The following is a 130,314-nucleotide window of genomic DNA, read 5'->3' as shown; positions in this document are numbered from 1 at the left end:
AATAGTTTTGAAAAATCTTGGGTTTGGGTTTTATCAGTCCATTCATCCCATACATACTTCCCCTTAAATACGATCAGGGGTGAAATTTTATCCCCTTTCGCATTGCATCCTAATAATACTCTCGTATTCTCTTTTCCTGCAGAACTGATCGTCCTTGTGGAAGGAAATCCAATTTCACCCAGAACTTTGGTTCTACTTGGGTCTTTTGAAAAACTAGTTTCATCAATATTATATATATTTTCTGGTCTATTTTGAAGGCACAGGTTTGTAAGTATGCCTTCAAGTAGATCATAGTATTCGTTGATAATAAAAGGATCACAAATTTTCTTCCTTGCATATTCGACGGTTTGAGGTTTTTTTCGGGAATTCCATTTTTGAATGGTGTTTTCAAATTATTTTTTTACAGCATATTGCGAAACTAGTTCAATAACTTCTTTTTTCGTTAAAGCAAATCCATATTTCTCCATAACGTGTAAATTCTCTGCAATTTTTCCTTCAATTTCATGTGATAGAGCCGATGTTCGTCCCATAGTTTTTAACTTTGCACCTCGCCTCTCTCAATTGTGTGAGACATAATGGTCATCCTCGGTATTTTATATTATTTGCAAGCTTGGTAACCATTTAGACGACCACTTTTTACTTCTTCAACTGCTTCAAAGAGTTCGTCCTTTGTATAAGAAGCACCCCCCTTTGTCTTCCGAACATAATTTCCTGGGAATTTGGAATCTGAAACAAATTATTCTCTAATTTAACTAAAATATTGATAAAAGTGAATTTGTCAATATAAAATATAGTGACTATATGCGAAATTAAATTCACTTATTACATGTCGAGGAAATCAATGTGATAAAAAATATCTCCGCCCCACAAAATAAATAAATAAAAAAATTGTATATACCCACTGAAATCGGTTATTTATATTATTACTTATAGTATTGTACGTCGGTATAGGCAAGAATTTGAAATAAATAATAAGTACTAAATAAAATGAGGCGTAGAGTTACAAAACCCGCTCTGGGCCATTTAAAAAAAATAGTTTTGAAATTGTATCATTCGTTAATATGAATGACAATGAATTTTAATTCAATTACCTATGTTTATTAATATATCGTACTTGTATAAATTCCGTTATTTTTATAATACGTTTTTACAATAAATTTAAAAAAAACCACTATTACCTATTTGTATATAAAAAGTAGACTTTTAGTTGTCGGATTTGGTTTTCTGAATTTAATACTATAAAATAACTAATATACGAGGGTGGGTCAATAATTCCTTAGAAAAAAGCATTAAAACAGTTTTTATTTTTGTATTTTTTTTTTATTTCTCAACATAATCTCCTTGGAGCTCAATACACTTGGTTAGACGTTTCTCAATTTTTTTTAAACCGTCAGAAAAATAAGTTTTCGGAAGGTCCTCAAAATAAGCATTTGTCCAATCGATGACTTCTTCATTTGAAAAAAAACGTTGTCCACTTAGCCATTTTTTTAAGTTTGGGAAAAGGAAAAAGTCACTGGGGGCTAAATCTGGCGAATACGGTGGGTGGTCGACCAATTCGAACTTAAATTCTTCAATTTTAGCCATTGATCGTAAACATGTGTGAACACGGGCATTGTCCTGATGAAAGAGGATTTTTTTCCTGTTTAAATGAGGCCGTTTTTCTTCAATTTTGTTTTTTAGCTGGTCCAATAAAGATGCATAATAATTCCCTGTTATTGTTTTTCCTTTTTCCAAATAGTCAACGAAAATAATTTCACGTGCATCCCAAAATACAGTAGCCATAACCTTACCAGCTGATTTTACGGTTTTCGCCTTCTTTGGACATGGTTTGCCTTCGCAATCCACTGCTTTGACTGTTCTTTCGTCTCGGGAGTATAGTGGTGTATCCATGTTTCATCTACAGTCACAAAGCGACGAAAAAATTCATCCGGATTGCGTTGCATGAGCGACAACAGGGCTTTAGAGGCCACCACCCTATTGCGTTTATTGTCGACTGTGAGCAAACGCGGCACTCATCTTGCAGAAATATTTTTCATGCCCAATTTGTCATGTAAAATAGAAATGACGCTACCTTTTGAGATCGCTGTAACCTCAATTATCTCACTCAACTTTAATCTTCGGTCACTTAACACCATATCGTGGATTTTATTGATCATTTCTGGTGTAGTCACCTCTACAGGACGTCCTGAGCGTGGTTCATCCTTTGTTGATGTACGACCACGTTTAAATTCATTTAACCAGTTATAAATAGTTGCAAGTGAAGGAGCAGATATGCCGTGAACTAAATCCAACTCATTTTTTATTTCGTTTGCTGTTAACCCTTTTATATTAAAATGTTTAATAACAGCTCTAAACTCAATTTTCTCCATTTTCCATTTTTCCATTTTCGACAAGCAATTTTTTTTTTTAAATGTACGAGAAACACACAACAACCCGACCAATCTGATTGAAACTTCGCAGCATACTGAATCGGTAGTGCCGCTGCATGAAAACAAACCGCTTACAGTACTAGTCGCGCCACTTGTCGGCTTTTCTAAGGACTTATTGACCCACCCTCGTAACTAAGTAGATTATAAATAATATTGCTTAAAAATATTATCATTTTATTTTTACATTTAATAAATAGGTTGGTAGGTAAGGTAGGTTTCCCATATTCATGGAATTTGAGTGACATGTAATGGGGTGATTAATTATTTAAAGGCAGGTACTTAATTTCGCTGGGTTTTTTCATTTATGCTATTGATATTATTAAATGTGTTATTGTTATTCTAAATAAATAATAATGCTTTGTATCAACACAAAGCATTTTATTTCCAAGACAAATACATACCTACCACTATTTTTTTTTAAATATTACATACCAATACAACAGCTAAATATGTAGGTGCAATGCGAAAATTATACAGCTGCCAGTAGGTAAGAATGGCTACAAAATATTTTCTAGATAAAGTAAATTCTAAAATATATTACATACTTAATTAAAATAAATACACTTAAATCATCATAATATCCCCAAATTAGTTTTTCGTGATTTACTCAAAACTCAAAAAAGTCTCTGGAGCGGGTTTAGTAACTCTACGCCTCAAATTAGAAGTTGTGAAAAAATGCTACACATTAGTTACAAAAATTAATATTTTATGATTGCATGGCACATCACTAGCTAAAACTTATCCATACAAAAATATAACAGTGCATGGGGGAAGAGCGTCGGACGCTCTTACCCCAATGATATTTTTTGGCGGGGGAAGTGTGTCTAGTCTAATAAAACATAATCATTGGCAATAATCGCAAATATTAAATTTAGACAACAAAATATCATTTAAGATAAAGGTACTTACCAAAAATCACTTGTATAGGACGAAAGATTGTCGAGATACAGATCGATTAAAAAAACGTGTCGATCTCGGCCGTTGACTTCAAATAACTGACAATATTTGAAATGTCATACTGACCTTAAACAATGCTATTATACTGCCATTTTTGGATGGTGTGTGTGTATTTACATGTGTAATAGATACCCACAGATGTCACAACTTATATTTAAAACACTAAAAAGTTATTGACTATAGACGCTCTTACCCCGTAGACGCACTTACCCTAACTCACCTTATTTTAATTCTGAGCGTCTAGTGCGAGCACTAGCAAAATGGTCTATGGTCTCAAACATTGGTATACGAATGCGTTCGCTCGCCCAAAAACCAAACGCACGGCACGCAGCTTCATTTAGCAATGCAATGGGTGGCGTCTAGATGTATCTATAGTCTCAGTCGTATGTTACATTTATTTTGAAGATTTTGAGATAATCAAATAAAACTATTTTGTTGAGAAGAGATTCTTTATAATTAAAAGGCCTCTCCTAAATTTCCTGAACCACTTATTTTTATTTTCCATGTAGTGTTTCTGTGAAGTCTTTTTGTATCCGCAGGGTTAAAAAAAACTTATGTTATCCTCCATTTTGATAGATTCGATCAGTATTGTAGGGAGACCAATATAACAGATCAAAAACAAGTGACTTAAATGTGCCAGAACAGAGGCAATGTGATATAGACCATAGTTTCTTAACCGGTGGTCCGCGAAGATTTTTGGGTGGCTGCAAAAATTTTCTGCAGTCCAAAAATAGATAGTATCCTTTTCACCGCTGACGGCACAGCTGTTGTGCCCTCATTAGTTGGCCGTTCGATATAATTAGCATGTTATTTAAATGTGTTAATTAAATAGTAATCAAATGCTGGTGAAAGGGTTAAAAGCTGATATTAAATTTCAAGTAATAAATATCTTTCAGAACTTGTGCACTTACAAGGGTTCACAATGAATTAACAAGTCATTTCTGGAATGAATGACACTATTGTATATAGTCATAAATCGTTTCATAGACGGACGGGGGCGTGGTTTATTTAGAAACCCAACATTTCAAGTGGGATTGTATTATATTTCAACAGTTGTTTCAAAAATAGTGTAAATATAAATATTTATTATTTTATTCCAATGTTGATTGTCCGCAAAACATTTTTTGATTTTTTTGTGGTCCGCGGATGTAAAAAGATTAAGAAACATTGATGTAGGTAGATCATTGTTGCATATTTAGTTCAAAACTACCAAAATGTAATATAGATCAGTGGACCCCAACCTTTTTATCGCCGCGGACCGGTCAACGTTTGATAATTTTACCGCGGCCTTCTGAGGGGGGGAATGTCTATTGCTTACATTTTAGATTGTTTTGATTTATTAATTTTAATTTAATTGTATTTAAACATGCCTTCAAAATAAAATACAGTTACACCAAAAATGAATATAAAGTGGTTTAACATTTTAACTCACTAGAACGCTAAATCAATGAAAACCCTGAGCTTGTTTCTTTGCGACGAGACGGTTCCATCTGGGGGTAATAGGAGACAATGACACCCAAAGTGTGTTGCTTATGTCCAGTTTATTCCGTTGTTTTGTGTTGGTTACTGTCATTGCGGAAAACCCCGCTTCACACATGTCGGGATCTCGGAAATGGCAATAGGAATTAAGTGCGGTATTGGAGCGGCTTTAGGTGACGTCTCTCAGCTCCTGGTTAACCTCTCGTCCATGGAAAGTCACACAAACCCGAGAGAAATACACCACAGTAAATAAAATGGAAATAATTTAATGTTCCTTGGGCGGCCCGGTACCATTTGATCCACGGACCGGTACCGGTCCGCAGACCGGGGGTTGGGGACCATTGATATAGATCATTATTGAGGGGGATGCTTCAATTCTAGAGTAAAAGGGGATGGCTAGATTGTCCCTTTAGAGCTTAGGCACAATGAGAGGTCACAATGTGGTACATGTTAAATATAATAAATAGTATTGCTTAAAATTCTGTTTATTATCATTTAAAACTTTATATCTTTAAAATCACAATAATTCTCTTACCATTATATTGCTATTTCATAATATTCAATTGAAAATATTCATTGCACTTTTAAAAAATATAATTATTAATTAATGTTACCATTATAAAATATTTATTAATTTCAAAATGATATAGATTTTGATAAATTCATTTACCCATAAAACCGCGATAATCAGTTGATCATTGAATCAATATGTAATTATTTTATCACTTACAAAATGATATCTTACAAATTACGATGTCATTTTAAAAATATACAAAATCTTACGACTTACAAAGCATGAAAAATTACAATAATTATTTACAAAGTTTGGAAGACTTCCAAAGTACATTTTTATACAATACATATTATTAATACTTAAAATTCATGCAACTTTGATCCTTCAATCTAACTTTGACCCAAATTATTTTCTCTTTACCGTTTTTATAAGTGAGCAATATAGCCCCATGACTACACTCGTGTCCGGAAACTTTTTTTTCAATTTCAATTTTCAATTTATTTATTTTTACATATTGTGGACATTACAAATTATAAGTTTAAGACGTTCACAACATGACATAAAAAAGAGATAGATAATATGTTATTAAACAGTAGAAATATGTACATACAAAAATATTAATTATATAGGTACATGGAAATACACCGGATGAGTTAAGCAGACCCTATTTTAAAAATTTATAAAATAACGTCCACCTATACTCATCCTCACGTAGGTGGAATATATCAACACCCGAAGCAATTTCGTTGAACATAGTTATCGCCCTCCCAATTGGCATTACCAGTGGCAGGTTGGTTCTGCACCTTGGGAGAATAAACAACTGATGTTCTCTATTTCTAAGATAGTTATCAGGGACACACAGGTCAACACTGCCCAGAATGGCAGAGTTCTCATTTATACCTCGTATAAGTCGAAAAAAATACGTACGTATGCAGTTCGCTGTACACATTTCACCGTGAAATGTATCGGAACTATGGCTGTATTTTAAAGACCGTCCAACCTCTTTGGGTCGTATAGTACTGATGTAAAATTCATGTCTAAATAAAAAAAAGTTCTTGTCAGTTTACACTTTACAGGAATCCAGCAGCAAACTAATTTTGAAAATAGTCGATATACTGGATTATTTGTTACGTTAGGTTAACCGACTACACTCGGTTCCTGTTCAAACAGTGATTGGATGGGTGACCACTCAAACTATACTCCGTGCCGTTGACTTTGAGGCAGGGCAGTATATGAGACATCTATTTCTGTCGGCCCATAGCGTCGTGATTCCCAGGTTCGAATTCTGGGTCTGGCAAATACACATATTGTTTTTCATTTTGTGTTTGAGTCAGGGTATGATGGACCTAATAGGTTAAGCAAGTGGCTGACATCTATTTCTTGTAAAAACAAAATCTGTTAATACAAACCTACACTCTGTAAAGGCCCAAATATTATGATCTTATTAGGATCGGACATGGTTGGAGAAATTTCCAAGTGGTAAGACATGGTTGGAAAAATTTGTGAAATGGTAAACAACATTTTATTGTTTCAAGCTCGAATGATTGGTTTTTTACACCATAACAGAATGTCATTGAAATCATATGAGCTAAAGTTAGGTTAGGTGGGTCAAAGTTACTCGAATTGACAGTAGACTATTAAATTTATTATGACAATATTGATTTTTTTAAATCTAATTTGTTCATTTGACACAAAATGGAAGTTGCAAAGATTTTTTTCTAAATATATATAATATATATAACAATGTTCCCTCTAAAGTGTGCACCCGTACAATTGTAAAAATATGTCCAATTATATAAATTAATTAAATAATGACAAATGCTCAAAAATCGGGTAAGAATAGTGTGTAATCTACATTAAAATGATTACTCCTTTGTAAGGTAGGTATGTATTTTCTTTCGTGGCATAATTATTTGCCTAGTTCATTTATCTACGCAAAAAATGGTGAATATTTATTTGCACATGTATTTTTTTTGCACTTTAACATTTACTGTCCAGATAAGTTTATGATCGTTCGGCACACAGAAAAATTAGAGGGAACGTTGATAGGTACCTACCTATTATTGAATGGTTCAAAACACAGATGTGTCCAAATATGTCCAAAGCCGAGTTTTTAGCTAACATCAATTATTGAGAGTCACGTGACAAAATTTATAGATTAGTGATGGTGAACCTTTTTTTGTACAAGTGTGTCATTTATATGCAAAAAATTAAAAACAAAAATCGTGTGTCAGATAAATATAAAAGTATATGATATATTATTATGTTTGTTTGATTTCCTTTTCATATTTGGCATCAAATTACATTTTCTGCTAAATCCAATTATGAACTTTCACAACAGATAAAGTTTGCTTATTATTTTGGATTCGATTTTAATTTGATGTTCTTTTGTTTGACTTATGTATCTGACTGATAGAATATATCAGAACACGATGCCAATGCATTTTTTAATACTTTTAGCCATCTTTAAGTAGAATTGAATTCATTTTCAGTTAATTCTGTTTTGTATGAAAAGTTATTTTGACACCATTATTGGTTGCTAGGGGTCTGGGGTCCTAACAACTAAATTATTAATATTATACATGCGTTATTATGGAAATCAATATGACATGTCAAAATGACATTTCAGTATTATTTCTATCAAGTACAAATTTTTTTGATCGTTAAAGCTAGTCTAGTCAAGTTTATATTATGATTCAACAGAAAATTTAAAAACATTGTATATAAAAAGTTCTTTTTATCTTGTAATTATTTATTTTGATATCGTATGCCTTTTTAAGGATATTTTAATATTGAAGAATGTAATTTTTATTGTCGATCAAAGAAACATCCTCGTGCGAAGCTGGTATTTCAGCTACATAGTTACATTAATTATAAAACACCACAATTTATTGTAAATTTACCACAAAAATGAATATGTTTACTACAATGAATATCTGGTAACTATTCACGGACAATGTTGCTAAGGGCAGGTATATCGATCGAAACTGTGTGAGTGTCGGTAAAATAAGCCAATGTTGTCAGATAAAGGAAATTTGAAGAGATAGGTATAAGGTAAATTTAGATAAAAGTCAATTAAAAAAAAAACTACTGAAATTTTTCATATAAATTCAAACTTTGCCCGCGTGTCACTTAATGACATGCAAGTCACAGGTTCGCCATCACTAAATATGAATAAATCAATTATTCTTGAAAATTCTGTACCTACTTTTAATTGACAATATTTGGCTTTATATTGTCAACTACTGGTACATCTACATTACGTAATTGTAACTATTTTATAGCGCCTATTAGTAAAGTTACTATAAAATAGATGTTATAACAAAGTACAGGCGAGACTCAAATATCAGAATAATTTTGATTTACGTTCATGACAATAGAGATACAGAGTTTTGTCAATTTATCTAAATCTCCAATCAAAACGTCAAACTTAAACAATCAGATTAAAAAATTGGCACTTAACAGCAGTGGCGAAGAGTGGATGTAGGCTGTTAAGATGAGATATAAATTGTGCACATTAATCTTTGTCAGTCATACGTATTTATTTTCATTGAACTAATAATACAATATACAGATACTGTTTGTTAGTTTTTAAAATTCAATTAAGCCCTGCCTAAAACAAGCCATAATAGATAATATTGAAAAAATATTCGTTTATCTATAAAATATCTAAAATTATGCCATCAATCTATACATCATTTTTAATATTTTACAGATAGAAGATTATATTTTATCGATTATGGTTTGGTTAGGCAGGGCTTAATGACAATTAAAAACAGACATTTTTCATCAGCGGCGCGACAACCCGGTATGGGTCATGGCCTCCTCCACCAGATCCCTCCACCTGTCCCTATCCAGTGTGGCCGCTTTCTAATTTGGTACCTCCAGAATACGGCAGTCACTGGCAGCTCCATCCAACCAGCAAATCTTTGGCCTGCCTCTTCTTCTACGCCCTATTGGATTGCTGCATCACTCTCTTTGCCGGTTTATTGTCATTCATACAGTGCACATGACCATCGCAGTCTCCCAATCTTGATTGATTAAACTGCGCTGTAATCTTTGTACAGCCCGTAGAGCTCAGCATTATATCGTCTCCTCCAATTGGTGCCGTCCCTGATCGGTCCATATATACGGCGGAGAATTTTTCTTTCAAAAATGTTCAAGGCTCATTCAATTCGCGGAGTTAATGTCGAGGTTTCCGATGCGTAGGTGAGCACTGGCTTTACAAGTGTCTTGTAAAGAGTGCTTTTAGTTGCGCGACACCATCTGTAATACATTTATTATATATTCTTCGTACAACGAAAACAAATAAGTATGACTGAAAAAGTGCGTGCACTATTTTTGTCGGATCACCCATTGCATACTTAAACTATTACGGTTTGATTAGGCAGGGTTTATTTGAATTTAAAAAAACTCACCAGCACCATCTGCAAATAAATTGTATTCTTTTTTTTTCCGACCATGTCCGATCCTAAGAGGATCATATGGGCCTCCACAGAGTAGAAGTTTGTATTAACAGATTTTATTTTTTACAAGAAATTGATGCCAGCCACTTGCTCAAACTATTAGGCCCATACCCTGACACACACAAATTGAAAAACAATATGTGTACTTGCCAGACCCAGGTTTCGAACCTGGAACCTACGGCGTGATAGTCCAACGCTTAAGTCGCGCAGCCACCGTGGGCGTTGATGAAAATAATGTATAATAAATAATATTAATAAATTCAATGAAAATAAATATGTATGACTGACAAAGATTAATGTGCATTATTAATTATGTCGAATCTTAACAGCCTACCTCCACCCCTCGCCACTGCTTAACAGTAGGTACCTAGGTAGGTTCGTAGATTTATTATAATTATTACTTATGTACATATTATATTAAAAATAATCCGGTTACAAACCATGACTTATACCAAACGTATACCAATCAACAAACTTTAGAAAATTCGTAACAATATTCAACTAACCCTTCTGTAATTTATTGTAGCAACTGCCATTTTTAAAATGTTTGTACAAATATCTCTTAATATAACACACATCTTATGAAATATAATAAAAATACAAAATTACAAACGGGTAGGTACACAAAAAAGTCACGGGTAAAACATCTACGCAAATTTTGGGTTTCCACACCTGGGCGTGGATACTGCAGCTTTATTCAAACACACCGCGAGTTTAAAAATGGTTGTATCCGCGATAAAAGATATGTATATTCAGCCTATGTTGGAAACCGCGAATGGTGACGCGGGTGCCGAACTGTCATTCACAAAAATATGCCAAATAGGGTAAGAAAATAAGCTAGATGGCAGAATAAAATGCAATTTTTTTTAAAAATCAAGTAAGTGTCAGTAATAAAACTATTAATAACATTGTTTTTACAAGACCATTGGGTCTATTCTATACTTATCGACCGCTAAAAAAGTGATAATGTGATAAATACGACGGCTAACTAGGGTAGGTTTGTATCAAATTATTAGCACTTATTGTAACAATTACAATAAGACATTTGTAATTGTTGCAATAAGTGCTATATTTTAACAGCACCTCTCTTGGCTGTGATAAAATTTAGAGCGAGATAGACTGTTTAGACGGCTAACTTATTGTAACAATTATAATACCTCAATACAAATATGTAATAAATACTATCACATTATCACTTTAGCGGTCGATAGTCGCCTTGTGTATAGAATAGACCCGCATATATCGAAAAAGAATTTAATATTTTACAACAATAATTAATTAATGCGGGTCAGAAAATTAGTTGTCATTTTGTATGTAAGATTTATTGTAGGCGTAGTAGGTTTCCACCTCGCGTACTTCTTCCTTCTTTCCTCGACGTTTCGGGTTCGTTGCAGAGGCCATTATCAAGAGATATGTGTTACGATGAAGTGTGGTGTAGGTGTATGAATGCAAACGTCGCTCTAAGACACTACACAATGTCAGCAATTGCCGAGCACTCGATGGATACAGGACACAAATTTGACTTCGAAACCAAGATACTGGGTCGGACTAAACGATATTTCGCACGATTGGTAAAGGAGGCCATCGAAATTCATAAAAACCATAAAATATTAATAAGGATGATGGGTTACGGTTAAAAACATTATGGCTTCTGGCACTGTCAGTAGAATCCAATATTTGATCCGGTTTTTCTGGTGTAACGATTGACACATTACTCTGAGCAACGCTTACTCTTAGCTAATCGAATTCCTTTTGGCATTCTAATGGGTCTATTCTATACTTATCAACCGCTAAAGTGATAAATATTATCAAACTTAGGGTAGGTTTGTATCAAAATATTAGCATTTATTGTAACAATTAAATTAAGTTGGTTTTTATTGTTGAACTTGTTGTTATTCTTAACAGAAAAACAAGAAAAGGCGCTCCAAGTGTTTGAAAACAGAATCCTCCGGAGAATACTTGGACCCGTCAATGAGAACCACCGGTGGCGCATCCGCACAAACGCTGAGCTCTTCGACCGATACCAACCTAGAATCACTAATATTCTGAGGTCAAGAAGGCTCAGATGGGCGGGCCACGTTGTACGATCTGAAAGATCTAGAACTCTCTATAGGATTTACAAAGGCACACCAGCTGGCACTCGACCTCTTGGCCGCCCTCGACGGAGATGGGCGGACAACATTCAAAGGGATGCGGAAAGGCTGGGGATAGTCAACTGGGAAGAGAGAGCGCTGGACAGAGATGCCTGGAGAAACGTTGTGCAGTCGGCCATGGACCTGAACGGCCCCTAGCGCCAGTTTAATAATAATAAGTGCTATATTTTAACAGTACCTATCTTGCTGCTGTTAAAATATAGCACTTATTGCAACAATAAAAACCAACTTATTGTAATTGTTACAATAAGTGTTAATACTTTGATACAAACCTACCCTAAGTTTGATACTATTTATCACCTTATCACTTTAGCGGTCGATAAGTATAGAATAGACCCATAAGAGTGACGTTTGCATTCATACACCTACACTACACTTCATCATAACACATATCTCTTGATAATGGCCTCTGCAACGAGCCCGAAACGTCGAGGAAAGAAGGAAGACGTACATGCGGTGGAAACCTAAAAATCTATTACCTACGATGAGAAGTTTCACACTGAATAGTTGAGTAACCAAGGTGATAATTACTCACTAATTTCAGTGCGGTGGATTGAACTCGCGGCGGGTACACCGAATAAAGCTGCAGGTATCCCTCAGCAAATTGCCGCCGTTAACTAGACTTAAAATGCCACCCTTTTCCGTAATTAGTCTTCCATAATTCTCTAATACGTTTATTATTTCTTCTCGTCTATTTTAAACAGACAACTCTGTAAAAGTCTTATATACATCCATTGACTATACATAATTTGAAAACATCTCATGCATATACACACTAGAAAAAATCATTTTGTAGAAGAAAGAAAAAAAATACGACACCCGACGCGACTTGAACCTGTATCTGCTTGATTCGCGCCAGAATACTTTTCCAATTAAGTTACATTACTGACAATGAAGCGCGGGATCTTGCGGTATTCTATGTAGTTAAATTTTGTTTAAAACATAAATATGTCCTGCGAGCAAGACCTCCATCTAGTGAATTTTATGAGACCTTTATCAACAAATTATTTCAAAATGGTGTCACTACAAGGATACTTAATAAAAATCTCACATGTCTTTATGTAAGGTGCCAACACATTAGCATATTTATCTACTTCCATTGAGCACCAATTCTTTGAATAAACATTACATATTTTACAAATTATTTCAGCTAAGTAATTATTGAACATACATAATTTTGAAAACACTTCTGAGAAAATATATTATAACCAATAGAAAAAAAAATTGTGAAAAAAGTAAGACACCCTACAGGAATCGAACCTGCATCTCTCGGGTATCGCGCCCACGCACATAGTCTACTATGCTAAAGGAGTCATACTTAATTACGACAAATTTTAACTATTGGCCATTTTAATACTCACTGTAGCGCTTTCTAAATTGAGCTCCTATTGGCGATCGGCTTTTGTATTTTAAGTCAAAGTAGGTATTTCTTTAATTACTAACCGACGCCACGGATCACTCCAAGATTTTTTGTTGTAACTTACTTGAACTTGCTAATCTATTTTTTATTCAATGAATAATTCACAAGATTTTAGAATGATTCTAAAATTTAATTCAGTAATTATCGATAATCATTGACCTTCAAACCACGTTTGGCTATAAGTGCCTCAGCCGATTACGATGACCAATCGCTGCTACTCAGCCCTACGGCTGATGGGTGAGGATAACCACACACGGTCCGCGTAGATTGTGTACTGTCAGGGTATGAAGAGAGTAGGAGTACCGCTGCAGAAGTAATAAGGTGAGGTAAAGTATGCATGATGTCAATAATTCTCGAGTGTGAAGAAATATTGGGTAAACTTAAACACGTGTTTAAAAATATGTTATTTTCAATATTAACGTCTGTATTATAATACGCATGTAAACGTAACATCCATCAAGTATTCTATGTATTTTTTGCGTTTAATGGATAGTGAATTAAAGAATTTCACAATATTTGTTACATATTATGATTTCTGTGACGCTCGTGTGAAAATAAAAAATAATTAACATTTTTCTATCAGAAAATCAGTCAGCGTCTCAAGCGTCTGCGTCACTAAAACCACCACCGTATATGACTTTTATGAGATTTTTTTCATCGCTGATCTGCAAATGCATTACGCGATCCCTATTATAACCTATACGCCATAAGATGTCAGATAACTAAATCGGACATGCTCTCACTGTCTTTTGACATGTGTAACATTGTATCTACGTATATTTGACAAATATGACATCTATAAATCAGTCGATCACGTTGTTTAACTATGAATTCACGACACTGTCCATTAATCAGTTGTTTTATACTTAATTATTATTGATGTCATTATTAGAATACAGCTCAAGAACACCACAAATCAAAAATATTATTCATTAAAATACAGTCGAACTCGGTTATGAGGATGTAATGAGGAAACATTCGTTGACATTTGGTTTATGATATTCTCCATACATTTATTTACTGCTATAACGAGCAACTTATCGTATATACTGAGCTAAAATACTGTTAATGTGTCGATCGTTTAAAAACATTTCGACCCTAAGCAATAAAATCCGATCAGACAAGATGCCGCCGGGGACGGATTACGTTTATGACACTAGTTAAATGTCTAATTGTTGTTTTCGCCGACAATAATGAAAAAGTATCCACGCACATGGTTGAAAAATCCAAGGTTTGTGAAGTCCGTAGGTACCTACCAGCGTTCATTACGATATTTTATTTTCGACTTTTTTTGTTATGTGACCGCTCATTTAAAAATATCTATTCTCTGTTATAACGAGTACCGCTTATAACGAGCAAATTCAGTCGGTCCCATCTTCCTCGTAATAACCAAGTTCGACTGTATTAAAAAGCCACCGACACTTGTAAAATATTACACCGTATTGACAAATTTTGATATCAGACTAAATTCTATTGGCCAATGCATGATAGAAATGTCAAAGCGGGACAGCATGTATATATTCCAGCTAGATGCCATCATAATTCAGATTGAGTACAATAATAATGCTGAACGAAATATAAAGGAATGAAACAATTTATTCTTCATCTTTCCTTGGTGTGGTTGATTAATCTCCATTATTGCACTTGTCAATCCCGATGAGCTCATCGAACAGCGTGTTATTTTCCGGTATCGCATGAAGCTCGTTGAGCATCTGTTGGGAGAACTTGAGCGTTGCAGTCGCCAGTTGACCAACTGTCCATTTTCTATCCACCAGTACACGTATCAGGGTATCCAACTGGAAATGTAGTGAGAATAATATCATTAGTTTACAATAAACCATAAACATAGAGTAACATAACATAAACAACACTCTACCTGAGTTTCATTGTGAAATGAAAATGAAATGAAAAGACATTTGATTCTATTGAAATGTTTTGACTATTATTTATTATGGCTTGGTTTTGCAGGGTTTAATTGAATTTTAAAAACTAACCAACACAAACTAACCAGAACAAATTAATAAGACAGCATTAAGTAGTTCCACGACTCGCCACTAGGAAATCTAAGCATTACCAATATTTATGCCCTCTTTTCTCTAAGACAGCTAAGAGGTGGGTCCCAAGATTGGAAATTTTTGTTAGATGGGTCGGAGCCCAGTCAACTTTGGGAACCACTGATGTAGAGCATTCGGGTGTCTGAATAGTATCTTCAAAAGTGATCTCCCTTAAGCGTAAAGTTTTTAACAAATGTGTGTTGCCATTGCTCACGTATACATGTGAAACATGGACCCTTAACGAAAGAGAAATCCAATAATTTCAAGTAAACATGGCATGGAAAGATCAGGTGGCAGAGGGTGAAGGTAGGCTGTTTAGCACAATTTATCTCAGATCTTAGCAGCCTATCTCCACCCCAGAGTTATTTACCTTGAACAGTTGCGATTTCCCTGAAGTGTAGTAAATCAAAGTAGGTGCTCCTGCTACGCTGGAGGCCAGCCACTGGATGATGAGTTTTAGTTGAGGGTCAGCACTCTTCTTGCTTCCGCAGCCCCAGTTGCCAGTTATTATTGGCTTTATAAAGCTGCCGTTAGTCGTCTTGTTAGCCAGTTGGGAGAGCTATAAAAAGAATAATAATTGATTTGGACTAATAGTGACAGAGGCCATTTTGTAATTTTGCAATCTTAGTTTTGAAATAATAACGTTTAAACACAATGTGCCAGTTTTAAAATTACGTGAAACGTGTTGCGTAAAAGTGTTGACTGTCTCTCCAATCTTATTCTTCAAGAGTAAGCGAGACGCGATGTTATCACTTTATGGTACTATTTGACGGGTCGTAAAAATCGGTTAACCTCAAACTGAGACTTTCCGCGGTATACCTAGTTCGTTCTACTGCACAGGCGCAGATCGAAAAAATCCAAACTGTCGCATGAAAATTCAGAAGCTTCAGAACTTTTTTGATTTATGCATAAAATCTTGCAACTGCGGAATAATATATGTTTACACGTACATTTTCTTGTTTTGGCCGCGATAGTACATACTGTCAGCAGTAAATCCATGCATGTGTAAATGGGGTACTTATATTATTATGACGCCATGTTCCATTATATATTCATTATTAAAACCTAGATTTCAAACAAATCATTGTTAAATTAAGGCTATACCTCAGTTGAGGCATGGTCTAAAAAGATCGTGGCTAGGCGATGCGCGTATTGCGCAAATGACGCGTGCCGAACGAAATATAATTTGTCATATAAATCCAACATGCATCCATTTAATGTTCTGTTTATTGTTCTATTAGTAACAATAATAATATATGCATTGACATGTTTTCTTTTTCAAGTAAATGGGTAAAGTTTTTTAGTCATCTTTACACGATTTAAGAATTAATACCCCCGTCGCCATCACGAAACAAATTGACGTATTCACAGCTCAACGTTCGCTCTCCGATTGCCAACGAGTCCAAAATTTCATCGCACCTATAGTTGAAAATTATTTGCCGTTTCACTGAAGTACCGTCTTAAAGTTTCACAATAATTATTATTCATATTTTGTTTTTCATTTCACCAATAGATACCATTTTTTATTTTCCTAACCATTCTCATATTTATCAACCATAAACTTTTACCTGTTAAACTAAAAACATAATAATATTTGAAATATAATAAACAAAAGAGTGCACTAAATTCTACATGAAAAACTCAAACAAAAAACAATCGCTAGAGAGCTGAAGCAAATCAAAATGACAGAAAAATAGTTTTACATTTTATTTAAAATTTATCTGTCAACCTAAAGGTATTGGGTTTAGTAGGATACATGTTATTTATTTATTTTAAAACGTTTCTTATAATTATTATTCATTGATTTCAGTATTTTCCCTGTGGTGTCAGATTTTGTCAACCATTCAGAGACATGTACCATTTTTTACATTATCGTTTTGGACTATTGAAGAATGCCAATTTAAGGATTGATAATTATTGAAGTGTTGTGTATCAGTGGTGAAGGGTGGAGGTAGGCTGTAGAATAATACAAATTGCAGATGGTATCGATTAATTTAGATGGGTTTTTAAAATTCAATTAAACCCTGTCTAAAATGGTTACTACACGTAAATTGTACGTAACACATTTCACCGTGGCACAGTTCGCTTGGTTTCGTAGGGTTTAATTGAATTTTAAAAGCTAACCAACACCATCTGTAAATTGTAGTCTTTGTTCAATTAAAACAAATACGAATGACAAATTTTGAAAGAATGACAAAGTTTAGTGTCCACTATTTATGGCGGATCTTAACAGCCTACCTCCACCCTTCGCCACTGCCACTGCGCTTGTATTGGTTCAATCCTCAGCACAGGTATTTGTTGAATGTTAAATTTGCACTTTTTTTTAATAATTAAATATTACCTATTATTAATCATGGTTTTAGTGTTATTAATAATTCTGAGCTTCAGGAACCTTCGCAGAAAAGACTCCATCATGTTTAAAATAGCCTTAGATAAACATTAATAGAGGCATCGTTTCCTTGATGGTATTTTATATTTATAAAAAAAAATACGGTAAGTAGCTAATTTTAGTTTCACTTAGAGCCATGTGCGGCTCGCGAGCTGCAGTTTGCCAACCCCTTGGGATAATAAAATATACTTTTTCAACACGGTACCGCCTTTCTCTAAGAATTCTTGATGGGTTTACGAAGCATTGCTCAAAGCATACAAAAATCAGACGCTCGCACACTACCCATATTAGTCTCAAAGTACTGAAAAATTTGTGTGTTATCTCAAAAAGTATATCGACGGCATATTTTTCTTCAAATCTGGAAACTGACCACGAAGAATCGATCGGAAAAAATTCGATAGGACCAATGAATAAAATATCAAAAGGCAGGTGTCCTAGGGTGCTAAGTAACAAATGTTGCTTAGGTCTAATGAAGGTGTTAAGTTCCAAGGCATTGAACCGATACTTGAAATGCATCTTGTACAAAGCATTAATAAGACCAGTTGTCATGTACGGCTCGGCGACCTGGTGCATGACTAAAGGCATGGAAAGAGTGTTGGTTTCATTTGAGCGGAGCGTGTCGGGGTGAAGACGAAGGTACTGTACTTACGAGCTGTGGGCTTTGTACAGTTCATCAAATTGGGCTGCCTTAGATGACAAGTCAAGTATGACAAAGATATGGCAACTGGCCAGTGTGACAATTAGATTAGAAATGAGATTGACTCATAGCATCTGCGTATGCATAACTGCAACACCAAGGAATGCAACATATGGTCCGTATTGAGTGAAATTTGTTGCTTGCGACACCAACTGTTTTTATTCAAGCTAAACTGTCGTATTCGAGCTGTGTGTACAGGTATATTAGGTTACATGTGTTTTGTGAATACCAACAAAATCACATCGACATATTTGATGTGTTGAAACATGAAATCATGCCTCAATTATGAAAGAAAGTCTCAATATGGTAGAAGAAGGGTTTCATCGACATCTTTTATTAAAGCACAGTAATTTTATTGCAGTCGTGCCGCTAATAAAATTGACGCGGCTAAAAGTTAATAATATGATGAGTTACTGTTGTTAATATCCAGTTAGTGGTGATCTTAATGTCGAGATTAGTTTTGAAGGTTTAAAACTACCTGAGACTTTTGTATCTTCATTGTGATGGGCTCGCACTCGATGGTCTGTTCGATGGCCTCCGTAATGCAGTCAATGACCCAATTCAACTTGACCCTCCGCTTCACCTTCACATCCACGGAGCCCTGACTGGAAGCCTTCGACTTCTTACTCGATCTTCTACTCGGGATTTGGATGTTAACCGTACCCTCGGTTCCGTTCGCGATGCAGTTATTTTCGTATTCGTGCTTTAACGACTTTTCTCTGATGAGCTTCGGATGTTTCTTTTCTACTTGCGGATCTTCACCAACGCTGTTGTCTTCAATGCCATTTGGCATGCCGGGAATTTGCAGGCTCTGATGACAATTATTTTACCATCAGTTCAAGATACAACTAATCGGTATACTGGTAACTGACGATACCTTCGGTGTGCAATAATATTAGGCAGGGACACTACGTTCCTATGTGAAATGTGTGTACACATAAAGGACCCAACTCAAAATTTGCTAAATGGAGATATTGAGCTTCAAAGTATTTACATGTTTTTAAACCATTGATATACTACTGGATGAATCATATGCTTCTTAAAATGACGCCCGATTTTCAGCGACTCGGCCAGTGTTAAAACTTACTGTTTTAATATCAGCGGAATTAACTCGATATAAGCTCACTTAATATTTGTCTCGAAAACGACCTGGCAATAATTATGAGTAAGCCCGATCTAGCTTGCATCTTACTCTAACTAATAGTCAGCGCATGACGACTTACTCTGTCTGCTCAGACATGAATTTTTGGTAGCTTGCAAGCTTTGGGTTGCAGATACCCTTAGGGTCACTATTCCAAGAACGCAAATTTAGTTTTACAGCCAGGGCAATACGGGTGAAATTCGGGAATCCATGTTAACGGTCTTAACGCATTATATCTACAAGGAAATATTATAAGACGATATTCGTAATATATTCTTTTGTGGTACATTTTTAAAATGACACTTGTATGGGAACTCCTCATCTAGTAGTATATCAATGTTTTAAACACATTAATAATTATGTAAATATTGTATACATGAAAATTATTAAAAGCTTTGACTATTATAAATATATCTCTATTACCAGTTAAGCATTAATATGTTTTAGAATATTAATCAATAATACAATTGGGTCCTTTTAACTTTATGACATTTTCCATTCAAACATACACTCTACTTTACATAAAGGAACCAACAGTTGATTCTCTATTTTACTACTATTAACTACTTAATAAAAATGACTTATGTAAAGATAGAGTACTCAATATTGTCAAAAAACAGCTTTGTCTCTTATGTAATCTTCAAATTTATATGTACACATAGTTTTTATAACAAAATGAAATTATTGTTCTTCCGGGAATCGAATCCAGAACTCCTGCATGAGAGACACGTGCCTTACACATTGCAGTACAACAGTGACAGTGGAGGTAGGCTGTTAAGATCCGACATAAATAGTACACACTGAACTTTGTCAGACATACTTATTTGTTTTTCATTGAACTAACAATATAAATTGGTGTTGTTGGTTAGCTTTTAAAATTTAATTAAACCCTGCCTTAGCCAAACCATAGTGGATAGATGAATATTTTTTAAAAACTAACCATTCAATGAAATTCAATTCAATGAAAACAAATAAGTATGACTGACAAATTTTAGTGTGCACTATTTATGTCGGATCTCAACAACTTAACTTCACCCTTTGAAATTGCAGAGTACAAACCATCTTCTTGAAACCCCCTAGCAAGCTATCTCGCACCGACTAGGGGTATGGGAACTCAAGGTGGGAAACTCTCATCTATATAGAAATGGTTTTCAACAATGTTTTGGCTTGCAGGTACCGAAGGATATCATCTTCTATTATAGTATTATGTATAATACATCTTTTATTTTTCTATATTCTATAAGGAGATTGTTATTTTATTAATGATGGTTATTTTTAATACATGACGACATTGAAACATTCACAGTGTTAGTATTAACATATAAATTAATTAGTAATTTATATTATAAATATAATAGTAAAGTCCGTTAAATAAAATATTATCAATGACCTACCTATATAGAGTTTTGTAAAGTGTGCAATGAATGTAAAATAAATACCTACTCCTGTTAATATTGAATTTATGTTTCTTATGGTATTTTAAATATAGCTGTTAGAATCCCTATTTATTAAAGGTTTGGTTCCGGGTTCGGTTCCATTAAATCAAAAATTAGAACCCTGGTTCCGACGTTCAATTCCAGTTCTTTTAAAAATCAATATACTTACCTTTACCTACCTATACTTGGGAGTATATTCATACTTAGTTATAGGCAGTACATTATAATTTTCGTTAATAAGCTGAGCATATGGGCCTCCACAGTTGTTTACGAGAAATGGTTGTTAAGACATTTTGCTCAACCCATCAGACACGTGTACTGGATCAAATACATGCTGAAATTGAACTCAAAAAGTTTATACGATTTTTTCAAGATATCTGGTGGGGCATATGGAACACACAGTTTGTAGGGTCAGCAGAAGTAATATATAGATAACTATCTTCAGCATGAGTGAACAGTGATAAATAACATTTGAATTAGGTTTTACAAATTTAAAAGAAGACAATAAAACCTCTGTAACCTCTGGAACCCCAGCATTGTCACGGGGTTCCCATTCCGGTTTGAAATTCTCAGTATTCATTATGAAGCGTTCCGGTTCTAAAATATTTAAGGGGTTTTAAGATTCCGGGTTTGGTTCCAGTTCTATTTCCAACTCTGGTATTAAATAAAAAGGTAATAACCTAGAGAGACACTTCTATCTATAATATGTAGATATCTTAACAGATGCCCTGTCTGAGGTGTTTCAAATTCCATCAAGGAAACACTACCTACCAGCTTTGTGCTTAAAACTGAGGTAATGCAATTATTGAGATGGCGTAGTTATTAGCAATTATTTGCATGAATCGTTTATGGATTGATAGATTAATGGATAAGAGCATTCACCCGGACAGTAAAAGATGTGAGTAAGTAAAACACTCGGTAAAAAAAAATCAATATCTTTTTTTAATATCTATGTACCTGTCTGACATTTTCAAAATTGTGTTATTCTAGTTGATTGATATTTTGATAGAGTGCAATTATTATTGAGATTAGTTGATTTAAATGTTTTTCATTGTATAATATCGTCACTGTTCTGGCAGAAGACACTAATTCGAAAAAATGACATATTGAGTTAGTTATACCAAGATGTTCCTTATTTCAAACTTTACCGTCTGGAAACCTTATTAATAAATAAACAGTCTTTATTTTAAAGTCATCCTTTTTACGATTACTTAATAAACTCACATGATAGACCATTTCAAACATTTTAACAACTCCAAAGTCAAATTACTCAAAACTAGTATTCTCCAGTTAGTGTGTTCTGCCAGAACAGAGACGATATTATGTATGTACGAGTGGCGGAGGGTGGAGGTAGGCTATGAAGATCCAACGTAAATAGTGCACATTAAACTATGTCAGTCATACTATTATTTGTTTTCATTGAACTAAGAACACAAATTGCAGATGGTGTTGGTTAGTTTTTAAAATTCAATTAAACTAAGCTATAATATAATTTCAAATTTTTAAGTAAGTTACATCATACAAAATATTGGAGAAATCCATGACGTAGGTTAGTAATCAAAGTAATAGGTATCTACTTTGATTTAAGAAACAAAAATCGATTGCCAAAGTAGCTTGATTTGGAAGAGCGCTGATGAGTAGGTATTAAAATTGACCAATAGTTAAAATTTGTCGCAATTAGTATGTCACTGCGTAGCATATTGGTAAATGCGACGGATGGGGCGTAAACCCGGGAGATACAGGGTTCGATCCCCGTCGGGGTGGCTTACTTTTTTCAAAAAAAGATTTTTTCTATTGGTTACAATATACTCTCTCAGAAAGTATTTTTCAAAAATTATGTACTTATGTTATATAAGCTATAATAGATAACAGACAAAAAATATTCTTCTACCTATCATGGTTTGGGTAATATGAATTATAAAAACACTAACCAACACCATCTGCAATTTCGTCTCTGTTCTGGCAGAACACACTAACTGGAGAATACTAGTTTTGAGTAATTTTACTTTGAAGTTGTTAAAATGTTTGAAATAATGGTCTATCATGTGAGTTTATTAAGTAATCGTAAAAAAGATGACTTTAAAATAAAGACTGTTTATTTATTTTAAGAAGGTTTTCAGACGGTAAAGTTTGAAATAAGGAACAATTTGGTACTAACTCAATATTTCATTTTTTCGAATTAGTGTCTTCTGCCAGAACAGTGACGATTTGTATTATTAGTTCAATTAAGATAAATAAGACATAATATGACTGGCACTGTTTATTGTGCACTATTTATGTTGGATCTCCACAGCCTACCTCTTCTCGTCGCCACTGGTATGTAACTATATCTTAGTAAAAAGTAGTTCAAAAAGATATAGAAATTATATAACATTGTCTTTGAATAGTACGTGTATTTTGCGGTTTGTTATTATGAGGGTGTATTATTGAATTGATTATATTGAAATCATGTTTATATTATAATATACAAGGTATAGATCTTCCATTATTAGTTGGCCGCTGAGTGAGGACGCCGCATGCTAGTATTTGACAAATTATCATTTCATACTTTTTATACTAAGATGAGCTTAGTTCTAAATTTGAACACCTGCAGGCCTATGTTATAACTGGTGATATAAAGTCACCCGACGACATGACGTAATTGTGACGTAAGCCAATACACGCTCGAGGCAAGCCGCCCAACACACACTGCTCACCATAGATATTTTTTTTTTTTTTTTTCTTTCCGACCATGTCCGATCCTAATAGGATCATATGGGCCTCCACAGAGTAGAGGTTTGTATTAACAGATTTTTTTTTACGAGAAATGGATGTCAGCCACTTGCTCAACCTATTAGGTCCATACCCTGACTCACACACATATTGAAAAACAATATGTGTACTTGCCAGACCCAGGATTCGAACCTGGGACCCACGGCATGATAGTCCAACGCTTATGCCGCGCGGCCACCGTGGGCGTTAAAGCCATAGATATTATTATGCTGAAACACCTATTTGTGTATGGGGACAATGAATAACGCCAGCATTTTCTCGAATGCTATTATCACTCCGGTAGTACGTCACAATGATGTCATATGACGTCATGTCGACCGGGCGACTACAACTCGCAAGTTCTAACATAAGGCCCCTGACGATTTATGATGGTATATCTATAGTAGGTGTGATCCCCAATAATTCATACCAGTTGACAGATAAAAATATCAACGATACAAGACAAGTATAAATACAAAAAACATACCTACAAAATATTGTTGCAAGTATACATTGGTTCATTATAATAATTAAAAGGTCATGAAAATGTAAAAAGCATTAATCATTTCTATTTATACTTCCTTAAGACTTTGGACGCTGAAGACGCACCTGGCGCATAATGACCAGGCGGCCGATCGATGTAATTAACATGCATTTTAAAGGTGGTAATTAAAAAGTCATTATCTAGTCAGCAGCGAATGAGTCAGTTGTTTTCAAATAATTACGAGGAAGTCCGCCTCATCGTTTCACTTGCTTCGCACTGCATTAGTCACAGCCTACCACAGGAATGAGAGAAAGGTGTGAATCCCTGCGCTTTAAACTGAGGCGTAGTTTCACGTCACCATTGCACAGTAGGCTCTTTGTACAGACTAAGTATAGACTTTGTGGACTTTGTATAGACTTGTAGTCCTTCCTGAACAAATTTCCCAAATGGAGTATGTAGACCGGTTTGTAGATTAAGAGCCGTTTCAGACGGGACACCGGTGTCGCGCTCGTATATAATATAGGACGCCTTTGTATTCGAATAAAGGGACCTTTGTATTATGTTTATGAACGCCCCAGCGTTAATGAGTCGACGCATAATTTCACATTATAAATTAGAATATAAGACTGGCTGCGGTAATAAAACAAGTGTATCGGCAGCTTGAGAATGTAGCGGCCGACGGAAAAGTGTACCGGACACGCGTTGACTCATTAGCTCTGGGGCATTCATAAACATAATACAAAGGCCCCTTTATTCGAAAACAAAGGCCTCCTTATTATATACGAGCGCGACACCGGTGTCCCGTCTGAAACAGCCCTAAGCAGTCGATATGTGCCATCACTGCCATCTTCAATGATAATTATTTTTAATTACAGAATGTGAATCTTGGAGAAAGATTCTGATATTTTTACTAGATAAGTTAATAGTTGGAATTAACGGTTTTTGATTTATTTCTTATCATGGGGGGCCTCAAAAACACCACAGTGCCTCGGGCCTCTAAGTCGCTAAACCTGCCACTGATAATACGACAGGACCTGGTATACATAAAACAACTTTGAATATAAATGGTGACAAACTGATGGGTTTCATTCTGCGGAGAGATAGCAAACATGTTACGTTTTTCCCAGTGTGCAAAATCTGGATTTTTTATTTCACAATACGGGTTGTTTTACTAATGGGATTTTACAGTTATTCAACTGTCCTAATGCAGCTTCTGTCTGTACCACACAGTGTGGCCAGACCCTAACCGTATTAATTTTTTTAATGGTGCAGTTAATATTATACAGCATGTTAGTAATATAATGTAATAATATTTAAATTAATAACAATAAAAAAACAATAAACAAACTACAAAGGTTATTTAATGTTTATTATAAATATAGTAAGTTCAATATTATATTATAAAAAAAATATACAATGGGTACCTATGTATGTAACACTCAATGACATTAATATGGACGAAGCATCTGGGAAAAAAAATGACACTCACTTTTTTGTCGGGTCTGCCGAATGGCAAAATCTGTTCTAACGCCATTACAATAAAGGTGGTATTGCTATAAATTCCCGATGCTTTTTGTTGGGTCTGCCGAATGGTTCGGTTCGAACGGGTTCGCTCAAACGAATATTGATACTAGAAACACTGTTCTAACGCCATTACAATAAAGGTGATATTGCTATAAATTCCCGATGCGTGATATCGCATAATGGATATTGCGTGACGTCTACCTATGCACGTGCGAATGTCACTATGAGTGAATTTACTTGCTAGCTACTGTACTGAGTGCGTCGTCCATTAATAATGTGATTGGTAACACTACCATTATTAAATACATCAAAATGGCGGCAAAGCAACAGCTGATAAATGTCATAATAATCATTGACTACTATTGGGTTTACGCATCGAGAAATGAATGAATGAAAGTAAAAACAGAAAGACTTCTCTGTGCGGTTGTTATTTATCGATTTCATTTGTCAGAGATACTTGTCATTTGACTTTTATCTTTATAGCGTAATTATTACTCAGATTTCAAATGGAAGTTTCACGAAAGCAGGATTTTATGAAATCAGAAACAATAATAAACACTATTTTTATACAACACTGTCAGAGAAATCTAGCTGGATTCGTAAGTCCCAATTCTAAATTACGTCCAATGCATGAGATCTAGTACACGCGTTATATGGTACACATCAACACCCACTATAGTCAGGCTGCGGTACTAAATTTTGAACTTCGATCGTATTGCTAGTTATTGCAAGAAAATTATGATTGTTTCATATTGAAGTAAATGGTAAAAAATAATTAATTTGAACGAAATATACAATTGAAAATCTTCATTTACTGTAAATAGGTTACCATATTGCATTTAAAGATAATAAATAACTAGCACTACCATCATAACTCGCAATTCAGTGCCGCGGCCTTAATTATGAGCGGTCTCATTTCCACATTGAAAGGTAGATTCATATTTACAGATATCTACTGTGCCAGACACGTATTGGTAAATCAGTATACAGTGGCACCATGGGCACGTAAAAGCAGCTTGCAGTTGTAGTGATATTGTTTGATGGCATTTTACAAAGCTTGTGCCATCCGTGTGTTTTCATATTCCAATAATACAAAGAGTCATAATATGTAATTCGTCCAATTGTCCCATTAACCATCGCCCAATTAGCCTAGACCCAATTTAAACAATTAATAAACAAACAAAACTGGGCTCGATCCATGATCCATGTCTGGTACGTTCATAGATATTGTATTAAAGATTAAAGAATATTAAATTTGCTGTGTCACATTGAATGTATGTAATTTCTGTGGATATTGAATGGATTGTACGCATACCTAAATCAAACGCTTTGAAAGCAATAGTAACTTATTGAATTGAGACTTTTGATAATATTATATGACAGCAACTTTACAAAGCAAACTAGAAACTTAAAAATAAAAAAAAAGAAAAACATTAATTCCTCTCGATTCAAACGGAGTCAGACTCACCAATTGTGCAGCCAGCTTGTGTTTATGCCTCGCGAGTTCCAAGCTCAGCGACCGAACGCTCATGACCAATTTCTTCCTGTTGTTTGTCCTGCTGTCCATTCCGGTACACCCGATGCAGCCGTCGGTGAGGGGAACCCCGGCGAATGATTCGCTGAGGGTTCTTTTTAGGAGAGAGCTGGCGAAGCGGACCACGGCCAGATCTCTCGTGTCGAGCTCTCTTCCTTTTCTTCTTGTGGTGTCGGTTTCCATTATCGGGTCGTCAAGCCATTGGCTGAATTGCTCGTAGACTTCTTCGAGCTCAGAACTGAAACATATGAATGAAGCAGTCAGAGTGGACGTTGACACCAATTACTGGTGATGTCTCTAGGCAGAGTAGCGCCCTAAAGCAGACTTAGAATGCTGTCCCATTTTCATTTTAGAGCATTGGCACGAAATCCACTATCAAATAGTCGTGGTTTTAGGCACATGGTCTGAAGTGCTGACGAGTTTGGAGGCCTTATTGTGATTTTTTAAAACTTAGATGTTGGTATTATTTGAAAACCACCATGTTTTCAAGAGTTGTAATGATTATTATCAGTTGTAATGTTTATTAACCGCCCCTTATAAAACTTAAGACAAGACAGCGTGGATGACACAAATGATCCTAATAATTATGACCGTTAGTCCACGCGCATTCAATAACAACTTGTGGATGAGACAGGTCACAATAACTAATAGATGAACACTCATGGTTATAGCTCCAGGCCAGGTGTCCATCGCTTGACATAACAAGCGGAGTGTCTGGGTATAGAGAATGTATTCACAAAAGTGCTCTCATACATGAAAACTCAAGGTGACCGATCGTAACTTGCCAAATTTATCTCTTTCTAGCACATTGAAAATTGGCTGGAATCCGATTAACACAGTTTAGAGATTTTTCAAATATTGGTTCATATATCTCAGGGGTAGTCAACCTTTTTACACCTACCGACCACTTTTGTATCTCTGATAGTAGTAAAATTTTCTAACTGCCAACCAGTTCCACAGTAATGGTGATTTATAAAGTAGGGAAGTAACTTTTAAAGTAGTTTTAAGTAGTTTTTAAAATCCCTACCGCCCACCATGAAAGCTGTAACGCCCGCTTGTGGGCCGTAGGAACCAGTTTGACTACCCCTGATATACCTGATGCATTCAAAATTATGTCTCCTCGATTTCGTTAACATTCACAAAGTTAGTTAAACAATGTTGGATGAAAAAAACAACCCTTCCATAATGAAATCTATTAAGTTTGGGAGGTTGGCAATATCCATGATTGTAGAGCCAATGTAAAAAATCCTATCATAGTCCATGTTTCAACACCACATCAGCAAAGTCTGTCTTGTCTACAATTAGAGTATGTTACCTGTAGTCAGTACTGAAGCTGCCCTTGGAGCTATCGTTGGTGTCCCGCCTCACAAGGCCGGGGCTCTGTCGGCTGCGGAACTTGGAGATCCACTCCTGTTCCTGCTGCAGAGACTCTTTCAGGAACTCCTCGTCTAAGGAGTCTTCGCGCAGCACGAAGCCTCCCGAGCCGCCCCGCTTAAGTCTGACAATCCAAGGAAACGTTACATAGATGAACACTAGAAATTAATAATATTGTTAACATTTTGTTTTTGAACTTGTTTGATTCGCATTTATAAAACACTTTGTTTTTCAATTGTACGCCGTTTGTATTTAAAAAATGGCAATCAAATATAATATTGTTTAAGATTTTTACGGTTATTTGTTATCAGTGGTGAAGGGTGGAGGCAGGCTGTTAAGATCCGCCATAAATTGTGGACACTAAACTTTGTCAGTCATTTGTTTTCATTGACATTAGATTACACTTTACAGATGGTGTTGGTTAGTTTTTAAAATTCAATTAAACCCTGCGAAACCAAGCCATAATAGTCAAAAAATACTCGTCGATCTATAAAATATCTAAAATTATGCAATTTAATCATATATAACTTTGGATATTTTATAGATAGAATAATATTTTTTATCTATTATAGTTTGATTAGGCAGGGCTTAATGAATTTAAAAAAATAACCAACAATATGTGTAATATGTATCCTTAATCCAACGAAAACAAATAAGTATGAATGAAAAATTGTGTACAATTTTGTCATATCGCCCAAAATATACAAAAACTATTATGGTTTGGTTTAGGCAGGGCTTAATTGATTTTTAAGCAGGTGGTATCGTTTTTAAGGTTATCGGTTTTAAGGTGGTATCGATTAATTTAGATGGGTTTTTAAAATTCAATTAAACCCTGTCTAAAATGGTTACTACATGTAAATTGTTAAAAGCTAACTAACACCATCTGTAAATTGTAGTCTTTGTTCAATATAAACAAATGTGTATGACTGGCAAAGTTTAATCTGCACTATTTATGGCGGATCTTAACCCATAGCTTACGGGCCGCACAAAATTGTGTTTTTGCTAATTGCTTTTCAAATGCAAATTAACACGTTAATTACAAAATTAATTAAAAGGGCCCGTAAGCATTGTGTTAATAGCCTACCTCCACCCTTCGCTACTTCAATTACGGTAATACAGTAAGTTGATAATTACCTTATATCTCCATCTTGAAGCCCAGATCCGGCTATGCTAATTCCTACAGCGTAGCTGGAGTCCGTGGACATTGAGTCTGAGACGGAGTTCTCCATTTCTCTCTTGAGAGCGTCTCGTAACCTTTGAGCAAAGCTTTCTCGTCTCTCGAGGGTGTTCAGCTCCAAGCTGTACTGCCTGGCCGCCTGCTGCTCTTCATCATCGCTATCTCCTGGAAGATTATAATATTGTGTACCATATTTTAAATCAGAGAATTAGCGCAGTCAGCAAATTGGGTTCTACCAATATCAATAGGGGGGTATGAGATGATTCAGTGTCGCTGACATTGTTTTCGTTTTGTATGGCATATGTATTGTCATGACAACCAAGATAGTGAATACGATCTCAGGAACTGCCTGCTGATTGCATCCAAACGTGTGAAGCTATTTGCCAGGATCTGATCACTCACGGGCCCCCATGCTAGGATCTTTGGCGGGCCCCCCTACCTATCTTTAAGAATAAAGACAGTGTGATGCTCTAGAGTAGCGTTTTCCAAATGGTGTATGCGGTAAAATGAATGTGTCGATACACAATTAAATATTTTATCGTACAACCATATAATTTTAAATATTAATATTATTGAAGGAAAATAGCGCCGCAGGCGACTTTTTTACGTTTAAAGCAAATTTGATCAGTGTGTTTATCTCACTTATCTGGTCGACTGGCCTCGCCGGGCCCCTCCTAAGCCCAGGCCCTTGTCGGGGCCATGATGCCGACTTTATATTAACTAAGGTGAACATCAATGAATAATACGTTATAACAAAAAAATTGTAGTGATCCTGACACCGGTTAGTAAGTAAGGTAAATCAATATTTAGATTTAAAATACAAAAGCCGATGGCCAATAAGCAATGCAATTTAGAAAGCACGTCAGAGAGTATTGTAAAAACCATTTATTAACTTCGTCACAATTAGATAGGACACATATAGCTTAGTGGTCATAGCACATGGGTGCGAATCCTACTGGGTGTCGTAATTTTTTCAAATAGATTTTTTTTAGTGGTTATATATTTCTCAGAAGTGTTTTAAAATTATCTATGGAAAATAGAATAGATAGAAGATCAATTTGATCAGGTATGTTAAAAATCATCTATACCTTCATCGACACTGGTATTGGCACTGTGATATTCATCAAAACTAGAATTACAACTGGAGTAGAGGCTGTCGCATGGCTCGATTACTGGCCTCTTGATTGGCAAGCACTCTCCCGAGGATCCCAGGACTATGAAGCGACCTCGCCTATTGTTCAGCGTGTTCATTTCGGGAGCTAAGTAACACTTCTTCTTTGATATTTCAACACCTGCAAAATAAAAACAAAACATGTGTTGTGTTGGGCAAACTGTCGAAATTTTATAATGATTAGTTCATTTTCGTATGGCGGGTCTGCATTCAGCCAACTTGGAGTCGCATGGAGTTTTAGGGCATTTATTCAACGCGTGCATGCTACCTGTGCTCCTGTATGGCTGTGAGACATAGCATCTTACTAAGCTTCAAAGATCTCGGTTTTTGAGCTTTGAGAATCGATGTCTCCGCCGAATATTAGGGGTACATTGGTACGACTGCGTTACAAACACCCGAGTTCGTGTGCTGACACAGCAGCCTTCGGTGATTGACGTAATCACGAAGAGATGTATTACGTGGCTGGGACATGTGTTCTGGATGCCGCCAAAGAGTGAGACACTTCGAACCGTTGTGGCAAAGCATCAAGGGTTCCGTCGTCGTGGCCAGCCCTCCCACACCCTGCAGCGGTGCTACGAAAGCGATCTACGCGCTGCAGGCACAAGAGTTGGCGCATTGGATCGAGGGAAGTGGTGCGATCTTGTGCTTGTCCTATGTCCCAACGCTGGGTCGTGACAGGGTGAAAGAAGAAGTTAATTTTCTTCCACCAGACGGATTGTGGCTGTATCAAGTCAAGATTATGGTATAATTTAATAATTGTATGAGTGAATGACTAATTTGAACTATTTCGAGGTCCACTTTTAAGTCTTCTGACGAAACGATAGCATCATCTGCGTCAAACAAAATAGCCGCTACTCAAATAATGCTAGTTTAAAAACATTAAATTCGATTTACTTCAAAGTAAGTGATCATTCCATCTAGATTGTCGATTAGTTATGTATCCCCCTCTCTATGATATCTCCCCAATGACAATAAAATTGTCTTTTGTTTAATTCATCGACACCCTAAGTTACTAATTATTATGTACCATTGTTAAGAATGTGATTTCGACTAATGCAATATTGTATTAATGATCAACCCCAATTTATCTACCCTATCTAGCTGTGTTACTATACACATATAAACCCTTGTACATGAATTAAGCATCACTAATATTATTTACTTACTTTTCATGTTTATTTGGGAATGTGGTTGATGACGTGATGAGAAGGGGATTAACTGAAGTCTGAGGATGATGTAGATTGCGTGTTTATTTGCGAGTTTGACAGATGCAGTGATACAATGGTAAAATATAACAGAGAGGAATTTATTATTGTTCGAGGCACCTAGATACAATGTGGAGTGAGTTTAAGAAGTGACAAAATCGAGTGAGACATTAAATTTGTTCGATTGTTCCAGGCTTTTTATTTAACCCAACATGGTTAAAATAAATGCTTACACAAGTATCTCAGGCTTTTGGCGAGAAAAAAACATTTTAATGTTACTGAGGTGAAAAAGTGCATACTAGCAATTTGACTATGTGAATTTTGTATGCAAAGTATATTATGTTATGAACAAGTTATTTTTTTCTTTATCACCTTTCGACCATGTCTGATCCTAATAAGATCATATGGGCCACCACGGCGTGGAGGTTTGTATTAACAAATTTTGTTTTTACGAGAAATAGATGTCATCCACTTTCCACTTCAACCTATTAGGTCCATACTCTGACTCATACACAAATTGAAAATGTGTACTTGCCAGACCCAGAATTCGAACCTGGGGCCCATGACGCCATAGTCTGACGCTTAAGCCACGCGGCTATCGTGGGTGTATAACTTAATAACACTATATTTGTGTAATAATTCACCTAGTCGGCGTTAAAAACTGCTGTCGGCCTGTGAATCAATAAATAAATATATGACAATTAAATAAATAATGATATTAATTTGACAACTGGGTCACACGTATCCGTTGACAGCCACATATATAACATTTTAAATGAATCTAATATCATTCAACTTATTCATACATAACTCAGCTCTATTCTCCAAATTGTTTCACTGCGGATCTAACCACTCTCTTGAATTCTTTCCGTTTTATTTATACCATGTAGCTATACTTTAAGATTATTTGACAAATAAACATTCACTGAGTCTTATTACCGACATTCATCTTTCACTAGACCACGTAAAGGATCAGGGGCCGTTGATAAGGATTTCCGTTGTCGAACACATAACAATTAAAATAATCTCATGACGTACTTGGGTCATTCAAATTAATGGTGGCAGCACAGTAAGCGTCAGGTGATGGCGATCGACTGCTAAAACTATTGATGGTACTCGCAGACAGTTGCTTTATGATCACAGTTGCTTGTACTTCTGGCGGTGTGTGGCTGAACGATTCTCCTGGAAAAAATTAAAGAAAAATATTAATCGGTTTAATATTATTTAAATTGACAGATTTATCTGACATGAACAGATGTTTTCGATGGTATAACTTTAGGAGTAACGAAAAATCGATTAAACCCTGCCTAAACCAAACCATTATATTGAGGTAGGTTGTGGAGATCCAACAAAAATAATGTACACTTTGTCAGTCATACTTTATCGTTTCTATTGAATTAAGAGTACACATTGCAGATGGTATTGGTGAGTTATTTTAAATTGTGTCGCTGAGTTTCAAAACCCGCTATATAAAACACTTTTTCATTATGTTGAGAAAATCAATAAAAACTTTTTGAACTAAAAAGATTTTTGAGTGTTTCTGTAGTGTTATAGCGTGATTTGATAGACACATTGATTTTGTTTCATAAATGACAGTTAATCGTAGCGGCTTTTGAAAGAGGCGATAAAATTTTCATGTAGAGATTTTAATAACGGATACAACGATATATACATCTTAATTATTTCAAAAAAGTGTTATAGCAGATTTTGAAACTCAGCGACACAATTAATGTTATCCCTACCTAACCAAACTATAATCATGTCCGGAAATTTGTACGTATGCAGTTCGCCGTATCACACTTTGATACCAGATGAAGGTCTCCCACAGGAGACCACCTCAAAGGGCGGACCGAACCATCAACTTTCCCAAAACACCACAGCCTACGTCCACTCTTCGCACCCTCACTGAAATTTCTGACTTTAAAATTCGTCTGCGGCCCCGCCAAAATTCAAACAGACTGACACAAGCTACCGAAAACGGCCGCTCGAAACAGCGTCGCCTCTCTCTCCGATAAGAAAGCTCACTGTAAACCGTGCTACGGAGAAATGTAATACGTACAATTTACTTGTAACTTGTAACCAACCATAGTAGATAGATGAATATTACCCCTACTAATTTCGGCGCCCTGAGCTACAGCTCATTTAGCCCTATGATAATTCTAGCCCTGAATATATGGGTAACCACCGCTTGTCTCGGTCCTTGCGTTTTCATTCAAAGTCAAATGCCGTCATTTGGTAAAATCCTTATTGACATAATATTTATTATGTTAATGTTTATAATCACCAATAGGAGACAGTCTTCTATCTGGATTCCTGACGTGGATTTCAGGAGGTTTGAGCGGCTTTTGTTGAAATCCCAGCAAACACTTGTTCAATTCTCGTAAAATATTGTCATCTTCATATTGCCCAAGAGGTAGAATTGTGTAGTTTTCTGGATCCATACAACAAACGGAAACCTATAAAAAAAGTCATTGTTATAATAATCACCAGGAATGTGACAACCGCGGATACGTCATGGCTTCCTTCAACAAAAATGTCTCCAACCATCCCTAATAATAATTTGACATTGTGTGTGTGTTTTTTTTAAATACGTGTGTAATCGTATGTATATATTATTGTCTTGTATGTGTGAAATGTACCAAATTAGTAGTTAAAGCCTTTGTTGGATTGTGTTGGTGACATAGGTGTACTTAATAGTTACATAAGTAAATTAGTGTCAATAGCTACATCATGTCTGTGTACGTACACAAGCCGGCAGTCAATTCATAATACATACCTACAGATAGATGTCGTTGGTGTTTTTAGCATATCAAATAATGAAGTTATTATTTAAATATTATGTTAATCGCCAATAGTAAAATTAATGAACTGCGAAAATATTATGAACTAAGTACACCCGATCCTCTTTTTGCACGGTTTCGAAATAACATGGTTTAAAAAAAATAGCGATTATTTTTCATTTACACTGATTTTTTGATTTAACGCGGTTTAAAAAAAGTAAAAAGAATGAAAATACGTATGTGTGTAGATATTTATCAAAAAATTGCGATGCAATGGACCGCACGCCACTGGTGTATACATATGTTGTCACCAGATGCCGCCCAGATATACATACGTACAAACATGGCGCCACTAGTCAGCCACTTCGGGTTCGATATGAGAGACGCGCCACATGCTTCGGCGTCAGCGTCATTAAATATTTCCAGCGATGAGAGTGATTTTTCGCCAGCAAAAAACAGCAGTAAACGGGCACGTTTATTGTCAAGTAGCGACACTGAATAAATATATTTCTCTCTACTAAATTTAATTTAAATCGAAAACTATGTATTTTTATGTATAAATAATAAATAAATTCGATTTATTTTTGAGTTCAAGAATTTCGTATTTTGAGTTGATTTTAAGTAATGGAACCTATCTACCTTTTTTGAATGGGCACCTTATCTTTTTTTACATGGTTTTTCACGCTAGTCTTTGGAAGTATCCCCCGTGCAAAAAGAGGATCGGGTGTATGTCATTTTATATCCACTACCATCATATTATATATAACTCAAAGTCACTAAAAATTGAGATAGGTTTTTCTGGTCTTAAAGGGAGTTATAATGGTATTGATTGTTTAATTTAACAGGCTTAAAAGGTATTAATTTTAGGACTTCAGAATAACAAGTATATATTATGTTTGTAAGCTCTTGTGTATTCTTTTGTAACATAATACGTCACAAAATAGTATAAAATATTATAGTCAGTATAATAGACTTACTTTTTGCGGATTATCTATGACCTCCAGTTTCCATTTTTGTTTTGGTTCGAGGACCTTTGAAAAGCGTCTGATGCCTTCGATTCTAATCACCTCGTTGTCTTCTAAGGCTTCCACCGACAGCATTATCATTAGCATTTCAGGCATCGTGCACATGTCTATTGATTCCTGAAGAGAAAATAGTTTTTTGATCAAACATTTAAACAATAGTTGATATATTGTATAGAAGCTCAATGTTGTATGCATATATTGCGTAAAAACGTAGATCTTTATTTTAAAATTTAATATTCTTTAACCGGTTCTATTCCTTCAGCAAGTTATCTCACTCTATATGATATCGACATCATTGCCATATCAGAATTGGCGCTGAAAAAGGCATTCACAGCACTAAAAGCCTCTGCCAAATGAATGGGTTTACAAATAAACGAGGCAAAAACTAAATACATGCCTGTCTATGTCACACCACGAGAAGTCGCACCAAAGTTAGATATTGGTGCATACAAGTTTGATACGGTCGACAGTTTCATATACCTTGGATCTCTTGTAACTCGACATAATGATATTACAGAAGAAATCAACAAGAGAATCATGTCTGCGAATAAATGCTACTTTGGTCTGTTAAGACATTTTAAGTCCCGCTTACTATCTCGTCGAACTAAAAGCACTCTTTACAAAACACTTGTAAAGCCAGTGCTCACCTACGCATCGGAAACCTGGACATTAACTCTGCGAAATGAACGAGCCCTGAACATCTTTGAAAGAAAAATCGCCGTATATATGGACCGATCAGGGATGGCACCAATTGGAGGAGAAAATATAATGCTGAGCTCTACGGACTGTACGAAGATTGCAGCGCAGTTCAATCAATTAAGATTGGGAGACTGCGATGGCTAGGTCATGTGCACCGTATGAATGACAATGAACCGGCAAAGAGAGTGATGTCCATCAATCCAATAGGACGTAGAAGAAGAGGGAGGCCAAAGATTCGCTGGTTAGATGGAGCTGCCAGTGACTGCCGTATTCTGGGGGTACCAAATTGGAAAGCGGCCACACTGGATAGGGACAGGTGGAGGGAGCTGTTGGAGGAGGCCAGGACCCACACCGGGTTGTCGCGCCCCTGATGATGATGATGGTTCAATTCCTTCAGCAAGTTATCTCACTCTATGAGGCCGTGATCAACAGGCAGCAGGCAGCGCATACAAATTTAGGAAGTTATCTCGTCTGACTTTAAACTCAAATTACTAGTCACTGTCGATTAATTTCCATAATCTAAAAAATTAAAGACGCAGTGACATCTGTTTGAATACTAAGCCACAAAATATCGGTATTACACCGATTTTAGTAAGAGCTTCGCTCTACATTCAATGTGTGTTGTTAAAAATCTGTCTGTCAAATACTGCCATAATAATATCATGAGACATAGAAAAGGTTAAGACTATACAAAGTTTACATACATAAAGTGCATAAGTCTTGGAAATATAACTATGGAATACCATTTGAATATCGTTTTCTGGACGAGTACTCGACCAATTGAGTTATCGACCCAAGTGCTTTCGTTTCGAACTTCGTCCAAAACATATTCTGATCTGATAGTGTTTAAAATTTTGCCAACAAACGGCTGTCATCAGTGTCATATTTATCATTTAAATCAAAGGATTATTATCATTATTACTAAATTTGATTTATAGATGGCGTCAGGCAGTGGCGAAGGGGGGAGGTAGGTGGTGAAGATCCGACATAAATAGTGCACAAGCGGCTTGAGCATCGGCCTATAACGTCGTGGGTCCCAGGTTCGAATCCTGTGTCTGGCAGGTACACATATTGTTTATTGCATAGGTTGAGCATATGGCTAACATCCATTTTTCGTAATAATAAAATCTGTTAATACAAACCTCCACTCTGTGGAGGCCCATATTATGATCTTATTAGGATAGGACAAAAAACTCATACATACAGTCAGTCATACTTATTTGTTTTCAGTGAACTAAGAATACAAAATTTCAGATGGTATTGGTAAGTTTTTAAAATTCAATTAAACCTTGTAACACCTCTGGCAGCACGAGGACGGGATCGTAGGTTTTCTCAATTGACAAACCTTGTCTTTAGTTCGGCTTGCTAAGTTATGTGCGTCTGGAGTGGTGTTAAAATTAGTCTTTTCGGGATAATGAGTGGTATAAATGATGTCCCTTGGTGTTATATTATCGACGTTTATTTGCATATATAGTTTTTACAAAATTACAATCGTTCTATGATACTATTTCGTAATTAAATTTTTCAAGTGTGTAGGTCAGAGCCTTTCAGTTATCCTGTTCGACGCTAACTGCCCAGTACCGGGGTTCTCTTTCAAAATTCTCTCGAACCCATGCCGACTCACGAAAGAACTCCCGTGATTGGTGAAATCTGATCGGATAATCTTTTGATTTGGCGAATCACGAGGCAGACTTCAGCGCCAGCGCGCGACGAGTTCAGCTTTGCGCAATGCGCGGCCGAATTATAATATTTGAATTCTTATTACTAGTATATATTTTTTTTTTATTTAGTCTTAAAATTATCGCTTTCATCCATCATCATTTACACTTTAAGATTTATCTTTATTGCACCTCCGCCCAATAAGTGATTTTCACCCACCGGACGAAGGCTTTTACCTATGAATAAGACATTTAAGTAGTTGAGCAAGGAATCAGATTAGGTGTTTAATGAAGCCGTTTCTAGAGGTTAGGGTTACATTTCGGTTTATAATTATTAAATGATTCTTTCACACCGGGAGAAGCCCGCCTATAACAGGGATGTGTCACCTGCCGAAAACAAATAGGTAGGTATGACAGAGTTTAGTGTACACTATTAATTATGTTGAATCTCCACAGTTTACTTCCACCCATCGCCACTGGCGTCAGGATTGCTTCAAATTTTTGTTATGATGTCCTTGTACGTAGATGTAGCTATCTGTCGTGAGTATTAGTTGTTGCAGGTATATTACACTATTAACATCTAAATACTAAGAAGATTATCATCGTCATCATCATGATGATGATGATGACTAAGTAGATTATCTGAATTTACCTGTGAACAGGCTTTCCCCAACACTTCCCCGCCCAATCTGGAAGTTGAAAAGCAGACCTCCATTCCATCCGTTGAGCACCTTTCTATTCTACCATCGTGTTTTATTTGGATTCGACTAAGCGGTAAACTGCATTCCAGCCAATCTTCAATTGTCAGCCATTGTTTTGAGTTCATAACCTTAAAAAAATAGCACAAATATTAAATTGTTTATAAACCCATCTGCCATAGAGGAAATGTCGGAGAGTCCAGATACAAATCCTGCTGGCTGGGTAAAATTCTAGTTTAACTTGTATGATCCTTTATTGTTGGCTACTATCTGGGTGATATTTACTCCAGCGCATCAGCTCAGTCGCTATCAAGGGTAGTTTATCATAATTATGTATTGAGGTATTATAATTATTGTTACAATAAGTTAGCCGTCTAAACTGTCAAAACTATCTATCTCGCTCTAAAAGTTAACACACCCAACGCAGCTGTTCTATACACAAGACTGCTATCGGTGGCTATCGAGGGTAGTTGACCACACACTCCGGCTCGTCGGCCTCCGTCTACTGTCCAAATTTTGATGAAATCCGACTGCGCGTGTGGATTTGTATAAAGAAAAACCAAAGGACGTTACATAGTCACATCCAAATATATTCTTCAAATTATAGTATAGATTATTATTTTATAAACGCTTACCTGTCTAGATATTTTAACAGTTCCCTCATTATTATTTTTTTCTAACCAGTCGAAGTAGTGAAGTAAACTTTTCAATTTGGCTTTTTGATATGGTCTGAAAAACAACACAAAATAATGTAAATATTATTAGATAGGTAGCTAAGAAGAAAGAAATATATTGATGGTCTAATGCAGGGGTAGTCAACCTGGCCCTACCAGCTTTCATCGTGGGCGGTAGGGGTTTTAAAAACATATTCATTATGTTTTCATAAAATTCATAAAAGTCATCAGATTTCATGCTTCTATGTACCTATGCAAAGTATAAATAAAAAGGTATATTTAACTACAGTAAGTTGTTATATAAGGATTTATTCTGCCAAACTTACCGAAAGTCGAAAGTATTTGGAAGTAATTATTATTAAATGCTTTAACTTGCTGTAACTCTGCTTAAAAAAATTTATAAAGTAAAGTTACTTCTCTACTTTATAAATCGTCATTACTGTGGAACCGGTGGGCGGTTAGAAAATTTTACTGCTAACAGAGATACAGAAGTGGGCAGTAGGTATAAAAAGGTTGACTACCCCTGGTCTAATGTTAAGCATCGGCCTATAGCGTTGTGGGTCCCAGGTTCAAATCCTGAGTCTGGCAAATACACATATTGTTTTTCAATTTGTGTTTTGAGTCAGGGTATGGACCTAATAGGTTACGCAAGTGGCTGACGTTAATTTCTCGTAAAAAAAAATCTGTTAATGCAAACCTCCACCCTGTGGAGGCCCATATGATCTTATTAGGATCGGAAATGGTCAAATAATGTTAATACCCCGTATCTGACCTATATGACTTTTTGATGTACTAAACACAACAAAAATACTGCCCATCGACTGCGAAATTTACGTAAGTATCTGTAGTTATTTTAACAAAAATGATACAGCCATTTTAGTAATTTCCCATAACTGAACATCACATGAATAAACCTGTAATAGCCCGCATCTTGCCTTTAAGCTGTCAAGCGTGTTTCATAACGTGTGTTGAATTCAGCTTCAAAATGTCACTTTCTAATTATTTCTAATTATCTTTATATTATAGGTATATATCACATTTTATTGGATGTTATCATTATAATAGGCATTATGTGCTTTGCTTTACCACTTTTTACATTACTGGTTATTGGCATGCTAAATAATTACAACATTTTGTGTGCTATTAACAGTCAGATACGGGATATTATTAAATATTTAGTTCACAATTTGTAAAAAGTCACTTGTGGGATGTTAACATTAGGCCATCGATATGTCTAAATTTCTAAATCAATTAATTATTGGTTAATTCTTGTCCTTTAAGTACTGTCTTTTTACTTTGGCAATGTATGTACGTCATAGCTTCAGCTGTACCATATCTAGCTCTGAACCATTGGCCAGAAACGTCGGATCCTTATGTCCAATGTGCGCTGCATACACAGACGGCTACATGCCACATGTTGATTAGTTCCTCTGCATGGATTGCTTATTGATTCGACAGTCTTTGTCAGTGATTAGTCTGTATTAAATTATAGTAAATTATCCGAGTTGTTATGGTTTTAAATGCATCCACAGTTCCAAAGACGTTCCAAAGTAAAAATTTCTACAGTTTCTTTTATTGGTAGACTATTTTTTTAACATTCGGTTATACCCCATCACAGTGATGCTGCCATTGGATATGTGAATATGGGGATAAACAACTCAATCCGTGTCAGCATATTGATCAGCGATATTAAATACATTACCACAATTATTATAAATTCTTTAACAACCATTTCCCGTAGTGTCCAATTATGGCAAACTCTGTAAATAGCTTACTGCAATTATTATTTCCACGATATCCATTTTTCCATATAGCTATAATCCAATGTCGCAAACTCCATATAGTAGCTGACTCAATATTTATAATAATTATTTCCTAAATATTCTTTTCAAGATATTATTTTGATTGTGAGTACTTCAATAAATAGCGGATCATAATTCATTGGACATGTCACTCGAATATAAGTTCCCGGTCTAATAGTATCATAAGTATTGTAATATACTATTGTACCGACTGTTTACGCTGCAAATAAAACTCGCTCCTCCATCCATCGGAGCAACTACCAAATCTCAACTTCTTCATCCACAACACCATGACTCCCACATGAATAATATCGTCGCCCTAAAAGCAAAAGGGCACTTGTGCAATTTTGACGGTTTTGAGTTATGAATGCAGTTTTCTTCGTAATTTTTTTCTCTACATTATGGGCAAAACGGCATTTGTGAAGCAAAACCCATGATTTCACAATTGAGCAAAGAAAATAAAGGTTACTTGTGTATTTGTAAACTGATCTTCATTAAAAGTATAGGAAAAAGGTAACATGTACACGATTTTAGGAACTATGTGCAATGTTACAAAAATAATATAGGAAAAAGGTGTAATTATCTAAAAGTGAGTAAGGGCCTTTGTACAAAAAAAAATAATTTCGTTGCAGAAAAATGGGCACTTGTGAAATTTGTGAAAAATTTAAAAACATGTTGGCAGCGGGCAAAGAGGTCCAAATAAATATTTTGGAAGATCACAATAAGCGTAAAGTGGACGCTCGCAAATCAAAAAAGATGAAGATAAAGCTATTCATAAATGAATATAGGAAAAAGGTAACATGTGACTTAAAACCTCTTAAAAATCAAAAATTGTCAAATTATAAAAAAAAAATTGCATTTCAATCTTGAGTAATTAGGTCACATGTGTTCCAAATTTCATTTCAAAATATTAAGTAATAACCTCTTCACGATTTTTTTTCACTCCAAAAACACTTAAAATGCGTTTTTCTCAAAACTCAATTTATGTACAAGTGCCGTATTGCTTTTGGGGCGACGATATAATGTAGTAGCAAGAAATAAAATATGATTACCTGTCTAGATTCTTGAAAAAATGTGTAAAATTGAAGTCTTGTAGCGTTGGATGGGTTTTTAATGTCCGTTTGGGATATGTGGAGAAAAATGCATGTGCCAATAGTGAAGAAACAAAGTCATAACTTAGTTCGGTAAGATCAGCTGGAAACATTAAAAAAACAAACTTATTTAATGGTTTTAAAACAAAGCTTTTTGTTAATCCTACGGTATTTACCTGTTAAAACTAAAATTTAAATGTCGTATTCAAAGTTTAAACCAACCTTGGACCTATTTTAAAATAATATAGTAAAGACCAAAGAGATCCTCTTCAGAAGAGTTGTGTTTATTTTCTATAGTGTAGAATAAATTCCAGTTGTTTATCTTGGTCAGACAGACAGAAGATTTATTACTAGCTATAAATCATGAACTCAGGTACCAATGACAGGACAGGCCAGAACTTTACATGGCATAAAAGCGCCTCTACATGTGCATGGATTTACTGGCGGCAATAGTGCTTATTTTAAACTATTATGACAATAACAGTTTACACGTAAAAGTGCTGACTGTCTCTCCAATTCTTTCTTTAAGAGTGAGCGAGATACAATGTTGTCATTATATGGTACTATTTCGTACTATTTGACAGCTACTGAAAATCGGTCAACCTGAAAATTCGTTTTTTTGCTGGCAGGTTCGCCATTATCGTTCAACTGCGCAAGCGCAGATTAAAAAAAATTTACTGTCACATGAAAATTCAGAAGCTTCCAAACTTGTTTGATTCATGCATGCAATCTTGCCAACTGCAGGATAATACATGTTTACCCATACATTTTCTTACTGTCAACAATAAATCGATGCACGTGTAAACGGGGTATAGTATGACGGTACGTGGAAATTATGAGTGAAAATGCTTAACAGGTTATCCAAAAATGATTGGATAAGAGATGAATCGTCAAATGGCTTCACAATGTGGAATTGAATCGTAATTATTTATCACGTTCACGGATTCAGCAAACATTTTGCAGATTTTGCCAAGGTAGGTGATCAATCACAAATATTATTTCAATTGTGTGTCATTCGAATCGAAAAACAAAAATGGCAACTGCAAAACAAGTAGTCATGTTTCAATTATTTCAATCCGCCAACATACAGAATATCAATTTTTCTCTGGCTGCTAATTAAACACTCTAAAAAAATTCTAGCACATCTATTCTATACACAAGACTGCTATAGGCTGTTATCGAGAGTAGTTTTTCATTTTTTTTATCGACTCGCTTATTGTAAAAATTACAATAAGTTAGCCGTCTAAACAGTCAAAACTATCAATCTCGCTGGAAAATTTAACACAGCCAAGAGAGGTGCTGTTAAAACATTTTAACAAGTTAGAGCATTTATTGTAACAATTACAACTAACTTATTGTAATTGTTACAATAAGTGCTAATAATTCGATATAAAAAATGAAAAACTATCCTCGATAGCTGCCGATAGCGGCCTATAGCAATCTTGTGTATGGAATAGATACGCAGAAATGACAAAAATATTTTTCTAAAACCTTATAAAAAATAAAATAAACTGTTAGTTTTATCATACCCAATCTTTCAAACACGCCAAGTGTCAGGACGTGATTCTGACTGAAAATTTATGGCGAATATATTCATACAGTGATAGAAAAAGAAAAAAGTGGTTCAAATTACTCACGTTGTTGCTGTAAGCTGAACACAAGTCCACTGGGAGGTTTCCAATGTCTCAACTGCAGTGCTCTGTGAATGATGCTCGGGAGGGTATGGTCCATGAAATGCGTCCGTTCCGCGGGTGTTAGTTCATTGTCCAGATAGTCCTCAAAGCCTTTCATCAGGCTCGGATCTTTTTCATCTTCATCAGGGTCTATGCTGATGCTAAATTAAACATTATGGCTTATTAGTTTAGTCTGTAATAATTATAATTTCTCACATATTGACTTAACTTTCTTACCTACTTTTAAATATAATATATGGCTTTCATCTTTATTTTTAATAAAGCCCATAACTACAATATGCCTTGGGCCTGATGAGTTTTGTAAAGCTTTGGGGTTATGTATAAAGAAAAAAATACACTTACTTGCACATTTCGTGTATTTTTTGCATTCCATCGACGAGCTTTTGAGTTGATGATGCTAGTAAAAGATGCTTCAAGTGTCGTTGGAGTGACGTCCACCACGGCAGCTCGCACGGTAACATCACCAGTGCCATCTTTCATCTGGAATAATAATAAAAACCTAAATAAATTTGGTTTCTATTTAGTATTTGGACACCAGAGGCGGCACCTCTAGCAACATGCAAGTGCATTGCACTCCTTACATTTTTAAAACATCTTTACATATGAAATTACTCTAATTGTATTTATGAGGTGGGACACCATTATTCGTTGGATTCATTGGAAGAAAGTGAAAACAAACAGTAAAGTTTCACTAATTATTTAGAGGAAATCTTCCAAAATCTTAATGCACAGCATGTCCTGTGTTTATTTTTTATTATGAGTAATAACGAACATGCTGTTTCACATAAGTACCCTCGTTGGCGCAAAAAGAATTATATGTAACCGTTCTGCCTTTGTAATAGACGGATATAAAACGAATATTCTTGCTGTGACCTTATCCAAAACTCTCAAATATTTTTTTCATTAAATTCCACTTCAAGCAAATTATCTGATCTAATGTCGATCAATTCTTCTTGAGCTGCCCACGTAATATGATCATATTTTAATGATTTAGCAAATGGCATTCTAGTAGTAGAATACTTAGAGAGGTGTCAATCCATTGAGAAGGCTGTTTGATAGCTAAATCATCCGGGTCACAATCCTTAGTCATGAGATCATAATGATAGAAAGAACCGGAAAACCCCCCCTTTATGTGTACCCCTGCTTGAGTCCCTAATGAAGATTGATTTTTTTTTTTTTTAATAAATTGCTTGGGAAGGATACATGAGTTGATTAAATATTTTATCCCTGTATTTATTCAGAAATACAATACTATGACATAGGTAACAGCATTTGGCCACAATTATGGGGGGCTGACAGGGCTCTAGGCCCAGGATCAGGAGGGGGCGGCGTGGCGGTTCAACCACATAATTGAGATAAACACACATCGTAAATTTGCTCTAATAGTAAAAAGAGTCGCCTGCAGCGCTATTTTACTTCGGGGTTATTACCATTTTAAAAGAGGTATAATTATGGTTGGGCGATGCAATTTTTGGTCACCTATTGTGTGTTGTATGGACCTAATAGGTTGAGCAAGTGGCTGACATCCATTTCTCGTAAAAACAAAAATCTGTCAATACAAACCTCCACTCCGTGGAGGCCCATATGATCCTATTAAGATCGGACATGGTCGAAAGAAGAAAGAAGAGATTGTGTGTTGATACTCGACAACTCCATAATTAGATGTGTTATAGATCGCTAAAAATACACTGAATTTTTATTGACTTCCAACACCATTTAGAAAACGCCACTGTAGAGCGTCGGACTGCCATTGTAATAGGTAGGGGGGCCGCCAAAGATCCTAGCCTGGGGACCCGCTTCAGGATGTGGGGCCCATGGCCACAATACAAAGTAAAGTAGAAGTGCAATAATTATAAATAGTAAAGTTAAGTAGAGAACATGCAATAGACAAAGAAAAGCTAAAGTTTTTAAACCAGACTAATAATAAATATCATTTTGATAAACTGGCCGGCAATAGGCTTAAGTGATATATTCAATTTTTGCATGGCCTTAAATGATTTATGTCTAATCGCCTAAAAAACAAAATGGACAACCACCGCGACCATAGACTATAATTATTTATATTACAGCGACGTTTGACAGCTCACCGCTGCGCTAGTGTCACAGAGTGCCAAAATTCGAACTTATAATTGCCGCTACGGCTAGCGGTGCTCTTAGCGATGTCATTATGTAAAATATTATATAACATACGGTAACGCATAGTTATTGTGCGCTAGTATTCGAAACAAGATGCAATTCAGTGCCTATTCCGCTATCAAAATCGATAAATAATCAATCACGTGACAGTAATTGTTTTGGGCCATCGTAATCTATAACATGACATTGATTATTATTGTTATAGGTACGTATCGCGCGCGATAAAGCAATGCGGAAAGGTTCAAAGTGCGATTGATCTTTAATGGTCTATATTTTTATAAACCTAGCATTATTTGGTGTAATTATCGCTTTTTGTACGCCGTTTTCCGTGAGAAAATTCACAATGTCTTCTAAAGCCGGTCTCTTCAGGGGGCTGATTCTAGGCGCCCCCGCTTCCGGCAAGGGCACAATATCAAGTCGAATCGTGAAGAAATACGGGTGTGCACATATCTCAAGCGGTGACAAGCTGCGGTCTCACATTCAGAATAAAACTGCTCTCGGTTTGGAGGTTAAGAAATATATTAACGAAGGTGTCTTGGTTCCCGATGATGTGATGATTAAATTCATGAGCGGAGTCCTCGCTGAGGCTGATAATCATTGGTTACTTGATGGTTTTCCTAGAACAGCATCACAGGCTGAGCAACTATGGAAAAATCAAACCGTAGACTTCGCTTTGGATTTAAAAGTGCCTTTTGAAGTGATAATTGAGCGTGTGAAGGGACGTTGGATCCATCTGGCGTCAGGCAGAGTGTACAATACTGATTTTAACGCACCAAAAGTTTCCGGGAAGGACGATGTGACCGGAGAGGACTTAATTCAGAGGCCTGACGATAAGCCGGAAGCCGTTTTGAAGAGACTTACCATCTATAAAGAGATGAACGAGCCGGTTGCTGAGTTTTATAAATCTAAGGGTATCCTTCATGAGTTTCCTGGTAATACGTCGGATGAGATTTGGCCAAAGGTTATTGAGTTTCTTGACCAAAGGTTGAAGAATGCGAAATAAGTTGTTTGTCTTGTTCAAAGTAATCTGTTGAAAATTGAAATGCCTGTACTTAAACCAAAATTCAAAATTATTAATAATTGTGGCTACCTACTTAGGTGCAGATGTTTACTAATATTGCGACCAGAATAATAAACATCTAGATTATATTAACAGCCATTTGCATTTGCTTATATCATTGATGGACTGAATCTAAGTGTGTTTATTACCGGTAATAAAATACTGGCTTACTGTATATTTATCAAAATTGGTTTTTAAAAATAATAATTTCATAAAATTTAGCGATGGTAAATAAAACATGATATATTTTTTTTATCAACAGAGTTCTCGTGCAAAACTTTGTATAATATGGCCTTAGTTAAGCTTTAGAAGGCAGTGCCCTATTGTATATTATTAAAAATCTCGGTAAATGTGCCGCAGCTGCCGTCATGAGATTTTATAACTTTCATTTTAGACCAAACCTAACCTAAACTAATCTAATCTACCCCAACCCAATATTACCTAATATAATCTTAGTTTGTGATAATGATGCATCAAAATCCAATATTGGATCGAAAAACCTATGCGCCGACAGAAAACGGTATTTATTATAATTGTCTACATAGAATAAACTGTTTTCGTAAAAAAAAAATTATAAAAGCTCATCACGGCATCTGCGGCACAATTACCAAAATATCAATTTTCACAGTGTCACTTGATCAACTGCATAATAATTATATAAAAGCCATTCAAATGATTAAAGTGCTTCTTTGACAGCCGAAACCGGTTTGAATTTAAAAGATTACAATAAATGAAAGTTGTACCAAGAATATATCGTCTCTGTTCTGGCAGAACACACAAACTGGAGAATACTAGTTTTGAGTAATTTGACTTTGAAGTTGTTAAAATGTTTGAAATAATGGTCTATCACGTGACTTTATTAAGTAGTCGTAAATAGGATGACTTTAAAATAAAGACTGTTTATTTATTAAGAAGGTTTACAGACGATAAAGTTTGAAATAAGGAACATTTTGGTACTAACTCAATAGGTCATTTTTTCGAATTAGTGTCTTCTGCCAGAACAGTGACGATATTATCTTCCAATATTTTTTTATTATTATATATTGAAAATAAATAAATAAAAACTATGTTTGTTTTCAACGACATCATTAGTCAATTTGTACACCATTTCAATTATCAATAGTTGAATCGTGGGGTCACCACCAAAAGTTGGTAAGTTTCAAAATCATGTTATGGAGTAGGTACAGTAAAAACGAAACAATGATGCGGTTCGTCGATTGTATATGTACGTATACGTACGAATACGCGGTCATCGGCTCCCAGGTATTTATCACGGCTCCCCATACGCACGCACGCACACTATCGACCGACTACATTATTGTTTTGTTTTTACTGTACCTAATTGCAATTTCAAAGCTTGACATGCCCTCTTAAATCGGACATAATGCTAATTTCTTTGTGTTATATGTGCATATCATATATTATATCGGATGATTTTTTTTTCTAGCATAAGTACATATTTATATATAGACGCATAATCCGTTGTTCACTCTAAATAGGTACCTAAATTATTGACATACCAACTTTTGGCAGCAACCATTATAGTATCGTATTTGGTAACCTACTAGAAATTGCAATCCCAGGATTATAAGATTAAAGTTTTGATCTCGAATCCAGAGAAATAAATAAGGTTGTTAAAAGCAGTGGCGAAGGGTGGAGGTGGGCTGGATCTGACATAAATCGTGCACATTAAACTTTGTCGGTCATACGTTCATTGAATTAAAAATACAGATTGCAGATTGTGTAGGTTAGTTTTTAAAATTCAATTAAACGCTGCGTAAACCAAACAATAGATAAATAGCCAAAAAAATTTGTCTATCTATAAAATATCTAAGTTTATGTCCGATCTTACCAGCCTACCTCCACCCCTCGCCACTGATTGAAAGGGTATAGAAATGTTCTACAGAAGAAAATCAAGTCTCTGTTTTTGATACATACTCTCTTATGTGGTTGTCTTTTATCTTCCACGCTTTTGAATTGTCCCATTTTCATAATATAAGATGACAAAAAAGAGTTAAATCATATTGAACTGATATGTTCATGATTTTTTTTTAGAAACAATGTTAAAATTATTGAATCATGTTTAATTGTAACTAATTTTATAATTTTTTTCTTGTTATATAGATTTACTTGTGATTCCAGATTTGTTTTTCTACATGGTTATATAATAATTATAGTTTATATTATGTAATGAATTTAAATAAGATTAAGTTAATCATACTTAGAAATATTTTTTTCTTATTTTTATAAACTTTTATATTGATTCTTTCTTTCGTTTGACACGTATTTGTATTTAATTAAAAAACATTAATTATAATATTATTATGTTTATTACTCCTATTTTTTCCTTTGGTTAATTAAAACTAACCTGAAATTTGGTAATTGTCAAAATAAAATTGAAAGCTAATTGCACATTAGATTGTAGTAAATGGCACTCCATATCAGGTATAAGAATAGTTTACAGATTAACCAGAACGATGATCCTATGGTGTACTCAATCAATGTATGTAGCAGTAATATTTATTATAAACAACTACAGTAATTCACAATTTGTCCAGAAAATGAATTACTTAATCACTGCAGTATATAGGTAGTACACGCATTGTCCAGAAAGATATTTTTAATATTGTCTCGTACTCTACGGATAGTCCAGAGAATTAAATTAGAACTATAAAATTTAGAATGATTGTTAATTAGATTTACAACAGCAATAAAAATATTGCCTTAATCTTGAATGAAATCAGCTGAAATGTACAATTATGACCTTAGTATGCATATGTAAATTGAAATCAAATGTATATTTGAATTGTTAATAATTGGTAGGTACTAGAGGTAGGAAAACTGGTCGATTTTGAAGACTAAGTATACTTACTACCAGTATAAAAAAATACTTAGTATCAAAACTTGTTCCAAAATACTTACTAGTATTTGGAATACTATATAGAGAGTTTGGCGTGCGTATGCGACATAAGTCTCATACTCAACTGGAACTAAAACTTAACTCCATATAAGTATTTGAAATATCGACTTCAATAGAATCGCTAAAAATACACTTAGCTGGGCTTTTCGAAATGTCCCATTTATTATAAAATTTTAAACACATTTAAAATTTATCAGTTGTTAATGTTGTAATATTCTTGTTAACATAAAATGAATAACAATGATTTTTTTTATTTTAAACTTGTCACCTCAGTGACCCCACCACATTTCTGAGGGAATATGCTGCTACAGAAAATTTATGACCTATTGTTCATACATAAGATGATGTCATTGGCATGCATAGACTAATGAATTAAAATATAATTGTATTCAAGTGCTATCTCGCTCGCGCGCATTTAATGTCAATAGTGTTGAAAGTTTACCAACTAGCGAGCGAGACTCAATATCACAAGTTTATTGGGCCACACGTACTGTACATGAGTATGGGTAGTTTCATCCGATACTTGAGTACACAAACTGGTGACAGTATTTCCAACTCACTTCTAGTAGGTACTGATAATTTGATGATTGTCATCTGAATATCAGTTAATCATAATTATTCTTGATTAATTTTAAAATGTAGATTCTGTGAGCATATAAAAGACAGGTGACATAATAAATAGACAAATGCCAGAGAGAATAAATGATTTTTTAGATGAAAATCTAGAAGACACTTATGTCGTGTACTTATAAGCATTGATGCGCAGCATTATGCATTTATAGACTAAGTGACATTTTAGCCGACACTGTAAAGTGTTGTTTCTTGTTAAATATTGCACATGCACATGACAAAATTCAATGGTGTTTAATTCATGACTATTTCAAAATAACAAAGCGTTGGATAAGTGTAAAGATATCATATCTTTATGCTGTAAAAATATTCTACATCCAAGTAGGATATTGGGAGAATATTGTATCTTTCAAACACATAATTATGTCCATTTCTCAATCATCTGGAATCTTAAAATTCAATTTTCTCATAACATACAAAACTGGACATACAATATCTTTGCACTAAACCATTGATAGATTTTCTGGTACAGTTCGGTTATGAGGAATACAGTGGAAAACATATTTTGAAAATAGCCGATATACTGAATTATTTGTTAGGTTAACCTAACCTAACCTAAACTAACGAATAATCCAGTATATCGTGTATTTTCAAAATGTGTGTTTCCACTGTATTCCTCATAACCGAACTGTACCGATTTTCTTCTTAATACCTAAGTTGAAGGTTTAGAAAAAGATGGCATTTATGGCTTAATTTTGTATTGCATAATATTATAGTCTTTTAGAGCCTGTACACGTGCATGGATTTACTTGCACCAATAGTGTGTATTTTAAACTATTGTGATAATAACTGTTTACACGTAAAAGTGCTGACTGTCTCGTCAAGCGTAAACGAGGCATGACGTCGTTATACGGTGCTATATGTCAGGTTTGGACAGGTCATGAAAATCGGTTAACATCAAATTAAGTCTGTGTGGTGTAGTTAATTTTTTTCCGCAGGTTCAGTGAAAGAGTTAAAGATTTTAGTTCCCTAGTTGACAGTGAAGACAATATGTCGACCACTATATACAGGTCACAATATCATTATTAATTTGTTAAGACCGTAGTGCCGTTAGATAATTAGTGCCTAAGTATACTAGATATTATTATATAGATAGATATTCATAGAAAATATATATATGTATATATGGCTGATTTGTATTGAATGCCAATGATTTTATATCACTCAGACTATCTGTCTGTCTATGACACTTAAAAATGCAATGTATTGTTTTGTATTTAAATTGGGTTGTTATGCTTTGAGCTCATACGAAAAGTCCTGAATCATCGTCCATCTCCGGTATAGACATGGGTGGTAAGTGGCGCGTGTCAGTTTGTTTGGCAAAAGGTACACCCGTACTATAAAGTATCATTTTCATTCCGACCATGTCCGATCCAAATAGGATTATATGGGCCTCCACGGAGTGGAGGTTTGTATTAACAGATTTACGTTTTTAAAATGAATGGATGTCAGTCACTTGTTGAACAAATTGAATAATAATATGTGTACTAGCCAGACCTAGGATTCGAACCTGGGACCTACGACGCTATAGGCATTGTGGGTGTTTACCAAGGCGACGTGAAATGAAATAGTTTAAACACTACCGTACTTGTTATAACTTGTTTTTGATGTGTCAAATGCACAATGTAATAAATCTAAGTGTCAACGGGTGATTTTCTTTTTTTATTGTTAAATTAATAATTATATAAGATTCGAGCAATTTACACGGTTGGCCGGCCGACTCAAAATCAAAACAATCTACCTAGTATATTAAATGTTCTCAAAAATTATCATATTTACCATGGCTACAAAAAGGAGTATTTAATAGCACTTTTGGCTGTCAAGTTTTTTGTTTTACGATATTCCAATTGATTATGATGCCTCTTCGTTATACATCAGTCAGATTTACTCTACCGTTAAAGTGTAAAAAACATACTTAAAAATCCTTGAACTAACAGCCTAACCATTATATTATGATGATCAGCGGAATGATAACCCCCCGCCCAGTGTTTTTCATACAAATGTATACCGCTGACTCCCGCGTTCGTCTGTTATGCTTAGATACAGCTGTATAAAATTGCAACCATGACATGTTGGTAATAGAATAATTATTATCTTTAGTTAAACAACTGCATAATGCAATCTTTTGAAGTCTTGCCATAATAGACAGTAATTTTTTTAATTGCCAACACCTTGTGCATAATTTGTATACAAATGACAATAATAACCTTATCCTATTGTATGTAGAGATTTGATTATCTCTGGTGTCAGTAATGTCTATATACTTAGATAACAATAATCACTGATAACATAAAATCGTAGATAAACATTTTGCCTCATAACTCAAACAATAAATTTTCCTTGACTGTAATTGTGTTTGTACATGTATTATTATTTTACACCGATTAGACGGCTCTGACATCAAAACTCGCCTCGTCTGCCGCACAGCCATAAATCAAACCTTCCAAGAACGTTGAACCGGTGTTGCAGATGAAGACCGCGCATATCTACCTAGTAGTGGCGATGGTTGGGGTAGGCTATTTAGATTTAAACTTTTTCAGACATACGTATTTGTTTTCATTGAAATAAGACTACAATTTACAGATGGTGTTGGTTAGTTTTTAAAATTCAATTGAACCCTGAGAAAACGTAACCATATTAGATAATAGTTAAAAAATCCTCATCTCTATAAAATATCTAAAATTATGCAATTAAATCCTACATAACTTTGAATATTTTATATATTGAATAATATTTTTTAATTATTATAATTTGGTTAGGCAGGGCTTAATAAATTAAAGAAATGAACCAAAAATATGTGTTAAATGTATTTTTAATCCAACGAAAACAAATAAGTATGAATGAAAAAGTGTGCACAGTTTTATCGTGCCTAAAATAAACCAAAACTAGTACATGTTCAAACACGCGCGTTAATATCATTTCACTCCCTACTTTAATTATAGTTTGTCAATTTATGGCTACGGCCGTATGTTGTAGCTTAACCACTGGGGAATGATAAAAGAAATGGCGTATTTCAAAAAAACACTACCTTATTCTTAGGTCAATAATTATTATAAAGCAATCATTATTCATAAGATGTTTATCACACTTGAATCGTCAAGGACATAGCTCATAATAAATACCTTTAGAATCATCTTCAAATGTGTTAATCTTGCCGATTTTTTGAATAATAAAATGCCTAATTCTTGTCAAATTTGGGATCACAGTGATTATCAATATAATTTTTTATCGTGAATATTTTACAAAAATTATCTCGCAATAAATTATGCTAATGGTTTTATAAATGCGTTTAAAAATTAATAAATGTAAAAAATCTTAACACCACTGCACAGTTATGTACCGAAATATGACTATATTCTAAAACATTAGAGCGAGAGGTTTAAAAGAATACTATTTTATGTAACAAAAATACTTTATGCAGTCATCAAATGTTTAAAATAACTATAAAGGATAATAAGGCTTCAAAATTATATAAATAGATTATCTACAACGTTTAAGGAGTGTCCAGGATCATGGTTTGAAAATACAATAAAAACTCAATTTTGACCTTCGACGAGCATGTCCCCCCTTAAATAAAATTTTGCGTTACAAAATACATTGTTTTATTTAAATAGAAAAATGGTTATTATGGGTTGTGATTGGACCATATTATATCTGGTATTTTTTAGTGATTTAAAATGATTACATGTAAATTGTACGTAAAACATTTCACTGTGGCACAGTTCGCCGTGAGCTTTCTATCGAAAAGAGATGACCGTGTACTATACGGTCGCCAATTTTATCAGATATCAATATGAACATTAATTAAATTTCCATGGCTGATTTAGGCAAAATTCGTGAATTTATTATTCTGGTTTTTTTCAAAATTTGTTTACTGCTGGCTTCCTGTAAAGTGTAAACCGACAAAAGCCATGTTTTATTTAGACATGAATTTTATGTCAGTACTATACGACCCAAAGAGGTTGGACCTTAGACGCCACCTATTGCATTGCTAAATGAAGCTTCGTGCCGTGCGTTTGGTTTGTGGGCGAGCGAACGCATTCGTATACAAATGTTCGAGACCATTTCGCTAGTGCTCGCACTAGATGCTCAGAATTAAAATATATTTTTCTATCTTTTACGTTATATAGTATTTTTAAGCGGTCAAAATGCAACCATTAGGTAAAAATATCCATAATTTAGGTTATTTTAAAGAAACACAGTCACCTGATATCAAAATATATAATAATATACAAATAAATTATCACGAACATGTATCAACTTACCTATGAAACGTAATACCATCTTCTTACTTATCAGTACGGCTACTACATTCTAATACAACACACAGAACCATCTTTTCTACTTAATTAACTAAAAATATTTACCATTGACTTTAAGTTTAACACAAAAAATAGCAATTTTAGCAACACGCGCTCGCAGGTTATCGACGCTTAGTTAAGCAAAAAACTAAGATTTGGTGGCTACGCTGACAACAAAATCTTCTACACATTTGTAAACCTTTTATTTTATTCTAGTGCGTGTCGCAGAGATTATAAGGGTGCCGAATACTTTCTCACTCGCACTTATGCATCGATTTTGTTCAGGCCTTGGGTTGGACGGTTTTACCGTATATTTCCGATACAACATTTCATGGTGAAGTGTGATACGGCGAACTGCATACGTACAAGTTTCCAGACACGATATTATGGACCGATTCAATCAAGCGCCAACACGAGTGAGTTGATAGCGGAATCATTCCGTGTAATTGCTATTTAAAGTCGACGATTGCGCACGACGATCGTTGAATCTGGTTGGGTCTGCCAGTCCGCTGGTCTAATTAGGCGTTTACTGAATCCTAAAGATATTTGCAGAGAATTCAGAATCCTAAAGATATTAAAGAATATTGCAGGGGTTGTCAACCTGAGCCCTACCTCCCACAAGTGGGCATTCCAGCTTGCATGGTGGGCGATAGGTGTTTCAAAAACATTCTCATTATGTTCTCATCAAATTCCCCGTGGCAAATTTAATTTCAGAAAATATACTATCTGTATCGCCCTCGCATAAGTTTAGTTCACTTTACGTAAGTGAAACTAAATGGCGCTATAATAATAGCAGTAAAATTGAGCCAGATATCCAGTATTTAGTTTCGCAGCATCAGCCTCAGGGATCTCATTAATAATTGAATTAATTAAATGTATGTAATTTCATCAGACTTCATGCTTCTATGTATGCAAAGTATAAAAGTAAAAAGATAGATTTAATTACTTATAGATAGTTAGTTGTTTTATAAAGATTTTTTCTGTCAAACTTAGCGAAAGTCTGACATAAAGTATTTGGGAAGTAATTATTATTATATGCTTTAACTTGCTGTAACTCTGCTTTATAAATTTTACAAAGTGAAGTTACTTCCATATTTTATAAATCACCATTATTGTGGAACCGGTGAGCGGTTACAAAATTATACTACTAACATAGAAAAAAAGTGGGCGGTAGGTATAAAAAGGTTGACTACCTCTGGTCTATTGTATTAACAGAAGGAATAGTGATTGATTTTTGAAATGTTTACTACGTTTAATGGCTTCAAATCACATCACACTTGGCCGGTGTAAATAAATCAAATCAGTCAAAATGTCAATATTGATGTAAACCATTCAAAACATGAAAGCTATTTTAAATCTAAGTGGTTGACTAATGACTTCAGAGTGAGACTCTGCATGCAAAGGGAATGCGTTATCATCATAAATAAAACAGAACAGTGACAAAACAGAACATGACAAAACAGAAAATGACAAAACAGAACAACGATAAATATAACTATGACCTTTCAGGAAAAATATAAATTTAATCGCTAGAAAGCCTCAAATAAACGGGATTTAACTCGGTGTTGCCGGCAAGCTTAGGATATCTCATCTTAATCAATATAATATGTTCAAAATGATTGGGTGACTAGGTATAACAAAATAATGACCTAACCTAACCTATAGATTCCACAAAAATTAATTTTTCCCCTGGCTGTTCTGCTTTGTCATGTTCTGTTTTGTCCGGTTACCCTATGCCATCCGCATAACTGCATCTACACATAAGGACCGCTACATGTGTACCTATACTCCGTTGTACACTCCCCATTCCTCACCCTACCTTATCTGCCGCACCGACGGTTGTGCGTTACCTGCACCTTTCTCCACATAATATCCCCATGTCCATACCGTCCCTCTATTGAAAATTGCCAGCACCCTTTAATGTACAGCAGACAGGAAAGTGATACACCCCTGTTACAGGCGGGCTTCTCCCGGTGTAAAATAATCATTTAGTAGCTCAAGTCGAAACGTAACCCTGACCTCTAGAAACGGCTTCATAAAACATCTAATCTGATTCCTTGCTCAACCACGTAAGTATTTTTTATTTATAAGTAAGGGCCTTCGTCCGGTGTGTGAAAATGACATATTGGGCGGAGGTGTAATTAAGATAAATTTAATTTAATTTAAAAAGTATAAATGATGATGGATGAAAGCGATAATTTTAAGACTAAATATAAGTATTTAAATATAATAAATTTTGCCGCGCTTGTCGGCAACGTCCAAATTTCGACGCGCCTGCGCCAGGGTCAGGCTCGTGATTCGCCGAATCAAAGATCACGCGATAAAATTTGGCCAATCACGAGAGTCCTTTTTGCTGGAATGGCGTGGGTACGCGAAGTTTGAAAAAGAAAAAAGTAATTAGTAAGCGTCCCCTTTCCGATAGGATAGGACCTGCGAAACTTATTGTTAAAACAAAATATGTAAACGTTTAAAGAAAATGTAAAATATAAGAAGACCACGTGACGAGCACGAAAGACCGTGTTTTATTTACACTCCAACCGTTTGAATTCCTTTTTTTTGTGATTCCGGGGTTCGATGGACACCTGAGCTAGCCGCTGGACCCCCGGGGATCTCAAAAGGAAATCTCTGTGTGTAATGTCAGCAATAAAGAGAGATCAGTTTAATAAATGTACTACGTTAAAATTTTGACAACAGACAGAATATTAGACATAAAGCCCACAGATGGTCGCATGGCGAGGTGAGGAATGGAAGGTTTTACGATGCATTGCTTAGCGCACACAAAAAGCAGACGCTCACCGTACTGCCCATTACAATTAATTAATAACGAAACAGTGAAATATTTGCATTTCATTATCTTGGAAAGTATATCGACGCTATATTTTTTTTATTACATTTATATCTAGAAACAGACCATGGAGAATCGAATCAATGACAAAACAGATAGGTGAGTAGCGTTGACGTTAAAGTAAGCGACCCGTGCGACCATTCACACATTGTATTTTGGTAAGTGGTCGCACCGTTCGATAAATTGACACGCGCGCTGTCGTCTCGTCGCCTTCTGTAGGCTTTCCCCCGTTTCAGATGGGACACCGGTGTCGCGCTCGTATATAATAAGGAGGCCTTTGTATTAGAACAAAGGGGCCTTTGTATTATGTTTATGAACGCCTAGAGCTAATGAGTCAACGCATAATTTCGCGATATAAATTAGAACATAAAAATGGCTGCGGATGAGAATGTAGCGGCCGACGGAAAAGTGTACCATACAAGCTTTGACTCATTAGATCGGGGCGTTCATAAACATATTACAAAGACCCTTTTATTCGAATACAAAGGCCTCCTTATTATATACTAGCGCGACACCGTGTCCCGTCTGAAACCGGCCTTTACGATTCGCCATGGCACACACTTTCAAAACCTCTGGTCTACACGACGGTTATCTATCTCTATCAGTGATTCCCAACAGGGTTCCGCGGGAATTCAGAAGGCTCTACGTCATGTTGAAACCTTTTTGGTAGTATGCTAACACTGTTAAGAGTAAGCGCCGGCCTTCCATCCAGAAGCTCCGGGTTCGATCCGGTGAGGATCCAATACCTATATTCATGTGATTTTCCCAAAGCCGTTGTGATTGTTTCACTTCTATTACTAAATGAAGCGCTTAGTTTCAAAAGCTCCGGTTTTATGGATATTTTTGTTACCTTTTGCCAAAGATTGAACTTTAAAAAACGTCAAAAACGATCAAAAATTAGGGTAAATTTCAAAACCCGCTAAAATGGTTGAGTTTGCTTTTCAAATACCCCTAAAATTGATAAGCCAAAATACTCTTTAGATTCTTTAAAATGTATCTACTAATTAAATAATAAATACCTACACAAAGTTCACAGATTTAGTAGATATGAGTTTTTCTCATTTTTCTCAAAACTACCTAAAATCGTTTTTCTCAGGACTAGGTACGTAAAATCGTTTTAGGGGGTTTTGAAACTAGGCGCTTCAAATAAGCTACTGTTAAACTACACTACTGTCATTAGACGGCTAGGCCTGTTGTGGTGTTAAAAAAATATAGAAGTCGCGATACTTATATATTATATTAAATTTAAGTGTTTCGCCAAACAAAAAGTTTATGAATCACTTGGAGTACCTATAGACCAGGGTAGGGCAAACTGCGGCCCGCCAGGTATTTTTTTGCGGCCCGCCATCATTAATTCTACTTCTGATAACGAATAACTTTTTTATATTTTTTTAAAAAATATTGACAATAGATTAAAATTTGAAGAATTTGTTGTTTCGTTAATGTATTATCTCAGTATGTCTTCCTTGCGTCTCGTCTCACACTATGTAACCACTATTTTCTATGTTGAACATCGTGACACATTTAAATACTTTTAACTCTGCGTTGCAAGGAAAAAAAAATATATGCCCACGATATGGTGAGAGTTTGAATGGATTTCAATTAAAACTCAAGTTGTTCCTTCGACAAATATCGAATAAGAACGTGTACCACTTTCCAACTTTGAAGTTGCTGAATGTACCAGAATATAAATTTGAAGAATATGGTAAAATTATTAAAGCTCTAAATGACGATTTTTTACAAAGATTTGGTGACTTCCGAAAAATTGAGACAAGTTTAGCAACAGTACGCTATCCATTTTCAATAGATATTGATAGTGTACTGACAGAGCTACAACTTGAGATTATTGGTCTGCAGTGTGACACTGATTTAAGAGAATTGCATCGTCGTGAAGATATATCCAAATTTTACAATGCCCTTAATTCAGACAAATTCGAACAACTTAAAGATTATGCAAGGAAAATGTTCGTTGTTTTTGAATCAACCTATATATGTGAAACATTTTCGATCATGAACCTCAATAAAAATTCTTTACGATCAAATATCTCCGATGCCCATTTATAAGGAGTTTTGAAAATACCAACCACAAAATTAACACCTGAATTTGAAAAAATGTACAACACTTTCATTCTTCTCATTAATTTTTTTGTAATGTTTATTTTTCGTGATAATAAATAGTGTATATCTAAAAATGGTATTTTACTTGCGGCCCGCCGCTCATTTTGAATTCTTGAATTTGGCCCTCCATCCAAAAAGTTTGCCCGCCCCTGCTATAGACTGTCTATACCTACTCCTTGAGTACCTAGGTATTTCATGGAAACGGCACTGGCGATTAACAATTTTATTGTATATATTATTATATTATAATATATTTTACGGAATTCCAAAAGTTCTTTTGTTGGTAACAGTACGATTATAAGTTGATGAGCACATTCTTTTGAATGACTGAAGTGTGTATAAATACATCCTTGTGATTATTTTCGGTCCTTTGTCCAGGAAAGAATTTCATTTGTTAACGGGAATACATACTGCTGCAAAATACTGTAATTAATTAGTTTAGATTCTGTGAAGATGCACTTTGTTGAGTATCTGAATGTATTTTTGTTGTGTTGTACCCAGGGATTCATATCCCGGGATCCCGAGCTATTTTCGATACCTATGAATCCCGGGATTGGTAAACATAATCCCGAAACTTTTGGGATTGATTTTTTTATCAATTTTTACGGAAAATAAAATAAAAACGAAAATATAACAGATAAAATACTTTTAATAACAAATAAAAACACATTAGAAATAAACTGAGTTTGAATGAAGTTTGATTTATTACCCATGCGTAAGTTGCCAATTCATTTTATTTCTTCACATAAATCAATAAAAATGAGAAAGATTGGAAAAAACAATGTTTCGCACTTTTAACAAAGTAATTCCACACGTTTTACGGCAGATTCATATCTGGCTGACTAATTACATTTATGCTTAGACATAAACCATGATTTGCTTTAATATTTTAAATCTCTCTAACCCATTCATTAAGTCTTTACTATCAGAAACAGCAATCTCATATAATATATTATGTAAATATATAATTTTGAAAAACACTTTCTGAGAGAATATATTATTATAACCAATAGAAAAAATCTTTTTTGAAAAAAAGTAAGCCAACCCGACGGGGAATCGAACTCCGTATCTCCCAGGTTTACGCCCTGATCCGTGCATTACCACTATGCTACGAGGTGACATACTAATTGCGACAAATTGTAACTATTAGTCAATTTTAATACCTACCATCAGTGCTCTTCCAAATCAAGCTACTTTGGCAATCGATTTTTGTCTCTTAAATCAAAGTAGGTAACTATTTACTATTACTTTGATTACTAACCGACGTCATGGAATTTCTCCAATATTTTTTTAGATGTAGCTACCTGCACTTGCTAATAATTTATAATTAACTATGGTACTGTTCGGTTATACGGAATACAGCGGAAAACGCATTTTGAAAATAGCCGATAAACTGGATTATTTGTTGGTTTGGGTTAGTTTAGGTTAGCTTAAGTTGGGTTAGGTTAGGTTAGGTTTGGTTAGGTTAACCTAACAAATAATCCAGTTTATCGGCTATTTTCAAAATGCGTTTTCCGCTGTATTCCGTATAACCGAACAGTACCATTATATATTATTTAAACACTAAACCAATATTAATTGTACGAAATTTTATAAATGAAAATCGTTCAGATTTGTAAATAGTTTAACATAAATTAATAATTCAACATAATAAGAATACGTGTATTAATTAAGGCGCTAAGTACCAAAAAGATAAAAACTGACATTTTTATAGAAAAATATTCTACATACCAACGCCAATAACTTCAACTATGGTCTAAGTGCCTCAAGCAAGTCAAAAAAATACAGCAAAATATTTAAACATGTCGACGTTATAAGTCTGTTGGCGTGTTTTATTTATAATTGTGTAAATAGCACTGCAGTGGTCAACGGCATTCACTATAAAATGGCTGACGATGATGTGTTGACACTTGCGAGTTCTTAATACCTAAAATTATAGAAGCTGCCGTGATTGCTTCACACTGTAAAACCACATTTTTCAAAAGGTCTGCTTCATGAAATTTTACTGCAATGACTCGGTATTTTGTAACTACAGGCAATACTACTTTTTGGTACTTAGACCCTTAATTAATACACGTATTCAATTAATATGTACGATGCAGGTAACATCCGTAACGTGAATTTTAAAAATATAATAAATAAATGAAGAGACATTTAGTTAGACGTTTCAGCCATTTACACCTAAGCTGTCTTCTTTTTATAGAAAGTAAACCATTGCGCACTACCAGAAAATATTACTATTCTGGACATTACTTCGGGCATATTATTCAGAATAATGTTTTAATTAGATACTTTTCAACACAATATGTTATTTTTTATTTTAATTGAAATTGTAATTTATTTGTTATCCTTTCATAAATAAATAAAACTGTTATTTTTTATAATTCAATATTATTTGCTCCATTAAACCTATGTATTTCCAAGATTGAACGTACACAATATTAACAATAAATGTCTTAAATAGTATAAATTTAACTAGATTTATTTTTGATCGATTTTATCATTGTTATTTGTATAATATATTTTTTTTATATTAACTATGGAAAAAATGCCAATCCCGGGATTGTCAAATTGTAATCCCGAAATCCCGGGATCAAAATTTTGGGTCGGGATTGGATTCCCTAGACTTGTACCTATAAGTTGTCGGATATTTTACTTTCGGGCATACAGAGAGCGGTTTTACACGAACCATAATAATATTATGAGGCACTCGTTTCGTCATAAACTTAGGAAAGGGTCCTTCAAAACTGTATGAAATATCTGCAGCTCTTAATAAATACGATTATGGGTCTTGGATGATTCGGCGCCAGGACAACTGGGCGCCACGCAATAGAATGAAATTCGAAAATAAATAGAAGGTTATTATAGGTAGGTACTTTTAAAAAATATATTTCATAATATTATTTCTTTTTAAGGTATGTTATTTAATACTTGGTGAGCATTTAAATATGCACACGTAAATCATGATTTAATTATGCATGTTTAAGTTCCAATGATAAGAGAGTTCTTTTATTTTACCACGTTTTTCTTAGCTCGTATTCTTGTTTGTCCGGTGGTTGTTTATCCAGTACAAATCTTGCAATCAATTTTTAACTAAACTTTTCGTTTCCCGACTAGCTAGACATTTGAAACTTTTAGAATATATCAGAACACGATGCCAATGGATTCTTTTAATACTTTTAGCCATCTTTAAGTAGGATTGAATTCATTTTCAGTTAATTCTGTTTTCTATGAAAAGTTATTTCAGAAGAAATCCGTAATTCAATCCACTATTATTGGTTGCTAGGAAATTATTAATATATATCTACGTGCGTTACTATGGAAATCAATATGCGTGTCAAAATGACATTTCAGTATTATTTCAATCAAATACAATTTTTTGATCGTTTAAGCAAGTCAAGCCAAGTTTATATGATTCAACAGAAAATTTAAAAACGTTGTATATAAAAAAAGTTCTTTTTATCTTGTAATAATTTGCAGTTATGACCCTATAGATCTCAGTGTGCGATATCTACGTATCAACGAAAAAATGTATTTCTTGTCAAATCGGTAGGTAGGTACGAATGATGTAAACATAAGGATCGAGTGTAATAGGTTGAGCAAGTGGCTAACATTCATTTCTCATAAAAAAAATAAAAATCTGCACTCTGTGGAGGCCGATATTAATATGATCCTCTTAGGGTCGAACATGATGAAAATAACAAATAAAACATAAGGAAAATAATATAGATTTTTTTAAATGCTATTAAATTACATTACATCACCTTGTTCGGTCATATGGGCCTCCATTGAATGGAGGTTGTAGTAGGTACCTACCAGATTTTTGTTTTTACGAGAAATGGATGTTAGCTACTTACTCAACCTATTAGGTGCATTCTCTTGATCCAAACTTATCCACGTTGAAAAACATGTGAATTTGTCAGACCCGCGACATTATAGGGTGACTCGTTACCACTCGGGCATCATGGGCGTAGGACGACACCGGGGTTGAGGAAAGAAGGAAGAAGTACACGCGATGGAAACCCAAGAATCTATTACGATAATAAAACCTTAATTTTCCAAATGAATCCAGGCAGTTAAACAATTTATTATTTAGCAAATAGCTTTCATGAATTTATATTAAACATAAAATTAATAAATATAAAAAATCTTAACACCACTGCACATGGATGTACTTGAATATGACTATATTTTAAAACATTAGAGCGAGAGGTTTAAAAGAATACTAGGTAGTTCATGTAATAAAAATACTTTATGCAGTCAACTGTTTAAAGTGTAAAGGCTTCAAAAGTATATACATAAATTATCTACAACGTTTAAGGAATGTCCAGGGTTATGCTCTGAAAATAGCATAAAACCCCCATTTTGACCCATGCTGAGCATGTGAGCCGTTAAGTATAATATATTTTCTCAGAAGGGGCCAACACTGTCCCTGACAGGGCGAACTCGGTTGAGAATCACTGGATTAGAAGGACATATTTACCCATGTCTTATAAATAAAATATAACTTTTTTCAAAATTAATCGTAATTAAAAATATGCCTAATAATTATATTTTTGGAAAGCAGTATTGTAGAACTTTAGATGCAAGGTAGATAACCTAATAAACATCATTAACTCCAGTGTGATAAAAAAAAAGTAGTAGAACGCAGTGGCGCACCCAGGGGGGGGGGGGCAAGGTGCCCTGGCACCCCCCAAACATAAAAATTATCAGAATGATTTTAAACATTGAAATTGAAAGCCAATAAACTATAAAAAATGATGGCAAAAAATGATGTAATTGTAATTCTCCAGCACCCTTTTTAGAATTTTTTTTTAGATTTTAATTTCTAACACAAAAATTTCAAAACACTAATGTCTGGTGTTTTTAGAAACCCAATCCCTAATGGAACTGTCAAAAAATTCTCGGTGTCCACCCGAATTCCGGAGTGGTGTAGGTCATGGCTGGGGGGCTGACAGGGCTCTAGCCTGGGGGCCCGGTGTGTCGGGTTGACCAGATAAGTGAGATAAACACACATCATAAATTAGCTTTAATAGTAAAAAAGTCGCTTGCGACGCTATTATACTTCATGCCCATGAACATTTTAAATTATATAATTGTGCATTATATTTTCTGATTATTATGTGTCGATACTCGACAGCTCAATTATTAAAGTAGATGTATTAAAAATCGCTAATAATTCATGGTATAAGTACCCTTAATTTGAACTAAAACACAATTTGTAGGTAGGTAGGGGCCCTCCAAATATCCTCGCCTGAGGGCTCGTTTCAGGGTGAGTGCAATAGACAAAATACCGATAAACGAGAAATTAGGCTGTGTTGTGTTGAGTATGTTTGTGTATAAGATGCAATAATACTTTTTGTTGTCCATTTTCAATTAATATTTTGGAACCTCAATATTAAAAAACCAAAAATCGACGATAAACATCCGGCGAAAAGAACGACTACAGTCGGTGGTGGTGTAAATCAAAAGAACTTTTTTTCAGTGGAATTTGGCATACACATTGTAGCTCTCGTCTAGACCAAGCGTGTAGCACAGCCGATATTATTTGAGTAATGTTTTAGCATACTAGGCGCACATGTTCAGCATGGTCACTGTTAGCAGTGTTGCCATGTCTACTGAAAATGTAGTAGATCTACTGATATTTTTTGACTATATACTTACTAAATTTTGATTTTTTTTCGAAATTCAAGAAATCTACTGATATTTGTGTTTCTCCATAATTGTAAGTTTACTTATGATTATTTTAATAATACACTTGAAATGATTTACGCACGACCTTTTTTGATGTGTTACACTTTTAAATTGACGAAGAAAGCATTGTAACTCTACCCAATAACGCCATTTTACCCATTAACATCATCATTGTTTACAATAAATTAATATTATTAGTTATTTTTATTCTTATTAGTCTTAAATCATATCTAATATACTACATTTTCCAAAATCTACTGATATTTTATGAAATCTACTGAATTTTTTTGTCAAAATCTACTGAAATTTTAAATTTTGACTTGGCAACACTGGCTGTTAGTCACTTCCAATCCGCCAGTCGCTGATGACACGCTCAACGGTTACCGTCACTATGCCTCCAATTTAATAAACACTAGGAATAAACTGTTCAAATATGCCGCCGTGTATTATAAAAATATGTACAAATAATAATTATATGAAGAAGAAAAAGAGCCTACAGGACTAATGTACATTCTTCTCCTTGGGCTCCCCCCAATATTAAATCCTGAGTGCGCCACTGGTAGAACGGAATAGTAGGTATGTTTCAACTTGGCCGCCTATAAAATTTTATGGCTCATAAAATAATAATATCAAACCAGTTTGCCATTGCAGCGGGTTTTCAAGCTGTCTCACGACAGGCGCGAACATAAGGGGGAGACGATTTCGGGTCTGAACCGCCCGCACGTGCAATAGTGTGTGTAATACACCAATATTAAATGAGCGTCAATGCATAAACCGAGAGCAGTTGTCAGTATTCGACGTATGACGTAGTCTTGACACGTGTTTAAGTTTATCCCGGATTCTTCCTAGCTTGATATCGGTCATCTGCTCCTTACCCGTTAGGTATTTCAGTTCCCATTATTTCTGAGTTCCCTGGAGCATAGATTGTTTCCTTTAATATTCTCACGAGGTAAGTTTAAAAAAAAGACGGCGCAGACGATACAAACGGACACTAACGATTCTAATAATAATGTTGATAGTTAGGCTTCGTACATTCGATAACCACTTGTGGATGCGACAGCTCTCAACAACTCGTGAGTGAGCACTCTTTATATCTTCAGGTCAGGTATTTATCGATAGACTTAAAGTGCGGAGTGTCTGGGTATAGAAAAATGTAATGTAGTAGGTGGGTTAAATGTGGAAGACAGTGGTACTTGCTAGATTTTGTTAACCTCGCCCCCTCTCGCCACCTTAAAAATCAATACCTAATAAAATATTAATATGAATATTTTTTCAAAATGGACCCTTCGAAACAGTTTTTTGTGTACGCGCCTATTTTACGGCATTATCAGTGATGAAACATAACTAACTCCATTTGTTTTTTCCACTGGAACCAAAGCCAGAACCGAATTTTTTAAACAATGGGGTGGGGGAGGTTGAGTTATAGTCAAAGATCTGTCACACGAGTTCACATTCGGGATCTATGTTATATGAGCTTCTTCGATCAGCCAATTGAAAGTGTCCCCATCATTTTCAGACGTAAAAGGTTTCTCTCCAGTGTAGTCAAATCAATTCGCTATATTTTTTTGAATAAATTACTCTTCCATTTTTCAAAATTCGAACGCAAATAAAATATGGATTCAGGATTTCGAAATAGACTAACTAAATTATAGTGTTTTCAAAGGAAAATAAATCTAACTGACAGTTTACAAATGCGATTATCAGATGAAGAAAATAGTCACCGAATTGTAATCGACAATCGTGCATCAATGCATTGAATGAATAGTGTCTCGAATTATTATTTTTCCGAACACTTTGAATACCACTGTTGAGTCCCAGTGGCGCAGCTAGGAAAAATTTTGAGGGGTGAATTGCATGCTATTTTAATCAAGTTTTAAAAAATACTTTCAGGTATACTTACTATCTAGTAATACAATACTAGTTAAAGGAAATAGCAATGCAATATTATTAATATACTCGGTACTTGTCCTTTTCCACAATTACCTATTGTATAATAAATAATGAAGACCGGTTTCGTCTTACGGAATTTTCAAACAAAAAATAATATAGCATACTAATAGAATACGGTGCATGCTGGGCATAACGCGAAAGAACAAAAGAGGAATGATTGGATAAGGAGACAGACAAGGGTTTGCGATCTAATAGAGTTCGAAGAAAAGCCTCAAATGGAAATGGGCTGGACACATAGCTCGAAGAAGGGTCAATCGTTGGACAAATTTAGTATCCAAGAGGTACAAAACGTCTGCAAGGTAGACCTGTAGGCCGCTGGATCGATGGAATGATAAAGATCTGCGGAAGTACGTGGCAACGAAACTCACAGGACCGAGAGAAGTGGAATCAGCTTGGAGAGGCCTTCATCCAGCAGTGGATAGATTCAGGCTGATGATTATAAGGAAATGGATCCCCCAAGCCCATTTTCTGTGAGCGCGCCCAGTGACGTCCCTAGATAAAATGTCGCCCCTAGGCAGCGCCAAAATGCCGCACCATTTTTTTATACAGTATTTTTATCATCCTTTCATGAGTCCAATATCTAAGAAATGTTTTGTATGGATACATTACAAAAAAAATATCAGACTAATTATTCGCAAATCTGCACGTGTCGTCTCTGGTCACCAAGGACGTCGAAGGGCAACGGAAGTAAACTAGATATCGCGATACCGACAGTGAGCTGATTTTTTTAATGGAAAGATATTTTCGTTATTACTAAGTTTTGGTTAACACCCACGATGGCCGCGCGGCTTAAGCGTTGGACTATAGCGTCGTGGGTCCCAGGTTCGAACCCTGGGTCTGGCAAGTACACATATTGTTTTTTAATTTTGTGTATGAGTCAGAGTATGGACCTAATAGGTTGAGCAAGTGGCTGACATCCATTTCTCGTAAAAAGAAAATCTGTCAATACAAACCTTCACTCTGTGGAGACCCATATGATCTTATTCGGATCGGACATGGTAAAAAAAAAAAGTTTTGGTAGCTATTTCTATAGGTACACATATTCCAATGATTTTCGTTGATTTGCCGCCCTTCTAGTAACTGCCGCCCCCAAGCGACGGTCAGTCTGCCTACGCGCCTGGTTGATTTCAGCAATGTTTCTAAAGTTCGTAAGTTATTTCTCAATATAAAATGTCGTTACAATGCAGTACCGTCACTGTTATATTATGCCTGATTTATTTTATTACAAGGGTCGTTTGCAAGCAATAACTTTGTTGCCAGTTGCCATTAACGATTTTGTTGGCCGTCCACGCGGGGCACGCGCAGTCACTCGTATCGGCCACTCGAAGCGCTAGCGCTCCCGTCAGTTTTAAGTTGCTAGTTGCCCGAGGCACACGCCCGCCCTAACCTAAAACGTTCGCCATGAAAGAAGACTCCAGCAATTTTGAGGTCAAAGCGTTCATCGAAGAAATAGAGAAGCGTCCGCAGATATACAACTATAATTTAAGACAATACGGCAACCGATCGATCGTCGACGGGCTTTGGAGGGAAGTCGCCAGTATATTCGACGAATCGGGTATGTACATGTACAACTTTTTATCGCTTGTGACGTCATGTGTAAGATATAAATAGTTGCGACAATTATGTTGACCTATAATCTACGATACACAATATTATAGTCTATGGTACGGTACAGTAGATAATTTATTATGTATATTATAGGTAATTAACATACTTTTCAATGATATTTATGTATATTAAATTTATAGTAATGTATGTATTTAAAATCGTTGACAATTTTATGATCTGACAGCGAGTGAAAGAGAAGCAACAAATCCGATACGAATATTGTTTAAATTTTCAAACCAAATGTCAAAACGTCAGATTGGTGTTGCCATCGTAGTATTTTATTTTATTATGAAATGTAGCCACTATTTAAACTAATTTATTAATTTAATGAATATTATTTTAATAATTAATTGAAATTTAAAAAAAAATGTAGGTACAAGTCGGTTTACGGGAAGTCAGGCAGGAACTGCGCTAATTTTCATAGCCGATTTTGTCAAAATTCATGAATAATTGAAGAATGAAAACCTAACCTAACCTAACAAAAATAATCCATTACCAGTATCCAGTAGGTATATTGGCTATTTTCAAAATTTAAAAGACTGATGAATGAAGGTCGATAATTCATGTATGAATAAATCTATCAATATTAGTATAAGCAGTGGCAAAATGAGAGTGTATTTTAACCCTGTTGACACCAATTACACAACATAACAGAGTTGCGAACAAGCATTTTCTGCCATGAGTTTTAGAAAGAAAAAACATTCTCAACTGACTTACCTACTTATGTTTCAATTCGAATTTATAACTCAGATTTTGAAGTACATAATGGAAAACAGTCACATACCTGAAATTCAGTAGGGAAAAATATCCTGACTGAGATTTGATCTCACACTATTCTGATTCTTAAAAAGTGGGAAAAAAATATATTTAATACCCGATTGGTTTATTGTGTTCTCATAAATACCTAATACCTATATTTGTTGATGTTTGGCGGTTTAAGAGGACGTGCACAGTGTTCCCTCCTCTAAGCCGTGCGCCAATTCAAATGCACACAAGCTTTTAAGGGAGCGCACATGAGAAATTGATTATCACACATATATTTATGTAAGTAAATGAAATTTGTGAATTAATCAAAAACTAACTCGGTATTTACATTGTTACCGCATGAGATGTTTTTACAAAATGCACATCCAGAATTTTTGTGCGCACGTGCAACATGAAGTTAGAGAGAACATTGGGCGTGTACTTATTTACCAAAGATAAGGACAAAATTCAAATTGATGGGATCATAATAAATCATTGAAAATTTTATTATTCAAAGTCACATAATTATAATATACAGTCGAACTTGGTTATTACGAGGAAGATGGGACCGACTGGATTTGCTCGTTATAAGCGGTACTCATTATATCGGAGAATAGGTATTTTTGAATGAGCGGTCACATAACACAAAAACAAAAAAAATCGAAAATAAAAAATCTGAAAACCATCGTAAAAATCCCCGAAACAGCATGGCCTTCATAAACTACAAAAGAAGTTGTTTATTGTAATGAACGCTAGTAGGTACCTACGGACTTCACAAACCTTGGATTTTTCAACCATATGCGTGGATACTTATTCATTATTGTCGGCGAAAACAACAATTAGGTAGGTACTTAGACACTTCGACTGCGAAATCTTTAACGTGATACCTGTCGGTGGCGCTCATGCTGTATCTTGTCTATGGTTTTCGATTTCGAAGTATTGTAAGTACTGAAAAAACTAGAAGAGGGGATGTAGTTCTCGAAACCGCCGAGTATCACTGTAAAGATTTCGCATTGTAACTAGAGTCATAAACGTAATCCGTCTCCGGCGGAATCCTGTCCGATCGGATTTTATTGCTTAGGGTCGAAATGTTTTTAAACGATCGACACATCAACAGTATTATAGCTCGGTATATCCGATGAGTTGCTCGTTATAACAGTGAATAAATGTATGGAGAAAATCATAACTAAAATGTCAACGAATGTTTCCTCATTACATCTGAGACCTCGCTATGTCCAAGATCGTAATAACCGAGTTCGACTGTATGTTTATTATAATAAATTATGTGACTTCGAATAATAAAGCGTACATGAGAAATAATCGATTGTCACAGTTATATTTATGTTTAAAAAAGTATATAAAATTCGTGAGTGAAATTAAAAACTAACTTGCTATTTTTCCTTGTTGCCGCATGAGAAGTTTTTACAAAATGCACCTAAACTTTTAATCCGCGTGTGCAACATAAAGTTAGAGGGAACATTGGGCGTGTACTTACTTACCAAAGGTAAGGACAAAACTGAAATTGATGAGATCATTATAAATCATTAAACATTTTATTATTCAGTCACATAATTTTATATAACCACGAGGTTGCCGCAGTAATCTAATATTATTTCTTCTACTTTGCAGTTGATGGCCTCAAACTGAAATGGAAAAAGATACGATCCTGCTACTCGAGGTCCCTGCATCAGCAAGACAATCTGTATCTGAACCAACAAGTTGGTATATATTACAACAAACGACCTTACTATCTGTCGAGCCAGTTGGAATTTTTGAGAGAATTCACCAAAAAACGTGATCTGCAAGCAATGGGGGATCTAGAAAATAGTAACAATGATAATTCTGAATTCTTCGATACATCTAATATGGTGCCGTCTCCGATGTCGCACAATGAAAACATAACACAAACGGACAGCATCGCAGTCACGCCACTGCCCGATGACGGTAACGATGAAGAAATCGTTGATAATCGGAGTAATGCATCTTCTCCTACTCCGCTAGAATCTGTGAAGATTCCCACGTCATCAGAGTCTAGGAAAAAAGGCAAAAAGCGGCGTATTGTCAAAGTGGAACCAACGTCTGAAGATGATGATGACGATGTCGTTATATATAAACCGAAGCGTTCTGCGTTAAGTTACGATAATAATAACGTTGAAGAATTTAACGTTCACGGCGGAACGAAACGGAAACACCCGATGGAATATTTCTTCTCTAGTTTAATGCCGCGTATATTGAGCATGACGGATCAGCAGCAGTCGGAGTTTCAAATGGGCGTGCTGAGTTTGGTGCACTCTTTGAAGTACAATCAGAACTAATGGCCGGATTAGAATGTCTTTGGTGCCAACACATCATCATCCAGTGACCAAGGGTGCCTGTTGGACGAAGGTAAGTGATGGATAACTTTAAAAAAGAACACACTTGGACAATTATAGACATATTACCTTATATATTGTCACCTTACTAGATCTCGTAAGTCTGATATTATGGAAAAATTAAGTTTGTTCGACAAGATTTAAACAAAAAAATATTTTAAACCATATCAAAACCTCGGTTCTCCAGACTAGTATGCTGTCCATCTATCGACAAATTAAACTCATAGGTCTCATGGTTTAAAGCATGGAATTAAAACCTCGTATTTCACAATCAGTCTTAATTCATCGATCAGGAAGATGTTTAAAATATGGTTTGTATAGCGTATTTTCCTTCCCCTCAATATTCTTCTCAAACAGACTTACGAGGTTTTAATAGTAAGGTGACGATATATTTGTCTTGAAATATCTGTAACGCATGAGAGAAAATAGAGATAGAGAGAAGACGTATTAAACATACACATATAAACGCAAATTATAGTTGATAAATTAAAACACTTTAAAATGTAAAATATAAATAATTGCAAGCTTCATCTTTTTCCACTAGAGGCCTCTGGTAGGTGGATAAATTTTAATATAGAATTTCGATATAATTTCGATATAGCTCAAATTACATTGGCAGATTGCGTCTGGCCCAATCGTCTGCCACGACTGTCAAAATCTATTCTCTATGGTTTTCAAGGATCGGGAGCGATCGTGATTAAAGTGGGATAAATTCTATTTTCCGTCGTCCCGATCCAAGCGACGATTGCCGAGAACGTACGAAGATATCCGAACACCACCCACTAGGTTTGACAGCTCAGTTTTCACGTAAATTTGCGCGGGAATACTGTTCAGTGTTGCCACCAATCTAACTAAGAAATAGTTTTCGATCAACCTATATTTTTAATAATAGCAATACTATGTTTATTTTAAACCAATCAAAAAAATGGATCAACGCAATTGAATCGTTATGTGTAATTGCAAATAGTGAAAAACGGTGGCCACGACGGTCGGCGTAGATCGTTGAATCGGGTTGGGTCTGCGCGCCTGTCAATGTAATTAAGCCTTTAAAAACAACCTGTTAATGTTATACGTATTTAAATCCTTGTAAACAATGTTCTGCGCATGATAATCACTTCATCCCTCTCGCACTCGAATTCAAGTCATAATACCGTCCTGTACGTAGACTGAACGTAGCACTAATGTTTGCAACGTTGGTCGCTAATTCACACAGCTGCACAGCAGTTTAATTTGTTTACTTGAAATTAACGGATGCATTTATTACTCCATCAATAGTCTCCAGTTTACATTGGTTAGAAGTAGATGAAGGTGACCTTTGGTATCACATCATAGCTGAAAGTGAAATAGCAGATGAATTTATGATGAGGAAGAAGAAATAACACGGTCAAAAACAAAGTTATCAGTGATCAGATCGCATCTTGACAATCTAATAACATTAATTCTCTATTCGTCATCATACGTACAAATTTCCAGACACGATCTATTCGACCTCAAAATATTGGCCGATTTTGTATCATAATCAAATTTAATTTTTACTGTATTGTTATTTAAATAAAAATAAACGGAAAACAGAATATGTTTGTTGTTATTTTTACCCTATTTGATACAATATCGAAAGAATGCTACTGGGGGTATCTAGTGACAGAATATGAAGAATGCAGTTTAATACAATTTGCTGATTTTAAAGTATTTTAATTAATCTAAAATGTTAAAAAGAAAATTAAATATTTTTTAAATTCACAAGTAAACTTACGTTAAAATAAATGTGTGTTCGTTAAACTGTCTTCTCTTATTGTTACATATTATTTAGTGATGAAGCGTGGAGATTTGGCATAAATAGTGTATACTGAACTTAATCAGTCAAACTTATTTGTTCTCATTCAACCAAGAATACAAATTGCATATGATGTTGATTAATTTTTAAAATTCATATTTTAAACATTGCCGAAATCAAACCGTACTAGATGGCATGGTTCGAACCTTGCTGGGTGTCGTATTTTTTGCAAAAAGATTTTTTCTGGTGGTTATATATTTCCCACGATTGCCACGCAGCTTAAGCGTCGGCCTATAGGTTACCGTGACAGCACATGAAGTGATGCTAATGTGTTTGCTCCATTGTTATTTTATTTCCAATGCGAGACGTAACTCTAAACCATTACAAATTTTGATACATTTCTCTGATCCTAAGGGGCCAAATAAAATTGATTGTTGGTCACTTCAGATCATTCTTTGAGCAGTCATACAATCCTTTTTGGACCACCCCGTGTACGTTTTCCTGAATTGTCCATTTTGTTACGGTCATCACAAGTTATTTATTTTTTTTTTTATTTTTCAGTCGACGGCCTCAAATTAAAATGGGAGAAGATCCGGACCTGCTACTCCAGGTCTTTGAACAAACGAGAGGCGCTTTATCTGGCCAAAGACCCGTCTCTTTACCTAATGAAGCCTTACTACCTGTCAGAGAACTTGGAGTTTTTGAAGGAATTTACCAGAAAACGTGCGATACCACAGGTGTTCGCAAACTACGACGATGACAACAATGATAATTCAGAATTCGTCGATACGTCGAATATGGTAACGTCTCCAATATCTTCTGATAAAAACGTAACGCAGATGGATAACATAGCTCTCGCGCCAAATACCGGTGACGATGAAAAAAATGGTGATAATCAGAATACCATTCCTGCTCCTTTATTAACAGTAATGATTCCTACGACATCAGTACCTAGGAAAAAAGCCAAAAAACGACAACATTCTCCATCCGAAGACGAAGACTCACCAGATCATCCTGAAACAAAGCGTACTGCTTTAAGATGTGACACTAACAACGAAGAAGACTTGAACGTATATTATGATCCGAAACAGAAACATCCGATGGAATATTTCATCTCTAGTCTACTTCCGCGCGTTACTACTATGACAGAGCAGCAGCAATCCGAGTTTCAAATGGGCGTGATGAGTTTAGTGCACTCTTTAAAGTATAATCAGAACTGACAGCCGAATCAAGATGCCTTCATCAATTGATCGATTGCTGATGATGGAAGCTTTTTGTAGCCAATTGCGTAGGGTCGGGATTCGGTGCCGCCAACTGAATGACTTTGATGACTGACATCTGGGCGCACGAACGAAATTGAATGTGCGACAGCATACACATACGTTATGTATTGAACCAACAAGTATACAAGCAATTCAAATATAAAGTACAGTCGAACACGGTTATTACGAGGAAGATGGGACCGACTGAATTTACTCGTTATATCGTTAAATAACATTTTTCGCGCCGCATTCTATTGAAGCATAGAACATAAAAAATCTGAACACAATCATAAAAATCCCTGAAACAAGCGTGGCATTCATAAACTACAAAAGAAGTTGTTTATTGTAATGAAATGCTGAGCCGCCGGCGCTGGTAGGTACCTACTGGCTTCATAAAGCTTGGGTTTTTTACATGCAATTTCAACGTACTTTTTCAATGTTGTCGGTGATAACACTAATTAGGTACTTAGACACTTAACTAGTGTCATAATCACAAACGTAATCCGATCCCGGCGGCATCGGTCTAGTTACTTGTAGGATTTTATTGCTTAGGTTTGAAAATGTTGTTTTTAAACGATCGATACATTAACAGTTTTGCTCGGTATACCCGACAAGTAGCTCGTTATAAAAGTAAATAAATGTATGGAGAAAATCATAAACTAAAATGTCAACGAATGTTTCCTCATTACATCCGAGATCTCGCTATTTCCGTGATCGTAATAACGTACATATAAACGCAGTGGAGAAGGGTGGAAGCAGGCTGTTAAGATCCAACATAAATAGTGCACGCTAAACTTTGTCAGTCATACTTATTTGTTGTCATTGAACTAATAATACAAATTCCCCACCTAAACCAAACCATAATAGAGACTGGATGAATCTTTGAAATGCCAATAATGCAAATAATAATGCCAACACTCAGATCTCCTAGTTCTTGCAAAAACGTTATCATAGACACAAAACATGAGACATTGTGTGTGTATGTAGGTATGTGGTTTTGTTTCTGCGATGAAATACTATGTTTTACGTTGAAAGTTGCGAAATTACATCCGCCTTGCTTAGGATGAGAAAAATTGTTTGGGGGGATCCATTTTGAAAAATAATTATCCAAAATATTTTTCATTGACTTTTAAAACGTCGGAATAGGGCAGGGTTAGGACAGCCTACATCCACCCTTCGCCACTGCCTAATATGTATGTTTCTGAGGCTTTTGCAAGTTATGTATTTTTATAAATATATATTAGTTATAATTATTATGTATTAAGTCCTGTATATATTTATTTAGTAGTTATTAATAAATTAAAAAAATATATATGTAAATAAAATAAAACAGTGTTTTATTTTTTAGACACAATACAGGAGGACCTCGACTTTCGCACATAATTGGTTCCTGAAAAGGTGTGCGAATGTTGAATGTTTGAAAGTAGAGGGAAGTAAAAAAAAAATTAAATAGTGTGTATTTTGAAATATTATAAGATGTTTAAGAGACATGTTTAAGTGGGGTTTGCGGGTGTTACCCTTAAAAAGTTCTTCTTTATTTTAAATAAAATATTTTAAATGGTAAATCATTAAATTTACAATATTGCTTAACTGCTGGCACGAAATGTGAAGTGAACCAATCTTTTAATATTAACGCAGTAAACCCAGGCTTTCTTATTTGATTACTGGAAGCAATTCTTTATCCTTCCCTTTCAATGCCCTGGGATTTTCTGGTTGATAAATTAACATTGGCATCAATTTTAAATCACCAGCCAAGTTTCCACCAAGAAGCAATGTCAATCGGTTTTTAGAAGGTTTATGCCCAAGGGCAACTGATTCTTCCTTAGATAAGAATGTACGACAAGGCATTTTTTCCAAAATAAACCTGTGTCATCTACATTAAATATTTGGCTAGAGGAATATTCTCCGTCTTCAATAATTTTGGATAATGAGGAAATAAACTCTTTTGCAGCATCTTTATCCGCATTAGCCGATTCTCCAGTGAATTTAATATAAACCAACCGTTACTTGCTTGAAAAATCGTGTTAGAATCTTCTTTTAATCTAGCCTTCCAATCTTTGTGCAAACTAAGAGCCTTCGCTTGAATAATTGAAATATTCAGAGGGACATTTTTTTGATGTTGGTCATCGATCCATTATGACAAATATTTTTCCATTTCATCCATAACTATGCCGTGTCTTTTGGAAACAACCTTTAAACATATATTTCCACAATTTTTAACATATTCCTTAATTTTATTTTTACTTTTCAAAATTGAACATATCGTAGTAGACCTGTTTGTATCATACGAACGTCCGATTGAAGCAAAAGATTCACCGCAATCAGAACGTCATGTGAAGTTTATAAATCCTTGATTTCTCTTTGTTCGTATCAACACTGCAGTTTTTCCGTTTCTCACTTAGGGTGAAAAATTTCAAATGAATAAAATTAGCAAAACGCACAACATGACACGCCCGCACGCGCTCCTGCGTAAGAATAAACCTATCCTAGCTAGCTCACAAGCAAAGTGACGGGTGCGAGCAGGATGCAAGTGACGCAAGAAATGCACTTGCTTGTGAGCGGGCGAGAAGGGGATATCTTAAGGCCATGCATTAGTTGAGGCACGGTCTAAAAAGATCGTTGCTAGGCGATGTGCGGATTGCGGGTCGCGGGTGAAAATGACGCCTGTCAAACGAAATATTATTTCTCATATAAATCCAACATACGTCCATTTTATGTTCTGTTTATTATTCTATTAGTATCAATAATAATATATTCATTGACATGTTTGCTTTTTAAAGTAAATGGGTAAAGTTTTTAGTCATCTTTACACGATTTTAGAATTAATTGGCCCGTCGCCATCACGCAGCAAAGTGACGTGCGTCCGACTCCACGTTTTCTCAATGAATGCGAAGCAAGTACAAATTTTCGTCGCGCGTACAGTTGAACATTATTTGGCGTTTCACTGATGCGTCACCTTAACCCCACGGCCAGCGCGACGCTTTAAAAAACGATTTTTTTTTTAAATGTGCGAAATAGCGAATTGTGCGAAAGTCGAACGTTCGTAAGTCGAGGTCCGCCTGTATTATGATTCTTACAGCAGTATGGTATGGGCTTAAGGGGGAGACGCATGCCAGCAGAGAACCTAGCGGAAATATACGAAGCTTGCAATTTGAGATTTTTTTTTGATAATTTACAATTTCAACTGTATTATTTAATAAATATGTATCCGAAAACATTAAAAAGATTTTTTATTTTTTTTTAAACTTAAAGATAAACTTACAATTGTAAAAAAATGTAATAAAATGTGAATTCGTTGCAGGGTCAAATCTTATTATTGCATTATATTTTATGGTCATAATTATCATTAAAATTTAGTTTATTAAGTTTTAGATTTTATGTGGTGTAGATTTTTGACTAATTCATCGTTTTAATATTTTTTATATATATTTTAAAAAACATCGATTTTTATAAAAATATAAATGTGTATAACTTGAAATCCTTTTTATTTATATCAACTCGAGCTTCAATATTGTGACCATGCCTAAAATAAAATTTGATATAAATAAAAAGGATTTCAAGTTATACACATTTATATTTTTTTTTAAATCGATGTTTTTTAAAATATATATAAAAAATATTAAAACGATGAATTAGTCAAAAATCTACACCACATAAAATCTAAAACTTAATAAACTAAATTTTAATAATAAATATGGCCATAAAATATTATGTAATAATAAGATTTGACCCTGCAACGAATTCACATTTTATTACATTTTTTTACAATTGCCAGTTTATCTTTAAATTTAAAAAAAAATAAAAAATCTTTTTAGTGTTTTCAGATACATATTTATTAATTACTACAATAAGATGGGGACGTAAACAAAATTCACATTTTATAATATTTTTCTTAAATTGTAGGTTTATCTTTGACTTAAAATAAAAAAAATCTTTTTAATGTTTTCAGATACATATTTATAAATTAATACACTCAAAATTGTAAATTATCAAAAAAAATCTCAAATTGCAAGCTTCGTATTTTTCCGTTAAGCGTCAGCCTATAACGTTGTGGGTCCCAAGTTCGAATCCTGGGTCTGGCAAGAACACATATTGTTTTTCAGTTTGTGTTTGAGTCAGAGTATGGGCCTAATAGGTTGAGCGACTAGCTAACATCCATTTCTCGTAAAAACAAAAATCTGTTTATACAAAACTTCACTTTGTGAAGGCCCACAATAATGAGTTTGCTTTTAATGAGTTTTTTTTTTACCGGGAGGTCGCTACTACGCTCTATTGCGCAGATGGCCCACACGCCGGCGTGTAGCGTGTAAAGTTGACCGGCTTTCAACTTTTCTCGGTAGATTGTTTACAATCTGCTTGTTAGCTTGTTCGATGATGACACTGGGCGACTTTACAGGCAGATTGTAAATTCGCCAACAAGCAGCTCGTAAAGTAGCTCAATGTCATTGACGCTTTTAGGCTATACCTTAGTTGAGGCATGGTCTAAAAAGATCGTTGCTAGGCGATGCGCGGATTGCGGATCGCGGGTGCAAATGACGCATGCCGAACGAAATATAATTTGTCATATAAATCCAACATGCGTCCATTTAATGCTCTGTTTATTGTTCTATTAGTAACAATAATAATATATTCATTGACATGTTTTCTTTTTAAAGTAAAAGGGTAACGTTTTTAGTCATCTTTAGACGATTTAAGAATTATTACGGCCGTCGCCATCACGAAGCAAATGACGTGTTTCCAGCTCTATATTCTCTCTCCGAATGGGAGCGAGTGCAAAATTTCGTCGCGCCTATGGTTGAAAATTATTTGCCGTTTCACTGAAGTATCGCCTTAATTGTCGCTGGCTTGTGGCTTCTCAGCGAATGGAAAGTTTTGTTTGTCATCATCACAATCGATGTAGCTCAATCGCCTGCTTTTAAATTCGCCAACAAACAGCTTGTAAAGTAGCTCAATGTCATTGACGCTTTATAGATTTTGTCAGTGACGTAATAAGATAAAATGCCGCCCCTTGGCAGCGCCAAAATGCCGCCTCATTTTTTTACACATTATTTTTATCATCTTTTCATGAGTTCAATATCTAAGAAATGTGTTGTATGGATACAATACTAACAAAATATCAGACTAATTATTCACAAATCTGCACGTGTCGTTTTTGGTCACCAAGGACGTCGAAGGGCAACGGAAGTAAACTAGATATCGCGATCCCGACAAAATCAGTGAGCTGAATTTTTTAATGGATGGATATTTTCGTTATTACCAAGTTTAGGTAGCTATTTCTATATATTCCAAATGATGTTCCTCGATTTGCCGCCCTTCGAGTAACTGCCGCCCCCAAGTGACGGTCAATCTGCCTACCCCCAAGGGACGTCACTGCATTTTGTGTTAGGAATTTTGAATGTTATGGACATGTGACAAAAATCTGCAATAATCAACATTATTATAATGTTAGTAGGAATCAGTTTTGAATACATAGTTACCTTGTGACATAGGTATTTATAACAATTGGTTTTTTTAAAACATCCAATACTTACTTTATATTTTATTATTTTAATTGTATCAATGAATTAATTTTTCTGTCACTTTCATTTGTATTTATTTTCTGGAATCTGGAAGACTAAAATTTTCTAGTATAGTCGAACTTGGTTATTGCGAGGAAGATGGGACTGACTAAATTTGCTCATTATAAGCGTTACTCGTTATATCAGAGAATAGGTATTTTTAAATGAGCGGTCACAACACAAAAAGTCAAAAATAAATAATCTGAAAACCATTGTAAAAATCCCCGAAACAAGCATGGCATTCATAAACTACAAAAGAAGTTGTTTATTGTAATGAATAGGGCCCGGATTTATATGCTAGTGCATGTTTTGTTAGGGTGCATGCACAGCTATGAGAGTTGCACAGAAATCTGTTTTGAAAGACACATAATCCAAAAATAAAATTTTATTGTGCATATAATTGCATATTAAATTTGAGACGTTAGAGCATATTAGAGATATTAGTGCATATTATTTCATAAATAAATGCATATTTCAGAGCTTTTGAATTTATAATTTTAGTTGTTTTTAATTATTTTATCGAAATATAACTTAGGAAGTGAGATGTCCGGGGTTCCAGTGGCTAGCTCAGGTGTCCATTGAACCCCGGATTCACAAAAAAGATATTTTTAAATTGAGGAGAAATTAAATGAAACCACGTCTGTCTCGTGCGTAACTTGGTATTATCTTATATTTTAAATTTTTCTTTACAGGTTTATATAATTTGTTTTTACAGGTTTCGCAGGTCCCGTACATGTTGAAAAAGGGCTGCTTACTAACTTTTATTCTTTTCTTTTTAAATTTCCCGTACCCACGCCGACTAGTAAAAAGGACTCGTGATTGGCCAAATCTGATCTTTGATTCGGCGAATCACGAGCCTGACCCTGGCGCCGGCGCGCGAGGATTTCACCGTTGCGCAATGCGCGGCAAAATTTATTATATTTGAATACTTATATTTAGTCTTAAAATTATCTCTTTCATCCATCATCATTTAAACTTTTTAAATTAAATTAAATTTATCTTAATTACACCTCCGCCCAATATGTGATTTTCACACACCGGACGAAGGCCTTTACTTATGAATAAAAAATACTTACGTGGTTGAGCAAGGAATCAGATTAGATGTTTTATGAAGCCGTTTCTAGAGGTCAGGGTTATGTTTCGACTTATAGCTACTAAATGATTATTTTACACCGGGAGAAGCCCGCCTGTAACAGGGGTGTATCAGAAGGTAGATAGTTTAGATGCGCTTGCATTTTCAATGCCATCTCTGAGCTGTGGATTTATCAGAAAAAGTGAAGTCAACTCGGGCACTTTCATTTAAAGTTTGCTCAATCACCTCTGTGGATGTTGAGAGGTCGTTTTCCGCATATAAACAAAATACTGACAGATACCTATGCGGAAAAATTTAATGCCAAAGCATAATATTTAAGTTAAGTGTTTAAGTAAGTTTTTTTTAATGTCATGTTTGGTTTACATTGCATTTATTATTCAACTATTTGTACTTGTGAAAAAACTATTTTGAAAATCGTAATTGATTAACTTTATATTCATGCTTTATGTTTTTTTGTTCTGCTATCGTATTATGTTGAAAAATTATTAACTAGTTATTCGAGTGCATATTTTATTGATTTTAAGTGCATACGTGCATGCATATAATCATGTTTTCTGTTGCATATAAATTCGCTCCCTAGTAATGTACGCTGATAGGTACATACTGACTTCACAAACCTTGGATATTTTACTTATTTCAACCATATGCGTGGATACTTTTTCAATATTGTCAGCGAAAACACCAATTACGTAGGTACTTAGACACTTAACTAATGTCATAAACGTAATGCGATCCCGGCGGCATCCTGTTCGGTTGGATTTTATTGCTTAGGGTCGAAATGTTTTTTTAAACGATCGACACATTAACAGTTTTAAGAAAATTTTTGACGATATTTTAGCTCGGTATATCATAAACTAAAATGTCAACGAATGTTTCCTCATTACATCCGAGATCTCGCTATATCCGTGATTGTAATAACCGAGTTCGACTGTGATTTTATTTTTCACACATTTCGTCCATATACATTATACATAATACGAGGGTGGGTCAATAAGTCCTTAGAAAAGCCGACAGGTGGCGCGACTAGTACTGTAAGCGGTTTGTTTTCATGCAGCGGCACTACCGATTCAGTATGCTGCGAAGTTTCAATCAGATTGGTCGGGTTGTTGTTTTTTATTTTCGTACATTTAAAAAAAAAATTTGCTTGTTTACAAAAATGGAGAAAATTGAGTTTAGAGCTGTTATTAAACATTTTAATATAAAAGGGTTAACAGCAAAGGAAATAAAAAATGAGTTGGATTTAGTTCACGGCATATCTGCTCCTTCACTTGCAACTATTTATAACTGGTTAAATGAATTTAAACGTGGTCGTACATCAACAAAGGATGAACCACGCTCAGGACGTCCTGTAGAGGTGACTACACCAGAAATGATCAATAAAATCCACGATATGGTGTTAAGTGACCGAAGATTAAAGTTGAGTGAGATAATTGAGGTTACAGGGATCTCAAAAGGTAGCGTCATTTCTATTTTACATGACAAATTGGGCATGAAAAAAATTTCTGCAAGATGGGTGCCGCGTTTGCTCACAGTCGACAATAAACGCAATAGGGTGGTGGCCTCTAAAGCCCTGTTGTCGCTCATGCAACGCAATCCGGATGAATTTTTTCGTCGCTTTGTGACTGTAGATGAAACATGGATACACCACTATACTCCCGAGACGAAAGAACAGTCAAAGCAGTGGATTGCGAAAGGCGAACCATCTCCAAAGAAGGCGAAAACCGTAAAATCAGCTGGTAAGGTTATGGCTACTGTATTTTGGGATGCATGTGGAATTATTTTCGTTGACTATTTGGAAAAAGGAAAAACAATAACAGGGGATTATTATGCATCTTTATTGGACTAGCTAAAAAACAAAATTGAAGAAAAACGGCCTCATTTAAACAGGAAAAAAATCCTCTTTCATCAGGACAATGCCCGTGTTCACACATGTTTACGATCAATGGCTAAAATTGAAGTATTGAAGTTCGAATTGGTCGACCACCCACCGTATTCGCCAGATTTAGCCCCCAGTGACTTTTTCCTTTTCCCAAACTTAAAAAAATGGCTAAGTGGACAACGTTTTTATTCAAATGAAGAAGTCATCGATCGGACAAATGCTTATTTTGAGGACCTTCCGAAAACTTATTTTTCTGACGGTTTAAAAAAAATTGAGAAACGTCTAACCAAGTGTATTGAGCTCCAAGGAGATTATGTTGAGAAATAAAAAAAAATACAAAAATAAAAACTGTTTTAATGCTTTTTTCTAAGGAATTATTGACCCACCCTCGTAATACGCAGCGCTCGAAACGGTAAATTATACGAACCGGAGCGCTCGATAATTTTATGAAAATATCAACTATATTATACTATACTACATTAATTGTGAATCTGATTTATAAAAATAGGTGTGTTATTTTTTTTATTATATGAAATATCTAGCTCAGACGGTCGAATTAATATTTCCACGAGATGGAGCGATAATTTTGTGGATTTTATGAACCGGAACGGCGCTCCGGTGCGCTTCGGTCCATTTCGAGCCCTGATAATACGTCAATGATATCACAACTCGTCTACCGTAGGTTTGAAAATCAACGCTTTGTGAAATAGCACCTGTCCTGATTCAGATTTCCTCCTGATTACCGACAGGCACAACATCTAGATTGTCGACAGCTTCAAATACTAGGAGGTACACAACACAGGAGATGGCATTTTGCAGAGAAAGCTCGCTATCCGAATGATAGCGAGAGTCAGAGCGTGCCCGTTAATCAGTCATGCACCACCTTCTACTACGGTCTACATAAATGTGTTATGACGTCATTACTAAAAAGCTAAGTTTAAATAGTCAAAGACAAAGACTGCCTGTGAATAGTCACCAGCTTTTATGCGAATGCAACATAAAGTTTCATGACATCATAAGCAAGTTTTCATGAGAGACGTCATGAATCCTAAAGATTAAAAAAACATACTTGTTAAAATTCTATTGCACAATACGTTCAAGTTTCCAACTGAATCAAATACCTAATGACTCGAATGAACCAACCGGTTAACCGGTCATTGACAGTCAAATAACATACGGCAATTTCCATTTTTGCGCACGTTTTGAATAAACATTTTTATAGTGGCATCTATTTATTTTTACAAAAAACATCTTACAATTCTTGCTTGGCACCGTCGCTTACACATTACTCATTTTCGGTCTTCAATTTTATCGATGTCTTATCTGGAGACGAAAATTTCGAAAATAACGAGAGAAAAATTCGATAACGTGACAAACAATGCCTTACATTTGATATTTTGAATTATTATTCATGATTCATGGTAATTTTTATTAGTTTGAACAGTTTATATGTGTGCGTATGTCAAAATTACTGCAATATTGCATGCATAGTATGACCAAACCAAACCCCTAGCACGAGAACGTTTCAAATTCCAGATCCGAAATCTTAACCTCAATGTTAAAATGTCCCTGATAAAAGTTAACCAGCCCTGCCTTACAACAAAAAATAAATTCTTTGCGAAACAAACAGGCTTCCTCAGCGCCCATTCAAACCAAGCTAGCTGCTAGCTCCCAAGGTTGCCCCAGACGCCCAAGGACCCCAAGTGTGTACCGTTAGATAGCCGAGCCCGACGAAAACCTTGCAATTTTTCAAACCTACCCCTTGCTCTTCTCCTCAGCAAACTAGATCCCCCAGATGTAAAAATGCCCTTTGAAAATCAGTTAGTGTAAACCTACCACGGAGAGCGGATAATACGAAAAAGTCGTGCCCCGTCGCGCGCGGGTGAGGTTATGAGCAAAGTTGCGTGATCACCCGCGTCCCAATGATTGTGTCCCTAGTGTTACGGTGTTATTGATAAATAATGTGTAAACGCAACCACGTGGTAATAATATAAAGTGAAGTGCAAACCAATTAATTATTATGTGCCCCTAAATGACCGACCTCCATAACCCACGCCAATTTAATGCCTCTTAGTACCAATCGTGTGCCTTATAACAACTACAATTTACCTTAGTCACGCTGAATCAATGTTTACCCCCATGTGTATCTGCAATTTTTTGAATAAATAAACCCAGCTCTGCGTCATGCTGAATCAATGTTTACCCCATGTGTATCTGCAATGTTTTGAATAAATAAACCCAGCTCTGCGCGGAGCGTTATCAAATTAAATAACTGTGTTCATATTATACCTTCTGCCTAATATAATGTGATCAATTCCCGATGCCTCTCTCTCATCACCAAAGTACCAGGGACGAAGCCGTCCTTCACACGTGAGTTCTTCGTCTTCTGAGTATTAATAGATAATATTATTTTGAACAGAACCCAACCAGCGGATCATAGATAACAGTGGCGAAGGGTGGAGGTAGGCTGTTAAGATCCGCCATAAACAGTGCACATTAAACTTTTTCAGACATACATATTTGTTTTCATTGAAATAAGACTACAATTTACAGATAGTGTTGGTTAGTTTTTAAAATTCAATTAAACCATTAGAAACCAAGCCATAATAGATAATAGTCAAAAAATACATGTCTATTTCTAAAATATCTAAAAGTATGCAATTAAATCATACATAACTTTGAATATTTTGTAAATAGAATAATATATTTTATTTATTATAGTTTGGTTTAGTCAGGGCTTAATGAATTAAAAAAAATAACTAACAATATGTGTAATATGTATATTTAATCCAACGAAAACGAATAACTATGAATAAAAAAGTGTGCACAATTTTGTCGTATTGTCCAAATTTGACCAAATCTATAATGGTTTCGTTTAGGCATGGTTTAATTGATTTTTAAAAACTAACTAACACCATCTGTAAATTGTAGTCTTAGTTCAATAAAAACAAATACATATGACTAAAAAAGATTAGTGTGCACTATTTATAGCGAATCTTAACAGCCTACCTCCACCCTTCGCCACTGATAGATAATAATCTAATAGAAAATCCATAGAGCAAACCACTAAAACGTAGAGCATGCAGTATTGATGTGAGTCGAAAATGTGTTAACATGCAGAAAATAAAAACAATGATCACTGACTCGTGCTGTTGACGATTTAACGTGATATACATGTGGTGACATCATTGTCATTCATTTTTGATTTAAAATGTGCTACGGAATGGGAGCATCAGTCTAATAACATTTCAAATAGGTTCCAAGAAAAACGACATTGCATATTTTTTTCCCAGCCTGAGCTTACAGTGACAGGACGTGACGTGATGCTAATGTGTTTGCCCCATTGTTATTTTATTTCCAATACCAACTCTAAACCACTAACAATTTCGATACGTTTCTCTGATTCTAATGGGCCTAATTGATTGTTGGTCACTTCAGATTATCTTTGAGAAGTCATACAATCTTTTTTGGGCCACCCTGTGCACGTTTTCCTCCATTGTCCATTTTGTTAAGGTCATCACAAGTTATTTAAATTAATTTTTTATTTTTCAGTTGATGGCCTCAAATTAAAATGGAAGAAGATCCGAACCTGCTACTCAAGGTCTTTGAACAAACGAGAGAAGCTTTATCTGGCCCAAGACCCGGCTCTTTACCTGGTAAAGCCTTACTACCTGTCGGAAAACTTGGAGTTTTTGAAGGAATTTACCAGAAAAGCTGCGATACCACATGTCTTCGCAGACTTCGATGATGGCGACAATGATAATTCAGAATTCGTCGATACATCGAATATGGTAACGTCTCCAATATCTTCTGATAAAAACGTAATGCAGATTGATAACAGCGCTCTCACGCTAAATACCGGTGACGAAGAAAAAAATGTTGATACTCAGAATACCGTTCCTGCTCCTGTTATGATTCCTGCGACATCAGTACCTAGGAAAAAAGCCAAAAAACGACGTCCTCTCATGCTAGAATCTTCATCCGAAGATGAAGATTCACCAGATCATAGTCAACCGAAGCGGACTGCTTTAAGATGTGACACTAACACCGAACAAGAATTTAACGTATATTGTGATCCAAAACGGAAACATCCGATGGAATATTTCATCTCTAGTCTGCTTCCACGCGTTACTAACATGACAGAGCAGCAGCAATCCGAGTTTCAAATGGGCGTGATGAGTTTAGTGCACTCTTTGAAGTATAATCAGAACTGACAGCCGAATCAAGATACCTTCATCAATTGATTGATTGTTGATGACGAAGCTTTTTGTAGTCAATCGCGTAGGGTCAGTATTTGGTGCCACCAACTGAATGACTTGGATGACGGACATCTGACGGGCAATTTTTAAACAAAGCAGTACAAAAACAAGAAGCAAAACGCGACGGTAGATTCAAAAGAAGTATAGTGCTTCGAACGGTGTCCAATATTGCCACGAAAATATTAAAAATATAACTAGTTGGGGGTGACATTAGATCTTCCAACCTGGAAATTAATATATCTGCCAATGGTTTCGATAACCGGAATCGTTTGTCATTTTGAATGGATCCGTCCGGTTACCAAATCTTGACAGCAAAATTTCAGCGTGAACCACTTCCATTTTGGGAATGTGTAAAATAACCTAAAATGTGGTAATGACATTGTTATATTAATTTAATCAGTACTTGCCCGTTATCGCTGCATTCTTAAAACGATTGATTGTTAAAGTACGCGTCCAATATTTACCTTATAATAGTGATATTACAATGTTCAGTACGAGAATGTGAACTGAACTCCTGATGTATTTTACAAACCTAATATTAATAAAATATGTATGTTTCAGTGTTACAAAATGACAATAAATATTTAAATGAGAATTTAAACACAAAATAACACCTCCAACGGTAATATGTAAAAGACAAAAAAATAATAAATAAAGAGCCTTTCGACGTTACGTTCCGACATTTAATCTGTTTACCATCTGTCAAATTTAAACCGATGACCGCAGTAAGCGCCTCTAGTGTCGAAGCATGTGTAGCTCAAAAGCATCCGCCACTTTTAGACGCGGTTGTCAAAATCTAATTAGGCCGCATCGATGTCTTCGATACTACTTCATTCAAAAATTGCCCTTCTAGGTGCCATATACATGAATGAAATTGAATGTGCGAAAGCATACACTTACGTTATGTATTAAAACAACAAGTATACAAGCAATTCAAATATAAAGTATATATAAACGCAGTGGAGAAGGGTGGTGGCAAGCTGTTAAGTTCTGACATAAATAATGCACACAAAATTTTGTCACTCAAATAAATGCATTTTTTTCATTCAACTAAGGCTTCAATTTGTATATCGTCGTTGAATCTAGAAAAATGTGTAACTCCGTTTTAATTGAAAATTGACTTTGGATGCCATCGTTGTTAATATTTACCCATCTTGCAAATGATGTAATTCCAAATAAATCATAATATTGTTAAATCATGGGTGATTTAAGGTGACGCATCAGTGAAACGCCAAATAATTTTCAACTGTACGCGCGACGAAATTTTGTACTCGCTTCGCATTCCTTGAGAGAACGTCGAGTCAGACATATATCGTGTAAAGATGACTAAAAACGTTACCCATTTACTTTAAAAAGAAAACATGTCAATGAATATATTATTATTGTTACTAATAGAATAATAAACAGAACATAAAATGGACATATGTTGGATTTATATGAGAAATAATATTTCGTTTGACAGGCGTCTTTTGCACCCGCGACCTGCAATCCGCACATCGCCTAGCAACGATCTTTTTAGACCGTGCCTCAACTAATGCATGGCCTTAACTACATATCCATATATTTGTATAGGAAACCGTAATGTTTTTTGTCTCTCCTATAAAGTAGCATCGAGTTGAATGTTGCTCCAGCCATTCCCATTCGGATAGCGAGCTCTTTCTGCAAAATGCCATCTCCCGTGATGTGTACCCCCAGGTACTTGAAGCTGTCAACGCTCTCGATGTTTTGTCCATCGCTAATCAGAGGGAAATCTGGATCAGGACAGGTGCTATTGCACAAGACGTTGGTTTTCTTCGCGTTGATTTTGGTGTCTGGGACTCACGATTGTACTCGATCAAAACCAAATGCCGCCTATTCGACGCTTGCATTCTGACGGTGCTGCTTTACGGTAGCGAATCATGGCACCTTACGAAGGCTCAGAGCAACCGTATACTGAGCTTCGAAAACAGATGTTTGCGACGAATACTGGGTGTGCGGTGGTATGACTTTAGGAGCAACGAGGAGATAAGAGAACGCACCAAGCAGCCTCTCATCACGCTGAAAGTGAAGAGGCGGCGTTGGACCTGGCTTGGCCACGTGCTGCGGATGCCAGAAGAGAACTTTAACCTGGCTTGCCTGTTCTTCAAGCCAACCGGATTCCGGCGACCTGGAAGGCCGCTAAATACAATCTACAGAGTGTATACGGCGAAGCTACGGGATGCTGGTTTGACCTGGAACGAAGCAAGAAGACTGGCGAGCGACAGGGATTCTTGGAGGCGTCGCGTGGTGTCCATATGCTCCAGTTTAGGGGCGGATATGGCCAAAGAAGAAGAAGAATAAAGTAGCATTTTTGGAGTTACACAATTTTCTAGTTTCCACGAGGATATAGTGTTTGTTAGTTTTCAAAATTCAATTAAACCATTCCCAATCCAAGCTATAGTAGATAATAGTGAAAAAATATTTGTTTATCTATAAAATTTATTAATTATGGTTTGGTATAGGCAAATGAATTTAAAAAAAAATAACCAAAACCACCTGTAATATAATATATTCATAATTCGATTCGATTGACCCACGGTGGCCGCGCGGCTTAAGCCTTGGACTATAACGCCGTGGGTCCCAGGTTCGAATCCTGGGTCTGGCAAGTACACATATTGTTTTTCAATTTGTGTGTGTCAGGGTATTGACCTAATAGGATAAGCAAGTGGCTAATATCCACTTCTCGTAAAAACAAAAATCTGTTTATACAAACCTCCACGTCTTGGAGACCCATATTATGATCTTATTAGGATCGAAAAAAAGTATGATCATGTGTAACATCAGTAGCGAAGGGTGGAGGTAGGCTGTTAAGGTCTGCCATAAATATTGCTCATTAAACTTTGTTAGTCATACGTATTTGTTTTTATTGAACTAAGACTACAATTTACAGATGGTATTGGTTAGTTCTTGAAATCAATTACACCCTGCCTAAACCAAACCACGATAGTTTTGGTATACTTTGGGCAATACGATAAAATTGTGTACACTTTTTCATTCATACTTATTTGTTTTCATTGGATTATGAATACATTTATTAAACATATCGTTGGTTCAATTTTATTCATTAAGCTCTGCCTAAACCAAACTATTATATATAAAAAAATATTCTATATTATATAGAATATCCAAAGTTAAAAAAGACTGGCTAGCGAAAGGAATTCTTGGTGGCGCCGCGTGGTTTCCATATGCTCCAACTAAGGCGCGGATAAGGCAGAAGAAGAAGATGATATTACTTTCAAATCGATAAGTCGAATTTTTCCTTACATATTTCATGCAGGTTATCTCTAGTAGAGATGGAAAAACTGGTCGATTTTGAAGACTAAGTATACTTACTACCAGTATAAAAAAATACTTAGTATAGAAACTTGTTCCAAAATACTAGTATTTGGAATACTATATAGAGCGTTTGGCGTGCGTATGCGACAAAAGTTTCATACTCAACTGAAACTAAAAACCAACTCCATATTATTAGTATTTTAAAATACGTATCGGCTCAGGGAACTCAGACTGTGTATCGGCTTCAATAGAATCGCTAAAAATACGCTGAGCTCCGCTTGTCGAAAAGTCCCATTTATTATAAAATTTTAAATTTATGAGTTGTTTTTCTGTTAGGTTACAATATTATTGTTAACAAAAATGAATAACAGTGATTTTTTTAAATTTTAAACATGTTTTGAGCGGTATATATCAAGCCTAAGCCTGTGCGTCATCTCACCACTGTGCTGCGAAACAAAATTTATGACCTATTATTATTCATACATTCAAACGCAATCGACTAATAAATTAAAATATACCTATATTCAAGTGCTATTTCGTTTGTGCGCATTTAATGTCAATAGTGTTGAAAGTCTACCAACTGGCGAGTGCATAGAACAGCGACTCGCGATGATATCATCACAAGTTTTTTGGAATAAGTTTATTGGGCCACACATACTGAGTATGGGTAGTTTCATCCGAAACTTGAGTACACAAACTGGTGACAGTATTTCCAACTCACCTCTAATCTCTAGTAATGAATAAATAAATATCACTCTGAATTTACATTAATACATCGACGACTTCATCAAATAATTGGCATGAGAAAGTAAGTCATAAAGACGTATTTCTTGGCAAAGTTTTATAAGCATATAATATTTATGTCACATCACCTACTTACTCAATGCAAAAATAAACAAAAAAAAATGATTTAAAATAACATTAGAATCAGAATACTAATGCTTAGACAGCGGCAAGTATAACAAGAAGCGTGGCCGTTTCGAGAGCTACAATCCTCCCTAGCCCTTTCCATTTCTTTCTCCTCGCCATGCGATCATTTCACACCGTGAGTGTAAAACCAAGGCATCTGCAAAAGACATATTTTTGATATATTAGGGTTTGAAGCAATGACATTAATATGGACGAATCATCTGGGGAAAAAAATGACACTCACATTATTGTCGGGTCTGCCGAATGGCATAATCTGTTCTAACGCCATTACAATAAAGGTGATATTGCTATAAATTCCTGATGCTTTTTGTTGGGTCTGCCGAATGGTTCGGTTCGAACGGGTTCGCTCAAATGAACATTGACATTAGAAACACTGCTCTAGCGCCATTATAATAAAGGTCATATTGCTATAAATTCCCGATGCGTGATATCGCATAATGGAAATTGCGTGACATGTGACACGCTACCTATACATGCGAATTTACTTGCTAGCTATTGTATTGAGTGCGTCGTCCATTAATAATGTCATTGGTTTGAAGTCTTCGTTTTGTTGGGAGAAATAGAGTTTCTTAAAATAAACCATAATATTTGGTTTCTATCTACATTATATATTGCATGTTCTTTCAGTTACTTCACATTTACATAATCAAGTTCACAACTTTTGCAATTGTTTTGCATTTAATCTCGAAATTGAAAAATTTGCAGATACCTTGGTTTTACACTGTACACGGTGCGATTTGACGTTTATTATTCTTGCGTGCCGCAAGTTTAGCGTTTAAACGTGTTAATAATGCAAAAAGTGTTCAAATATGGTAGCAACGCATCTATTCTATACACAAGACAGCTTTCAGCCGCTATGTCAGCTATCTAGGGTAGGTTTGTATCGAAGTATTAGCACTTATTGTAACAATTACAATAAGTTAGCCTTCTAAACAGTCAAAACTGTCTATCTCGCTCTAAAAGCATAGCCAAGAGAGGTGCTGTTAAAACATAGCACTTATTGTAACAATTACAACTAACTTATTGTAATTGTTGCAATAAGTGCTAATACTTCGAAAGAAACCTACCCTAGATAGCGGCCGAAAGCAGTCTTGTGTATAGAATAGATCTGCAGGAGGATTATAAGTTGTGTTATAACCTACTGCGAAGAAGAAAAAAAACAAAATGAGCTCAATAAATAAGGTCGATGATAGAGTCACTGCAATGACAGGTAGATATTCTTTGACATTTCAGTGTTACCATATAACTAAAAATATCCCGACAGATTAGAAAAATATTGCGTCTGGGTCATTGTAGGTAGGTAGCATATTCTGAAACAATGTAGGGGAAAAATAGTCTTCTAATCTGGTAATCCTTTCATAATATATCGCAGCGCCACGAGGACGGCCATGACACTTTAAGTTATAATTTTCGCAGTCTAGTGCGAACCAATATACAGATAATTTATGACAAAAACATTTATGTGTTTTTCTCAAAGCCTGGGTGTTTGTGATTGTTCAAAATTACTAACAACCACCTTGTACGAAAAAGCAAGGACATGGTTACTAATAATTCAAAAAAAAAAATACAGATAATTAATTATTTCTTTTATTCAACGAATAATTCACGAGATTTTAAGAATGTACCATTCTAATTATTGAACATACATAATTTTGAAAACACTCATGAGAAAATATAGCCAATAAGAAAATCTTTTTTGAAAGAAGTAATACACCCGGCAGGAATCGAACCTGCGTCTCTTGGGTATTGCGCCCTGTGCATTACCACTATGCTACGACTGCCATGGTCAATTGAAATTTAGTCGCAATGGTTTGGCAATGGGAGTGTTTTGAAAATTATATATGTTCAATATACAGATGACTGCATACAAATTATTGTACAATAGTTTTTAAACGTATATAATTTTTTTTAATGTCACTGGACATGCGACGTTAGTGTACAATTGATTAAAACATGTCAGAGCGTGGCCGTTAATCAGTCATGCACCACCTTCTACTACGGTCTACACAAATGTGTCACGACGTCTTTGCTAAAAAGCTATATTTAATTAATAGTCAAGAGACAAAGACTGCCCGTGAAATAGTCACCAGCTTTTATGCGAATGCAACAGTGTCATGACATCATAAGTAAGTTTTCATGATTCATTGAGAATAGTGAGACGTCATGAATCATGGAGATTAAAAAAAACAGACTTGCTTGTTAAAATTCTATTGCACAATACCAATGACATTAATTTGGACGAAGCATCTGGAAAATAAAATGACACTCACTTTGTGTCGGGTCTGCCGGATGGCGAAATTCATATTTTAATATCGGTATCCTACGCTCAAATGAACATTCTGCTTGCAAGCGGTCTGGCGACACCGCTGGGTCTGCCCTTACAAAATTTCTGACTGTCAGGTTTCGACTCCGCCGTTATTGTTGTGTTACAAAATGCCAATGTGCCTAGTTAAAAATTGTAAAAAAAAATCTACCAAGCACTCCAAGAAAGGTGGGATATATTATTGATAAAATGCCATTTTAAGATATTGATGAATGTTTATTCAATGCAATTGAATGACAGAAACCATTGGACAGACGCCTGTGATGCGCTGGGCTCACATGCGTCTAATCTCCGAGAAGTCGTAAGTAACCTAGAATCTGTTTCTAACGTAATGAGTAATGACACTAATACACCATTACAATAATGGTTATATTACTATAAATTCTCGAAGCTTGTATCGCATAATGGAAATGGATACGTCATATGGTCACGAGACGTCTACCTATACATCTGTGAATGACTTTCATGCACAATTTCTCGTGCGCGCCGATATGAAGTGAGTTGTCCATTTAATATGTCATTGCACAATACCAACTGAATCAAATACCTAATGACTCGAATGAACTAACCAGTCAGAACAGATCATTACATCTAATTGAGTGAAAGTACCGATTCTCATGGCCAGTTCACACTTTCCAATGTTGCTATCAAATTAATTGGATAGTTCATTTCGTACAAATTTGGGCGCTTTAATCAAAACAAAATTTCAAAAGACCACGCATCGCGACTTCCGATGAAACAGTAAAACAACTCCTAATATGGTCACACGTACATGTTTGTCAGTAAAGTAGATACATACATTTGCATAGGTACCTATAAGATAAAGATCGTTTGTATAAAAACATTTTAAACATAGGTAGGACTCAGGGAACTCAGAAATAATGGGAACTGAAATACTTCACGGGTGTGGAAGAATACAGGATAAACTTAAACACGTGTCAAGAATACGTCATACGTCGAATACTGACAACTGCTGTCGGTATATGCATTAACGCTCATTTAATATTGGTGTATTGAAAGTTGAAACACTCTATTCCACGTCGATAATGCATGGTTCATTTTCATAGGACACTCACACATTCAAAACCCTGCGTCAAAATGTAGTGTATTGGGGAATAGCCTATCGGAATTGTATTTATTAATCTGTTCTGTGGTAGGAATGTATACATGCCCACTTAGTAGTGACACGTCTAGTAGGGAACGTATACTTCAGCTTTCTAACACTGTGTACAGACCAGAGGGTTGGAGCCATTGGTTGGAGCGGACCCTTTTTTTAGTTGCTCCGCTCCGGGACCTAATACTTGCTCCAGCTCCGCTCTGGGTAAAAAGTTTTAATATGTGTTATATGTACTTATACAAATGTTAAAAATAAGTGTTTTGAAATAAGGTTTGTTATTCTCCCTTTTCATTATTAATTATATTTGACAAAACCGACAGCTAATCGTCTTCCATTATCTGCCTCTTCTGTCAAAAAAGTGAGGTTATTCACCACTCGGCAGTGTTATCGTATTTCGAATAATTCCAGTGTTGCAAAGTGTCAATTATAATATTTTTCATTCGATTTAGGACGAAAATTTAATAATAAAAAAACATCCGGAGCAGTGGAGCAATACAAATTTTCGGTGCTCCGACTCCGCTCCTGCTCCATGTAAAACCCCATTGCTCCACTACTCCAACGCTCTGGTACAGACCTATAAACTTATCTAAAGAATGGATGGGGAGCCACTGTCGAAAACTCCCCAATCAATACTCGCAACTGGACAGAATCTGACATTAGAATGACGTTTTCAAAATGGCGTCCATATGGTAGTTCGTAGTTCCATTTTTGACCGTTCTTTAGATAAGTTTGTAGGGCTGTACCGAATAATGTGTCTGTTTGCTAAAAATATGGTTAGCGTCAGCGCTCGAAATGGAAAAGTTTACGAACCGGAGCGCTCGACAAATTTTCTGAAGATATTTACATAGCCATCAAATCGTATGTGTATTTTATAAAAATAAGTGTGTCAGATTTTCTATTCGGCCTATCAAGCTCAGACGGTCAACATATTTTTTTCACGAGACGGAGCGATAATTTTACAAATTTCACGAGCCGGAACGGCGCTCCAGTGCGTTCCGTTCCATTTCGAGCCCTGGTTAGCGTCGATTTCGTAGGATTCCCAGCTTCTCAGAGTAACAAAAAATACACAGGTTTACGACATGCCTATTATCACGTCCCTCATTTATGGATTTCGTGGCAGCACCTACACATTCCAGTCTCATGTCGCAGACGTCACATTTTTCATGACACAAACTTCACGTCGCGTAACTTTGACCTTTAAACTTCCAAATTACGTGCGGAATTTCCCGGAACTTTTGTCGCCTCCGCTAAAGGGATATTTTTATAATTTTTTCGCAATGGCAAGGATTTAAATAATGGCGGGAAACTCGAAACTTTGAGATTAAATTCGCTAATGATTGCCTAAGTTAAAAGGAATCGATTTCTTTTTGAATTAACAGTTCCACGTTCCGTGCGGGCCCCGAGTTTAACTTCGAAATAAATATACTGGGTTGGATAAAGGGTAGATTTCGCGGTTGATAAGGGAGGCAGTTGAAATATGTACCATAATCGAAACCCTGACAACAATAATATCTAGGGGCGGCAGGTTATATGAAAATATGGTGAAAACATATGGTAAGGGCGGCTGGTTATCAATTTGCGGCGAAATTTCCACGTTAACACTATTAATTATATGGGTACGTTAGCATGCATATAAAGGGGTGGACAAGTTCACGTATTTCGGATCCAGCCTAAATACCCAAAATAAGACAGCAGAGGAGATAAAAATCCGCCTTATCTCCGGGAATGCTGGGCTGGCATGCCTGCAAGCGACTGGTGGGGTTGAAAATTCTAGGCCGAAGAAGTAAACTTCTAATTTATAAAACAATTATAAGGCCAGTGGTCACTTATGGCTGTGAGACTTGGTGCTTAACTCAAAACGAGGAAAACAAATTAGCTGTCTTCGAGGGCAAAATACTCCGCAAAATCTTTGGACCCACGTTGGAAAATGGGAACTACAGAATAAAAATGAACCACGAGTTGGAAGAGCTGGTTGAACAGCAAACATTCATAAGATACTGTAAGTCCCAAAGACTACGATGGGCGGGACATGTGGAGAGAATGCCTGAAGTAAGAGCGCCAAGGATCATGACGAAGTGGCTACCCCAACGGAAGAGACCCAGAGGCCGTCCAAGAAGGAGATGGGCTGACGCCGTAGAAGTGGACTGGCTTCATATAGGAAGACCCGGTAACTGGAGAAGTGTGGCGAGAGACCGGAGTGAGTGGAGAGCGGTTGTGGAGGAGGCCAAATCCCACCTCGGGATGTAGCGCCGTGGAAGAAGAAGAAGACGTTATAATGACCAAAGTAAATCCTCCGTGGTGCCCTGCATTTTTTTAAGTTTAAGTTGTCGGCTATTGTTCGCCTGCTTCATTCAGTAGTATGAGAAAGCCGATTCCTTGCACCACGATTAATATAGATGATGGGCTACAATATTTAAAAACCTTGGACGACAAAAACGGGTTGTTTAGATCAGTGTTTCCCAACCGCCAATCCGGGGACCGGTGCCAGACCACAGAATTTTCATAAGAATACTAATAGAAAGTGTGCACAATTTTGTCGTATCGCCTAAAATATACCAAAACTATTATGGTTTGGTTTAGGCAGGGTTTAATTGATTTTTAAAAACTAACCAACACCATCTGTAAATTATTGTAGTCTTATTTCAATGAAAACAAATATGTATGACTGACAAAGCTTAGTGTGCACTATTTACGGCGGACCTTAACAGCCTACCTCCACCTAGTTACATGCCTGGCTGCATTTTTACTGTCTATTCCATAAGATAGCCGTAACCGTAAGATCAGTGACGTCCCTAGGTAAAATGCCGCCCCTAGGCAGCGCCAAAATGCCGCCTCATTTTTTTACAAATTATTTTTATCATCCTTTCATGAGTCAAATATCTAAGAAATGTGTTGTATGGCTACATTACTAACAGAATGTGATACTAATTATTCACAAATCTGTACATGTCGTTTCTAGTCATCAAGGACGTCGAAGGGCAACGGAAGTAAACTAGATATCGCCAACCCGACAAAACCAGTGAGTTGATTTTTTAATGGAAAGATATTTTCGTTATTACTAAGTTTAGTTACCTATTTCTTTATTATATTCCAAATGATTTTCCTCGATTTGCCGCTCTTCGAGTAACTGCCGCCCCCAAGCGACGCTCAATATGCCTACCCCTACGGGACGTCACTGCGTAAGATTAACATAATAAAAAATAAGCTCTGACGTATGTAATTATTACATTATCATATATTTTTTTCACATATCTGTCATAGTCACGCAAAGAAGCCATTAAGGTTTAAAATCAAAGCCTTACAAGTTACACAAAGCCCCTTCTTCGCGGTAAGAGGGCGGGCGAAATAATATGTTTCACAAGGGGTTGCAATACCGCACCAAATTTTCCCCTTATCCTGATATTGGATAATTACAAGATAAAAAGAACTTTTTATATACAACGTTTTTAAATTTTCTGTTAAATTATTATGCTCAATATGCTCAAACTTGTACTTGATATGAAGTAAATAAAAAACAAACGAAATATAGAATACTGAGATGTCATTTTGATTTCCATAGTAACGCACGTATATATTAACAATTTAGTTGCTAGGAGCACCCACTTAGCAAACAATAATAGTCTTTTACTTTTTACGGATTTTTCTGAAATAACTTTCCATACAAAACAGAATTAACTGAAAATGAATTCAATTCTGCTTAAAGATGGCTAAAAGTATTATAATAATGCATTGACATTCTATAAGTTTCAAATGTCTAGCTAGTCGGAAAGTTAGTTAAAAATCGATTGCAAGATTTGTACTGGATAAACAACCACCGGACAAACAAGAATACGAGCTAATAAAAACGTTGTAAAAAATAAAAATCCCTGGATTGCGGGAAAATTATACAAACCTGAGACAAAGACTAAGAAACAAAAACTAAAATTTATAGATTGTGTAGGTTAGGTTAGGTTTTTAAAATTCAATTACCCTGCGCAACCAAACAACAATAAACAATAGTCAAACACTATGCATATATCTATAAAGTTAAAGCCATGGATGGAGTAGATTTTTTACTTTTTGCAGATGATTTGAAATAAATTATATGCACCAATTCGCAATGAGTTGGACTGTTGCAATTACAGCGAAATCTCTGTTCACTTGAAATTTGGTCAATAAAAAATAAATTAGAGTTTAATACTGACAAATGTTTTTGTATTACTTTTTCTAGGTCAAGAACCCCGATTAAATATAATTATATTATGTCAAAAAGTTCATTAAAGCGTCAATTTGAGGCGAAAGATCTTGGGATAATTTTTCATTTTTCATTATCTTTTCACTCACATCACTCACTCACACTCACTACGGCTTTACGTGCGAGTAAGCTTCTAGGATTCATCATGCGACAATCCAAACCATTCAAGAATCCAAATGTATTACGTACACTCTACGTCTCATTAGTGCGTAGCATTCTTGAATATGGATCGATTATCTGGTATCCTTATGAGGTTTCCTATAAGCTTATTTTAGAACGCCTCCAGAAGAAATTTCTTCGATGTCTTTATTTTAAGACATTTAACTATTTTCCTTTCGATAATTCGTCAAATGATTATTTTCTGACTGCCTTTCTACAAGGTATGTTTACTTTTCACTCTCTTGAATCTCGCAGGTCTCTTCTGCTCTTGAAACACTTTTGCCTGTTATCGCGAGGGATGGTTTCCAATCATGGTGTCTTAATGAATTTGAATTTACATGCGCCTGTGAATTATCTACGTGGTCGCAGCTATGATTTATTCTGGATTGGAACCGTTATCAGGCACCATTAGCGAGTGTTGTATGTTTTTGTTTTCAAAAAATATATTTGATTAAATTGTACTTGAGTATATTTTGATTTTTTTTATTATTATTATTATATATATATATTTCTATATTCTCTTCTTCTCTCTTGTGAGGGCAATGTTTGACTTATAATGTAAATCTCATGTTGTGTACGTCTTGAATTTAGATTTGTTATGTCCACAATGTTTTGTATTCTTCAATAAATAAATAAAATATCGAAAATTATGTGTAGTTTAATGGTATATTTTTATTTAATATAGTTTGGTCTTTAAAACTAGCCAATAAGTACTATCTGTAATATATAATATATATATTCATAATTCAACTAAAACAAATAAGTATGACTGAAAAGGTGTGTACTATTTTTGGCGAATCGCCAATAACATACCAAAACTATTATGGTTTGGTTAGGCAGGGTTTAATGGATTTTTAAAAACTAACCAACAGTGTCTTCATATTGTAGTCTTCGTTCTGTTATGTATTAGATCGATACATAGATAAGAGATTGATTCTAATTAGAGAAACCGCAACTTCCGCTGATAACAATAGCATCCTCTGATATCAATAATATTGTCAATTTAAATATTGATTCATTTATTCTAATTAATTCCAGAAAACCACAAAACAATAAAATATGTTATTTGTGTTTGATAATTGGAAGCATCTAGAACATTATTCATTTTCTATATGAACGAATGCACACGTAATTAATTTGTTAGTTCCCTGTCGACCATTGTACCTCACACATTGTAAGCTGGCTTTCTGTCAGTTGTAATAAATCTGTATTACTGTAATTCTTCACCGTTTAATAAATCGAACATCTATCAGAAGTTCTTATCTTTCAATTTGATATCTCCTGTGATTATTTCCGCCCTCTTTCGCTATTCCTGACAAAACAAAAGAGACTTTAACAGAGTCCTATTTCATAGTCCTCTGTATAATAATAATAAAATAGCAAATAATACCTTACAAGTATAAAGACTATTTAAATTCGTATATTACGAAACCTAAAAGTACTAGTGGAAGTGATTAACTATCTTACTTAAACTACTCCGCTTTTTGGGGACGTAACAGTTCAATGATAATAAATACGTATGACTAAGAAAGTTTAGTGTGCACTATTTCTGTCGGATCTCAAAAGCCAGTGACGTCCAGTGGGGGTAGGCAGATTGAGCGTCGCTTGGGGGCGCCAGTTACCCGAAAGGCGGCAAATCGAGGATAATCATTATTTATATATATAAATAGCTACCTAAACTTAGTAATAACGGAAATATATTTCCATTAAAAAATTCAGCTCACTGGTTGCAAACAAAATGTATTAATTACTATAAAAGTTTTAACATGACTTTATTTTTTTGTCGGGTTCGCAATGTCTTGTTTACTTCCGTTGTTCTTGGACGTCACGTCCTTGGTGAACAGCAATGACACGTGCAGATTTTAAAATAATATTTGTATTATTGGTAGGTACATACTTACATAATTTAAAATTTATCCAAATATGTTTGCTAGTTACTTGCGAGTTTTGGAAGTTGTTAGGCGTATTTTTAAATGTACATATCTGAAACCGTAGACTCGCAATATTGTCTATTGAAGTAGATAAAGCATTTAAATTAGATTTATTGGTATAATATACCTATTGATAGTAATGTATCCATACAACAAATTTCTTAGATATTTGAGTCATGAAAGGATGATAAAAAGTACTGTAAGCATAAAAAAAATGTGGCGGCATTTTGGTACTGCCTAGAGACGTCACTGTCAAAAGCTTACCTCTACCCTTCGCCACTGGTGTCAACAAATTGTTTCCCTACTCTTTGCTGTTATTTTATAGATACGTTGTACCATTTCGTATTAAGCAATGCGTTATAAAGGTTCTTCTACAAAAGAATATTATAACTTTACTCTTAATAAATCGTATAGAGTAAAACAAACGCGACGTAAAACAAGGTTCTATCAGCTGTAGTATCTGTTATAACAGTATAAGTAGTATAAGTTAAAACATCAATAATAATTACAAGATAAAAAAGAACTTTTTATATACAACGTTTTTAAATTTTCTGTTGAATCATATAAACTCGACTTGACTAGCTTGAACGATCAAAAAAAAATTACTTGATAGAAAGAATACTGAAATGTCATTTTGACATTTCATATTGATTTCCATATTAACACACGAATATATTAATAATTTAGTTGCTATGACCACCCACTTAGCAACCAATAATAGTGGATTGGATTACGGATTTCTTCCGAAATAACTTTTCATACAAAACAGAATTAACTGAAAATAAATTCAATTCTAATTAAAGATGGCTAAAGTATTAAAAGAATGCATTGGCAGGTGTTCTGATATATTCTAAAAGTTTCAAATGTTTAGCTAGTCGGGAAGTTAGTTAAAAATCGATTGCAAGATTTGTACCGGATAAACAACCACCGGACAAATAAGAATACGAGCTAATAAAAACGTTGTTAAAAAATACTCATTTTATAAAATGCATTTCAAACTGTCAGACTTGTAATATTTTTACTCTCCTGAACATTTTAGATTTCAGACTTATATCGGTTTTTCTGGGGACCGTCGATATAGTTCTGTTCTAAAACTAGATACTATTCAAAGAGCCTACTGCTTGACTGTAAGAGAAAACTACGCCTCAGTTTAAAGCGCAGGGATTTACATAATATACTCTTGCTCTTACTCATGTCGTAGGCTGTGGGTGATGTGATACGATGAGGTCACGTGGAGTTCCTCATGGTTAATTTAAAATATCTTGTTGATTAAACTGTATATGGAAATAAAAATAAGAATGGTTAATTCTTCCCCTCCAATACCCAATGAAATCTTAGTAGGTATATTACAATTTACCGAATGGACATACGTTTTATATTTTCATGACTCAAGATACGACCCATTAGATATGTCCAGGACTAATAGATTCTTCTGGCATTGCACACGACGAAATCAATTATTTGGAACGGTGTTAGTGTCATTTGAAAGTAACGATACCAACACCTAAATGAATCGCCTATACTGCCAGAAGAATTTTACACCATTTTAACTACATGGCGTAAAATAGCTGGTAATAATATAATATTATATTGGTTAGTAGCACAAAGTCACCCTGCTTCACTGTAAATTTAATCTAAAATTATTTATTATATGGCCATAAATATTATAAATTAAAAATAATAATGCAAAAATGACAAACCTCTTTCAAATGTTCCTTTCTTGAAAATATTATCCCGACTGCAGCGCCAATTTTCCAACTGATGAGGAAACTTTTCACTACCAACACTGATTAATGACAAAATGATAATATTGTTTTTTTTTTGTATTATTGCAACACTTTCTTCTCACTTCACAATGAGCGCACTAAAAATGATTACAAGATAAAAAGAACTTTTTATATACCACGTTTTTAAATTTTCTGTTGAATCATAATATAAACTTGACAATTATATGTATTAATATAAACTTTTTATTGTACTTGATAGAAATACTGAATAAATATAGAATACTGATTTCCATAATAACGCACGTATATATTAATAATTTAGTTGCTAGGACCCCCTTAGCAACCAATGATAGTGAGTAATAAATATTACTTTTAAGGATTTTTTCCGAAACAAATTACAAAACAGAATTAACTGAAAATGAATTCAATTCTGCTCAAAGATAGCTAAAAGTATTAAAAGAATGCATTGACGTCGTGTTCTGATATATTATTCTAAAAGTTTCAAATGTCTAGCTAGTCGGGAAGTTAGTTAAAAATCTTGGACAGACAAGAAAAAATAGTAGAGTTCTGTTATGAGGAATACAGCGGAAAACACATTTTGAAAATACCCGATATACTGGATTATTTGTTAGTTTGGGTTAGGTTAGGTGAGGTTATGTTAACCTAACAAATAATCCAGTATATCGGGTATTTTCAAAACGTGTTTTCCGCTGTATTCCTCATAACCGAACTGTACCGAAAAAATTTGTACTGCACAGGAAAAAATCTGTACCGGACAAACAACAATGCGAGCTAATAAAAAAAGTGGTAATTAAACATTTTATTATTCTATTTTTAATCCTTGTAGGTTTATTCTTACCGGCTTTATTCCGGTGTGACAACGCTATAGAGCGAAAAATGCGTTGGCCTGGAGTTTATTTTGAGCATACACAATATTAATAAGCTAGGAAGAGATTTCACTTAAAGTTATTTTCACTTCAAGACACTGTTTAAAATTAATAACAAAAACACCGTGGAATTATTATTATACAAATCATGTTTATTGTTTTCGTCGGAACGATTTGTTTTCAACAGTTACGTTTAGAACAGTTATTGCTCGCCCACAGTGACGTCCTGTGGGCAGGGCCCCCACATCCACATATTCAAGAAAATTTGTGATCTCACTTATCTGGTCGACTCGCCACGCCCGGGCCCCCACGTTAGAGCCCTGTCAGCCCCCCCCCCCCCCTTGTGGGGGCCATGCCCGTGGGTGTAGACAAATTGAGCGACGCTTGGGGTGGCAGTTACTCGAAGGGTGGCAAATCGAGGAGAATCGTTTGGAATATATTGAAATAGGTACCAAAACTTAGTAATAACGAAAATATCTTTCCATTAAAAAAATCAGCTCACTGGTTGGAAACAAAATGTATCAATTAACATGAAAGGTTGAACAGGACAGTATTTTTTTATCGGGTTTGCGATGTCTAGTTTACTTCCGTTGCCATTAGACGTCCTTGGTGACCAGAAACGACACGAGCACGGATGATAAAAAGGGGCGGCATTTTGTCTAGGGACGTCACTGCATGTCATAAATAATTATGAATTACCACAAAGTGAACGATGAATCTCTTGAAAAGAATATATTAACACGAGCAATATTATTATCTTTTATTTAGCTCACCGAAGCAAGTTGACAGTCAGTCATCTGGATTTTTAAATACCTCCTGAAATAATTCAGAAAATATCTTGGCACTGATTCTATTTCACGAAATTTATACACCAAATATTGACACAGTTAAACTGTGCTTAAATCTAAAATATTTTATTTTTCTATTAAATCACTGCTACTTGTTGACTTGTATTCTTGATCGACAACGAATGAGCGAATTTTCTCATAAAATATCCAGGGGTTCACAATATTTTTCGTCAATGGGACTGTAGCTGTCAGTATATTAGCGATGTAATATCTAGTTTTAATGTATCAAATTATTCGACCGCAATAATAATTTCTCAGCGACTCATATAACGGTAGACAAGTTTACTGTTTAGCTGGATCAGCAGATTGATTGGCGATATGAAATACGGTATCGCAATGGAAAATTAGTCTAATAATCCTTTCCCATAGTATCATATTATATTATGACTGTAATAATAAATAAAATTCACAAGCTACTCGAATTTAAACCGCTGACTCGTTCAATATAATTATGTACTAGAATGTAATGTTTATGTATTACTTTTGACTATGTAAATAACGAATAATGATTTATCAAAATGTCACTGGAATCTAAGTACCTGGCTCGTAACTATCTCAGTACGTACAGTAATGTACTGGCATTGTATTTATACTATTGTACCGATCGTTACGCTGCAAATAAAACCCGCTCCTGCATACATCTTCGACTTCTTCATCATCATCCTCAACACCATAACCCACACATCGAATACCACAGTGATGACACCAATAGGACAATTTTGAAATAACAAAAAAGACAAAAAACATAAAGCAAAATAATATTTCATTGTATTAACTTATATTTTTAACTAAATATATTTACATTGTTATTACTCTTAATTAGGGAATCCAATCCCGAGCCAAAATTCTGATCCCGGGATTTCGGGATTACAATTTGACAATCCCGGGATCGGCATTTTTTTCCATTGTTAATATAAATTTTTTATACTTACAAATAACATTGATAAAATCGGTCAAAAATAAATCTAGTATAACTTATACTATTTAAAACATTTATTGTTAATATTGTATACGTTCAATCTTGGAAATACATAAGTTTAATGGAGTAAATAATATTGTAATATAAATAATAATGTAAATTTAATATGAGACTGCTGTTTCTGATAGTAAAGACGTAATGAATGGGTTAGCGAGATTTAAAATAGTAAAGCAAATCATGGTGTACTTATGGCCTTTTCGCTTCATAAATTTAATTAGTCAGCCAAATATGAAACTGCCGTAAAACGTATGAGATCATGGTGGAATTACTTTGTTATTTTCCAATATTTCTCATTTTTATTAATTTATGTGAAAAAATAAAATGAATCGGCAACTTGTACAATATGGGTATAAATCAAACTTCAATCAAACTCAGTTTATTTCTAATGTAGTTATTTGTTATTAAAAGTATTTTTTCTGTTATATTTTCGTTTTTATTTTATTTTCCATAAAAATTGATAAAAAAATCAATCCCGAAGGTTTCGGGATTATGTTTATCAAACCCGGGATTTATAGGTATCGAAAATAGCTCGGGATCCCGGGATTGGAATCCCTACTCTTAATAATACCTACACTAAAAAATAATATTTAAATTTTTTCACCGTGTGATTTATGCAATAAAATTGTTTGTTTGAAACAAAATCATGCAATCTAGGCTCAAATTTTGTGGTGTGAATACGCAAAACAGATACGATTAGGGATTGCAATACCGGAATTTCAAAACCGGTATTCCGGTATTTATCAATACCGAAATACCGGTTTTAAACATTCAAAATACCGGAATTTTCGGTATTAACAAAGCACACTCGTTTACTTTTTGAAAATGAATTATAAGTTATGTGCTGCTAAAATGAAAATATATTGAGTGAATCCAACAAAGGTGAAAAAATAATAAAACAATTTTCATCAAGTATCTACTAATATTATTTTGAAATAGAAAACATCTGTGACAAAAATGATCAATTATTCTATAATTATTGATGACTGTACAAGCGTTTCATTTAACGGCCCACATGCTCGTCGTAGGTCAAAATTGAGTTTTTATTGTATTTTAAAACCATGATCCTGGACACTCCTTAAACGTTGTAGATAATCTATTTATATAATTTTGAAGCCTTATTATCCTTAATAGTTATTTTAAACATTTTATGACTGCATAAAGTATTTTTGTTGCATAAAATAGTAATCTTTTAAACCTCTCGCTCTAATGTTTTAGAATATAGTCATATTTCGGTACATAACTGTGCAGTGGTGTTAAGATTTTTTACATTTATTAATTTTTAAACGCATTTATAAAACCATTAGTATAATTTATTACGAGATAATTTTTGTAAAATATTCACGAAAAAAAATTATATTATTATTCAAAAAATCAGCAAGATTAACACATTTGAAGATGATTCTAAAGATACGTAATGTAAGCTATGTCTTTGAACATTCAAGTGTGATAAACATCTTATGAATAATGATTGCTTTATAATAATTATTGACCTAAGAATAAGGTAGTGTTTTTTTGAAATACGCCATTTCTTTTGTCATTCCCCAGTGGTTAAGCTACAACATACGGCCGTAGCCATAAATTGACAGACTATAATTGAAGTAGGGAGTAAAATGATATTGACGCGCGTGTTTGAACTACGACGAGCATGTCCCCCCTTAAGAAGCTTTTCCTGCAGCCGGACTTATATTTTGCACTTAATGAACTTTTGAGGGCTTTAGTTAAAATTATCAATAAGTATACATTTCAAATTATTTGTAAAAAATCACTAGTTCTACAATTACGATCAATACATATTTTTAAATGTCAACATAATAAATGTAGGTATGTTGATTTTTGCTATATAATAATATTTTAAAAAGATTTTAATAGCAATTTGTATTGATAAACACCTACTTCTGTTTTTTGTAATGTTTAAGAAGTACCGGTATTAATACCGGTATTCAATAAGAAATACCGAAACACCGGTATTGAAATTTTTATTCGGTATTGCAATCCCTAGATACGATATGATTGTCTGATAATTTTGATCTTAACCTTCCTTAGATCTTCCTAACCGTTTTTTTAAACGGTACATGTTAAAACACGCGCGTTACCATGATCTTACTCCCTACTTCATTTATCGTTTGTCAATTTATAGCTACGGCCGTATGTTGTAGCTTAGTCACTGGGAAATGCTAATAGAAATGGTGTATTTAAAAAAAATACTACCTTATTCTTAGGTCAATAATTATTATAAAGCAAACATTATTCGTAGAATGTTTATCACATTTGAATGGTCAAAGACATTGCTTATAATCAGTATCTTTAAAGATATCTTTAAATGTGTAAATCTTTCCCATTTTTTGAATAATAAAATGCCTAATTCTTGTCAAATTTGGGATCACAGAGATTATCAATATAATTTTTTATTGTAAATATTTCACTGTAATTATATCGACATAAATTTTACTAATGGTTTTACAAATGCTTTTAAAAATTAATTAATATAAAAAATCTTAACACCACTTCACATGGACGTACTGAAATATGACTATATTCTAAAACATTAGAGCGAGAGGTTTAGAAGAATACTATTTTATGTAATAAAAATACTTTATGCAGTCATCAAATGTATAAAATAAATATAAAGGATATTAAGGCTTCAATATTATGTAAATATATTATCTACAACGTTTAAGGAATGTCCAGGATCATGCTTTGAAACTAGCATAAAAGCTCCATTTTAACGTACGCTGAGCATGTCCCCCTTAAGTTTGATTTATTAATGCTCATTGTAGAAAATAATTTTTTCACAAATATAGGTACCGGAATTAAGAAGGTATGAAGAAGCCATTTTGATGAGCATGTTTAAGTATATTTGGATATACCATATACCTCGAGTGAAAGTCCTTTGTAGAATTCAATTAAATTCTTATCACGATAAGTGCTTTTACTTCCACGTTCTCTTGCAAATCTATTAATAATTCAAATTGCATATTTACGGGAATATAAATAATACAGGTTTAACATAAATCTCGTGGGACACATTAAAAAGTCACGCGGGACATAATTGGCCCGCGGGACACACTCTGTGGACCCCTGTATTAGACTAAAGGCTGGTTCGGAGTGGCAAATATTTTAGCAAATTTAGTAAAATCATTTCGTCGATTTGATCCATTTTATTCCATTTTTCGGTCGAGTAGCGACCCCCACCACCTCTCACTAAATACTAAACAAGCGACGAGACAAGTCTGAACACATTATGTTTAGTCAAGTTCATTATTTGTTGTAGAATTTCTTCCTCCAATTTTTCTAATATGTGAAGTTATTAACTTTTTTTTATTATAATAAATTCAATAAAAAGGATTTTGTGTTCTTAGATCTTGTGAATTGTTGAGTAAAAAAAATAGCTCACTTTTGCTTTGTTACGTTGTGCTCTGTTCATTTTGATACGTCACTTAGGTACTAATGTACTGTATTCGGACACTTTCCAGTTACTAAATCGCAACTCGAATAAATTAGTCCACCAGTCCGAACCAGCCTTAAGTGATATTTTTCAATAGAAGATTTTAAACTTTCGCCCTGTTAAACGAAAAAAGAAACTGCTATTACACTTTTACAAGGCTCACCTCAGAGCAATCATACTACAGACACAGGGCATTGTTCGGCTATATGAAGCCGCTTTCTTTGCGTATGACCCATTCATAGTAGAACCTCAATTTTATTATTATTAATTTACATATTATGAAACGTTATACCAATATCTTGCTTCTCAGTTCGACTACCAAATTTAAACAATACACACTAAATTAACTAAAAATATTGATCAGTATCTTTTTATAAGGGACGCTTCACGTGACTGGGACATCTGTTCCGGATGCCACCAGAGAGTGTGACACTCCGTACCCTTGTGGAACAACATCAAGGGTTCCGTCGCCGGCCCCACAGCGTTACTACAAAAGCGATCAACGCGCTGCAGGTCTTGCATGGCGGGTGGCGCGAGATTTGGCGATGGATAGAGGATATAGCGCGACCTTATACTTAAAAAATACACATATTTCAGCAACATGTACACGTACTTTTGATTATTCATAATATTTCTTCTATCTTAGTGTGACGCATTTTGCGGAGATTATACGCGTGTCGAATGCTTTCTCACTAATTGGACGTATTTTAGTTTTTATTTAGGCTTTGCTAACCACGAAAAAACTACAACTAATTCAATAGTTCGCTGCCCGATTTCCAGGTTGTTCTATATCACATTTTAAGCAAAACGACTTTTTAATTCCATTTTGTTATATTTCCAGAACTTTACTCTCAGAATATAAAAATGTGAACGGATTTGCCGATAATGTCGAAAATAAGTAATTCTTTTATATGCAGAACACAGCTTTTAATATATATAATATATTGGGTGTGTAATTATTTCAATGTGAACTTTCAAATTGCTCTCCTGAGAATGCAGGCAGCGAGATTTGATTTACTCCACCCACGATGGCCGCGTGGCTTATGCATCGGCCTATAACGTCGTGGGTCCCAGGTTCGAATCCTGAGTCTGGCAAGTACACAATATATTGTTTTTCAATGTGTGTATGAGTCAGAGTATCGACCTAATAGGTTGAGCAAGTGGCTGACATCTTTTTCTCGTAAAAACAAAAATCTGTTAATACAAACCTCTACTCTGTGGAGGCCCATATTATGATCTTATTAGGATTGGACATGGTCGAAAGAAGAAAAAAAAGAAACTAAAGACTTTATAAAAAGGTTGTACTTATTAATTTATATGTGCATGTGCCTAGAGATGGGTTTCGGGAATTTCCCGACGGGAATTCTCGAGAAATTTTCGAAATTTTCCTTCCCGAATCTCGAGAATTGAAATTTTTAACATCTCGGGAAATCGGGATTCGGGATTTCTTTATTATCAAATATTAATTGAAAAAACGATTTTCTATATGAAAAAAGGGAACAGAAAACATAAAACGTTCAAAGACTGATTGGGGCATTTAACACAATTAAGCCAACATCGACTCAAAATGAGCGCAATTTTTGCAACATCAGGGAAATTTGTGTCTCAACAGCGTACGCGATTGTCAGACGCAGCGATTGACGGTCTGTGTTTTGAAATTCTATTTTAAGTTTATATTTGTATATGTTATATTTAATGTTTCGAATTATTTTTGTTTTCCTACTTCTGTTTTGTTACATAAATAAAAAAAAGTCATATCTTTTTGGAATTTTACTGTTTTTACACTGATTTTAGGATTTTTACAGGTTTTTTTTTTAAATTTCCCGATATCTCGAGACTTCTCGAGAACTCTTTTCTGGAAATCCCGAATCTCGAGATTGAGATTTTCTCGGGAAATACCCAACTCAACATGTGCCGTTAGTAAATAAATAAATAAATAAGACTATCGGTCAAAGGTTTGAATGTTCTTCCACATATCACATCGTATGTGATTTTTTGATGAAAATCACTGAAGGCAATTTCAGTTAGAATAAAGCGGGACTTTTGTATGCAAAAAAGTACCTACACGTCTTCTTAATACACTAACATTAGTGTAGCTTTTTTCCCCTAACCTTCTCATGCGTTTAGGCTACATATCTATACAAGAGAAGTTATCTTCCGCATTTTTGGTCTACATTCGTACATTTTATGTAAACATTACAAATTCTGCACTTATACCCACGTACATTATTATTGACTATTGACTGACCTCAAAGCTTGGTTTAATATTTGTAAGACTGTCAATTTTGACCGGAAACCAGTGTTACAAAATCAAGCAGTACACTATTCCAGTGGTCCCCAACCCCCGGTCCGTGGATCAAATGGTACCGGGCCGCCCAAGGAACAATAAATTATTTCTATTTTATTTTCTTGTGGTGTATTTCTCTCGGGTTTGTGCGACTTTCCATGGACGAGAGGTTAACCGGAAGCTGAGAGACGTCACCTAAAGCCGCACCAATGCCGGCCTTAAAACTGCGTTCGAGACAACAACTTGCCGGTGTTCTGGATTAAAGTCATGGCGGAATACCCTAAGATTGCCACCACAGCACTTAAATCCCTATTGCCATTTCCGACATCCTATCTGTGTGAAGCGGGGTTTTTTGCAATGACAGCAACCAAAACAAAACAATGGACTAAACTGGACATAAGCAACACACTTAGGTTTATATTGTCTCCTATTACCCCCAGATGGAACCGTCTCGTTGCAAAGAAACAAGCTCAGAGTTCGCATTGATTTAGCGTTCTAATGAGTTAAAATGTTAAATATAAATTTTTTGGTGTACCTAACTGTATTTTATTTTGAAGACATGTTTAAATACAATTAAATTAAAATTATCAATGTCCCCCCCTCAGCGGGCCGCGGTCAAATTATCAAACGTTGACCGGTCCGCGGCAATAAAAAGGTTGGGGACCACTGCATTATTCGAATAATTTCTTTAACAGATATAGTAGAGTAGCGAAGGGTGGAGGTGGGCTGTTAAGATTCGATATAAATAGTGCACACTAAACTTTATCACTCATAATTATTTGTTTTCATTGAACTAAGAATACAATTTGCAGATGGTGCTGACTAGTTTTTAAAATTCAATTAAGCCCTACCTAAACCAAACCAATTAAAAGTTTAGTTGTACTATGGGCGATCCAACAAAAAAGTACACACTCTTTCAGTCATACTTATTTGTTTTAGTTGAATTAAGAATACATATTACAGATGGTGTTGATTAGTTTTTTTGTAATTCATTAAGCCCTGGATAAAGCAAACCATAATAGATAAAAAATATTCTGCTATCTATAAAATACCCAATATTATGTAAATACCTTACATAATTGGCATAATTTTAGATATTTTATAGATAAACGAATATATTTTGACTATTACCAAATATATCTTGGATAAGGCAGGATTTAAATGAATTTTCAAAACTAACAAACACTATCTACACATTGTAGTAATAGTTCAATGTAAACAAAGACGTTTGACTGACAAAGTTAAGCATGCACTATTTATGTCATATCTTAACAGCCTACCTCCACCCTTCGCCACTGTGTAGTACCTGTGCTTTTTTCAGCTTAGGAAGGATTAAACTCTTGAAAAAATATGTCTAAATCATAGAGTTCCCAACATTTTAATAAAAAAATTGTAATTCTTGTAAATTTTTAATTTAAAAAAGCTAGTTTGAATATAAACCAATTTTGGAACTGAAATTATAAAGCTATTTATTAAAAAGAAGTACAGGTAAATAATTCCACAGTGGCACCCAGGGAACACAGAATTAATGGGAATTAAAATAAATAATGTGTGTACTGTAGAGTAAGAGGTAACCGATCTCGGCAAAATATGGGATAAAGTTAAACACGTGTCAAGAATTCATCATTCTAAGCTTGTCCTTAGTTCTGACAACTGCCCTCAGTTTATGCACTGATACTCGTTCAATATTGGTGTATTTGAAGGTCGGAACAGACACTATTGTTTAATTTTCGTAAGACACTCACACATTCAAAACCCTGCTTCAAAATGTATTAGGGTATAGACTACCTGAATTATATTTATTAATCTGTTCTGTGGTGGCACCATAGGCGTTTCGCATGTGTATTGGCATTGTTTTATGCAATGCCTGTTTCAATGCTAGCAGAAAATACCACTACAACTATAAATCTCTTTTGCCGTACCCATGGTGCCACTGTAGAATGATTTACCAAATTATAACAACGATGAAAATGCACGTAAACATTACACGTTAGATCAGTAATTAAATCTATAAAATTGAAAATAGTATCTATTGAAAATGGTGTTATACTATTAATCTTATTGTCTACTTGTTCCTCAACGCCCTCTATTGCACATGGGGTTAGTAACGCCCCCCCCCCCCCCCCCCAGATCCCCCCAGCGCCCACATGGAGGCAGAGAAACGGGTTATAATCTTAAAACAAAATTTTGTATGACTATCAAATACACTATAAACATATTTTATTTTATTTAAATTATTTAATATTTTATTGTATGTTTTGACTTATTGAAACTTGTAAAATGTTCGATAAACCGATAACAATCGTTATATATTCATATTATAAATAAAATTTTTCGTTTTAAATTAGATTCCATTTCCGTATTTATATTTCGTCATAACACACTTCCGGATTCTAAATTTAAATCTCGAAAACACAGACACTCACTAACCTGAAGGTAATAATAGATAGGTAGGTAAAAATCACTGCAATTAATTTAATTATAGTATTGGTCGAATTATCGGGTCATTGGGGTATTATTTAAATTCACATGTGTCAACACCGATGTCGAAAATCGCGGACCGTCTTCATTTCACTGAGTTCGAATGTCAAAAAATTGTCGAGTTTATTTTTGTTTTTGCATGCTCTGTTCGCTGCCCTCTCTCCCTCTCTGTTTACCCCATCGGCGATTCTGCGCGGGAAAGCGACGCCTATAGCGCCGAAAGCAGACGGCTGTCGCGTGGTCCGAACCGTGCCATATTATATTGCGTGGAAGCGAAATCGCGCAAGAGTTCCATGGTTTTTTTTCTTTTATTGACTTAACCCATTCGCTGCAGACCTTTTAATTAATACTTAATTACCACATTTCAATAACATGCTAATTATATCTAATGGCCACCTGATGGGCAACGCACCAGTTGCGTTGGATGCAGCAGTAATTAAATGAAACACAATTTTATAATACTTATTCCACTTTTTAATTAAATTCTGTACCGGTTTCGTTCTCTTCAAAGGGACATTATCAACTATATCAACATGTTGATAATGTCCCCTTGAAGAAAAAAAAGACTTCCATGCCATATTAAACTCACCAATTCTGTGACATCCACGTTATTTATTTATTTAACACAGTCAGTGCTCAAAACACGCCTGGCGTGTGGCCATTAAATACATATACATTCACTGCTGACTCGTTAATTACCACATTTAATTATCGTGCTTATTGCTACACGCCAGGAGTGTCTTGAGCACTGACCGAGTTGTGGTAATTAACTGGTCAGCAGTGACTGTGTTTAGAAAAACATTGTGGACATAACAAATCTAAAATCAAGACGTACACAACATGCGATCTACATTATAACAAACATTACCCTCACAAGAAAGAAGAAGAGAATTTATATAAAATAATAATAATAAATAAAAATAAATACATATGTACCTAAGTACAATTTTATACAGAAAAATAAAATTTCGAATACAAAATACCTACATAGCACGTCACCGAAAATGTCTACATCTTTGGAGAGCATATTGACTAGTCTTGCACACCTCGCTAATGGTGCCTGATAGGCTTGACACGAGGAAACGGTTCCACGTTATACAGATGTATACATACATATCTGTCAATGCTGCCATGTGGACGTTTAGTTTTATAATAATTATCGCCAGACTTTATTCATTACTAACGATAGCTTGCGACTTTTTCCACGTAAAGCACATATAATCAAGAAATAGACCGATTTGATTCGTTCCTCCCCAATCAATGTGATATACAACGGTTGGAACGAAGCGCGCACCCTTCTATCCATCTGTTCAATTTCAATTAATGTCTAGTCATTGAAGTTAATGGCCCCACCAAACCACACCCGGTATTAATCGGGCGTATCACAGAACCCTACGTTTGGTGTGAAGCATTATTTTTATTTTTATGACTGGGAATGTCTCAGGAGCAGTTACCCAAGACTAAGGTAGCCATGCACTCAAATATGCTTTGACTGAGTTTAAGTTAAGGTACCCATGGGAGAGATGAGCACGTAGAGGCAATATTAAAAATTGTAGTAACCAAGGCCTGAACAAAAACGATGCATGAGTGCGAGTGAGAAAGTATTCGGCACCCTTATAATCTCTGCGACACGCGCTAGAGTAAGATAAAAGGTCTACATATTTTTGAGTCAGTTTTCAAAAGTATCGCTGGCAAATCGTGGTGAATCGCTTCACGTAGCATCGATAATCTGCGAGTTCGTGTTGCTAAATTTGCTATTTTTTGTGTTAAACATAAAGTCAGTGGTATATATTTTTAGTTAATTAAGTAGGAAAGGTGGTTCTGCGTATTGTATTAAAATATGGTAGCCGTACTGATAAGCAAGAAGATGGTATTACGTTTCATAGGTAAGTTGATACATGTTCGTGACAATTTATTTGTATATTATTATTTATTTTAATATCAGTGACCTAGTGTTTCTTTAAAATAACTTAAATTATGGATATCTTTACCTAATGGTTGCATTTTGACCGCTTAAAAATACCATATAACGTAAAAAAATAGAAAATTATATTTTAATTCTGAGCGTCTAGTGCGAGCACTTTGGGCGAGCACTAGCGAAATGGTCTATGGTCTCGAACATTTGTAGGCGAATGCGTTCGCTCGCCCACAAACCAAACGCACGGCACGTAGCTTCATTTAGCAATGGAACGGGTGGCGTCTAGATGTATCTATAGTCTATGGTAGTAACTAACAAATTAAAGCTAATACAAAACTGCCGAACATTCTAAGTGAAGAGATCTTCACGTTGGCAGTATGACGCCGCAAATTTTCTAAATGCAATATAATTGGCCTTTGTGGTGACCAGGTCGGACGGTCCGATGGGCCCGACAGCTAGTTGGATCGACTTGAGCAGCTCTCCCCTTTCCGTACACATTCGACGAATATCTGGTCAATGCCACAACCGACTAAGAGCTCGAGCGAGCTTGTGTAGAGTCTGTCTTCTATAAGCTGGCGTGCCGGTTTCTTCCCCGCTTCAGCATCCATCTCGTTCCCTCCCATTGAAAACTTGCAACAGTCGAACGCGATAGCACAATGCTGTCTATATGACGTGTACGCCAGTTTATAGAATACAGACTTTAGTCGTCAATGGTTGGATGTACTCGTAAGTATGCGCCTTTAAGGTGATGTCTTTACTCAGCCTTTATACCAGAGGCACCTAGCGGAGAAATATGAAGCTTGCTATTTGAGACATTTTTTTGATAATATACAATTTCAATTGTATTAATTAATAAATATATATCTGAAAACATAAAAATTATTATAAAAATTATTAAAACTTTAAATTAGTCAAATATAACTTAATAAACTAAATTTTAATAATAAATATGACCATAAAATATATGTTATAATAAGATGGGCACGTAAATAAAATTCTCATTTTATAACATTTTTCTTAAATTGTAGGTTTATCTTCTTTCTTCTTTTTAATGTTTTCAGAGTCATATTTATAAAATAATACAGTCAAAAATGTAAATTATCAAAAAAATGTCTCAAATTGCAATCTTCGTATTTTTCCACTAGGTGCTTCTGGTAAAAAGGCTCAGTAAAAGCTTCACTTAACGTGTGCGGAGAGCTTAAGAATATTGCAGAGAAATCTGCGCAATATTTCGTTAGGGTTGTGCCAACGTCCGGACGAATTGTAAAATTTAGTCGGTGGTCAGATAAAATTAGACAGACGAGCCATCCACGACACCGTGTTGCCCTCGCAATCTATTCTCGTACCGCGCACAACTCACTCGCTTACACTGTGATCTCGTATAATATATATAGCACAATATAATATACGAAAAACATACACAGGGTTTTTGGGAACTATTTAAATGAAATCTGTCAACACGGCATCGTTTTCAACAGGGCTTCACTTAGGGGCGATTATCTATGTAGCAATTAATGAGGCAGCAGCTAATTCGTAAGAAAATTCGATCCAATCATTTTTTATTATCATATCCGAGCTACCACAGAGCATGGACCCCACATCCTGAAGCGGGCCCCCGGGCCACGTTGTTTGGCGGGTCCCAACCTATAGCTAAAATTAAGAGAAGGTGTGATGTTCTACAGAAGTGTTCCCCAAATGGTATTCCGCAGAACTCCAGGTTCCGTGAAAAATAAAGGGTATATCCGTGTATTTTTAATGATTTATGGTATTTTTAAATAATCACTTAAATTGTTGGCACTCAGCATCGTATTATGAAGCACTGATCCCTCTTTTGTGATAGCTAAGTAACATGCGTTTGTGTTTATCTCACTTAACTGGCCGGGTCCCTTTTAAAGCCGGGCCCCCAGGCTAGAGCCCTGTCAGCCGCCCCTTGTGGGGGCCATGCCACAGAGTGGAAGTTGTATTAACAGATGTCTTTTTTTTTACGAGAAATGGATGTTAACCACTTGCTCAACCAATTAGATACATACTCTGGTCCAAACACAAATTGAAAAACAAGCGGTTAAAACCAGTCACAGATTTATTCAATTATACTAATATTTTTTAGTGTTTTTCAAAAATGTTGTGTAAAATATCAAAAGAGAGAAATGCGAAAGCCAGTCGTTATATACCACTGATGCAGAACCCGCGGCCCGTGGACTGCATGCGGCCCAAAATCGGTATCTGATTTATGTAACAATTAAATTAAAAACAATTAAAATGTATGTCTAAGTAGTTTACTATACTTATACTATTATATTAGAGACCAATTCTTTGTTGGCAGTTTTGGTTTAACGCTAAATGAAGCCCGTTAAACGCTAGAAATATCTCCAGAGCCCTCTGAACGTCTTTAAATATCGAATACCCGTTGCGTTTACGTGACTTAGGCCCGTTTCAGACGGGACACCGGTGTCGCGCTCGTATTAATATGGGAGGCCTTTGTAATCGAATAAAGGGGCCTTTGTTTTATGTTTATGAACGCCCTAGAGCTAATGAGTCAACGCGTGTCCGGTACACTTTTCCGTCGGCCGCTACATTCTCAAGCCGCCGATACACTTGAATATTACCGCAGCCAGTTCTATGCTCTAATTTATAACGCGAAATTATGCGTTGACTCTTTAGCTCTGGGGCATTCATAAACATAATACAATGGCCTCCTATATTATATCGAGCGCGACACCGGTGGCCTGTCTGAAACGGGCCATAATGCATATTGCGATACATACGTAAATATTGAAAATAACGTATTCCTTAACATGTATTTACGTTTATCCCATATTTCTCCACACATAAGAATTGTACCTCCTTACAACCACGCCCATAAGATTACACACTTTCCTTTAATTGCAGTGGAAACGACTATACCGACGTAGTAATTGGGGCTCTTCTAAATTAAATCAATAAATACTCGCCCTTGCAATTTTTTTAAACGTAATAAAATTGGCCTTTGTGGCGACCAGGTCGGACATCCCGATGGACCAAACAGCCGGTTGAATCAACTTGAGCAGCTATTCCCTTTCCAACACATACACTACTCGCTATTCAGTGCCCCAGCTTGTCTATACGTCAGTGGCGAGGGGTGGAGGTAAGTTGATAAGATCCGCCATAAATAGTGCACACTAAACTTTGTCAGTCCTACGTATTTGTTTTCATTGAAATAAGACTACAATTTACAGATGGTGTTGGTTAGTTTTAAAAATTCAATTAAACCCTGCGAAAACCAAGCCATAATAGATAATTGTCAAAAATACTCGTCTATTTATAAAATATCTAAAATTATGCAGTTAAATCATACATAACTGAGGCGCCGAGCGCCAAAGGAGCTCAAGCACCATTTAACAAAAGTGCTACAAAATGGCCGACAAGTTTTCAGTGAATTTATTTTTTAAATTTTAAACTTGTATGTTGAAATGGACAATTATTTTCTAAGCAAAGCAAATTTAAAAAAATCAAAGTATTATTTGCAATAATATTTAATGAAAAATATCTACTGGATTCCAAAAAAAATGGTGTTTGAGCCTCTTTGGCATATAGAAAAATGAAAAAAGGTGGCACTTGATACTTTTTTGTTGTTGCATAAGCTTCTGTGGCATTAACATTTTCAAACTCAAATAATGGCGTTAATTTAAAAAAATAAATCATTTAAAAAAAATGTTTTAATGTAAGGGTTTGGATAGCAATAAAAAAACATTTTGATATAAACAAATTTTATTATGCCAAATAAACACTGAAAAAATGGTCAAATTTGTTATGATTGTTACATGAGTTTGTTTGGCATAAAATTTGCCTTATAATATTAAATACGTTTTTGCCATTACAGCAATGATTTCAAAGCCTTTGGATTGTTTTTTTTTGTAATAACCGTCTATATACCCAATATTATTAATAATACTAAATCAAATCGTTACTCCAAACTGGCCAAAATAACAAAATCATTATTCAAATTTAACACCATCATTTTTTCTCAAGGATTCGGGTGATTTTTTAAATACTTTTTTTAGTGTATATCAATCGTAATTGGATGTAAAACAAGATGAAATTAGAAATAAGAGTTATTTTCTTTCATGGAAGTAAAAGTTTAGTGGACATAATTACTAAAATGACGTTAATAACCATATTTCAAAAGTAATCTAAAATATTTTAAACAACAGCGTATGTGAATGAAAAACGGATAAAACATGTTAAACTTACCGCGATTTTCCTCATTTACAGGTTTAACACACATTGAAACTATTTTTCTAATCCTTCTTGAGCTCATTTTTAGTTTTTTTCACTGTTGAGAACGCATATTCAATAAGACAAATCTGACAGCTGTTTTGGTCTCGCGCTCTCCATAGTATAATGGCGGATAAGCTTCTGTGGCGTGCCGACATAACGACCAAAACAATTATGCCACAGAAAATAAATCTCTATTGTAAAATATCTATAATTATTTGAGCGATAAGACTTTGTGGCATGATACATATCGATTTATAGAAAAAACCTACATCCAAATGTCAAAAATCGTAAAGTTGGCGCTTGAGCTCCTTTGGCACTCGGCGCCTCAACTTTGTATTGTATATTTTATAGATAGAATAATATATTCTTTATGTATTATAGTTTGGTTTAGGCAGGGCTTAATGAATTAAAAAAAATGAACCAACAATATGTGTAATATGTGTTCTTAATACAACGAAAACAAATAAGTATCAATGAAAAAGTGTGCACAACTTTGTCGTATCGACCAAAATATACTAAAACTATCATGGGTTGGTTTAGGCAGGGTTTAATTGATTTTTAAAAACTAACCAATACCATAATATTCTGTAAATTTTAGTGTTACTTCAATTAAAACAAATACGTAGGACTACCAAAGTTTAATGTGCACTATTTATGACGGATCTTAACAGCATGGTCCCCACAAGGGGGGGCTGACAGAGCTCTAGCCTGGGGGCCCGGACTCAGGACGGGCCCGGCGTGGCGAGTCATCCAGATAAGTAAGATAAACACACATCACAAATTTGCTCTAATAGTAAAAAATGTCGGCTGCGGCCCTATTTTTATTTAATAATGTTATTATTTAAAATTATGTGCTTGTACGATACAATTTTTAATTGTGTATCGATACTCGACAACTCCATAATTCAAATGGATGTATTAAATTATACAAAAAAACACTAAATACACACATTAATTTTACCTCGTACACCATTTGGAAAACGCTACTGTAGAGCAGGGTTTCCCAAACTATGTTCCGCGGTACACCAGTGTTCCGCCGAACCTGAATAGGTGTTCCGCGACCATTTGGAAAGGTTTTATACACTGCGATACATTTAAAGATCTTCTACTAGGTAGAAGTAAAATAAGTAAAACTAAAATAATGCTTAATAATAATAAATGCTTACGGGCCCTTTTAATTAATTTTGTAATTAACGTGTTAATTTGCATTTGAAAAGTAATTAGCAAAAACACAATTTTGTGCGGCCCGTACGCTATGGGTTAAAGAATCTACTTCATATTGAAAGGCGAGTGATGACCAATCTCCACTGATGTTTATTACGTCAAGTATCTAGATAGGTCATGGCTCCCACAAGGGGGTAGGCTGACAGGTCTCTAGCCTGGGGGCCTGGGCTTACGGGGGGCCCGGCGTGAGAGATCGACCAGCCAAGTAACATAAACACACATCATAAACATGCAATAATAGTAAAACGTTTACTATTACTAAAACAGGCGCTGTTTTACTTCAAACGTACCAACATTTACTAATATGTGGTTTTGCCATACTTACAATTTTTGATTATTGTCGATATTTGACATGTTCGTAATTGTGCATATCAACATAAAAGTGGGTATATTAAAAATACAAAAAATCGTTAAAAATACCCTTAATTTTACCTCGAACACCATTTGGAATATGCAACTGTAGATCGTCACATTGCCTTTACCCTTAGCGATAAGTAGGGGGCCCGCTTCGGGATGTGGGGGCCATGATCTAGGTACAGACGGAGGACCATCTTTTCTCACACCGTGAGCATGAAAAATTTGGGGTATATTGTTTTTAACTGACCGGCTAACAGGTCTTGTCAGTTAAGCGACAGTAAGTTGCTAAAATTGGCAAAACGGTTAGCTGCACTAATAAATAACCTACAAAATAAACTAAGAGTTCCGTTAAAATTTCCGAGTTTGTGAAGTGTTCCATTGCAGAAAAAGTTTGGGAAACCCTGCTGTAGAGCATCACAGTGCCTTTAACATTAGCGATAGGTGGGTGGGAGGGGGGAGCCAAAGCTCCAAGCCTAGTGCCCGCTTGAGGATATGGGGGCTATCCTTAGTAGCCTAGGCCCTGGCCCTAGTCAGCCTTGTGTTTGGTTGTTTGGATATTGACATTTATTTGACAATATTTTTATTAATGGCAGAGATTTTGCACATACCCTGTATAAACCTATAAACCAAGCAGCTATTTAATATTAGAAATGCGCTTCCAGCAACCGTCGGTAGTTCTTTGACTGTCACAGCGACAAATAAAACAAAACGATGGCACAGACTTTTCAAACAGATTAACTTTCCCGAGATGTAGGTATACTATTATGTTTATAATATAAAAAAGATGTTATTCATTTAAAATAAATCACAAAAAGTATATAATATATATTAAAATCCTTTATAATTACTAAGTTAGAAGCCGGCTTGAGAGTAGGTCGATTGTTTGGGTCCAGCATCAGTTGAAATATGTTCTTATGGTGGAGCGAGTTCAAAAGAATTTTTTTGAGACTCTTTTATTTCAAGTTATATGGATACTATTTCGCAATCGAACGTGTGACCCATTATAAACATTTAGGTACATGGGTCAATGAGAAATGGGACCAGTCTCAGGAAATAAAAGCTAGAATTGAGATCGCTAGGAGCGCCTTTCTCAAAATGAGACGCCTCCTTAGCAATCGAGACCTTAACCTAGGTCTGAGACTGCGTATGGTACGTTGTTATGTTCTCTCAATTCTTTTCTATGGTATGGAAGTATGGACGCTAAACCAAGAGATGTCACGGAGACTTGAAGCTTTCGAGATGTGGCTGTATAGAAGCATCCTCAAAATTTCTTGGACTGACCGGGTGACAAATGTTGAACTTCTAAATCGAATGGGGAAGGACCGAGAAGTTCTAGGTAGTATCAAAACCAGGAAACTACAGTACCTCGGCCACATTATGAGAGGACAAAAGTACAGCATACACCAACTTGTCATTCAAGGAAAGATTAACGGTAAACGTAGCAGAGAGCGGCGCCGCATTTCGTGGCTTAAGAACCTCCGTGATTGGTACGAGTGCAGCTCCACTGAACTGTTCCGGGTAGCAGACGACAAAGATAAGATCGCCTTGATGGTGGCCGACCTCCGTTAGGGGCTGGCACAATAAGAAGAATGGATACTATCCGACACCCGTGACTTTTTCTTAGGTATGCTTACATACTGCAGTTTAAATGATAGAAGATGTCAATATTTGGCCACGTATTTGATTCGATTTATACGAGGTGTAAATGAGAATGTTGCCATTATTGGTGGTATTGACTTGTGTGTCCCTGATAACTATCTTAGAGATTGGGAGCATCAGTTGTTTGTTTCCCAAGGAGCAGAACTAACCTGCCATTGGTGATGCCAATTGGGAGGAAAATATGAATGTTATTGCGAGCTGCGGCATCTACAAATGGTTATCGAATGCGCGTGATTTAACGGTCATAATTATTAGGATCATTAGTGTCCATTTTTCTCGTCGGCGCTGTCTTGTCTTTAGTCATGCCGCTTCGAAATATTAAAGCACGCATCGGATGGCTTAGATAGTTGCACCAATTTATAAGGATCTTCCAGTGGCCACAAGTCATGCGTGTTGATTGGGGACAACACCCAAATCATCCAGGACACGATCCTCAGTCATGAGGTTCTGATGAAGAATAAGAAGAAGTATTCGATTTACTTAAAGCGTTTGCATTTTTTCCTTTTCTGGGAGGGATCCGAACCAGAAACCCCCGCCTCCCTTGTTTGCGCGTCTGATCTCATGAGACTGGCCTCTGCAACGAATGCAAAACGTCGTGGAAAGACTGGTTATAACCCACAGTGATACTTAACCCAAAACCAAATACAATAACAATCAAACGTGAAAGTCACAAGCAATATTCAAATTAATTTATTTTTACATATGGTGAACATTACAAATTATAAATTTAAAACGTTCACAACATGACATTTCAAAACAAAGAAATAATATTGAACAGTGTAAAGAAGAAATAAATAAAGTAAAGTAAAAGGTACAAAAATTATAAAAATTATAAATTAGATACAAGGAAGTACTTTCTTCTTCTTCTTCTTCTTTCTTCTTTGCCCATATCCGCCCCTTAACTGGAGCATATGGACACCACGCGGCGCCTCCAAGAATCCCTGTCGCTCGCCAGTCTTCTTGCTTCGTTCCAGGTCAAACCAGCATCCCGTAGCTCCGCCGTATACACTCTGTAGATTGTATTTAGCGGCCTTCCAGGACGCCGGAATCCGGTCGGCTTGAAGAACAGGCAAGCCAGGTTAAAGTTCTCTTCTGGCATCCGCAGCACGTGGCCGAGCCAGGTCCAACGTCGCCTCTTCACTTTCAGCGTGATGAGAGGCTGCTTGGTACGTTCTCTTATCTCCTCGTTGCTCCTAAAGTCATACCACCGCACACCCAGTATTCGTCGCAAACATCTGTTTTCGAAGCTCAGTATACGGTTGCTCTGAGCCTTCGTAAGGTGCCATGATTCGCTACCGTAAAGCAGCACCGTCAGAATGCAAGCGTCGAATAGGCGGCATTTGGTTTTGACCGAGTACAATCGTGAGTCCCAGACATTTCGCATCGAGTTGAATGTTGCTCCAGCCATTCCCATTCGGATAGCGAGCTCTTTCTGCAAAATGCCATCTCCCGTGATGTGTACCCCCAGGTACTTGAAGCTGTCGACGCTCTCGATGCTCTGTCCATCGCTAATCAGAGGGAAATCTGGATCAGGACAGGTGCTATTGCACAAGACGTTGGTTTTCTTCGCGTTGATTTTCAAACCAACGCGAGAGGAGTTGTTATGCAACCCGTCGATTGTCTCTTGAATGCCCTCGATTGAGTTGTCGAATAGGACAGCATCATCGGCATCGTACACCGAATTTTAATTCAATGATTTTTCATAATTAAAATATTTGATTGCAGGAGGGGCCCGACACGGCGAGTTGACCAGATAAGTGAGATAAAGACACATCACAAATCTGCTTCACTAGTAAAAAAAAAAAAGTCACCTGCGGCCCTATTTTCCTTCAATATTTAATATTATTACCTATTTAAAATTATGTGGTTGTACGATACAATTTTTAATTGTGTATCAATATTCGACAACTCCATAATTCAAATGGATGTACACATGAAACAATACAAAAACACCTTAATTTTACCGCGTACACCATGGAAAACGCTACTGTAGCGCGTCACACTGCCTTTACCTTTAGCGATAGGTAGGGGGTCCCGCCAAACATCCTAGTCTGGGGGCCCGCTTCAGGATGTGGGGGCCATGAAGCAGACCCTATTTTAAGAATTTATAAAACAACGTCCAGCTATACTCATTCTCACGTAGGTGGAATATATGAACATCTGAAGCGATTTGGTTGAACAGAGTAATTGCCGTCCCAATTGGCATCACCAATGGCAGGTTAGTTCTGCTTCTTGTGAGGACAAACAACTGATGCTCCCGATTTCTAAGATAGTTATCAGAGACACACAAGTCAATAAATACTACCAAGAATGAATAGAACAAAGTTCCCACCGCCACCCGTCATATATGCATAGCCGTGGATATGCACGGCCGCTCTCTATGACGCTTTAAACGTGTCTGAAAGAAGTGATTTTAAGTGCTCACTCCGTCCCAAGACGGAGTCGCACGGGACTGATGCTGCAACCATGCACCGTATTGCTTAAAGAAGAAAGTTAAGAAAATATATTTTTTTTCTTTTTGGACTGGCTCTGCTGTCCGCTGATGTTAAGCGCTTTGTGTACCCCCATACTGAGTGTCACGAATTGAAATGGATAGAACAATAAACAGATCATTAAATGGACGCATGTTGGATTTATATGACAAATTATATTTCGTTCGGCATGCGTCATTTGCAAACCGCGACCCGCAATCCGCGGATTGCCTAGCCACGATCTTTTTAGATCATAGCTCAACTGAGGTATAGCCTTAATAGATGAAATGACCATGCAGAATTTTAATGATACATTAAACGATAGCTCCCCTTTTTTTCTTTGGCTTAGCATCCCTTATCAAATATAACTTAGACCAAAGCCTTCAGCAAAACATTAAAATTACATAAATAGCTACGAACGTAATTTTTGAATTTCATAAAGCTAGTTTGAAAACAAAGCAACTTGAAACTGAGATTGTAAATCTATTTTATTTAAACGAGTTTATAGCAGCCCACGTGGCTTAAGTTGTTATCATATTGAGATACAGTCGCGTACGTCATGCTGACACGGCGACAAATTTAGTCCATGGTTTCGTTATTTTGCAGAATATTTTAAACGATCACCACCTCTGTAAATTCAATGATGGAGTGTGCCAACTCCAATATATTAGTATTTTGAATTAGTATTCATTATCCATACTAATTTCAATTAATTTTAATAGTTTCTACGTGTGCGTACGTGAAAATTACTTGCGATATAGATAATATTTTGAACAGAACGCAACCTACAAGCCATAGAACTAAAGACTAGAAGCTAAAAATAAAAAACAAGCGATTTTGACATGAATCGAAAATGTGTAGGCATGTAGAAAATTATAAAAAAACGTTCATTGAGTCATGTAGGTGTCGATGCAGTGCGGTACAACGTGAAGTGACCTCATCAGTGTTCTGGTGGTTTCGGCAGATTTTGCTAACTGACAATCTTCGTTTAAAGGTTCAAAATAGGCTACGGGATGGGAGCATCAGTCTGATAACGTTTTTAACACCAAGAAAAATTAGATTACACACTTTTTCCCCGTAGCGGCAGCTTAATGTGACATCACGTGATAGGAAGCGGCGTTCATCTCAATATAATCACAACTTGAGTGTGTAAGACACTGTGGTCCGTTTCCGGTGAGGTCACAATGTGTGGTTTTCTCAAAGACCGGGTGTTTATAAAGATACAATTGCACACCAGGTTTCTCAATGATATAAGTAGGTAAGTACCTAACCAAATCAGTAATAATGTCTATATTAAACTCTGTATATTTTACTACAACTTTCACTTAACGTATTAACTCTGGGACCAGTAACGCCCCCCAGATCTCTCTATGCTATAAATTAAATTAAATATTTACCTATGCAGCGAATTGATTCCTCTATGGTATTTATATTTTTGCGACATATTCAAAGTGATCAAGTTTAAGTTTAAGTTGTTTTAAAATAATATGTAATTGAGTCGTATAGTATCAAAAGTAGAACTGTCGCAAATATATCGAAATTTAACTAAGTATGCCAAATTATTCTTCTGACCATAATGTACGACTAGCAATATAATATTCGAATCAAAATCATATCTGTGTGGTATAAAATTGTGATGGAAAATAGGGCTTGGTATCAGAATTAGAGCTGTTCATTATTTTTGAAACAAAAGTAGAACTGTTGAATTTGAATTGAATTTCTAATTTCTAAATGTAGAAACATATTTCATGCTATTATAACACTAAAAAACCCAACAAAAGTTTTTCGTCATTTTCTCGAAATGACGAATAACGCACAGATCTACTTTTGATACTATGCGACTCGTATATAATATTATGTTCAGAATCTTGGGGGCGGTTCGGACCCCTACCACGGGTCACTACGCTAAGTAATAACCATTGCAGGACCCAACATCATCAATATTATAACCTATGATTAAATTTTATACCAACGCACAGTGTGGTAGTATCAGTACCTACTTATGCACACTTTATCTGACGTTCGAAATTTAAAAATGAATTTCTGATTTCAAAATCCATTCATATTATAATTTATCACATAACATCTATGACTTTATTTACATCATAAAATTTAATAACGATTTCAAAAAAAGAACGCACAAAACAATAATGTTGCCAGAATAAAAAGAGAAAACACACACATGCAAAAAATTGGGCGCGCTGTCAAAACTTGCCGCCTTTAATCCGCCGATTTGATTTTATATTATTATTATCGCGGTGTTTTTTACGCGAGCCGTGGAAACTCCGATTTTCCCCACAGCTGTGCTTTCCAGCTGACTCGATCGCTGGCGCTTTGTGCGGCGACTGAAGCCTTAGATTCGAGAGCGGCGGTGAAAATAGCCCACCCTACCCCGCCCCTGTGTTTGCTTCCGTTTTCTACGTCACTAAAAAACGTCAGTCCTGCATTGATTTATTAGGCCGAGGACAAAGCCAAGTGACAATAGCAGAAGTAGTGATAAATGGAAAAAAGAAACAGAATTACTGTGGTAAAAACTCTAGTCTAGAATCTTGGATAATGTTTCACCATTGACGACTCCAAAGAGAGCTATTATAATAGTACCTATCAGAAGTGGGCAAAAATCAACTTTCAATAATTAAAATTTAAAAGTAAGTTGTAAATTCATAAGTCGTATTATGTTTTTTAAAGTTGTTTACACGATGTGTAACAAAAAATGGTCAAATGTACGTAAAACAATTTGCTATGACACAGTTCGCCGTGAGCTTTCTTATCGGAAAGAGATGACTGTATACCAGTAGCGAAGGGTGGAGGTAGGCCGTTAAGATCCGCCACAAATAGTGCGCATTAAACTTTGTTTGTCATACGTATTCGTTTTTATTGAACTAAGACTACAATTATTTTACAGATGGTGTTACACATATTCTTGGTTCACATTTTTAAATTCATTAAGCCCTGCCTAAATCAAACTATAATAGATACAAAATATTCACAGTTATGTATGAATTACTTGCATAATTTTAGATATTTTATAGATAGGCGAGTATTTTTTTACTATTATCTATTACGGTTTGGCTTTCGCAGGGTTTAATTGTATTTTAAAAACTAAC

General features: G+C 35.3%; 3 protein-coding genes across 10 annotated transcripts; 2 read left to right on the top strand and 1 right to left on the bottom strand.

The window, feature by feature from the left end:
- Positions 1 to 13,896: 13,896 nt before the first annotated feature.
- Positions 13,897 to 129,554, bottom strand: LOC147069285 (uncharacterized). 6 transcript variants are annotated; one of them, XM_085950915.1, is made up of 17 exons: positions 129,390 to 129,554; positions 104,368 to 104,531; positions 44,819 to 44,956; positions 44,420 to 44,616; positions 42,744 to 42,885; positions 39,851 to 39,944; positions 39,170 to 39,346; positions 36,113 to 36,277; positions 34,640 to 34,811; positions 33,394 to 33,537; positions 31,068 to 31,271; positions 29,937 to 30,144; positions 28,744 to 28,926; positions 27,363 to 27,666; positions 19,037 to 19,369; positions 15,843 to 16,031; positions 13,897 to 15,214 (listed from the first exon to the last, which is right to left on the bottom strand). In XM_085950915.1, the coding sequence occupies exons 3-17, from the start codon at positions 44,947 to 44,949 to the stop codon at positions 15,044 to 15,046; spliced, it is 2,814 nt and encodes a 937-aa protein (XP_085807041.1). In that variant the 5' UTR covers positions 44,950 to 44,956; positions 104,368 to 104,531; positions 129,390 to 129,554; the 3' UTR covers positions 13,897 to 15,043. The 6 variants fall into 6 exon arrangements, with proteins under 6 accessions (XP_085807041.1, XP_085807040.1, XP_085807039.1 ...); XM_085950914.1 differs by lacking the exon at positions 129,390 to 129,554 and adding an exon at positions 115,271 to 115,426 and having other exon boundaries at positions 104,368 to 104,606; XM_085950913.1 differs by lacking the exon at positions 129,390 to 129,554 and adding an exon at positions 115,271 to 115,426 and having other exon boundaries at positions 104,368 to 104,586.
- Ak3 (Adenylate kinase 3) lies at positions 46,539 to 48,227 on the top strand. The gene has a single exon (XM_085951375.1). The coding sequence runs from the start codon at positions 46,875 to 46,877 to the stop codon at positions 47,613 to 47,615; it is 741 nt and encodes a 246-aa protein (XP_085807501.1). The 5' UTR covers positions 46,539 to 46,874; the 3' UTR covers positions 47,616 to 48,227.
- Positions 69,475 to 89,834, top strand: LOC147069286 (uncharacterized). 3 transcript variants are annotated; one of them, XM_085951088.1, is made up of 3 exons: positions 69,475 to 69,685; positions 72,112 to 72,867; positions 75,190 to 77,140. In XM_085951088.1, the coding sequence occupies exons 1-2, from the start codon at positions 69,532 to 69,534 to the stop codon at positions 72,795 to 72,797; spliced, it is 840 nt and encodes a 279-aa protein (XP_085807214.1). In that variant the 5' UTR covers positions 69,475 to 69,531; the 3' UTR covers positions 72,798 to 72,867; positions 75,190 to 77,140. The 3 variants fall into 3 exon arrangements, with proteins under 3 accessions (XP_085807214.1, XP_085807215.1, XP_085807216.1); XM_085951089.1 differs by lacking the exons at positions 72,112 to 72,867; positions 75,190 to 77,140 and adding an exon at positions 87,973 to 89,834; XM_085951090.1 differs by lacking the exon at positions 72,112 to 72,867 and having other exon boundaries at positions 69,489 to 69,685.
- Positions 129,555 to 130,314: the final 760 nt, after the last annotated feature.

This window comes from Rhyacophila brunnea, unplaced genomic scaffold (assembly GCF_057557595.1).
Source record: "Rhyacophila brunnea isolate RB1 unplaced genomic scaffold, BYU_Rbru_1.0 scaffold_24, whole genome shotgun sequence".
Taxonomy (NCBI): domain Eukaryota; kingdom Metazoa; phylum Arthropoda; class Insecta; order Trichoptera; family Rhyacophilidae; genus Rhyacophila; species Rhyacophila brunnea.
Note: the sequence above shows the minus strand (reverse complement) of the source record. Positions and strands in the feature narration are given on the sequence as shown.

Excerpts from the sequence above, each read along its gene's own strand:
- Ak3 (XM_085951375.1), top strand. The coding sequence starts at position 46,875 with ATGGTCTATATTTTTATAAACCTAGCATTATTTGGTGTAATTATCGCT.
- LOC147069285 (XM_085950915.1), bottom strand. The coding sequence starts at position 44,949 with ATGGCACTGGTGATGTTACCGTGCGAGCTGCCGTGGTGGACGTCACTC. Across the intron at positions 42,886-44,419 it reads GTTCAGCTTACAGCAACAAC|CTGATCTTACCGAACTAAGT; the intron begins GTGAGTAATTTG and ends TAATGTTTCCAG. Across the intron at positions 39,347-39,850 it reads CTGTTAAAATATCTAGACAG|GTTATGAACTCAAAACAATG; the intron begins GTAAGCGTTTAT and ends TATTTTTTTAAG.
- LOC147069286 (XM_085951088.1), top strand. The coding sequence starts at position 69,532 with ATGAAAGAAGACTCCAGCAATTTTGAGGTCAAAGCGTTCATCGAAGAA. Across the intron at positions 69,686-72,111 it reads CAGTATATTCGACGAATCGG|TTGATGGCCTCAAACTGAAA; the intron begins GTATGTACATGT and ends TCTACTTTGCAG.